The sequence below is a fragment of the Danio rerio genome, chromosome 8, assembly GCF_049306965.1.
Source record: "Danio rerio strain Tuebingen ecotype United States chromosome 8, GRCz12tu, whole genome shotgun sequence".
Classification (NCBI taxonomy): Eukaryota; Metazoa; Chordata; class Actinopteri; order Cypriniformes; family Danionidae; genus Danio; species Danio rerio.
Window position 1 is genome coordinate 31,712,446 of NC_133183.1, and position 144,179 is coordinate 31,856,624.

At 35.3% G+C, this 144,179-nt stretch overlaps 10 protein-coding genes and 3 long non-coding RNA genes across 24 annotated transcripts in view; 4 read left to right on the plus strand and 9 right to left on the minus strand.

Annotated features, from left to right (window-relative positions):
* LOC141375650 (uncharacterized) overlaps positions 1–5,870 on the minus strand; it is a 53,190-nt gene extending 47,320 nt beyond the window's left edge. Inside the window, exons 1-2 of the long non-coding RNA XR_012384428.1 lie at positions 5,566–5,870; positions 1,031–1,129 (exon numbers count right to left, since the gene is read on the minus strand). This is a non-coding gene — a long non-coding RNA (uncharacterized lncRNA). The remainder of the gene's footprint in view (positions 1–1,030; positions 1,130–5,565) is intronic.
* Positions 5,871–5,897: 27 nt separating this feature from the next.
* On the plus strand, positions 5,898–22,343 carry smarcad1a (SNF2 related chromatin remodeling ATPase with DExD box 1a). 3 transcript variants are annotated; one of them, NM_001020774.2, is given in 23 exon segments: positions 5,898–6,265; positions 6,603–6,702; positions 6,862–6,967; positions 7,057–7,123; positions 8,029–8,102; positions 10,033–10,158; positions 10,245–10,323; positions 10,428–10,906; positions 12,629–12,825; positions 12,917–13,007; positions 13,128–13,227; positions 13,322–13,381; positions 13,581–13,656; positions 13,791–13,926; positions 14,028–14,159; positions 14,363–14,458; positions 14,689–14,806; positions 15,002–15,117; positions 17,317–17,505; positions 17,595–17,713; positions 20,814–20,996; positions 21,534–21,640; positions 21,821–22,343. In NM_001020774.2, coding segments are annotated over 23 exon segments (2,919 nt in total). In that variant the 5' UTR covers positions 5,898–6,159; the 3' UTR covers positions 21,883–22,343.
* Positions 22,344–25,879: 3,536 nt separating this feature from the next.
* On the minus strand, positions 25,880–28,103 carry mpeg1.3 (macrophage expressed 1, tandem duplicate 3). Its single transcript, NM_001123310.1, has 2 exons — positions 27,654–28,103; positions 25,880–27,430 (listed from the first exon to the last, which is right to left on the minus strand). The coding sequence occupies exons 1-2, from the start codon at positions 28,101–28,103 to the stop codon at positions 25,880–25,882; spliced, it is 2,001 nt and encodes a 666-aa protein (NP_001116782.1).
* Positions 28,104–40,456: 12,353 nt separating this feature from the next.
* On the minus strand, positions 40,457–47,232 carry prf1.6 (perforin 1.6). 2 transcript variants are annotated; one of them, NM_001089507.1, is given in 3 exon segments: positions 40,459–42,994; positions 46,476–47,004; positions 47,195–47,232. In NM_001089507.1, coding segments are annotated over 2 exon segments (1,551 nt in total). In that variant the 5' UTR covers positions 47,003–47,004; positions 47,195–47,232; the 3' UTR covers positions 40,459–41,970.
* A 3,392-nt stretch (positions 47,233–50,624) lies between these two features.
* Positions 50,625–70,975, minus strand: LOC795715 (macrophage-expressed gene 1 protein). The gene is given in 5 exon segments (XM_068223072.2): positions 50,625–50,720; positions 52,735–52,780; positions 56,417–56,464; positions 58,436–59,792; positions 67,761–70,975. Coding segments are annotated over 5 exon segments (2,001 nt in total). The 5' UTR covers positions 68,215–70,975.
* Positions 61,741–63,585, minus strand: LOC141375648 (uncharacterized). Its single transcript, XR_012384426.1, has 2 exons — positions 63,122–63,585; positions 61,741–62,429 (listed from the first exon to the last, which is right to left on the minus strand). It is a non-coding gene; the product is annotated as an uncharacterized lncRNA (long non-coding RNA).
* Positions 63,394–65,132, plus strand: LOC141375647 (uncharacterized). The gene is made up of 2 exons (XR_012384425.1): positions 63,394–63,440; positions 64,330–65,132. It is a non-coding gene; the product is annotated as an uncharacterized lncRNA (long non-coding RNA).
* Positions 70,976–71,358: 383 nt separating the features above from the next.
* prf1.5 (perforin 1.5) lies at positions 71,359–77,277 on the minus strand. Of its 2 annotated transcripts, XM_005167173.6 has the most exons (3): positions 76,985–77,277; positions 76,276–76,813; positions 71,359–72,463 (listed from the first exon to the last, which is right to left on the minus strand). In XM_005167173.6, exons 2-3 carry the CDS (start codon positions 76,803–76,805, stop codon positions 71,440–71,442), a joined length of 1,554 nt encoding a protein of 517 aa, XP_005167230.1. In that variant the 5' UTR covers positions 76,806–76,813; positions 76,985–77,277; the 3' UTR covers positions 71,359–71,439. The 2 variants fall into 2 exon arrangements, with proteins under 2 accessions (XP_005167230.1, NP_001116718.1); NM_001123246.1 differs by lacking the exon at positions 76,985–77,277 and having other exon boundaries at positions 71,427–72,463; positions 76,276–76,814.
* A 2,767-nt stretch (positions 77,278–80,044) lies between these two features.
* On the minus strand, positions 80,045–83,560 carry mpeg1.1 (macrophage expressed 1, tandem duplicate 1). Its single transcript, NM_212737.1, is given in 2 exon segments — positions 80,045–82,179; positions 83,073–83,560. Coding segments are annotated over 2 exon segments (2,157 nt in total). The 5' UTR covers positions 83,523–83,560; the 3' UTR covers positions 80,045–80,472.
* A 5,096-nt stretch (positions 83,561–88,656) lies between these two features.
* On the minus strand, positions 88,657–89,316 carry si:ch211-103n10.5. The gene is given in 1 exon segment (NM_001386330.1): positions 88,657–89,316. A coding segment is annotated over 1 exon segment (531 nt). The 5' UTR covers positions 89,281–89,316; the 3' UTR covers positions 88,657–88,749.
* Positions 89,317–95,159: 5,843 nt separating this feature from the next.
* Positions 95,160–103,559, plus strand: tspan36 (tetraspanin 36). The gene is given in 7 exon segments (NM_001002748.2): positions 95,160–95,449; positions 98,150–98,341; positions 98,520–98,594; positions 100,406–100,501; positions 100,606–100,755; positions 102,799–102,882; positions 102,962–103,559. Coding segments are annotated over 7 exon segments (732 nt in total). The 5' UTR covers positions 95,160–95,389; the 3' UTR covers positions 103,037–103,559.
* A 7,446-nt stretch (positions 103,560–111,005) lies between these two features.
* On the plus strand, positions 111,006–135,166 carry mapk4 (mitogen-activated protein kinase 4). Of its 2 annotated transcripts, none has more exons than XM_005167152.6 (7): positions 111,006–111,130; positions 114,708–114,781; positions 117,624–118,204; positions 127,083–127,227; positions 128,310–128,471; positions 129,425–129,632; positions 131,981–135,166. In XM_005167152.6, exons 3-7 carry the CDS (start codon positions 117,662–117,664, stop codon positions 132,945–132,947), a joined length of 2,025 nt encoding a protein of 674 aa, XP_005167209.1. In that variant the 5' UTR covers positions 111,006–111,130; positions 114,708–114,781; positions 117,624–117,661; the 3' UTR covers positions 132,948–135,166.
* A 3,562-nt stretch (positions 135,167–138,728) lies between these two features.
* slc20a2 (solute carrier family 20 member 2) overlaps positions 138,729–144,179 on the minus strand; it is a 117,650-nt gene continuing 112,199 nt past the window's right edge. For 6 of the 7 annotated variants that reach the window (XM_073909551.1, XM_073909552.1, XM_073909549.1 and 3 more), the window contains one exon: positions 138,729–144,179. This exon is cut by the window's right edge and continues 40 nt beyond it. In XM_073909551.1, the coding sequence (XP_073765652.1) occupies positions 144,055–144,179 (125 nt within the window). In that variant the 3' untranslated portion in view covers positions 138,729–144,054. 7 annotated transcript variants of the gene reach the window in all.

The following is a 144,179-nucleotide window of genomic DNA, read 5'->3' on the forward strand; positions in this document are numbered from 1 at the left end:
ATGTAATAATATTATACTACTCCTTCTGCTTATGTGTTGTCTTGGATACCGTATATATTATATTTAAGGCAAACACCATCATGTCAAGCGTGCTTGATGCGAGTCATCCTAACATAAATCAGCATAATTAATCTACATGTTCTGTCCATCCTTGAATCACAAGCCTTCTTTGACAGCTCCTGGATAATGTCTAATGAATGTGGAATGAGACAATGGCAATTAATTTTGTGATGATCTTGCCATTTGGAAAGGGCGGGTATTTTGTTTTAGGGGGTGGGAAGGAGCCAAATCGCAGACATGTTGCCACGGTGATAAGGTACTCCCTGCCGCCGTCGGGTCTCGGACAAGCAGGGAGCCGTGGCGACTGGATAGTGACAGACAAAGTGACAAGTCCACAAGGATGGTGGGTCAACCTTGAGCTCAATTCCTCAAACCTCTATAGGGGTGTCATACACTTGATGTAATGTACGCCACTGATGCAGTAAATTGATGAAAATGAGTGTGAACGGAGTCTGGCCATTGCCAACCTCAATTCTGCTGTGCTTCTGATATATGTACATCTTCATATTCATAATCATAATGTTTTAAATAAAAAGCATTGTGTATTATCTAATTTTGCAAGAGTGATAGAGTTTATGCCAATGAGACTGCAGTAAAACAAACTGGGGTCTCGGATTCAGATCCCTGCTGTTTAGGGTCAGGAGTCTGATCAAACTCAATGTCAGTGTGCCCATTGTGTACATGGCACTAGTGTAAGTTATAGGAATCTCCATAGTGACAAGGAAAGGGAGACAGAGTGGCGGCATGGAACTCTCAGGACAATTCAGGACTGCATACTGCGTACATGTACATTTGACATTGACTCTACAGTAGTATGTGAAATGCTGCCAAGTGGTTTAATAATCACCACTGTTTATCAAGGGTAAATAATTGCTTATGATGGTTTACCATTAATCCTACTGAAAAGCTAGTATATTCATAAAATATTAAAGTGATAGTTCACCCAGAAATCTGCAGATAATTTACTCACCCTGTGGCCATCCATTTCTTTTTTCATTCGGCAGAACATTAAAGAAGATTTTAGGCTGAAACCATGGACATTGGTGATTCATGATATGCAACTCAACATCTACAGGGAGTTGAGAGAGGAAAAAGCACAGAGGCATAATAAGATTAATAACCGTAATAATCTTAATCTTGATATTTTAGCTTTGTCTTATAATGTGTAATAATTCTCAACAGTGTTTAAATGAATGCCAAATTAAATTGTTTAGCTGGTGTGTGTACTGTACACTTTAAAAATAAAGGGGCTGCAGTAACTTTTTAATGATTTTTTTTTTTTTTCAATTAAATTTAAGTTGTACATTGGTTGGGTTTGTCCATATTTGACCCAATGTTGGGTTACGGCAGTCCAGCATTATTTAAAGTGTATTTACATGTCACACGCTTTAAATTAGATCTGGCATGAGCACACTTTACAAATATAGAAAATTTTTAACACTTGTGCACTAACAATACCCCATCTCCTTTTCATTGATTTAAAAAGCAGACTTAATATTTATAGATTTCAGGAGATGACAGGTATATAAATCTTTTTGCTCCACTGCCTGTATTCATCAAGTCATAAAGTGTCCTGTGAACAATGGGAGATGTAAAATCCCCAAAGCAATAGTGCACCATTTCACAAACTGTGTAGGTAGAAGCTAAGTGAAACAAAAGGCTTTTTTAACAACTCATGTTTTAATAAGCAGCAGCTCCATTTCCGCCAGACATTTCTAGTTTTAAATTTCAATACAATTATTCATTCATTCATTTATTTTCTTGTCGGCTTAGTCCCTTTATTAATCCGGGGTCGCCACAGCGGAATGAACCGCCAACTTATCCAGCAAGTTTTTACGCAACGGATGCCCTTCCAGCCGCAACCCATCTCTGGGAAACATCCACACAAACACACTCATACACTATGGACAATTTAGCCTACCCAATTCACCTGTACCACATGTCTTTGAACTGTGGGGGAAACCGGAGCATCCGGAGGAAACCCACGCGAAGGCAGGGAGAACATGCAAACTCCACACAAAAACGCTCAATATATTTTTTTATATTATCAACATATATTATTGATAAAATCAGACAATGTTCAAACTATCTTATACAATCTGAATAAGTCTGTATTCAGATTTGGCTAATTCGATTGACTAACATGGCTACATTAAGGTTAGGCTGGTCTGATTACAAACAAAGTATTTGAGTTCATGTAAACACAGCTACTAAGGTCATATATAGCCAAATGATCAGTCCATGCAAGAAACTCATTTATAGCAATCCAGAGCCACAGCAACCAGTCCTAAGCATGTTCAAGACAGTATTGAGCTGAAGCTTCCTGTTGCACAATTCATCAAAAATGGCTACACATGGAAAAACTCGCACTCTGACAGAAATCCAAACACATGGCAATATGTGCAGATAACATGCTTAACATAGATCATGTTTGGATTTCAGATAAATTTATTACAAAGATGGTCATTTCAAATATTAATTTTAAATCATTAGAATTTCAAATGCGCATAAATATGTTCAAATATGTTTAAAATAATTTTTAGTCATACATCTGATTGTCGCTGATCATGAGTTTGGTGAGGATGCCAATAATGTTGTAAATAATGTTCATTGACTAGCACGGACTGATTGATTTGCTTAATAAACCCTGAGGGTATCAACTCCGAGATCAAACACTGAAATGAGATTAGTAAGAAACTGCACAGGGACAAAGATATCTAAAAACCGAAAAGCGCAACCTCGAGACATTCAAATCTTACCAAAAAAAAAAGCTTTGTAAGCATCTCAGTGACGCAAGGATTTTAAGGATCTGTTAACTGTAAGTTTTTAGGGATTCTCTTTCTGTCAGAAACGGTCTCAGCATCGCCCTCTTACGGGCATGCATTAACCTGCAGCTATGTTATGCAAGTGTGTCACCTACTGGATGATATTAAATGATGAATTGTGTATTGGAAAATATTCCAAATATTATTGAATTATATCAACATGTTGTTGTCTCCATGTACTATTAATATAATCAATAGTTATGATGTGTGCTTCTGAACTTGACCTTGACTGTTTTAATTCAGCACCAAAACATAGGCTATGAAAAAATAAATAGTACTCATTTCAAAACCCAATTAAAATATTAAATTATAGCAAAATTGTGATTTATTAAGCAACATTTCAAAAACAATACATAAAAGGTATAAGAAAATTTGATAACACTGTATAAAGCTAGGGTGTCACAGCGGCACAGTGGGTGGCATGATCGCCTTAAAGCAAGAAGGTTGCTGGTTTGAGCCTTGGCTGGGTTAGTTGGCATATCTGTGGAGTTTGCATGTCCTCCCTCTGTTCCCATGGGTTTCCTCCGGGTGCTCCAGTTTCCCCCACAATTCCAAAGACATTGCGTAAGCTAAATTGTCTGTAGTTTATGTGTGTGACAATGACTGTAAAAAATATGGACGACGCGACAGCCCTTTTTCCCATTGAACGCCTTGAGGGCAAAACGCCTGCTTGACGGGCACAAACTGTCGCAAAAGACTGCTGAAATTGGAGCCAGACATGCGCAGAAGGATTGTCTGATGGAGCCAGAGGAGGAGCCGCGAAAATGAGCAGAGTCGAGCTTCCAATCAAACGCTTTATGTAAAATCAACTACGCCCCCCGAACTTCTCAGCATGCGTTTGCTGTCGTATCAACACAAATGGATGTAATAACTTTCACAAATATGAGGGGTTTATATATTCAATCGCGCCAGCTCCAGGCCGCAGCGCATAACTTACTCGCGGCGTCGCGGGCTGATTCCGGCTCGCATGCGGCAGCGCCTGCTCGCTCGGCCGCCGCATCTGGCTCGATTGACTCGGACTGGAATCGGGCAGTGAGTCCAGGCATCCGGAGTAGGTCCAGCAGAGGTAACATTAGTCAGTCTGAGCTCTAAGAGATAAGTCTCCGGCAGGCGAGAATCTAGCCGGAACTGTGTTTTGCTATCTGGGTGGCTAGGCGTGTATCAGCAAACTAATAAAGCCCGAAAAAAGCCCTGAACTTAGCGAATAAACAGTGTTCCACCAGGATCATGTATGTCAGAAACTATAGTTTACTGCTGAACTCATTTTGTCATGGTAAAATAACACAGAAATCGAATAATAACATTTCAGTCTACTTCAGTCTTCTGCCGAAGCTCAGACGCGCTGCTTTGAGAAACTGTCAATCACAGCTGTGTATCACGATGACACGCCCAGCATTAAATTACTGCTAAAAACAAACTGTTTACAAAAATGAAGATCTGCACCTATTTCAGCACAATAACCAGTGCCTTAATCGACCAGAACTATCTTTCGGGACATTTTATTGCAAGTGTAATATTTTTTTTTATTTGGGCTCAAGTCTCCTTCATTAACACGGAGGAGGCGGGCTTTATGACTTGTACTGCAGCCAGCCCCCAGGGGGCGATCTAACGGCCGAAACCTTCACTCAAACGTAGGCTTGCGGCACACTTGGGTGTGTGAATGCAAGAGTGTGTGAATGTATGTTTCCCAGTGATGGGTTGTAGCTGGAAGGGCATATGCTGCTTAAAAGATATGCTGGAAACGTTGGCGGTTCGTTCCGCTGTGGCAACCCCAGATTAATAAAGGCATTAAGCTGAAAAGAAAATGATTAAATGAAAAAATGTATATAACTAAATGAATACTTTTTTACCTTTTGCTTTAAAAAAATTGGTCTCTTCTATCCCGAAAGTAGGCAAATTAATATTTTTGACTAATTTTAACCAGGTGGCTCAGTGGTTAGCACTGTTGCCTCACAGGAAGAAGGTCGCTGGTTCGAATCCCAGCTAGGCCACTTGCCATATCTGTGTGGAGTTCTCCCTTAGTTGGCATGGGTTTCCTCTGGGTGCCTGGTTTCCCCCACAGTCCAAAGACATGCAGTTTAGGTGAATTGATTAAAGCTAAATTGGCCGTAGTGAATGCGTGTGTATGGAAGTTTCCCAGTACCGGGTGGTTCATTCCACTGTGGCGTCCCCAAATTAATAAAGAGATTAAGCCGAAAAGAAAATGAATGAATTAATAATTTTAAGCACAAAGTGTTTGCTTTATGTTAAGTAACTGTGTAACTAATAGCAAATGATTATTATAAACACTTTTACCATTAATCAAATGCTTTTTATATATTTTTTCTTTTCACACAGCATGGTTAAAGCAATAGTTCACTTCAAGAATGAAATGAATTCTTTCATCATTTCCTCACCCCTTAACCTAATCCTGTATGCCTTTCTTTCGACTGTTGGCCACAACAATATCTAATATATATTTTGAAAATTGTTGGTATCCGAATAGTTGATAGTCACAAATTAGTCTAACGTTACTATGGAGATCAATGATAACCATTCATTCTGGAAGTAAACTAACCCTTCTTCGATATGTGAACATTAAAACCTTTCAACAAACAACCACGTTCAAGGACTGTTGTGTCATACAAACATTATTGCTTTGCTTTAATGCGTTAACAAGTATTTGACCAAGTAACGTTACCTTGAAGCCAGCAACCGTCTTCTGATAACTTTTGCCTGCAGTGCTCCCGCTCTCCTCCTGGTTCGAGGCTGGAAATAGTGGCGTGCGAACTAATGATCAGTTTAGCTTGCAGCGCTCTCTGTTGGTGAAAGTAATTACTAAATACTCGATTGTTTGTTATTTGTTGTTCACTTTAACGTGTATTTACGTTCTGAGATTTTATATATAGTATGCAGTGCTAAGTTTTTATTTTTATATGTTATTTTCTTAACCTGGAGCTATGAAATACCGCAAAGAGAAGTGTTTGTAATCCTGACAGAAATGTTAAAGGGAAAAATGGCAGTGTCTTTCTATTGGCTCAAAGACGGAAGTGACGCATGCCGGCCGGTGGCGGGAACGTATCCGCCGTCTTCATTGTGTGCCGCTCCGTCATTCTTTACATAAACCCTAAATAATTCGCATAATTGCTATTATACCTATTTATTTATAGATATGTTCTGTCAGTATCAGATAACAAAGGGCTTGTGACGCTGTCCTGAAGATTTAATCAACGTCAGGAACACAAACATCACAGTGCGCGAGACCGACCATTATCAGAAAAATATTGATAGCACAATGAGCTTTTTTAACCTGGACCGGTTCCGTTTCCAAAGGGACAACGCGGTCGGCATTCACCGTAAATCACCGGACGGCTCAAACTCGGACAAAGAGAATAAGCAGGGTAAGAACTGAATCAACCGTTTTTTTGTTTACCGTGTATAATAATGGCTGGCCTTTAAAACTAGTAAGCTGCCTAATGTTACTTAGACAGCATGTCAGACATTAAACCGCTTTTGTTTTTGTGTGTGATAGTGTTAATAGGGTGGGAAATTCTAGTTTTTCTCGTGTTAGTGGTAAAATTCTGATTGTCAAACTTCTTACTAGCACTCCATTTTTATTAACCATTAGCGTACTAGACGTAGAATTACATAGCGTTCTCATATCACATCTGTATCGTAATTTTTGTAACGTGACAAAGTATGTTGTTTGACAAAATGTCTTGAATCTTCTCTCTGTAGCTCATCAAAGAAAGGCGGATGGTCAGTTTCCATCAGGCAAGACATCAAGACAAGTACTAGAAGATGTTTCTTCAGATGACGAAGTTGTCAGGATGGGCAAGTAAGCGAGATTAGGATTTTGTCAAAAATGATACAATGACACATCTTTCAGCTGTTTCTGTGGATTTAGTTACATTGTTACAAATTGCTATATCTTTTTTGTTTGTTGTTAAAACGCAGCATCAATGCACTAACGCATGATAATGCAATTACTTAACAGGGATTCAGCATCAGATTTGCAGCAGCATATAAACAAGGACATGGAGGACAAAATCATTAAGCTGTTAGAGATATTCCCACAGAAGAGCAAGAAAGATCTACTAGAGGTAATGAGAATGTCAAGAAATGGAGGTTCTTGAAAAATTAGGTGAACGTTGTAGTTTGTTTGCTGTTATCTAACTTGATGTTGTGACAGGTCATCGAGAACACCAGCACCCTGGATGGAGCTGTAGCACATTGTTTGATGATTTATGGGGATGAAGGTAAACTGTTTTTATTAGAATTTATTCAATGCTTTGAAGGTTGATTGCTGAATATTTTAGTCATGTATTTTTACACATTTGCACATCATTCCTCATTTTACTCATTTACTCATTTTTATGTCATTCCAAACCTGTGACACTTTTGTTCATATTTAAAGGGCAAATAAAGATATTTTTTAACAAGTTTGAAAGATTTCTGCCCGTCTATTAAAGGCTGCTCTGATAAACCACTTGTGCTTCAAAACCTGTTCTAGAATATTTATAATAAAAAAATATATATGAATCAAGTCATATTTCAAATTTATTTGACTTACAGATTAAATTTTTTATTTTATTCACATATAAATGGTCACAAACAGAATTTTAACCATACCTGCATGATGCACAAGTACAAACCTCAATGTTTCTTGCAAAATCTCTCATGTTCTCCGTAATTCAAGAATGAATCTTATTGATCCATTTGAGTCAAGAAAACAATTTCAAGCTTTTGTGTACATATCAGTATGCTGTTATGGCTTACTGATTGATGCTTGTATGTGAGCAAAAGCCCAAATTAGATTTGTTGCTCATATAATATTATTGTGTGTTTTCAAAATTTCATATTGTATTTCATATTGTATGGATTTTTTATTTCCGTGTATCTTTTATGGATATTTTGAAGTGTTTTGTTTTGGGTGAATGTCAGTAGAGGTAAAGCAGTCTCTTGGATATGACGAAATGCATATTTATTTGTTTTCGGAAGGTAAATTATTATCTTGTGGGTTAGTAAAACACATGAGGGTGAGTTAATGGACATAATAATTTTTGGGTGGGTTGAATTAAGTTATAAAAATCATTTGTGTATGGGTTCTTTGCTGTTCAACATGTTAATTATCATAAATGCAATCAAGGCTTTTTTTATGCAGATTCAGGTGGGCGCAAAGACAAAGGGGGTCGTAGTGATGATGATGATCAGCCAAAGAAGAAGAGAAAAATCCAGGTGAGATTCTTTTTAAACATAACATCATTTTAGTATCCTTAATAGACAGCAGCACTGAACGATTGTTATGTGCATTTATTTATAAAGCTGTTTTATTATAAAACCCACAATAATCATTCTGCGATATTAACAGGTTTGGCAAAGCTACTCTGTGAGCCACTGCCCTTTGTGGTAAATGCATTCAGGTTTAACATGAGCAATGTGGAAATAGAATGATGTTTCAACTGAATTTGCTTCATTGCTTCAGTTGAGTGTTTAAAATAAGTCTTCTGCAAAATGTGTCTTTTAAAACAGAATAAAAATGCAGCATATTTCAGGGCTCGAAATTAACTTTTTCACTTGGTAGCACCGGTGCTCCCAACTTCAAATATTTAGGAGCACCAAAAAAATTTTAGGAGCACCAGAAAAAATTTAGGAGCACCCACCAAAAATGAATGAGCACTGCTGCAAATTGTTTTTAAGGGATTTATTGTATTTTCAAACAACATCAATATGACTGACAAAAACCAGAAACAACTATCTAACTAATGTTGCAAAGACATTGATATTTGTGTGCAAAAATTCCAAAATGAATGTCGAATAATTAGGCTATAGAATGTTAATGATGATGAAAATGAAAATAATAGTAACAATGAATTACATTTCTCATTATGATACTGCCTTGAACGTGCATGAATGTAGGTTATCTGCTATAAAAAGTCTGTTACTTTATGAAAAATAATTGTATAGTTTGCATCAAAAAAAACGAAGCATTGCAGTAAGAAATATTTAATTTGTACTGCTGTTTTTATATGCACGTCAATTTAATAAATAATATTTCTGCTACAAAACAAACAAAAGATTATAATAAATCATTTAATTCAATGATGAAAGCTGCAAAGCAGTCATCAGTAAATAAATAAAAAAATAATATACACCTCAAAAAAGAATAGACAAAAGAAAGTAAGCAAAATCTCACTTCTATCACTCTATAAAAGTTTTGGTTTCAGTTTGTGTCAATTTAAAGGTTCAGTCTGAGATGATCTTCATTTTTCTGTGTTAGTGGAAAAGCTGACGAGTCAGCCGACCCAATTTATGAGCAGGTTGAGCAGAATTCTTGCGATGACAACCGGCGCAATACCGGTCTTTGTTATGAGCCGCAGTTTCAGTGTAAACTTAGTAAAGGCGAGCTTCTTTGGCGATGATATGTACAGTATATTAGATTTGACTTTTGGCGGACATTTGCGCTGAACACGCAGTGAATGCAACGCATCGAGATTCGGGCGCCTTCTTCAAGAAGCGCATACTCGATTGATCTCAGCTGGCGGATCATTATTCACCACGTGACGTGTCATGATCGCTCTTATTTTGCGCCTGGTGGAGTTTGCAAACCTGTGTGCTTTAAGTTTTCACTCTTCAGCCGTTTGCATTTCCCGTGGTCATAAAAGCTCCTTCCCTGTCATCTGACAGCGGAAAGCCTTGAGTGATTAACAGCTAATATGAACCAATATAGCGGCAGGGAAGAGCGATTCAGCATGTTTTTACAAAAAATCAAAAAAGGTCGCACTACAACTATTATCTGCAGTCGCACGAATGCGCCCAAATATGGTCGCAATTTGGTCACAATTTCGAGCCCTGTATTTCATCATAGCATTCTTATAAGCGACGACAAAGGCATTGCACCAATTCATACTTTATTACAAGGAATATTATAATGAAAACTCAGATAAGCCATATGTTGCCGTGGTCAGGTTTATTAATCTATTTGAATTAAATGTAAGCAGTTTAATCATCTGTTTATTCTACACTATAAGAAATAAGACATTCCTCAAATGATTTGCAAGACAATCACAACTTTTGCTAAATTGCAAATGTGGTTTGATTGTGTTATTACTCTGCCCTAATAGAAAGGACGTAACGTCATTTGAAATATTGGTTTATTCTGATTTAGCGTTCAGATTCTTCTGAGTCTGAAGATGAAGATTCCGAGGATGAGGAGAGCGAGGAGCCAAGCAGAGAGAAACAGGAGGCCCTGCTAAAGAAGCTTAAAAGGAAACTGCCTGACATTGAAAAAGAGGTCAATAGAGCCATATTGTAGGTTTTAAAAAAGCATAAGAGCAGACAAAAGTTCTGGAAAGTTTATGTCTTTAACTTAATTCACAGGTCTTAAGAGATATCCTTAAAGAGCATGACTGGGACTATGAGAATGCCTTGGGGTCGCTGCTTGTGTTTTCATCAACAGGTGATTATTAAATTTTGACTACATTTGAATATTTAAGTCTAGCAGGAAATTTTATTGTATGAATGAATAGACCTAAAATCATCTCTTTTCTGTTATAAATTCAGATACAAGTTCACCAGAAAATCAGAAGTCAAAACAAAAGTCAAAATCCTCGCACTCTAAGGAAAAAACTGACAAAATCACACAAAGGCCCAGCGGCTCGTCTAGTCTGTCTCGATGGCTGACAGCAGCATCATCTCATGTGCCTGAAGTATCAAGCATGTCTGCTTTAAAAACACAAAAATCTGCACTTAGCAAAAGCACAAGCAAGAACTCATCCTTTAAAAGGAAGAGGGGCGATGAAATGCCACTAAATGATGTCAGCGCCTCTGAGGATGAAGATGAGATTGACAGTGATGTTGATAGTATGTCTGATGATCAGGATTCGGAGGACGAGGACAGCATCTCTGGCACTCTTCAGGACAAGATCATTCAGTTCCTTCAAGATGCTTCCCTAGATGAGCTCGCCCTGATATCTGGCTGCTCGATCAAAAAAGCCCAGAAGATCATTTCACTGAGGCCTTTCAACACTTGGAAAGATGTGGTAAGGATCTGCTGTCTGTAACTTTCTTGTTAATCTTTACTGGCAGTTATTTTGTTTGGAATTATGAAGTGCTCCAATGGTATTATTTATTCTTTAGCTTCAAAAGAAGATTCAGGTTTGACAGTTTTGTATTTTCCTGCCGACAGATTTAACATATTTAATCTACAAGAATGTCAGTCTCTAGTTTCAGTTTTGCTATAAATTCACAAGGCTTTGTTTATAGTGAAGGTATGCATGTCGTACATGCCTGTACATGTATGCATGTTGAGTGAGGGGATCTACAGTGCATTTTATTATACATTATTATTGCTGAAATAGGGCTACCAGTAGCCTGTTTTTCATTATTATTTTCTTTTCTATGAACAATGCAATTGTGGCAGTGTGAATGGAGGTAGGATTACACAATTTATATACTAAAAGCTAATTTTTTTTCTAAGTTTTATTTATCCATTTACTTTTTAATTAAGTTTTGCAGACAGATGAATATTGTGTCAGAACAATATCTTCCACACAGATCATCAAAAAGAACCAAAAAAAGTTTTATGAATGTCAGTCCAGTAGATGGTGGTATCACTTTAGACACGATTCATTCCTGCGCACACAATGTTGTTATTTTTACAGTGCTCAGCATATTTGAGTACACCCAATTTTGAAAATGTATATTTTTACCCATCTCTCAGTGAATATAGGCAATGTATTTTGGTGTAATTAAACAAAACAGATTTATTAAACGGATATAATTATTAAAATAATATTTTAGTCACCAAACATTTGAAATTTGACAAAATGTTTGAGAAATTGAAAGATACTACAATTCAATTCAAGCAATAATGTTTGGCTTCAGTAATGATTAAGCTAATTTATGTGCACAAATATTATATTGTATAGCTTCCTTATAAAAAATATGAATTTAAAAGATTTGTGAGGGGTGTACTTGTATATGCTTAGTTTGCGTTCCAGACACAGTCTGATGTGAAAATTTCAACTTGAGATATTTTGACCTCAATGCATTCGAGACATTTGCGTGTCAGCCACATTTTTTTTTCATGTGAGGTGAATATTTAACAACATTTTGTTGTATTGCCAATTATGGCTATAACAAAAAGAACAGAATTTTTTTTGCTGTACTTTAAATACAGTGTACAAAAAATACATTTCACTATAAAGCTAGTGTGATCTCAGAAATATACTTTATTAGTAGAATTCTCACTCGTTTTTGGTGTACGTTCTTAAAAAGTTTGTTTATATGTTTCATATAAGATAGCACTGTACGAATTTCACTGAAGCAGAACTAGCCGTCAACTGTGAAGTGATTTTCATATTAAAGTATAAAGGAGAATTCTTGCCTTTTTTTTTTTTTTTTTTTCATCTGCCCTAAGCTCAATATGTTATTGTGTTGTAAGGTAATGATAAAAAAATTTATGGAGTATGGCGATTTGTTTATATCTGTATGTTTTAGTCTGTCCTGCTAAATGTGAAATGGTTTGAGAACAAAAGTTGGTGACTCTTGAAATTACCATTCTTGCATTGAATGGTCAACTTTTTAGATTTTCATTGTCCACTGAACTGCTGAGGAAATGGCTTTGGGTGGCATCTCAATTCTCAATTGGGGACAATAAAACTCTGTCAGCAAGCTCCAGTTGATACTGAACATCACTTCTGCTACATTAACTACTCAGCCCAATGCTGGAAAAGCACTGATTGAATTTCTCATCCTTTTAGAAAGAGCAGTTCTTTAAAGATAATGGCCTGTCTATAGACCTGGTACATGGCTGCAAAGTGGTGCTTAAGGAGAGGCAGGTGGTTCTAGACCTCATGGGAAGATGTGAGAAGATTGCACAGAAGATGACCAAAGATGTCACTCAGGTCATAGAAGCGGGCATGGGCTCCATCAAACAACCCAAGGTCCTGAACAGCAAGTAAGCTCATCTCTTGATGTGCCATTTTAATAGAATAATGCTACATTTATTTGAACGTGTCTTTATTTATTTATTTTAAAAATTCTGTTAGTTTAAAACTTCAGGCATATCAGCTGATCGGCTTAAAGTGGCTGATTCTTCTTCACCAACATAAGCTGAGCGGCATCCTGGCAGATGAAATGGTGAGCTGCTGCCAACTTCAGTTCATGTCGTCCAGTAAATCCCAGGAGGTTATGGATTTCTTTTTAAGCAAAGGGCTATTAGCATGGATATTGGTTATAAGTAATTTGATCTTTCCACAGGGGCTGGGTAAAACTATTCAGGCCATCGCTTTCTTGGCTCATTTGTATGAAAAAGGAATCAAGGGCCCTCATCTTATTACCGTACCCTCATCCACACTGGGTAAGAGACATACCTATTTTAGTGTAAGCGTAGCATTTAAATTCGCATTTGAAGTCCTGCTTGAGATGATGGATTGTACGGTCTTTCTTTGCAGATAACTGGGTACGTGAGCTGGGGCTTTGGTGTCCCAGTCTCAAAGTTCTTATTTACTATGGTGAGAGAGTTTGCAGGCATCACTAGCGCCACATTTAAACCCTGATCTTTGTATTTGTTTAACAGTTTTGATTTTTTAAAGAGATCACATTATACATTTTAATGTTCATGAAATGAACTTGATGTTTTCGTTTATTACATTTTCAAAATAGTCCACTTTTTTTTTTTTACTCTCTCCATCATTCTGTTTATACTTTTAGGGTCTGTGGAAGACCGCAAATACTTGCGACAAGACATCCTCACTGGCTTAATTGATTTCAACATCATTGTATCCACGTAAGTTTAAATGGCTAATATGCTGCGATCCTTATTTTTTGTGAATTAATTTTAAGAGGCTAGGCTTTGTTATGAAAGTCAGTTTTTTTTTTTATTTATCGGTGCCTGTCTATTTCTTCTTTCATCTATATTAGGTACAATCTCACAATAGGAAATGACCATGATCGCAGTCTCTTCCGCAAGCTGAAGCTGAAATATGCAGTGTTTGATGAGGGCCACATGCTTAAAAACATGAACTCGCTACGCTACCGCCACCTTATGACTATCAATGTTAGTACAAGCACTTTTCTGCACCACAAACATTGTAAATGAAGTGTAAACAGATGCTTTGTACAGCAATTCTCATTGTTGTTGTTTTTTCATATCTACAGGCTGAGCACAGATTACTATTGACCGGAACGCCTTTACAAAACAACCTGTTGGAACTCATGTCCTTGCTGAACTTCATAATGCCATCCATGTTCTCCAGCAGCACCTCACAGATCTCCAAAATGTTCTCTACGGTATAGACAGTACATGGGTTCTGTTGAAATAATAATTTGTGCCACCAAAATAGAACCTAATTAAAAAATCAAATTAGCCAGAGATCAGTCATCAAGATTTAAAGATTAATCATCTGCCAAATCATCTTAGATTAAGCTGGAACTGCATTAATCGCTATATATTCATAAAGAATACTCTTACTTGTTACCCATCTTTGTTTCAGAGGTCCTCAGAAGAGGAAAGCAGTTTTCACAAGGACAGAATCGCTCAGGCCAGACTTATCATGAAGCCATTTATCTTGAGACGAGTCAAGAGTGAGGTAGACAGTTTTAAAAAAAAAATGTATTAATATTATTTATTTTTTATTTTTTTCATTGTGATTATCAAGTCTTTGATATTTATTACTTAGTTACTAAATTATGACACTGGAGAGACACTACTGAACTGATTAACTACTCTGCAAGTCTTACAGAATATGCCATATGCCTGTATTGTATCTTCTATTGTGAACAATTTGGTTTTAAAAATGTCCTTCATATATCATTCTAGGTGTTGAAAGAACTTCCACCAAAAATGGAAAAGATTGAAATGTGTCCAATGAGTGATGCCCAGCATAAGCTGTATGACATACTTTTCAAAAGACTCAAGAAGACTCCAAATGGAGACAGTAAGTACTATTCCGTTTTTATGCCAACCATTTCATCTAGAAGTAAAGCATGCTGAAAATGTATGCATAGGCTGTCAGGAAAATTCAGGGTTTCCTCTCACCGTGAGAATCTGTATAAAAAGTGTGACTGTTTAAAAACCATTTTTCTGTCTCTGAACGCCTGTCCCACACTTTCTCTCATCTCTTTGTCCTCAGAGAGGGAGCTTTGCAATGTGATGATGCAGTTGAGAAAGATGGCTAATCATCCGTTGCTGCACCGCCAGTACTATACCAGTGACAAGTTGGCTGCCATGAGTAAAGCCATGCTTAAGGTGAGCAGTAGAAGATTTATCTGTATGGTAGGTTGAATAATAAAGCTGAACTGTGGCTCTAAAATCATAACATTTCATCATGGATCCAGGCCTGGGTGCTTGTTTACTGTAGTAGGAGGCTGCCTTGCAGTAGTTCTCCTGAAAATCATGGGCCTCTAGATTAATTAATGGTTTAAAATAAGATTAAGCAAGCATTAAAACAACATGACTTGTGAAAATGTTTATTTTAGTTTACTCAATAACAACAACATTAATCCCACTGTTTTTGAAAAAAAGCTCAATATATTAGGTATTTAAGGTTTTGTTCATGATTGACAGTTTTTTTTTGGATTGTTCTTATAGTGCAGTTTTACCTGGTTTTCTATTCATAATCTTGATGTTGCCCATTACAGTTCAATCTCAAGAGAATAGCCTGGTCGCTACTTCCCATAACTTCTTTGTGCGAAATTCAATTCAAGTTTAATTGTGTAGTGCTTTTTACAATAATTATTATTCCGAAGCAGCTTTACTAAAGGTGCACGTTATTACTACATTAGTCAAATTTTTTTATGGAGCTTTGTGTAGGGTATGACAGTAGTGGTGTAACGGATCACAAATTTCACTGTTCAGATCACGTTATGTTTTTTTTTAGTCACGGATCGGACCATTTTTCAGATCAGCCTAAAAGAGATGACAACAAACTTACTTTCCGTTTATTACAAAAACAGTACTGCAAGAAACTTTTTGTTTTAACAAACAGAACTTAGAACCTGTAATTTTATTAAAAATTAAATTAAATAATCAGCTGAATAAAAATTCAGTACTGTGAAATATTTACTGTTACTACTACTTTTGCTGATTAATTCTAATTCTAACATTAGAATTTATATAATTCACATTTATTTTTAGTCTAATTTTCAATAAATTATTTAGTTCTTCACTCTCTTCAGTTCCTCAATTTCATTGCTAGATGAATCATTTTTGAAGAATGATTTAGTGGCATATTTTTGATTGCTGGTTGAGGCCACCTATTGGTTAAATATTGTAATTGCTGCCTACATTTTTCCTTTTTGAGCATATGACAGGACAGTGATTTTAATCTTTACCATAAACATTTGTGGTTTTATCTAAAATATAAACTGTTCTTTCTGTACTTCTGTGTTACTTGACTGTTTTTAACTTCATAACTCAAAAGACTAAAGACTGAATCTCTTTATATAGATCAGATGCAAAAACCGTCTAAAATTTCCATCGAATAATTATGTAATGTAATAATGTAATAATTATGTTGTTGTATTGATGTTGAAATCCTGATCTTTTAATGATTAATTGTGCAGCTTACAATGAATGCATTAATGCAGACTAAACAAGTAGTGACAGGAAACACTCTTAATATCCTAAGAAACCCACCACATCCCGAATAACCTTCCACAACTTCTTTTGTCATCATTATATTTTACAGCAAAGCCTAAATGATTTCATACATGTGATTGGAATGGCCAAGAGGTGATCTCTCTCTGTGATAGTTAAAAATTTTGTATTAATCTACAAGTAAAAATATATATTATTCCGCAGGTCACATGTGTTCTGAACCATGAGTTGGGATTCGCATGAATTATGGATTAACAGTGATCCATTACACCCATGCTGGTTTCTATAACTTTGTGCAAAATTCAATTCAATTTGAATTGTATAGTGCTATTTACAATATTTGCCGCTGCAAAGCAGCTTTACAAAAGGTGCATGTTAATACTGCATTAGTAAATTCGTTATGGGTTGTTTGGAGGGTGAACAGTAAATAGACATAGTTAATCTACAGTTATTAACCTTATTCTTCACGTACAAGTGGTCGCAGCTATTAAAATCTATTTGGCTCGACACTTCCAGTCTCATTCACTCACTTCCACAGATTTTTAAGAGTGAAAAACAGCTTGTTATGCTGCTTGGTGTAAGCGGTTATATAAACGCGCACACACACACACACACACACACACACACACACACACACACACATACATATATATAAATATGTTTATTTTTCTTAGTTTATTATTCTTAGTCATTTTTCTAATAAGGATTTCTAAAACCATTTCTAAAAACAAGCACACTTCCGCATAGCAGAATAAGGCCAATACAGTCTATAGTGTCCTTCAAAAAGGGGATGTCTGCTGTATGTATAAAGCACCTGTTGTTGAGTTGACATGTTCTTCTCTCTGCTAGGAGCCAACACATTACGATGCTGACCCTGCATTGATACAGGAGGACATGGAAGTGATGTCTGATTTTGAGCTGCATAATTTATGTAGGGAGTACAGCTCAATAAGTGGATTTCAACTGGAGAAAGCGCTCATCTTAGATTCTGGGAAGTTTGCACTGTTAACCAAGACGCTTGCCAAGCTCAAAGAAAAGGTTTGTTTAAGTCCCTTTAAACAATCTGATGAATCTCTTTGAGATTAGTTTATGTATTATTGTTTAAACATCATTATATATTTCCCAAGGGTGACAGGGTGGTGCTCTTTAGTCAGTTCACCATGATGCTGGACATTGTGGAGATTCTGCTCAAACATCTTGATCATCAGTATGTTCGCCTGGATGGTTCTACTCCCATGGCGGAGAGGTAAGCACTACACTCAACTGAGTATTGATATTCAGGGCTGAGTATCCTATTGCTTTGCAAGAAATTATAACTTGATCTGTCCATTCCTAGTCAAGTTTTCTCAATTATATTAGCCATACCAACCATTTTTTTAGGTGGGCATACACATTGCTTTCTTTTATTAAATCGTACAAGTCCATACACACTCTCTTTTTTTTTTCCTATTGAGAGAAGTTGTCTGAAAATTGTCGATCGTAGTGGCTCATATGAGAGGAACTTACGGGCCAAGCTGAGCTGCTCATGAGCTTTGGGTTTGAATTTGTGAGGTTTGAGCGGTTAAATGAGCTGATCTGTTGATCTACCTGGAGTTGATCAATCAGAAGGATAAACTCACTGTAATTGATCTAAAAATTGTCATTGTTGGTCTTCCCTTTTTCACAATGACTGTTGATTCACTAGTATCATTCAAACGACAGCTAAAAACTCATCTCATCTGCAATCACCTAAACTCTTGTGAAACCAGGACCCCCCTCTTGTCTCTTTTACACCTAACTACATGACAACCCCATATTGAGTGTGCCTTACTCAGGTGAGTGGGCTTGACAAACCACCTGTAGACAACACACTCTTTCCTCGGACACTTAAATTGACACTTGTATCAAATTTGCACCAGACACATTTTTACCAAAACAAATGCACTTCATTTTTAAAGTGTGCTTCACACTAGGGATGCATCAATTCACATTTTGGTTGTACAATAATAATCTGAGGAATAATCACAATTTCACCGCTATCATGCATTCATTGATTTTAAAATACTGCTAGCTTAGAAAATCGCATGAAAACTCCTTATTTTAAAGTGTTATTTATTGCTGCTCAGGAGCCACTTAATACATCACAAAATAATAAAAACAAACATTAGTCAATTTCTCTTTTTTGACTTAAAAATAAGTGATTTTCTTTGCATTTAAACATAAGTAATACGTTTACAGTGGAAATAGATGACAGAAAAATGAATGAATAAATAAAAATAAGAATACAAAAAAAATTGTTTTTGTCTTTTATGTAAATTTATACTACATATTAGTCAAGTGTTTCCCTTTTAAAGAGAACAAATGTAGTCAAATTCTGCTGAACCTCTGTCTGAAAGGCACTTTTGATCAACTATATTACAAAATTGTTTGGTTTTTTTCCTTTTGTATTTTTTTTCCCTTTGGAGTAGAAATGTTTATTTTCCATACAAAGTATAAAGCTAACTGGTCAGTTCTTGCCATGTGACTCGCAATACGCTCGTGGCATTATTTTAACCTGATGCGCCTGGAAAGCATGAGTGCAATGTGCCGCTTGTGCGCCATGTGTAAAATAAGCGTGTGCATGTGTATTTGCCTCACTGTACAAGCTCAAAACTTTAAAGTAGTGCACAATTGGCATAACTTTTAGTTGAAGCAGTTTTGTTTCGTGCAGAAACGTGGTGTAAAGAAACCTTTACGATTAATTAACTGACGACTTAAATCGCGGTTAATAGTAAAACCGGTTAATCGCTTAATTCATACTTCACACAGGTGAGTGGACTCAACAAAGCACTTGTAGAAACACTTTTCTTTATAAAAAACACCACTTTTTACTCTAGCACCTAATTCTCTGAGCATTAACCTTTCCTTTGTTTAATGTGTATATTGCCTCTTGTTGAATTGCTGAATGCCACCTCAATTGTAAGTCGCTTTGGACAAAAGCATTAGCTAAATGACTGAATGTAAATGTAAACTTTTATGAGAGGGGGAGATGGTGTCTCTAAAAAGTAATGAAAGCTGTCTTTGTGATTGTTTTGGAATTTGCTATTTCATTTATGGCTTACGTTGTCATAAATGACTGCAACCAAACAATTTTCATACAAACTCAGTCATGATCTGTTCATGCACATACTATTTCCAACCATCAGAATGACACAATGTATGCCTTTCTTTATTCTTGAGAAACAAAACAAAAATTATTGCGAATGTGGCATCTAAAAGGTGTTCAAAGTGATTTCCAGAAGTTAAAAAAACAACAACCAGAACCAGGGCCGGATTAACCAATGGGCCTTATGGGCACAGGCCCAGGGGCCCGTGCGCACTAGGGGCCCCTGCGAGGGGGGAGAAAAAAAGACAATTTCCTCTGAGCAAAATAATCGCGATCACATATTAATATTATTATTATATTTAAATTGCCTTTCTTTCTTTAACTAAACAGAATGCTGTAATTGGTCAAGTGCGGAAACGTCAGTTTTGTAATCCGCACTAAACTGAGCGGACTTTAGTGTAACGTTATATCTGTCATAGATCAAAAATTAGTGGACAAGTGGATTTAGCAAACGCGAGAGAAAGGAGAGGAGGCATCCTTATTGAGGCATTTTCCATACACACCTTCTTTAAACAGACCCGTGATCAGGAGAATGAGGGTACAGAAGACGACGTTAACTTTAAATGATGAGTAGCTAGCATTAACCAGGCGGAAGAGGCTACGGATAGTTTTAGGTTTATAATCAAGTCTTCATCACGAGAAGAGTAGAGAAAATACAGGGAGAGGAGGAGAGAGACAGTAAATTAGTGTTTGTATTATGAAAGACTCAGATTCATAGAACTCAGATTCATAGAACTGGATTGGAGAAGCATTGTGCGTTATATGCCATGGCAATAATATGCTTTATAAGTTTGTAAAAGCAATACACTAAAATACCCTTAAAAAAAAATTATTATATATATATATATATATATATATATATATATATATATATATATATATATATATATATATATATATATATATAGTTTTATTAGTATTTTTATTTAATGCTATGAAAAATAATTTAAATCTTTGCAGACTATAAATACATATGTACTATATATTATATATTTTAATATGTGGGCAACAAATTATAGATTCATTTTATTTAAAAATTATTATATTATTCTTATTTTTTTTTTAGGGGTGCGGCCAGGTAGGGGGCCTTACAAGATAATGTGCCCAGGGGCCCCTGAGTTCTTAATCCGGGCCTGACCAGAACCACTAAACATATTTGAGAAGATTTTGCTGCCTGTCTGAACAAATGTTAAATCTAATCCAGTTCTCTTGGCTTTTCTAGGATTGGTCTCATTGACAAATACAATACAAATCCTGAGATCTTTGTGTTCCTTCTGTCGACTCGGGCTGGAGGTCAGGGAATCAACCTTGCTTCAGCCAACACAGTGATTCTGCATGACATTGACTGCAATCCGTTCAATGATAAGCAAGCAGAGGACCGCTGCCATCGAATGGGGCAGACCAGGTGAGTGTCAAAACATTGAACTGGAGCTAATAGTGAACCAAAGCACATGTGGTTTCCAGCAAGTTTAATTTAGTTTTTACACATTTTTATTTTGATACTGTTTTAAAGTTTGCTGTACATTTAGTTTTAGTTCATTTCATTGATGTTCTGTTAGTTTTAGTTTATTTTCGTATTTCGTTTATTTGTATTTTTTTATATTCAAATTATACATGCAGTTAAACGTGCCTGGTTTACTTTTTAGGGTTTTTTTGGCAATAGAAGTAAACATAGAATCTGTTTTAAGAAAATATGTTTTTACATTTTATGTGATGGGTTTGATTTTGTTTTTTCCACCACAGAACTAGAGCTTATAAATTCTGAAACTATTATAAATTTTTGCAGTCAATTTAAAATTTTTATTTAATTTGGTTTTGCAGTGACTATTGTTAGTTTTGTTTGGTTTTTGTTATTCATTTGTTGCAGATTATTTAATTTTATTTGTTTTTTGGCCAGTAGTTAAAATAACTTGTGGTTCCTGATCATGTTTTTGCATTACAGAACAGTACAGGTGATCAAGCTCATCAGCAAGGACTCAATTGAAGACTGCATGCTTCGTGTGGGACAGGAAAAGCTAAAACTAGAACAGGACATGACTACTGATGAAGGTGAGTGTCCATGTACAAAATTAGTTTATATATTTATTTATGTATGTATATGTATATGTTAAGTGTTTTTGTTACTGTTTTGCATAATCTAATTAATTGTATGCTTTGAAACACAAGGTTGTGACTTGATTTTTTTTTTCCATAAAGGCTTTTTAATGAAACTTTCATTGCTCTGTTCAGGTGAGGATGGTGCTATTACTGAACAAATGGCTGAACTGCTCAAAGTCTCACTGGGCCTTTAAAACCTAAAGAACATTTAAGTCAGAGCGTGCTACTTGTGCTTTTCCCACTCTTCATCAAAATTAAACATGGCAACTTGGTGATGTGAGGTTGGTAAGGACTAGCACTTTTTCCTTGTGTATCCAGTGTTCACATTTTAGACGAGAGCCATTACATGCAACCAAATCTTGGACCAATGTGCTGGAGGTAAATAAGCTTGTGTTACTCAGGGACCACCTGAAATGCTCATTTTAATTATTTCTCTTAATCCACTCTAGAGATCCATTTCATATATGCCATCTGAAAGAATGTACCTCACATATTGTGCTCTGTTTAGCCTACTCGGGTTGTTTACAGATTTGTGACTTCAGAGTTTGAAAACACTGCTGTAGATAATTGGTTTTTCTTGTTTTGTAACAGTTTTGTTGTTTAATCTCTATGTCCTTGTATTGAGTTTTATAAATAAAGTAAACTACATTTCCTTAATGTTTGATTAATCTTTATAAATAATTAATAATTTGATTAATCAAGGCTGATGGATTAGCACTGTGGCCCTTGGCATTGCATCCAGAAAGTATTCATAGCGCATAACTTTTTCCACATTTTTTATGTTACAGCCTTATTTCAACATGGATTAAATTAATTGATTTCCTCAATTCTACACACATTACCTCATAATGACAATGTGAAAAAAGTAATTGTTTTAGTTTTAATTGTTGCAAATTTTAAAAAAAATTTAAAAATGTAAAATTACATGTACATAAATATTCACAGCCTTTGCTGTGAAGCTCTAAATTGTGCTCTGGTACATTCTGTTTACACGGATCATTATTGAGATGTTTCAGCAGCTTAATTGGAGTTTGTCTGTGGTAAATTGTTGATTGGACATGATTTGAAATGACATTCACCTTCCGATATAAGGTCCCAGGGTTGACGGTGCATGTCAAAACACAAACCAAGGATTGTCTCGAGGCTCAAGGCTGGGGAAAGTTACAAAAAAATTTCTGCTGCTCTGAAAGTTCCAATGAGCACAGTGGCTTCCATCATCAGTAAGTGGAAGATGTTTGGAACTACCAGGACTCTTCCCAGAGCTGTTCGGTCATCCAAGCTGAGTGATCGAGGGAGAAGTACCTTTGTCAGGGAGGTGATCAATAACCGCATGGTCACTCTGTCTGAGCTCCAGCGTTCTTCTGTGGAGAGAGGAGAACCTTACAGAAGGACAACCATCTGTGCAGCAATCCACCAATCAGGCCTGTATGGTAGAGTGGCCAGACAGAGGTCATTCCCCACCTGGAATTTGCCAAAAGGCATCTGAAGCACTCTAAGACCTTAAGAAACTAAATTCTCTGGTATGATTGCTAAAATTGAAGACTAAGTATTCAGAAGATTAAAATTGAACTCTTTGGAGTGAATGCAAGGTGTTACGTTTATAGAAAACCAGGCATCGCTCATCACCAGGCTAATACCATCACAGCCTGGCAACATCATGCTGTGGGGATGTTTTTTTAGCAGCAGGAACTGGAAGACTAGTCAGGATAGAGGGAAAGATGAATGCTGCAGTGTACAGAGACATCCTGCCTGAAAACCTGCTTCAGAGTGCTCTTGACCTCAGAATGGGGTGACGGTGTATCTTCCAGCAGGACACTAACCCAAAGCACACCACCAAAATAAGAATGGAGTGGCTTCACAACAACTCTGAAAATCTGAAAATGGCTGTACATCGTCGCTTCCCATCCAACCTAATAGAGCTTGAGAGGTAATGCAAAGAGGAATGGGCAAAAATTCCCAAAGATGGGTGTGCCAAGCATGTGGCATCATATTCAAATTGACTTGAGGCTGTAATTGCTGCCAAAGGTGCATCAACAAACTATTGAGCAAAGGCTGTGAATACTTATGTACTTGTGATTTTTATTTTTATTTTTTTCAGCTTTTTTATTTTTATTAAATTTACAACAATTTCAAAATTTCTTTTTTTCCACATTGTCTTTATGGGATATTGTGTGTAGAATTTTGAGAAAATAAATGAATTTAATCCATTTTGGAATAAGACTGTAAAAAAAATGTGGAAAAAGTGAAGTGCCATAAATTCTTTCCGGATGTACTGTAATTGTGCACCAGTTTGATTCAAACGAATAAAAATTGTATTAGCATGATTGTCTATCCAATTGAGAAAAATGTTTAAATGGTCTTACATATAGGACCAGTGTGCAGTAGAAGATCACAGGATTAGTCAACCGTTTGATTTATTACAAAATAAATAATATTTTTTTCTTTATTGACTAAAAAATGCTCAAGTTTTTTTTTTTTTTTTTTTAAGTTTTCCAGAAATGTCCAGACATTTTTTCTACTTTACTGTGCTTTAGAATAGATGTATTAATGCTTTAATGCTCTTTTACTATTACTAAATCCCTAATTAATACTAAAAAGAGACCTCAGTGACTATCCTAATTAAAAAAAAATATTTAAAGTGCACCGCATTTTTAGTATTCAGTTGGCTGTTTATCAAACAAATTTAAATATATTAGTCTAAGATAATACAAATAGACAAATTTGAAATAAAGGTTTTTATTATTAAGGGTAAACAAAGTACAAAGCTATTGTATTTTGTGTGGGAAAAGTGTTTCCCTCTGAACCTAATAACTGGTTGGGCCACGCTTAGCAGCAACAACTGCAATCAAGCATTTTTTGAAAACTTGCAATGAGTCTCTTACAGCACTGTGGAGGAATTATTGCCTGCTCATCTTTGCAGAGTTGTTGCAATTCAGCAACATGGTGGGTTTTCGAGCATGAACTGCATTTTTAGGGTCAGGACTTTGACTCGGGCACTCAAGTCTTCATTTTGTTGTTCTTCAGCCGTTCAGAAATGCTATTGCTGGTGTGCTTTGGATCATTCTGCATCCTGCTGTGAACCCAAGTTCACTTCAGCTTGAGGTCACTAACAGACACCTGGGATTGTTGGCTCCACATATTGTGGTACACAGCAGAATTTATGGTTTCATTTATGAAGTGAGCCTTGTCATGTATGGTTTAATCACAGAAATTCTTTCAGGCCCTAAAGCAGCAAAACGGCCTCAGACCATCACACTACCAACATGGGAAACACACCATCCAAAAAGTAAATAAATTTTGATCTCAGTCCACAGAGTATTTTCGCAAAAGTCTTGGAGATCATCAGGATTTCTTCTGGCATTATTTGTCCCCCACCAGGCATAAAAAAAAATCAGTCAACAGATTAGAGTAAATCTTTGAAAATTTGATGCACAGTTTTCCAATTATAAAGATTAATTTTTCTTTATTGTAATTGTTTTGTACTTTTCTATCACAAGAAGCTCTTCAGGCTTTGTAGCTGATTGTGACAACACTTCTGTTTGTTCATAATAAACAGAAAAAGAAAGCAATGGAGATTTGTTGCAGTAGATACCACAGTACATACTGAACAATGACTTCAGTGTCATTTACATTTTAGTCATTTACATTTCTGAAGTGATGACAAGGAAACGTTTTTAAAAAAAAAAGTGAAAGCAAACATTTTTATTATGATTTTATAAAGACAAATCAAGAACAGCAGTGCATATCATTCACACAACAAACAGGTTAAAATCAATACAATGTTTAGTTCAATGTAAAGTAAGGAAAGCATTTTATTGTGACAATTTTTTGAAGATTAGTTGATGTACTGTATATGCCATTGGTAGAGCTAAAATATTAGACTATCATATATATATATATATATTTATATATATATATATATATATATATATATATATATATATATATTTATATATATATATATATATATATATATATATATATATATATATATATATATATATATATATATATATATATATATATACACTAATGCTACTATAATTAAAGTAGTGTTATTCATGGCAAGAATTTGTACTAAAAAGGACCTTAATACCCACCATTCAATCATTGCCTAATTTGATTACAATTCTGATTAAAATTATGGATTATATTGTTGTAATGACCTTTCTTGATTGTCCACAGTGAGTCTCAGGTTGTGAAAACAACTGATCCTGACACCAAAAGAGCAATCAGGAGTATCAGGCCATAAGTTACACCAGCATTTTTCCCTCCAGACCGCACAAACATTTGATTAATTTCAACAGGATTTGCCGGTTGCCACATTCTTGATTGTCCAACTCCCACCAAAGAACCATTAAGATCTGTCATTACAACCACAGAGTTTGTCACAGTCATACCAACCAGTGGTGGGCTTGTATATGGTGGAAGGAGGACCGGTTTTAACTGACCACCACTGAATACACCAGACTGAACACAGTACAACACCTGACAACCATCACTGATTGCAGCGAGATGTTGACTGAACTGAGGCGGACAACGAGATTCACCATTTGAGAGGGGGTTGCCAGATTGACAGCTGAAGAAGCCACCAAAAGGCACAGCTGATTTTGTTGCTTTGACATAATCATTGCTCAAACAAACCATTATTGCTCTAGATAGAATTGGTTGGACAAAGAAATTTGGAGGACACGTATAAGATCTGGTAAATGGATTTTGCATCGATGGTCCATACAGACCTCCAAAAATATATCCAGAATACTCAGGAATTTTCTGAGTGGAGTAACACCAGAGAGTGTCCACTTTAGCACGGCGGATGTAGTTAACATTGTTACATGTTTGGGAACAACAAGTAGACCACCCTAAGAATCCACAGGAACGGCAGTTGTCTTGGCATTCGTAACGAGTATAACCTCTCTCTATTATCTCTGAACGTAATAGGGTGGTGTTGTACTTCTGAGAGCAAGAATAACCACCGGTGGCTGGGTTTTTCTGTGCCATTTCATCACAGATGGTGCTTCCATCTATTGTCAATGGAGTGCATTGTTGGTACATGCCACCAAAGCTAAGATTGGTGATCGGACCCTCACATGAGACATCATCTACATTTGCCTGGAAGTTGAAGTTTTTGGAATCTACATTTACACAACCGGGAATGGTGTTCACTTTATAGTATTGCTCTGCGGCCTGAGAAACAGACAAGGCTAACTTGCGTACTAGAGCCTCTGAGATGTCTGGAAATGTTGATGGATTAAGAAAATAGTGCAGCGGCAGCCCAGAACGGTCAATTGCCACCAGATTATTGAGCGTACTTTCCTGCCACTTCTGCAGAGTCATGCCTGGGTAGAATAAAGCTCCTCCATGGCTCTGAATTAAAGAGTATGTGATGTTACCCTGATAACTGCTGTTTAGAGAGGTTTTTTGACCTCCATTGTAGCTAGGATCTAATTTAACTTTGTCAAAGAAGTTAAAGCCGGCTGATGCAGAAACGGAAGACAAGTCTAACTGATTCTTCAGGATATAAGACATTTTTAAATAATCCTCTTGCACCAAACTGGCACCAGCTTCAACACTTGTGATGACATGAGTGCCGTAATCAAGTATGAGTTTCTCTGACAGGTAAGTTGCTAAACGTGTTTGATCGTTTGTAATAGCATCTGCAATTTCCTCTACTTGTTGAGCAAAGCGGGAGTCCAAAGGGAAATTAGGATACGCCTTTACCGTGTAGAGACGATTACGTACCTGAAAAAATAAATAAATAAATAAATCAAAATGTTATGGTGAAGTTGGGCAAACATTATTACATATATGTATTCTGACATTTAACATATGAAAATGATTATGCAAAATAATTTCCCTATTATAAAATGTTGAAGTTAAATTGTTTATGTATGATAATTTCTGACTTTTTGTAATTAAAGATATGCAAGTAGATTTCTTTTGTAAAGATATCGTTAAGACTTACTTGAACTCGTGATGTTACAGAACTCTCTTTAACTTGGTGGGTTTTTATACGCTGATGTTCTCTGGAGAATTTTCCATTGAGCCACGAGAAGAAGGAAACATCAGCATTAATGGAGCTTGAAGTTGAGCTTTTCTGGTCTAGCCATGACATGATCATCTCAGAGTTTGTTTCCACTGTGTTTTCTTTCTGTGGAATAACAAAGACTTCATCTGGAATGAGATAGACTCCATCTTCTGTGGTCTGACACTGGGAATAGCTCAGATTCATCACTCGACCCATGTCTATGTTGCGCAGGTTATCCCAACCTCCACCTGGTAGAACCTCCAGGGCAACCAAATTTGAGTTTTTATGACACTCATTGAGTCCATTGCTGGGACGAATGAGTGGAGAAAGGTTGCAGAAATTCATACAACAGCAGAGCATCAGCAGAATGAAGGCTCTTGACTCCATGATCATCTGGTGTGCTGTGTAGAAGTGCTTTTCTCTTTCAGAACTGCATCTCTTATTTATAGGGTGTGGTATTGGATTGTGGATGGGGTTTATGTTTATCACTGAACCAGTTTAGGTAATAAACAATAGGCATTATGACATTACTATTTATTTAGTTAAAACCATAAACACAAAGAATTCTTTATTTCTAACAACAGGACACTAAATGTCTAATACAAATACAGCATATTGCTAAGAAAAGACTACAATTTTCAAACAACTTATAATTTTGTACAATTTGTACACTATACTTGTGTATTTGTCTATCAATATAGTTTGTTGTAGTTTCGTTGTATATTTTTGTTGAGTTCACCTTGTTTAATATATTATTTTAGGATTTATGTTTAGATATTCTAATAAGTCATGAGACCGTAGCATTCAAAAGAAACTCCTGACACACCTGGTCAATGTTGAAAGCAGCTCTTTGCCGAAACACGTATGTTTAAAAAAAAAAAAAAAAAAAAAAGATTCGTCATGTGAGTTAAGGCTTTTTAATATTTTTTCCACATTTTTCAAATGCCTTGGACTGATTTTTGCTTTCTTTTCTGATGAATCCCTTGCCCCAAAACCACCGACACATTATTTAAGCTACTCCTGAGCACTTTTTGTTTGATTTTGGCTTGTAATTGTTATCTGACCATATTGTAACTTACGTTTATATTTACATGTGCTCGATGTAAATAGCATCTATCTCTAAAAACATTTATATTCTTATCTGGTGTAAATGATAACACTAGAGTAACAGTGCATGAATAATGATATACTAATATGTAAACTTAGCATTACATTATTATGATCTAATGATGAGTTTAGGTATGCGCTAATCATAAAATAACATTAAAAACAACATTAGTTCATGTGTGAATTAAGGCTACCTTGATTACTTGTTTGTACTTGTTTAGTTATTGTATTCAACATGTATTATTCAACACTTTAAGTTAAGTTTAATCAACTTGAACTTGTATTAACATATGTTTGTCACCACTTTACTTGTTGGAGCACATTGTCATTAACTCATTCTGAACTACTCATGATAAAGACGGAACACTTTTCTTTAGCGTTTCAATGTAAACATGCAATAGATGGATGTGCATCAAGTTCGTGAGTAGTTAAGAATGAGTTAATGATAATGTGCCCCCCAAGTAAAGTGATGACAGAAACGTGCATTAACAGGTATAAATAAATATATTTAACACTGCTTAATATTTTCAAGTCACCTATTTTTGAGGGCTTCATTACAGTATATGTACAGGTACACTGCAGTGTTAAAAGCTGCCACCTTTTTGGCAAACTAGCAACTGCACAACTTGTGTGGTGTTTTATTTTTATTTGTGTGTGCCTTTCAGTTTAACCTGCCTTGTTTTGTTAAGGATAATCACTACTATTTCAGTCCTCTCGGCACCTTCTTTCTGTTTCTACCTTTAATTCTGTTTAATTTTCAATATTTATAGCTTTATTTTTTCTTCCGTCAGCCATCAGACTCCTTATCAGCTGACAGGAGTCTGTAACAATGGACTGTCCGTTTTGCGTCTATTTTGTTAATTAATATATGTTTAATATACATTAATATATGTATTTGTATTAAACTGTGCATATGACTATAAACACTTTCTTGAATCTAACTCTATATTTGGTCTGTTCTTACCATTTAAATCACCACCTTGTGCCCAGTCCCCTAGTCTTTATAGACCACCATTAACTAGCTCTTCCAGCCAACAGAAGGGCACAACAACCTAAAGGTTAAAATAAAATAAATGTATTTTATATATTTTCTGATGAATAGTATACCGGTAACCTTCAAGTTTTATGCTCTATAACACTGGCGGATTTAGAAGCCCCAGCTGAAATCTGGTTGACCCCTTCCCTCTCAGGTATTGTTGATTTATATCGAAGCATGGGCATAAAGCTGCATTTCAATAGATGTCAAACACCAGATGAAACCTGTTACTTCTGCTATTTTTCCTGTATGACAAGTGTTTCCTTACTGAGAATAGACTGCTGTGTTCAGAACAACATTGTTACATGCATGTTGAGCACCAGATTAAACTGGTTTCTTCAGCAATTGTTCCCGTATGACAAGTGCTTCATTCCTGTAAATCAACTAGTTTGTTTGGAAAACATTGTTACAATGCTGCAATGTTACTTGGCACAGTTTGACTTCAGACAAAAATGGATGGACCAGAATTGATAGTGATATGAGAGTAGGTTAAAGAAGTCACGTTAATCAGTTCCAAGCTTTATTGTTCAGCATTCCAACTTTTATATGTTGTTAACTTACCAATTTGAGCTGTTATGTCATTGTCATTTTTTACACTGGTAAAAGTGTGCTTCATGAAAAAATCAATAGTGAAAGCAAACCACTCAAACAGGTTCTGTGCTGTCAATGTTTTCGGTTTAGAATGGTATTATTGTGGGTTTTTTATTGACTCTAAAAGCATTACAACCACAGAAACATTGTAAGGTTGGACCTGTCAAAATGAAGGACATCATTTATTAAAGATTTTCAGTTATGTGACATCTAGCTATCACACAAAAATCCCATCTAAAAATATAGTTGCTTTTTTGCCTTACAAATTGCACAAATGGTAGCTGTGCATTAGTTTAGGACAGGTTATAACCCATATAAAGACTTACGTTGTTACAACCGTAGTATTTGTTTGAAATGGGTTTGTCTCAACTAACAGGTACTTATTTTGTATTGAATGGGTTAAATAGAATCGCATTACTGAAAAGAGACTAAAATGCAATTTTCATAGACTAAAACATTGTCATCAATTTTGTAGACTAAAATGTCATCAGTTTTCGTCGACTAAAGCTAGATGAAAATAGTCATTGATGATTCTAAAATAGACTATAACCTGACTAGACTAAAGAGAGTATGAACGCAACTAAAACTGATAAAAACTAAAATATCAGCTTCACACAAAGAGAAAAAAACTTGAACCATTGAATTACTCAGTAGGAAAAACAAATAGGCCTTATGTGTGTGTGTGCACTTGTGGTTTAGACAGCAATAAGAAATTGCTGTGTCAGTGTTTGTGGATTGTATACATTTCTTAAAAATTCAATCAGTTTGACATTCATGGCAACTTTTTGTAATTGTACTTAGCTGTCCTATGGGATGAGTTTGTGGGTCCAGAACTGACGACAACTGATGGATTTCTGCAGAGACAACCCTGCTAGCAAAATTCATGTGGCTTAAATCCGACCCACATACCGCATGGAATGATGGCACTTGGGCGGTCCGCTCCTGTTTGCCAGATCTGGACCACAATTAAGCCATAGCAATATCACTTTCAAGCCAGAATTCAAGCAAATGAACCAGAGCTGACCCTATTCTGGGCCTCAGTTTGCTTTTATTCTGGCCCAGATCCAGCCCACACCAGACACTTACATCTGAATGGTATGATGGCTCTAGGGTGGTCCGCTTCTGTTTGTGAGATCTGGGCCACAAATAAGCCAAAGCAATACCACATATTAGCCAGAATTCAAGCAAATGAAACAGAACTGACCCTATTCTGGGCCACAATTTGCTTTTATTCTGGACCAGATCTGGCCTACAACTTACACTTGCTGGGTGTGGCAAAAAAAATCCAAAAATCCCAGCATGCATTGCAGTATGAATACATTATTAAGCTTATTGATGCTCCAGTTTTCATTATTTGATTTTGCTGTTTATGTTGACGTTGTTGCTTTTGTCACTTTTAGAAACCTGTTTGTGAGTTTTGTTCATTTTGTTAATTGTCACCGTTGTTGAGGTTCATGCTCTGATTATTGATGTCTCTGTGAGCAAAGCTGAACCATGGATTTTTTTAAGCTTATAAACCTTCATAATTCTGTGGCATGTGCAAGCATGTTATTACGTTATTTTTAATAATGTATTAAACATTGGTTAACATCAATGAATTATATTATTTCATCATAGGTTGTGCCTCACTTCATTTTTTTTATTTTTTTTATTTTTTTTTAACTTGGCTTGTTTGCTGTAATGAATAAATTTTTCAAGCAAAGTTCTTAAAAGTTACAGCAGCTTAAAAGAAAATTTATATTAAGAGGTTCAGGGCTATGATCCCAACTAAAGCAAACACTTTTCTCCATGATGGTGACTTTAGTCTATGTGACCCACATATGTTTTAAGAGCACTGGGCCACATTTGCCATATCTTCTCTGGGGCGCTTTAGGCTCACAACCACATTAGCCAGAGCTAAATGTGCCAAATATTTGGCAAAAGTGGCCCACACTTGATTTAGGGTAACTGAGCCACATTTGCCATATTTTCTCTGGGCCAATATAGGCTCAAATCCACATTAGCCATAGCTTACTGTGCCAAATTTTCGCCAAAAGTGGCTCACATATGTTTTAAGATAACTGGGTCTCATTTTCCATATCTTCTCAGGGCCACTATAGGCTAACGGCTGCATTAGCCAGAGTTTACTGTGCCGAATATTTGCCAAACTGGCCCACATATGTTTTAAAATACCCCCCTTCCCTTGCCATTATTCAGGTGGGCCACTTCAGTCTCACATTTATGTCTGGGCCGAAGGAAGACAACCAGGGCCACATAACTGCCTAAAGTGACCCACATTCGTATGCTATCTGGGAACACTGTCTGTTGTTTGCTTTCACTGCCTAGGGACACTACAAAAATAAGAGATAAAAAGAAAAAAGTTATGTACCAGCCATAATACAGTAAACTCTTTTTAACATTCACGGCTTGTTTCAATAATAAACCCTTTTGAATGGTTTGCTTTCACTATCGATTTTGCTATGACACACCCTTTTACCTTTGTAAAAGATAAATATGACATGACAACTCAAATTGCTAAGTTAATTTAACACAGTCATGAGTGGAATCCCGCAAAGCAAACCTTGGAACTTCGATCAATGAGTGACATTTTTAGCCTGAAACATTTTTATCTGAAAGTGAATGTGCCAAGCACATTTTAACATTTACAAATTTAAACAGTTTTGGAACAAACCAGTCGATCTACAGCAGGGGTGTCCAAATTCTGTCCTAGAGGGTCGGTGTCCTGCAGATTTTAGCTCCAACTTGCCTCAACACACCTGCAAGGATGTTTCTAGAAAGTCTCGTAAGAGCTTAATTGGCTTGCCTAGGTGTGTCTGATTGGGGTTGGAGTCCCTCAAGGACTGAGATTGGACACCCTGATCTACAGGAATGAAAGCACTTGTCATACAGGAAAAATAGCTAAAGTAAACCGGTATCATCTGGTGTTTGACTTGCAATAAAATGCTAATTTATGTTCGAGCTTTGATATAACTAAGGGGACAGCTAAGGGCCAACTAGATTTCAACTGGGGCCAGTGCCCCCTGACCCTATCCCTTGATCCACTATTGATAAATATTAAAGAGCCAATATTATGGGTTTTTGAAAATGACCTTCCATGCAGTGAGTTAAGCTGCAGTCACACTAGAGTTTATGTGTGTGAAATTCTGTCGTATGGCGCTGCAAAAAGGGGCGGAATTAATCAAGATCATTTGACATCAAAAAAGCAAGGGATTTCTTGATATTTAAATTTTCTGTCCAGAGAGGTCATATTTTGACCTCGATTGGTCTCACGCAGTCAAGTTATGCAATTTCACAGGTCAGAGTTCACCAAGGTTGAACTTTGCACCGCAGTGATCTGCGAAACTTGACGCATAAACTTGCGTTTCCAGTCTGATGCATTTGCGTGTGTATTAATGGAAGTCTATGGGGAGAAAAGTGCAGTGTGACCACAGCTTAACACAGCACTAAGTGAATGAAAACATCCAGCTGAGGTTTAAATCTGTAAGTGCACTGTGTTTAAAACTATTGATTCTTTAATGACATAGTCGACTCAAAGTCGAGTAAATGAATCGTGTTGGGTTCGGATCTTTTGTTTAAACCCATCGACGTCGATGCGGTACATCACAAATATAAAGTGCTGGTTCCAATAAAAACATGAATGCATCTTTTGCTTCAGACACTAGTGGAGCGCGGGGATCACGGGACTAATTATGTCGTGAAGATGAAGATCACTGACAGATGGATATTCAGCTGCTACTGTTACAGTTATGGACCAGTTTTTTCTTCCTCCAGACCATAACATGTAAGTGTAATTAAAATTGTTGCCTCGTTTTGTGTAGTTTGCAAAATATGTGTTTAATTGTATGTTGTAAGTTGTAATCTCTCTGCACTGCTTGTAATCACTTCTCTTCTATAGATTAGTGCTTGTACTGTATCTCTCAGGTTAAATCTTTATGGGGCTAATCACATATTGCATGCAAAGCCATGTTGAAAACACAACACATGCCTCTTCCTTTACCAATTTAAATGTGTTTTCTGAACTCGCAACCATAATTAAAAAGCAGTTGAATACATAGAAGAGAATTTTGATCACTACAATTACAGAACATATTCTTCCTTAGATCAGACTTCAAATTGTCTGTCGCATTAGTTAATAAAGTGGGAGAATTATTATTATTATTCTACAATTAACCATTTTAATATTTATGCTAGGCAAGGATTGACTTTAGATTATCAAAACACTATGAAATAATGAGATAAGGACATCAAACTATTTATATTTATAATATATTTTTGTTTAGCATTATTGATTACAATTGGTCTTAGTTAATTAACTAATCAAATAAACATTCCTTTTTCATTAGATCTTCATTAAATTATTTTGACCTCTTTGTGGCCTCTGCTTATACTTATTTCCTTTTATTCATTAAAACAATGTTGCTGAAACCCCAGAAGCAATCAGAACAGTTACAGCAAAAACTACACCAGAATTAATGTCAATTAGGGCGTACTCACACTATGTTCAGTGGCCTTGAACCGGGCCAAAGCATGCTTGTCCCCCATCCGATTCAGCGCACTCACACTTCTCAAACAATCCGGCAAACGGGCCTGGGCATGGTTTGGATAGCATAGTGTGAGTAGGCCCTTAATCTCACCAGTCTATGCCAATGACCACATATTAGGGCGTACTCACACTATGTACAGTTGTCTTGAACTGGGCCAAAGCGAGCTTGTCCCCCCTTTCGTCTCCCCTGATGGCCCGCACTCACATTACATTCAGGCCTGGGCATGCTTACGTCATCGATGATGTCCTGTTCAGTAGAGAAGCGCTCTCACTCAGCACAGTGGAGATTTCTCTAGTTATATTGTTTTAGTCGTTTAGGATGCGGTGACACAGTCAAGTATTTCGACGAACAGATCCGTTAAACATGGTTACTTATTCAGATTTAACAGAAAAGGGGTGTTATGAAGAGTTATGAAAAGTACTGCTAATCCAGGGTTAGGTAAATTAGAATATTAGTTGCAATACAAATAAATGTAAATAATCTGTCATTACTTTTGTTCAGTTTCATTTTCATCTTATAGCATTGTTAGTGTAAAAATCCCCCACAAACCAACATAACTCGCGGCTGAACTATCATAGTACAATGCATAGTTTGGGAAAAGAACGATGTAGTGACAAGTGTTTCCCAAAACCTGTAGTTTCTCTGTCGCAGATCCATCGTTTGAACCACAATAGTTATAATGTAAAACGCACATAATTATGCTCTAAACAAGGTGGAGTAACTACTTCTTTAGAGAAGAACCCCATCATTTCTTTGTGCAAATTATATTGTTTTACAAGCACACCCATTAAAAAAAAAAAAAATCTAATATTTGTTTTAGCCCCAGAGGTGTAGTTGCAAGCATTCAAGTTTGCGATGCAGTTTGCTAATGTTCATTGGAACGATGGATTTGGGAAACACCAAATCAACAAACTGTGTTTGTAACAACGGAACTTGCGACCTTAGTTGGCTAACGACGATTTTCTGAAACACACCCCAGATTGATACCAACAAACCACTCATTGATACCAACATGTAGCCTAGTTGTCACATGTTTCTAGGTACACTGAAAATTATATTTTAAAAAACAAATGAAATTTAGTCATGTTCAACTTGTTAAATTTAACCCAAATAAATTGTTTACAAGCACTTAACATAAAAAAATTAGTAAAGAATCAAGGAACCAAGGAATCATCTTTGATTTTTTTTTCAGTATAGTTTTTTTTACTTCTTTTTATTATTTAATTATTATTACACGTTTTAAAGAAAATACAGTGTCTAATAAGGGTTGCGCAAAAATATTAATTATATACTAATATTACCTTACACAGAAGATTCAAAAAGGTCTTAAATCAGAGCAGCACATCTTAAAATCATATGATTATGCACGTGATTAATCATTTATGAGGAGTTGTTTGTTTCCCTGTGTGTTTCATTTTAAAGTGAAAGCATTTATCTCTAACCCTAATCAAACTTGTGCTAGATTCAAACAGGCTGTTGGCTTCTGCTTCAATCATCATGGCAACAGCCAATTACAACCACTTTTCTCTTATTATGCACTAAAGAACATTTACAATAAAGACACAATATGGACAAAGTTTTAAATTGTAAATGAATAGTCTTATACTCTGATATTTGCTGGCTTAATCTAAATAAATACATTTAAATGAAACCACTCATTCAGGTTATAAGCATGAATCCTGTCAGACTGGTTGTGGTGGTGGAGTTGCATTTATTCATCATTAGTGCTATTTTTAATGTTATGAGGATAAATTGACAGTTTTTTTCGTTTGTTTATAGTGTTGCAAAGAAAAGAAATCCATGTTATCTCTATAGACCCACAGGAACCTATGTCAATTTTCTATAAGGGTTTGATGATTTTATTTCTGACATGCTAGTTGTGGGAGACTTCAACATCTACAACCCTAAATCAAAAAAAAAAAAAATTGTGACAGTTGGGACACCAAGACCTGTACAAATGGGTCAGCCAAGGAGACTCACTCCTGGAGATGTTCCTACTGTAGTTGGGGGAGTTGTAACAGATCTGGCTTATAGTTACTGATGACAAACTTACAGTTTACAGCGGCTGATTATCTAATTGTGTCATACAATTATAACACTGTTCATTGCTGTAGCCCTGATTGAAAGAGACAGTGCATCCGTTCATAGCACTTCACTTTTTCCACATTTTTTATGTTACAGCCTTATTCCAAAATGGATTAAATTATTTTATTTCCTCAATATTCTAAACACAATAACCCATAATGACAATGTGAAAAAAGAGTTTTTGAAATTGTTGCAAATTTATTACAAATAGAAAAGCTGAAAAATCACACATAATTATTCACAGTCTTTGCTCAGTACTTTGTTGATGCACCTTTGGCAGCAATTACAGCCTCAAGTCTTTTTGAATATGATGCCACATGATTGGCACACCTGTCTTTAGGAATTTTTGCCCATTCCTCTTTGCAGTACCTCTCAACTCTATCAGGTTGGATGGGAAGCACCGGTGTACAGCCATTTTCAGATCTCGCCAGAGATGTTTAATAGGATTTAGGTCTGTGCCCTGGCTGGGCCACTCAAGGACATTCACAGAGTTACTGTGAAACCACTCCATTGATATTTTAATCGTGTGCTTTTGGTCATTGTCCTGCTGGAAGATGAACCGTTGCCCCAGTCTGAGGTCATAAGCACTCTGAAGCAGGTTTTCATTCAGAATGTCTCTGTACATTGCTGCATTCATCTTTCCCTCTATCCTGACTAGTCTTCCAGTTCCTGCTGCTGAAAAACATCTCCACAGCATGATGCTACCACCACCATGCTTCATTGTAGAGATGGTATTAGCCTGTTGATGAGCGGTGCCTGGTTTTCTCCAAATGTTACGCCTAGCATTCACCCCAAAGAATTCAATTTTAGTCTCTTCAGAGTAGATCATTTTGTTTCTTATGGTCTGAGAACCCTTCAGATGCCTTTTGGTTAATTCCAGGAGTGGAGTGGCTTCCTTCTGGCTACTCTACCATACAGGACTGATAGGTGGGTTGCTGCACAGATGGTTGTCCTTCTGTAAGGTTCTCCTCTCTCCACAGAAGAACACTGGAGCTTAAATAGAGTGACCATCGGGTTATTGATCACCTCCTTGACAAAGGCCCTTTTCCCCATATCACTCAGCTTAGATGGACGGCCAGCTCTAGGATGAGTCTTGGTGGTTCCAAACATATTCCACTTAGGGATGATGGAGGTCACTGGGCTCATTAGAACTTTCACAGCAGCAGAAATGTTTCTGTAACCTTCCCCAGCCTTGTGCCTCAAGACAAATCCTTTGTCTTAATGCTTGGTTTGTGCTTTTACATGCAGTGTCAACCCAATGAACTTGTATAGACAGGTGTATGCTTTTTCAAATTATGTCTGATCAGCTGAATTTACCACAGGTAAACTTTAATTAAGCTGCTGAAACATCTCAAGAAAGATCAGAGTAAACAGACTGTACTTGAGCTTTTTGGCAAAGGCTGTAAATACTTATGTACATGTGATTTTTCAGGGTTTTTATTTTTATTAAATTTGCAACAATTAAAAAATTTCACAATGTAATTATGGGGTATTGTGTGTAAAATTAATTAAATTAATTGAATCTATTTTGGAATAAGGCTGTAACATAAAAAATTTGGAATAAATGAAGCGCTATAAATACTTTTCGGGTGCACTGTATGTATATATATATTTATATATAAAAAATCACAGAAATCTATCCTATTTTGTCAATGTGTTCACCACAGGGATATGACTGCCATCTTGTGGTTGTTAATTTTGCAGAAGCTCAAAGAAATGTCCTTGATTTTTTGTTATTGTAATATTTACTTTTGGGGTTTACTTTATGGCCTGCAGAGTGATTCCTGGCACTTTGATTACCTCTGATGACTGGATGCATTACTGGTCATAAACTTTACAATCATTAAATCCTCAAGCTTCCCTAAGTATATTTTTAGTTTATTTTTTTAAATAGTTCCCTTAATCTGAGCAGTTCAAGATTTGGCTACTTTTTCTAGTTTGCTATTTGTACATTCTCAAAAAGTGACTCAATTCATCATTATTAAGTGGTTGAAAAAAAACTTTATTTAATGAAATCAGGGCCTCGCACTCTTGCAAGACAATATAAAGGATTGATAAAAAAAGACCAAAAAATGCAAAGGAAAAAAAATAAAAAAATGAGAACTGCAAATAAAAAATCTAAGCAGCGCAAAAAAGTATATATAAACTTTTTTTTTTTTTTTTGAAAATTACACATTATTCAATTGTAGTATGAACTTATTTTACTGTAGGACAGTTATCCAGTATATTATTGGGTTTTAATGTTTATTGTAAAAAATACTGTATATTTTACAATAAATATAAATATATAAAAGACTGTAAATATATAATACAGCAAGATAAATGATGCTGTACATGTAAGTGCAGTAATTTTTCAGTCATTTATTTAGAGTAAGTTACTGGCAAACTGCTACCAGTAAGTTACTTCTACAGTAAATTGTTAAAAGTATTTGCAATGCTCATTTTAATTTGCTTTTTAGTCAACCGTGAGTTTGCAATGATGTTTTCCCTTTGTACTTCATGTTTTTGCATGTTTCACTTTCTGGTACTGATTTGATGAGGAAGAGGAGTTAGAGGAATTGGGAAAACTACCTCCACTGAAGCAATGTCATCAGCTAGAGACATAGCATCACAGAGGAAATTAGCATGGCTGAGAATGGGTTGTTGCTATAAACATCTAATATAAAGTTGCCCCATGGGTCACTTCAGTCTGTTGCCTCAATATCGATACATCAACTGCCATCTTTATCTGGTCATTAGATCTAAATCACAGCGAACAGACCCTGCTGAGATATGGATGTGTTATTATGTCATATAATCAGGATATTAAAATAAACGAAAAACAACTCACCTTTCAAAGACCACCAATCACTTCATTGAGCAACAGTCACGGCATAACAAAACATCTATATATCAAATCAATACTGTCTATACTATACAACAATACTATATTTCAGCAGGGTCCATCATGTTTTGGGGACCCTTGAAACATTTCCATTGCGTTACGTGGATATTTGCAAATGCTGTGACTAATTGCTCCGTGTTTCCTAAGTTGTTTGTGTTGTGACCAATTGCTCAGCATTTCTTCGGTTGTTTGTGTTGTGAGAATTTGCAACACGTGTGCTGTCAAATTGATGAAGATTGTTTCTTTATTTGCTGGTGTTTTTTATAATTGCTTGTACTTTCCTAAATTGCAGCACGTTAAGCTTTCTTGACAACCGTATAATTCGCATATTTGCTTATTTTTAATGTATGATTGTTTAATCAATCACTCAATTCAATTATAAACATTGGATTAGCATAAACAGGTGCTCACAGTTCAGCTTAAAGTGTTGCAGAGCATAACGTTAAGATTTAAAACATGATGGTGGAGTGGGTGAAACATCACGCTTTGCAGAGCCAGCAATAAATCAATTTTATTACAACATAACAATAATCAGCTTGCACATTTTTGCTTGTTAACAATAGCCCTTTTAATACTACAAGGTTACATCTCAGTTGATGCATGACATGATTTAAAAAAAGACCCTAAAAGTACTCCTTAATGTTTTTGATACTATGTATATGTAAAATGGTAGATAATGTTTCCGGACTGTAATTGATCTTAATAGCGCTAAGCTAGCATCAAGATAAAGTGAATTTAGTTTTGCACGCTTGCAGCGTTATTAGCTGAAATAATAGTTATTCAGACCCCCTAGTTTTTTGCGAATTTGCGATTGCTGAATTCAACGCAAGATCAACAAAGTCACAATCTTTTTCGAACTGCAAAATTCTTAAACTCAAAATAATCACAAAAAATTAAATGATATCATAAAACATCTAATTACAAAGCATAAAATCTAATTATATTTATTTCAGTTTGCAATTAATTGATTTAGATGACATAGACGTTGCCTATGCAGCGCACGTGATGTATTTGAGTCTCTCTCAAAAAATTACGTTTTACCTGAGCCCTCACAATCATTACATTACATGGAAGTGGGGCACATTTTTTGCAGCCTATGCAGTAAGCAGAAGCAGAGGAAGCACAATTGATTTACACGTAAAGTTTACGTGCAAAGATGCGATTAGAAATCCGGTGGCACAAATCAAGTGAGTAACACAGCACAAATTGGCCGTTTTGTGCATTTAGAGAGCAAAAAAAAATAAAAAATTGTAGCAAACATCTAACAAACGGAGCAATGGAACAGACAAAAAAAAACAAAAACAAGCAGCTTACAATAATGAAGCTGGTCCAAGGATGATGGCCGCTGGACGTGACCGAATTGAAGGACATTATTTTTGCTTTACATGTATGGCTGGCAGCCTATTATGATGTGCATCAAAGTGATAAATGATTTTGCTTAACTCTTTTCTTTGCCGTTGATGAGAGAAAACACTTCCATGCCATTGATGTTTTTTCAGCAGTCTGTGTTTTAGGTGTATTACAATAGGGGAAGCCTTAAGGCAAAGGAAAGCATTTTTTTCTCACAAAACTGTCTGCAAATTTCTGGGAATTACCACCACAAAATCAGTCATTTTTATCGCAAAAATCCTTAAAAAAACTAGCAGGTTGTTATTAAACTGCCACACTTTATACATAATTTAATATACAAATGCACACATGAATATAATGTATTGGATGTATCTATTTGTCTATTCATCCGTGATGTGAAATTTGACTGAAAAAACATTTTTCAACTTCATGGATTATAAGCTTACTGAAGTATTAGTAACAGTGTTAGGCAGATTTGAACAACGTGATGTTCATCGTCATTGTCCTTTTGTTCACGTGCATGTTCCAAGTTAAAAGCTATTAATTAAACACATTTGTAAATTATTTCAAACTGGTTGGAAAATTAGATGCAAATCAATGCTACACACCACACCTTTTATCTATGTAAAAGTAATCTGCACCTAAACACTGTAGGTCTTATAATTCTGGTGAATATCTGCTACACCTAGGTCCTGTCAAGTGATCATCACATAAAGCCCTGTAGATGAAATAAAAGAACCCTCTCTGTAATTTACATCTGTGTATGTGCATCCCACTTTCAGGACTGATCACACATTCGCCCACAAAATCATCAAAATTCACATCACTGTCCCAAACTTCAAATTTTAGTTGATGGCCAAACTCAACTGACCCAAAATTAAAGTTGGTGTTCCAATCAGGGTCATTATTGTCCAGAATTACCTCAGTCTCCTTGTATATACCATTGTACCAAGCTTTCACATAACCATCAGAAGATGAAAAATAATCTTCATTCATGCCTGTGGCTCCCATCATAAACACTACTAATGTGCCACGACCGGCTCTCAAAGGACAGCAGTTTTGATCCAGATTTGACATTTTAGAACATGCTTCATATTCCTTGTGGTCTATAGAAATCGCGTTCTCTTCAATATATTGTGTTACTGCTCTTTTCAGATTAGCACTAACCTCAGGATCCGCCACCAGATGATGGAGAGGGAAAATAGCATATGAAATAACGTCAGGGTTGTCATGCAGGCTCTTTCTCCATTGTGAGTAAGCTTCAGCCGGGCTTTGGTTTAAAACAAGCTCTGGGAAGTATTTCTCTCCTCCCAGAACCTCTGTCTTGTGTGTCATGAAGGTCTGGTAGAAGCCCATGCCCATTTCCTCCACAAGGATTTTAGAACATTTGTTCGAAAACGAGGCTGTAGCTTGCTGGAACCCCAACTTTATCATGAAATCCATGTTCAGACAGTGTTTAATGTCAATTTCAGAGAAGCCCTTCAGGGTTGCAAGACATGTCCGAAAAGCTGTGACCCACCTCACACGCCCTCCCAGATGGACTTGGCGTATGTAGTGAGTGCCGTAGGTTTCGATCATTTTCTGGTACAGGTGTTTAGATTGGTCATCATACTGTGTTGGAAGTGTTTGGAGATGTTTTGAGAATTCAGTGCTGAGCTCTGGGTGGTCTCTTAATCTGTAACTACAAAATGAAGAAATACTTATTGTCATTATCATGCGAGCGTGCTTTTCAACTCAAAATGTGCTGAAAGTTAATTCTACTCATTTGAAAAAAGTTTTGAACTCAGTGTTGAAGGTAATGAGTTAATTAAATACCTGATTACTTCATCTTAAATGTAGTAAGTTCACAGTACTCATAGATTATTTTTAACCTAATATAATTTTCTTTATAATTCAAAGTGTCTTTAATGGGATCGTTTACTCTATATTGTATTTTCTTTCTGTAAATTTACTTATTCTCAGGCCATCCAAGATTGGGAACTTTTCTTCCTCGATAGAACATTCAAGGTTTTTAGCTAAAATCTTAGTGCATAATAATTTATAAAAAATGTCCAAAAAATTAAAAAATAAATAAGTTTTTATATCTTGTAAATCTCCAGGTGGTACATTGAGTTATCTTCGAGAGAAACGATCAGTGTGTGCAAGATACTGAATATTATTTACACTGATATGTTTAAACCACAAACTCTGCAAATGCTGGGTGCGTTCATGAAAGTCTGCAGCATCAGCTTCCTGTCAAATAATGACCTGCACACTGACACAAGCTAACAGATTAGCAGGTACTGCTTGTTTACAATGGAGAAATATCTGTGCTAATCCTGTAAACTGCAACATTTTTAGAAAAAAAAATTTTTTAATTATTAGGGTGTATCATTTAAAAGTCATATTAATATCTGCAAGAGGTTATTAGTAGGGATGTGCTTATCAGGTTTTTTTTGTCCTTGAGTCATTTGATTTTGAGTATCTACCAAAACCTGATCTGCTACTTTTATAATACATATAAATCATAAAGAAGAGCGAAGAAACAGATGCAGGATGTTCCTTTTTTTTTAATTCGCCTTATTTTACCATTCAACAACTAATAGTAATAAATAACATCAATTCCTCACTTTTGAACTTTAGTGCAACAGTAACCATAAAAAAATAATATAAAAACAAATCAACTTAAATACTCGGCAGACAATCCCAAGTTTACATATCTCACAGTTTGCTATGGCAATGTTGTCGTCATCAGCTTTATAATACCTCCAGACCGGAGACAAACTGGTAAAGTCTAAATCGGATACGCGGCCGGCCGGAAGTGTGATATGTACATCAATTAAAGTAGCATTTTTTATGACACTGTATAACAATAATTAATATTTTTACAGTACTGTGACTGTTGGGTTTAGCGTTGGGGTGGGGGTAGGTGTTAAAAGATACAATTTATTGGGTAATTTAATAGATAGCATAAATAATATTCAGTACAAGTACTGTTTTTACGTTACTATGATGGTTGGGGTAGGGGTAGACTTTAATATAATACAACACACTGAGGAAGGCTTTGTGCCGAAACATTTGTGTCTTTTAATCACCCGTAAAATGTAAGAGAAAGAAAAATGAAAAACAATACGAAGCAATTGAGTGTGAATCATTACCTTTTTTGGTTAATAAAATACAACAAATGGGAAATTTTATAAATAATATAAATAACTCTCGTTAACTTCCGGCCACAACCATTTTCAGTCTAGCAGCAACCAGACATACTCACACTTTCTACTTTAAAGGGGAAGTCCAGAATGTAATTTTAAGGCTTGGTTGTGTTAATAAGATGCAAAGCAATGTGTGCTCATGTTTCACTTGAAGGAAATCATGTTGTTTTTTCATAAATTTCACTTTGATTATTCACAGCTACTCAGCTAACATGAAAACGACTCATATATTTCCTAGTTCCTAACTCCTGACTCTGGTCTTGTGTCATAATGTGCTGCGATTCGCTGATCGGCTCCTCGTCACGCCCTTACAAGCAAGCGCGTTTTGTGTAAACAGTCAGTCAACCTCATGCCCGCTCTCTAAATTAACATCTGACAAGAGTCTGAAATGAGTGAAAATAGTGTGCAGCTCCTTTAAAAGAGTGTGTGTGTGTGCGCTATTGTGTGTGTGTGTTTATGTGTGTGCGTGTTTATACTATGGACTATCTGTAACACGAGAAGCGCATGTGCATGTTTTGTTTTTTTTTCTCTCTGATGCCTCGGATTAAATTTTTTTCTGTAGTGATGCTGCTAACAGAAGAATAAAGCACAAGATGTCGGATGCGACCTGTGTGAGCCTTGATTGATATTTCTGCTGCTATATACATGAGTTAGGTGAGCTTTCGTGTATTTTTTTTTAACTCGACGTTACAAGACGTCTTTCACACATATCCGGAATATGCTTGTGTAAGTAACATGAATTGTTCACATTTCTTTTGCGACTTCATTATCTGAGATGTAAAACGCATGGAAAAGCTGCCTATAGAAAAACACTGCTGTCGCAGACACATAGAGAGACAAACAAGCTTGTGAAGTGTGTGTGTGTGTGTTTACAGCAGTTTAACTGATAAATATGAATTTGTAGCTAAACCGTTGGTGGTGGCGAACAGTATTTCCCGTTGTTTACACTTTTGCTACAGCATACTGTTAAGGCTAGACACTGTACATGTCATAATCAATTTTAACAAATAAAAACACTTACAGGTCGTGGCTCAGAGTTCACAGCGTCTGCTTGTAGCTGCTCCATGTTTAAGGAGATTTTAACCGAATCCAGCACTGAACTGGGAGAGATTCTAGAGCTGTTTTGTCAAATCATGCTTGCTATGTATTTTATAATTTTCTCGACCATAATAAATATTGAACTGTAAGCACTTCTATCTTTGTGTTGAAGCCCAAATATAGAAACAGACAAAGCTCTGTGGAAATAGCATCGTTTAGACAAATTTTTGCTCTCTCTCTCTCTCTCTGCTGTAACGTTACAGCACCTCTAACCACGCCTCTTACCTGCGCAGAGTGTGTGCACGATAAAAGTACGTTTGTGATCTCACAAGGCCCGGAAGTATTTTTTTGTAGTCCCCAAAATTTGTTTATTGTAGACTTTGCTAAGCTAACGCTGTAAAAACCAAGGTCTCCCTTTGCATTGAACTTTGAGCATTTTACATTCAGAGATGCTGTTTATGTTCACACAGCTACATTACACATCAACTAAAGTTTTAAATATGATATAGCAGTGAACCACCCCTTTAAGCTGCTTCCGTGTTCTACTTTGCCAGCATTTAACCAATAGCGTCTTTGCGACAAAGTGATATCATGCCACACATATATAGAGTCCTGATAGGGAATCAACTTCCAATTCTGATCGAGTCTGAAACCACTTGATCGGGCCTGAATTATGATCATGTGATCTGATCTAGACATATTAGTATGTAATTAGGCTGGATGTTATTTTAACATTTTTATTTAAATGCAGAGCGTGTTTTGGAAAACACAAAGATATAGTCACTCTCTCTCACTCTCTCTTTCCCTCTCTATCTCTCTCTCTCTATTTATTTATAAACCCAGCTTCTTTAGTTAATTGTAAACAGCTACATTGTTCTGTTTGCTCGTGTGTATAAAATAGTCCAAATGAGTCATGATATCATATGGACATACCTGTAGTATGTACAGCTGATTTCGTGGAGGGCAAAGGTTGTTTTATCTTTTGCACTCTGAGAATGGGCAAATTGAGCAATATCTGATCGACTCCCTCCAAAAATCACCTTTCCTGTGTCATCCAGTCGAAGATCCACTTTCCAGTTGTTATTAATGAGTGACGTTGAACTCTTCATGAGGGAATCAACTGAATGATGAAGAGCAGTAGAAGGCTGTGCTGTAGTGCTGAAGATACGCCAGTCCAGCACGGCTGAGGGAAGTTTCTGCATCTGATCTCCGTGAAAGCGGTTCTTGCAGATGGTACAGGTACCGTTGACTGAGTATGACTTGACATTAATCAGAAAGGCACCTTTACGTCGCATTTTGACCAAGTCAAAGCCTTCTCCTGCCAGATTGTAACCAGGCACAAATGGAGCTTTTTCACATTCTGCCTGAGAGCCAGTGTGACAAGCTAAACTTGAGTCCCAGAGCACCAAACACAAAGAAATGCAGAAGAACACGTGGAAAACACAGTGATTTGTTTCCATGTCTGCAGGAAAAATACAGTTAAATTCCTGTAAGACTAGAGAATAATTTGGTTCATGCAGAGTTCAAATAGTTTTGCTTGTTTATAAAATGTTGCTATTTTAATGCTTTTAAATTGTACTGTTAAAAAAGCATTTTTACTTGTTGAAAATGCATTGAATTTCCTCAAATATCACTCAAAAATGAAGTCTTACCCACACTGAGTATGCAACAATCTCAAAAGTCCCCTTCAATGTTTTTCTCCAGAAAATGCTGACTCTTTTAAATATGAATTTCATTGGCATGGTGTCATTTTCCAGAATTTTGCTAAAGACACACCTTCTGAAAACATGCCATTTGGCAAGAAGTATCTTGTTTGTCTCTTTTAACCAATCTCTGGCTTAATTTAAAATTTAATTTATGGTTTTGTTTTGTTCTTTTATCTTGCAGCCGGGGAAGGTTTTCATGTGACTGTGTAAGTGAGGATAAGGTGAATGTCGTGACTAATACGTTTTAGGACATATCAATGATTATATCATCAACATGAAAAAACTTGATATTTGCAGAAATAATGTAGTTTTTATAAGACATTTCGATTTTATTACCACTTTAGTAAAACAGTGTTTAACAAAATAACCCAGGCACTTCAAAAACCTTTTGTGTGTTTGTGGGTTTTTTGTTATCAATGTTAGATAACAGCAATGAAATTCAAGACACAACATAGAGACGCCGCAGAGTTTCAGCATTGACATGGTGAGCAATTCTAGCTGCAGTGTTAAAACATTTATCCATGAGGTGCTCTGTATTATCCTGTTATCACATATGTTTGTTTATTTAGAGGAATTTTGTGGACAACCAGCCTTTTGGGGGCCTTTAAAGAGTTTGTGACACTGAAAAGGTAACCTATTTAGAATGACCAACCTCTCTAGCTATGAATGAAAGGTTCTCCATTTTGCCATTACCTGTACATCTTGCTTTTGCTGGGTTTTGGTTAAAAATAGAAAGTTTGACTGACAGTTAAAAGGACTCATCAGGCATTATATGGACATTGCACTCAGGCACCACATCGACAAATCTGAATATGTTCTTTAATTTAAATGTGTTCAGTTCAAGATGTGTTCAGATCTGAGTTTTGTTTTTTTATATTTCAGAATAGACGTAGCTTATAGTAATATGCTTTAAACTACTCTTTTACTTTTGTTTCAAGAGTTCGCCCTTAGCTGATGATTGATTATGGAGCTTGTTTGGCATGCTGCCCGGGGCTCCCTCCCGTTGCAGGGCGAGAGGGGAGTCCGAGTTCAGGTAGGTCTCGAGAACTTCCGTGCTTGAAAATGTTGGAAGTAGATTAATGCTATAAAGTGTCTATGCTGTCAATTTAGATTTGTCAATTTACTTATGTTACATGTTTGTCAATTTACTTATGAAACCGGAGAATCCGGTGAAAACCCACCCACGCAAACACAAGTAGAACATGCAAACTCCACACAGAAATGCCGACCTGGCCAGGAAGTGTCTGAGTCGGTGACATTCTTGCTGTGCGGCCATGGTGCTAACCACTAGGCCTCCGTGCTGCCCTGACAAGGAAATGGGAGGAGTAGGGGTGGAAGGGGGGATTCTTCAAGACGAAGATGGCTGAAGTAAGATACTCTGGTTATTTATAGTGGTTAAGGAGTCGTCTGATTGGTAAATTAGTGTTAGCTAATGTGGACCAGGTGCTATCAATCATAAGCACGTGCTCCTCCCGAAATTAGTTTATAAATAAACTTCACTTGGATAAATTAAACTAAACAGTGACTAAACATACATTTCCTAATTAGGATTTTTATTGAGTACTGCATATGAAGCATATTTTGGCTATACATAGCTGTGTTATATATTTATTGTATTTTATTATTCTAGCCTTAAGGTTACTATGCTAGTACGCTCTAAATCAATGAATGACTATTGCAGTGCAGACAGTGACTGATTGCAGTGCATCTTTAAATTTACGTTTTTAAGTGATTTTTGCATTGAGAAATTTGTTTTTGAAGATTAATTGACATGTATGCATTTGGTTGAGATTCAACATTAGAATATACTAATACTATATACTAATATATAGTAATACTATATAACTATATAATAATACTATACTGCCACAGCTGTTACTTTGAATTATACACCTTTCAATTACAAGTCCAGCTACCAAGCAAGAGGCCACAAATGCCCTGATTTGATTATATTGATAATAATTGCAAGGAATTTGATAAATAACTTGTTTTTTTTTTTTTTTGTCTTTTAAAACTTAAACTTCCTTCATACCAACGACCTTGTCCTTGCCAATCATTGTTTACACGCCATGTGAAAACATGCTGATTGGCAATAATGATCTTACTTTCAGGCTTGTTCTGGCTTGTTTTTGACTTTCATCTAATGACTGGCTGGGTTTTGAATTTAATTTATTGATTTGTTTTGTTCCTTTACTAAGCCACCTGTGCAGATAGGGGGTGGTTTTCACAAGACTGTCTAAGTAAGGATAAGGCAAAGCAATTAAACAATTAATATGTTTTATGACGCATCAATATAAAGTCAAAATTATAAAACAATTTATAAACACTTGATATTTTTTTTTTTCAGAAATAATTTAATCTTCAAAAATTGAAGGAATTTTCATTTCATGACGATGATAGTAAAATGGTGTTTTACAAAATACCCAAGGCAATTCAAACTAAAAACTTTTATTGTCTTTACCTGAGCGTTGTGCTTTTACAAGTTTGGCTGTTTTGTTTGAAAATTTTGTTTGCCAGTTAAATAAACCTTAACGGACAATATGCAGAAAGTACCACCATGTGCCAGATTAACACCAAAAACTGAAAATGTTCTCTAATTTTAATCAGTCTTCAATTCAAGATATGTTCAGATTAGTTTTATTATACTGTACTTCAGAATAGGTATAGCTCATGAAATATGCTTTAAAACAGTTCTCCATGTTAGAATACCTTCAGGTAAGATTAAACAGTCAGAGACCTCAGTTTAAAATCTATTGTGTTGGCTGTATTTATTTGGCTATGATTATGCTAGCCCTAAGGTTACCAATATGCCAGTATACTCCAAATCAATGACAGACTTGTGAAGTGCAGACAGTAACAGACTGCAGTGCATTTTCAAATTTACATGTTTGAAATTAATGTATATATATTTATATATACATCTTCAAAAAATAGACAACCAAAGCAAATTATTTGTTTATTATTTATTTTATTATTTGAAAATATTTTAAAAAGACAAATCAAGAACAGCAGAGCTATCAAACAGATTGTGTTTTTTTTTGTGCAGTTAAAATCAATACAATGTTTGAATCACACTAGACAGGCGTTCTTTTATCATTTTAAGAAAAACATTTTGCAGTGAATATTTGGTGTTGCGGATTAGTTTAAGTATTCTTGTGGTTGAGATAAAACATAAGAGTTTACTAACACTAATACTACTTTAATGCTACCACAGCTAGTACTTTGATAGTATAGTAGTGAGATTCATGGCAAGAAAATGTGTAATAATCCTTCAAACCCACCACCTTTTTAATGGTTGCTCAATTTAATCACAATTTTGTGATGGCAGTCATTAAATATATAGTTGTAATAACCTTTTATAATGTCTACATCAAGCTTATGTTGTCAAAACAACTGATCCTGACACCACAAAAGTAATCAGAACTATCAGGCCATAAGTTATCAGGCCATTATGCCAATCTATCAGGCCAATCTATTTACCAGATCTTATACGTGTCCTCCAAATTTCTTCAGTCAAACAATTCTGTCTAAGGCAATAATGGTTTGCTTGAGCAATGATTATGTCAAAGCAACAAAATCAGCAGTGCCTTTTGGTGGCTTCTTTAGCTGCCAATCTGGCAACCCTCTCTCAAATGGTCAATCTCGTTGTCCGCCTCAGTTCAGCCAACAACTCGCTGCCATCAGTGATGGTTGTCAGGTGTTGTACTGTGTTCAGTCTGGTGTGTTCAGTGGTGGTCAGTTAAAACCTGTTCACCTTCCGCCATATACAAGCCCACCACTGGTTGACATGACTGTGTCAAACTCTGTAGTTGTAATGACACAAGGTAATGTTTCCTGGGTGAGGGTTGGACAATCAAGAATATGGCAACCAGCAAATCCTGTTGAAATTATTCCAGCTTTTGAGCAGTCTCGAGGGAATAAAGCTGGTGTAACTTATGGCCTGATAGCTCTGATTATGCTTGTGGTGTCAGGATCAGTTGTTTTCACAACCTGATGCTCACTGCAACATGGTGTAGACATTCAGTAAGGTTATTACAACAATATAATCAATAACTGTAATTACTTAATCACTTACTGTCCTTCTTCTTAGTCCCTTAGCCACAACAGAGCAATGTGAAACACCCATACACTCTTTCATTCAGACACACTGTACTGTGGTGGAAACCAGAGCACATGGAGGAAACCCGTGCGAACACAAAGAGAACACTAACTGGAATCACAGAACTGTAATCAAATTGAGCATTGATTGACAAGGTGATGGCACAATTTTTCTTGCCGTAAATATCACTACTATAATCAAAGTAATAGCTGCATTAGCATTATAGTATTCTTGTTTTATCCTAACCAAATGTACGTCAACAAATCTGCAAAACCAGAATTATGTTTTTCTTAAAATTATTACATTATATTGATTTAAACATTGTATTGATTATAACTGTACACATAAAAACATCAACACGCGATTGTGTGAATAGATTGCGCGGCTGTTCTTAATTTGTTGTTTTAAAATCTTTTCAAATAATATAAACTTTGTTTTTGACGAAGGTTCACTTGTCATCATTTCAGAAACGTAAATTTGAAAATGCACTGCAATCTGTTACTGTCTTGCACTTCACTACTCTGTCATTGCTTTGGAGTATACTGGCATTTTGGTAACCTTAATGCTAGCATAATCATAAGCAAATAAATGGTAACATTTTACAATAACAATACATGAATAATGATGTTAAGTAAACTAAACATTACTTTATTAACTTGAACTTATGATGAGTTAATGCATGCGCTAATCATGAACTAACCTTAACTACAACATGAGTTTATGTGTGAATAACGACTACCTTAATTGTTAGTACATGATTGTTTGTTAGTTAATGTATTAATTACCACATTAGTTTATGCTTAATTTGACCATCATGAACTCATGAGCTGTTAATATATAATTATGTCATGACTTTACTCGGAGGGGCACATCATTAACCGATTCTTAACTACTCATGAACTCCTTATGCACGCCTGTCTAGTGTGTTTATACTGAATAACAATTGATAAGTGTTCTCTCAACCTTAACATGAAGAGTTTAAACACAGAAGTTCATGAGTAGTTAAAGATGAGTTATTGATGATGTGCCCCTCCAAATAGTCACAACATAATTATACATATTCAGCTCATGAGTTCATGTTGGTTATATTTAGCTTAAACTTAAATGTTTATTAATACATTAATTAACAACATGTACTATCAAGTAATTAAGGTAGCTGTTATTTATGCACAAACTCTTGTGAATCATGTTGTAGTTAAAGTTAGTTCATGATTAGGGCATGCATTAACTCATCGTTAATTCATAATAATGTTTAGTTTACACATTAATAGATCATTATTCATGTGCTGTTATTGTAAAGTGTTACCTAACACTGGGAAACACCCATACACTTTTGCATTCACACACATACACTATGGCCAATTTAGCTTATTCAATACACCTGTACCGCATGTCTTTGGACAATGAGGTAAACCAGAGGACCTATAGGAAACCTACGCAAACACAGAGAGAACATGCAAACTCCAGACAGAAATGCCAACTGACCCCGCCGGGGCTCAAACCAGAGACCTTCTTGCTGTGAGGTGATCATGCTACCCACTTCCCCACTGTGACACCCGTGCAGTATTCATTGACTAAATAAAGTAGTCCACTACCTATTCTGTGGATTATGCTTTCATTGGAGGGAGGGTTGTGGGGCAGGGCTTTGGGGAGGACTGTGTAATAATCTGTGGCAAACCTGGTCCACCTACCAAGTCAAAACTTCTCTTCAGTGATCAGATTTGGTAGCTCTAGGAACAAAATAAGATACAATTGACCTTTCACTAACCCCTGCCCTCCTTAGTTGTTGTTGTTATGCCTGTCAAGCTTTTGTGCCTGGCATGTCTGTTACAGTATGTATTTGCCGGTGTCAAGACATTCCCAGAGAGATAGTTAGTCATATTTGGCAAACTGGTAAGATATCAAAGAAAGCCAGACTTAAAAGGTACTGCAGTATACATTACAGGGGTTTTTTCACAACATAATACGGAACTGATTTGAAAATAATTCAATAAAAATTGAAGCTAAAGCCTAGGTGCCTCATACACTGACCATTCAACAACTTAGTTCATGCATAAATCATGATTTCTCAGTTTTTTTATTTTTTTTTATTTTTAGCAACAAAGCCTGATAGACTAATTGTTCATTTATTAATTCATTTTCAGCTTAGTCCCTTTATTAATCAGGGGTCGCCACAGTGAAATGAACCACCAATTTATCCAGCATATGTTTTACGCAGTGGATGCCCTTCCAGCTGCAAGTTGCAACTCATGACTGGGGAATATTCATACACTCTCATTCACACACATACACTACGGACAATTTAGCATACCCAAGTCACCTTTTGACTTATAGGGAAAACCGAAGCACATGGAGGAAACCCACGCGAACACGAGGAGAACATGCAAACTCCACACAGAAATGCCAACTGACCTTCTTAAAACCAAATACCTTCTTACTGTGAGGTCACTGAGCCCATTGAGCCACTGTGACACCCTGGTTATATAACAATACAATGTAATTATGCTAGTTAAGCCTTTAAATTGCATTTAAGCTGAATAGTAATACTAGTGATAGAAAACTAGAATACCGTTTGTAATATCCCACAGCCAGCAGACCTCCCAGAGGACTGGGTCTGGACTGTGTGGTTGTTGATCAGCCCTGTAGCGCCCTGGTAGACACAGGATCTACCATTTGTTTGTTAAAAAAGAGATTATTACCAGGAATTGATGGCCCTCTTGTGGAGGACTAGACCCCCACTAATACTGAATTGCTTACAGTCACGGGAGAAAGAACAGTGATGTCAGGGAAGAAGCTATATAGGTTTTCTTTAAGGTATTTCTGAAACCAGAAATGTGTTACTGGCTGGTTGGTGTCATCCATGACTAGGGGGAAAGAGGACTGGGATTTTGGGACCTAAAATGTAAAAAAAAAGGCCAGGAGTCTTTGAATGGGATGTGTAAGGGAGGAAAGATTAAATAAGTAAATGAAATGTGGTTTGAGTGATTGACCTGTTCTGCTTTGCTTGATGAGGAAAGAAATAGTTTCCTTATCAAACAAAGTTAAATCTGAGATGGTGGGGTCAATGCTTGGGTTGAAATGACAGATTATAGTGATTTCGGAGGATCTAACCAAAAAATGCTGTCTGTACAGCTACACTGATAACCTTTGCGGAGGGTGGAAATGCATTCGGAGAGGATATTAAGGGTGATGGGCAGCTTAGAATCTGGGAAGTAGGGGTGCATTTTTTGGATGCCTTTTACAAGAAGGTTGGTTTTAGAGTTGGACTGGCTTTTAATAGAGCTGGCTTACCTGTTCTCGGTGGAGTGAAGTGGATGTGGGTAATGAATGGTGTAAAGGTGTAAAATTGGGAAAAGGTGTTGTGTAAAGGGTATGAAAGTGTTTGAATGCATTCCATGCTGTGAGATTGGAGGTGTAGGAGCCATATTTCATTGTTTTTATTGTTCATTTTATTGTTCTAGGTAATTTTCCAAATTTTTTTGTGTTATATAATGTGTTCTTGCTGATTTGCATGTCATATACTTTGAGTTACTTTTTACTGCACGTGTAGTATGCTTCAGATAGTATGCATGTTTTTTTTTTTTTGACACACGTTAGTTTTTAGTGTGATTTGCACTTGTTGTTAACTGAGGAGATTAGCTATTGTCCAAGGGAACGTCCTTTGATGAATAGTGGATGTTGTGGCAAGGGTGTTCCTGGATTCTTGCTGGCAGAGTCTTGAGCAGGTTCAGCTAAAGACTTGGCTTCTCTTTTCTATTTTCTGGGACCCAGCCACTCCGTGGCTCTGAATTAAAGAGTATGTGATGTTACCCTGATAATAACTATTTTGAGACGTTTTTTGGCCTCCACTGTAACTGGGATCTAATTTAACTTTGTCAAAGAAGTTAAAGCTTGCTGATGCAGAAACCGAAGACAAGTCTAACTGATTCTTCAGGATATAAGACATTTTTAAATAATCTTCTTGCACCAGACTGGCACCTGCCTCAACACTTGTGATGACATGAGTGCCGTAATCAAGAATGAGTTTCTCTGACAGGTAAGTTGCTAGACGTGTTTGATTGTTTTTAATAGCATCTGCAATTTCTTCTGCTTGTTGATTAATGACATTAATTATATGAATTGTAGAGGCTTTATGTATAGTTTTAAGAGCTTTTTTTACAATAAGTACCAGGTAAAACTCTATTAGTTGAAATTTACTTTTTAAATTTAAAAGTCTCTTTCACTTGGTGAGTCTTCATACGCTGGTGTTCAGCAGAAAATTTTCCATTGAGCACTGAATAAAAGGAAGCTTCTGCATTGACAGAGTTTGAAGTGGAACTTGTCAGGTCCATCCATGACATGATGATTTCTGAGTTTGTGTGTCTTTGTTTTCGATATTTCTTTCCAGTATAGCCTGCCTTGTTTTATTGTTAGCCTAGTTATGGATTATCACCACGTATGTCTAATTCCGTTCTCTTGTTTCCTCTTGTGTTTGCACCTCTGGTTCTGTTCAGCTTTCAGTTTCATTTTTCTTTTTCTTGTTTAAACACATTGCATCACAAATTTTACATTTGTTCTGTTGTTTAACCATTTGAATCTCTGCACCACCTTGTGTTCAGTCCCCTAGTCTTTATACACTACCATTTGCTACCCAGGCTCATTCTAAAAAAATTCCTCTATGTAAATATCTGGAGACCTCCAAATATGACCCTGGAGGCATGTTTTTTTTTTTTTTTTTGAGGTTTTTGTTTTCGTAAATCCACCACTGGCCACTGTGTACGCTTTTTTCAGATATCAAATTTGAGGTTGCTGTTGACTGACTGTTTGGCTGGCTGATGAACTCACCCTCTTCCTTACCTAAACCCAACAAATTGTATTGATTGACCCTCCCACACACTTCACTAAAACCAACTGACCATTTTCAAGAAGAAAAAACCCTCACCTGATTTTTAACATGTTTTCAGATTTTACCACATTCTCACCCTGTTTTTTTACTTGTTTATTTTATTTTTTAGATTCTGTTTTTGTCTTACCTGCTTTCTGGAACCGTTCTTCAGCAAACTCAAACCCTGTCATTGTAACCAACTCACCTCTGCATCTCAAGTCCGTTGATGTACACTACAAACTTATAGGACAAACTGGTAACAGCAGGAAAGCCAGCTGTTAAGCTCATATAGGAACAGCGTCATACCGGCCTATCATTCGTTTTAAATATGAAATTTAGTCATACATACTTCTTGCTTCATATTTCGCGATCTATAGAAATGTTTGTAGGGCTACGTTTTCAGAATGAGCCTATATTGACTGTTTGCTTGCTCTTTCTTCCAGCCAACAGAAGGACACAACAACCTAAAGCAGGTTGCACACCAGAAGCGCCGCTCGGCGCACGCCGCGCAGCGCCACGCAGCGCCATGTATTTTAGAATTCTAAACATAGGTTTCTATCAGGATACACACACCGACGCCGCAAGTCGGCGGCTGTCGGCGGCGCCCGGCGACGGCTCAGGACGCAGTTCATTTTTCAGCCACGCCACAGAGCGCCATCTGATTAGTTTCATGTTAAATATCATTCGAATGTGCGCGTCTGGTGTGTGATACTTTAAACTGTCATGTACGCGCCGTGTCGCGGCGCCGAGCGGCGCTTCTGGTGTGCGACCTGCTTTAAACTGTCATGTACGCGCCGTGTCGCGGCGCCGAGCGGCGCTTCTGGTGTGCGACCTGCTTAAGAGTGATGTAAAATAGGTTAATTCATTTATTTTCTGAAGAAAGGAATACCAGTTACAGCAGTACATCAATTGGAGGCTGGCACAGTTTGCATAAAGTTTATTTAAAAACAATTTATAAATTTAACAAATATATAATTATAATAATGTCAAACTGTGATGATCAATTACGAACAAAGCGTACAATTTAACTGCTAGCCAAGTTTCAGAATATTACATGTGCCCAAGGAGTCTACTTCCTATCTTTATCTAACAGCATCTTGCATCTGAAATCATATTTTGTAAATGTTGTTGTATTTTCAAATTACTTGCGTTTTCATTTCCTCAGCAGTAATGTTTTTTATTTAAACAAATTTGTCCAAATATTTATAATGAAATGCTTTTTGATGTATATTTGTGCCATCACTGTTTATAATATGTATCTCATAATTGACTCGCTTTTCTTAAATATTATGTACTTTCTATGTTCATATTACATTGCAAAACACATCTGGTGCTTTTGATGTGTTATATGGGTTTGGTTAGAGAAAGGTTTGGTAGTATGCGTAGGTTTAAGGGTTGGATTAATGTGTAAGGGATGATCAATAGTGTAATTAAAGATGTAATTTCAGAAATGAATGACAGATGTAATTACAGTACATGCATGTATTTAATCAATCATACGTTCAATGTAAAAACATGCATTTACACAATAAGTACATCAAAACAAATGATTAATTTCAGTGTAAGTACATATTCATTAAGGAAAGTTAATTTAAAGTGGGACAGTCAATGCAGTTTTACCAGATTTATTGCATCTTAAACTTATACTTTTTGGATCTGGTAGTTTTATGCAGGATGTTCTCATGCAGTGTGTTACTGAAAGACCTGGCTGAAACAACTCTATACTTTTATTCATTTATTCTTTTTCTTTTCGGCTCAGTCCCTTTATTAGTCCAGGGTTGCCACAGCGGAATGAACCACCAACTTATCCAGCATACGTTTTACACAGTGGATGCCCTTGCAGCCGCAACACATCACTGGGAAATAGCCATACACACTCATTCACACACACTCATACACTACGAACAATTTAACTTACCCAATTTATCTATACCAAATATCTTTGGACTTGTAAGGTAAACCGGAGCACCCAGAGGAAATCCACGCAAACACAGGGAGAACATGCAAACTTCAAACAGAAATGCCAGCTGACCTAGCCAAGGCTCAAACCAGCGATCTTCTTGCTGTGAGGGGAACGTGCTACTCACTGCGCCACTACATTGCTGTACACTTTCAGTCTCCATTTAATTGATCTGGGACATTGCTCTAAATGTTGCCCCATGTGTCATCATCTTTAGTTTCCAACACTTACATTTAAACAATCACCTTAAGTCACTAGAGCTACTGCTTTGTTGCATAAATGCTGACTACTGGTGGTTTTGTATATGGAGGAAGGAGGACTGGTTTTAACAGGCCACCAGTGAACACACCAGACTGGACACAGTACAAAACCTGACAATCATCACTAATGGCAGCGAGATGTTGGCTGAACTGAAGTGGACAGCGAAACTGATTATTTGCTGCAGGATTGCCAAAAGAGCAGCTGAAGAAGCCTCCAAAAGGTACAGAGAATCTTGCTCCAGCCTCGTAATCATTACTCAGACAAATCCTCATGCCATTAGGCAGGAACTTTAGCGTGAAATAGTCTGGTGGGCAGCTATTGGATTTGGTCAGAGGGTTTTGTAAATCTGGTCCATATAGACCTCCAAACAGGTAGCCAGAGTATTCTGGAGTTTTCTGAAATGTGAAACACCAGTAAGTGTCCACTTTTGCCTGATGGACATGGGTAATATATTCGCTTTTCTGGTGACGACAAGTAAACCACTTAAAAAACCCACAATCTTCAGTAGGTGTTGAGCTTTCCTTATATTGGCGTTCTACTATCTCAGAGTGTAACAAGGTGGTGTTGTAATGCTCAGGGCAAGAATAATCACCAGTGGCTGGGTTTTTCTGTGCTGCCTCTTCACAGATGGCATCTCCATCTGATGTCAATGGAGTGCATCTTTGGTACATGCCACCAAAGCTAAGATTGGTGATCAGACCCTCACAAGACGCATCGTCTACATTTGCCTGGAAGTTGAAGTTTGGGGAATCCACATTTACACAACCCGGAATGGTGTTCACTTTATAGTATCGTTATATTGCTTGATGAACTGATGAGGCCAGTTTTTTAACTGTTTGTGTTGGGAGGTCTGGGAATGTTGATGGATTAAGAAAATAGTGCAGCGGCAGCCCAGAACGGTCAATGGCAACCAGATTATTGAGCGTACTCTCTTGCCACTTAGGCAGAGTAATGCCTGGATAGAATAAAGCTCCTCCATGACTCAGCATTACAGAATGTGCAACGATTCTCTGATATTCCTGAACTGCAGTGTTGTCTTGGGATCCCTTGCCACCAACATCAAATTTAAGATTGTTGAAGAACTTCAAGCCTGCTGCTGCAGAAAGAGAGGACAAATCTGACTGATTGTCAGGGACATAGGACCTTTTTAAATAATCTTCTTGCACCAAAGTGGCTCCAGCATCAACACTTGTGATGACATGGGTGCCATAATTAAGTACAAGTTTCTCTGACAGATACATTTCTAGGCGTGTTTGATTATTTTCAATGGCGTATGCTATTTCCAGTGCCTGCTGAGCAAAACGGGAGTCCAAAATGAAGTCAAGATACACCTTTAGTGTGTACAGATGGTTTGGTAACGCTTTCTTTTACAACCCGCAAAGTACCGCGTAAGTACAGTGAAATTACAGTGTACTTTTCTGTACGTACTGTGTAAGTATAATGAACGTATGTGTAGGTATGAGGGAACAAACCGTAATGCTTGGGTAAAAAGGGGGTAACAACCAGATGTTCATCACGAAAATGACCGCGTAAGTACAGTGAAATAACGGTGTACTTTTCTGTACCTATAGTGTAAGTATAAATAACGTTTACGTAAGTATAAGGGAACAAACTGTAATGCTCGGGTAATAAGGGGATAACAACCAGATATTTAGCATAAAAGGTACCGCGTAAGTACAGTGAAATAACGTTGTACTTTTCTTTAAATTGCAAAAGAACAAACCATAATGTTTGCGTAAAACGGGAGTAACAATAAGATATCCATCACACAAAGAAGTATATTAAGTTTACGATGTACATTTCTTCAAGTATTGTATACATATAAAGAATTATGCAAGGATGGTGACAACCTATTGCTATCTGCAAATGTACTGTATATGCACCTGCGTGAGTACATTAGTACTCTTATTCAGTGCTTGGGTTTTATATAGGGTGTTTAATGAATAAAAGGTTTACAACCTGTGAAATTATGAACCCTTATTGTATACTGTATGTATTTTAAATCTGCAATTCAATATAACATATATTTCCATACACTACTTACCTTATGTTTACTCGTCGATCTCACCAAAGCCATCAATGTCTCCATAACTCACTCACTATCAACAAATAACTTTGCATGATATAGGCCTACCGTCAGGGTTCAATGCAGATTAAAACAGGCTCGCATCTTTACTGCTGTTGCACAGGGGGGCTAACTGTTGCATTTCAGTAAATGTATAGCTGATGCTTTATAGAAAAATCTAGTAATTTGGTCTTCAAACAATAAAAACTGCTGCTGTAGTTTACTCTGTTCTTAGTGTTCAAGTATACACTAGTATGTTAAAGTTCAGCTTCTTCCCTCTTTGTTCCCTGTAGTTAAAGGGTAAATACAGTATTTGTTCCCTCCTTGTTCCCTGTACTTACAGGGTAAATACCACATTTGAGGGTTGTAAATTAAAGTGAAGCTTTGTTCCTCCCTTGTTCCCTGTACTTACAGGGTAAATACCACATTTGAGGGTTGTAAATTAAAGTGAAGCTTTGTTCCTCTCTTGTTACCTCCTTGTTACCTGTACTTACAGGGTAAATACCACATTTGAGGGTTGTAAATTAAAGTGAAGCTTTGTTCCTCACTTGTTACCTCCTTGTTCCCTGTACTTACAGGGTAAATACCACATTTGAGGGTTGTAAATTAAAGTGAAGCTTTGTTCCTCCCTTGTTACCTGTACTTACAGGGTAAATACCACATTTGAGGGTTGTAAATTAAAGTGAAGCTTTGTTCCTCACTTGTTACCTCCTTGTTCCCTGTACTTACAGGGTAAATACCACATTTGAGGGTTGTAAATTAAAGTGAAGCTTTGTTCCTCCCTTGTTACCTGTACTTACAGGGTAAATACCACATTTGAGGGTTGTAAATTAAAGTGAAGCTTTGTTCCTCTCTTGTTACCTCCTTGTTACCTGTACTTACAGGGTAAATACCACATTTGAGGGTTGTAAATTAAAGTGAAGCTTTATTCCTCTCTTGTTACCTCCTTGTTACCTGTACTTACAGGGTAAATACCACATTTGAGGGTTGTAAATTAAAGTGAAGCTTTGTTCCCCTCTTGTTACCTGTAGTTAAAGGGTAAATACAACATTTGTTCCCCCCTTGTTCCCTTTAGTTTACAATGTAAAATCTTGAAGGCAGTGAAATAAATATACAAACACACAATATATTTCTTCTTTACTTTGTAACCTTTATTTTAATAAATAAGCATTTTAAAAGACTTCATATTAATCAAACATTGTCTTGTCTATCATTGCCTATACTCATTCATTTTCTCTTCGGCTTTGTCCTTTTGTTAATCTGGGGTCGCCACAGTGGAATAAACCACCATCTTATCCAGCATATGTTTTACGCAGTGGATGCCCTTCCAGCTGCAACCCATCTCTGGGAAACATCCATACACACTCACTCACACGCATTCACTACGGACAATTTAGTCTACCCAATTCACCTGTACCGCATGTCTTTGGACTGTGAGGGAAACCGGAGCACCCGGAGGAAACCCACGCGAACGCAGGGAGAACTCCATGCAGAAACCTTCTTGATGTGAGGAAACAGCACTACCTACTGTGCCACCGTGTTGCCACCCAGCTGCAACCCATCACTGGGAAACATCCATACATACTCATTCACACACATACACTACGGACAATTTTACCTTACCCAATGTCACCACATATTTTTGGACTTGTGGGAGCACCCGGAGGAAACCCACGCTAACATGGGGAGAACATGCAAACTCCACACAGAAATGCCAACTGACCCAGCCGAGGCTCGAACCAGCGACCTTCTTGCTGTGAGGCGATTGTGCTACCCACTGCACCTGCCTATACTCAAACAGCAAAATAACACATTATTTCCTTCCCCCTTTTTTTCTGGCATCTCTTGCTTGGCTTCCTCTTCTGCTCTTCTCAGCTTCCACTGAGGACTCTGATGGTGAGTGGCTGATGAAATCCCATGGGTCTTGCTGCTCTGCATTTATATAAAATATATGAACAGACATAAAGGCTTTTAGTAAGCTATAGACATGATTATTTTGATGTTTAATGTGTGTGTAGTGGTTGTCCAACAATTTCACATACTAAACATTTACAGATACCATACAGACACTATACATTATTATCAAACAAAAGTACTATCATCAGATCATATGGGAGATTGTGATCATTTATAGTGATAATAATTAAAGCGCAGAGGGGAAAAGGCTTAAATAGTAGGCTACTGTGCTAAAGTCCTAGGCAAACGTTACTAGTAATTGGGTGGGGGGCTATTGATATATCAAACTGGCATGCTACAGAAAATATCAATTTACATTTCCAAACATTAATTTTGTCATTAACTTTGCTGTAATTAACGTATAAAGGGAGAAAATCGTCTGCACAGTCAGTATGACAACAGCCACAGAGATCTGACCTGCTCATCATCCAGTCTTTCTGGAATGACATGAAGAAACTAAATCCATAGGAACTTTGGCAACATTTCTAAGATGTGCAAAGTAAACGACAGTAAACATTGGTAAATATTCGCTGCTGGCCGTTTAGATTCGGCCATGAACTAACGTTAATGTTACGCTAAAAACAAATGAAACAAAATAAATATAATCTGGTTAATGCACAATTTCTAATCGTAACAATAGCCTTATTTACTGACAACGATTTACTCACATGTGTTACATGGTGACAAGACGGAGCAATTCCAAACGTCCCAAAAGTCTGAGCAAAACCTCGTGGCGTGCTGCTGCAGTTTGATTCGGATCTTTAGAGGCTTCTTGATTCACAACTCGTTTGAATCAACGAATCAGTAGGCGCGTACCTGAAGTGATACAATATCGCGAGATGGATTCAAATGCACACGGAGCTGTCTGTTGTTCTCGCGATGTTTTGATGTCACACTGATCGGTTTGTTGAAGACGAATCGATTCAACTCTCCGTCCTCCATTCCCAGAATTTCCTGTTCACGGCAGTACAAGGACGGCAGCGCGAGGTAAATAAAACAAGTATTTTTATGACGTTATGTACATAGAAGTGTTTGTTTAGGTTTTTGTTTATATCTAATGTTTGTACCTATTTTTAACAATTACACCCTTTTCACAACACTGTTATGACGCGTTTAACGATCATCAGGATCTAAAATCCTTGAGTTTTTTATTTGATTTTTTTATAAAATAACATTTATTTGTATCTACGTATGCATTATATAATATGATTACATGTGCGAGGTGTTTCAAACAGTGTCTATGGTCATGAGTAAATTAGAAGTTATTCTCTCTTCTTGCTGGCGTTATCAGTTTCACACTATATTTTTATTTTTCTAATTGTCGAGACAACACCATCGTAAAGTTTTCATTTTATTTGAGCAAAGAAGATTGTAAAAAAAATGTGTTGTACTTTCCCATTCACTGCGCTGAAATGTAAAAAGGGTCCATAACAGTACATCAACCATATTATGTTATCTTTCACTTTATTTAGGACTAATGATGGGTTAAGACATGTACTTTAATCAAAAACTAACCTTAGGGGTAGTTAACCCAAACGTTACATTTACTTACCATTTAATGAGTGACACAGAATTCAAATATGTACACTGAACTGCAAATAATCTTTACTTCAAAGTCTATACTGCCTGCACATATATTTAAGCCTTTTCCCCTCTGCACTTTAATTATTATCACTATAAATGATCACAATCTCCCATATGATCTGATGATAGTACTTTTGTTTGATAATAATGTATAGTGTCTGTATGGTATCTGTAAATGTTTAGTATGTGAAATTGTTGGACAACCACTACACACACATTAAACATCAAAATAAACATGTCTATAGCTTACTAAAAGCCTTTCTGTCTGTTCATATATTTTATATAAATGCAGAGCAGCAAGACCCATGGGATTTCATCAGCCACTCACCATCAGAGTCCTCAGTGGAAGCTGAGAAGAGCAGAAGAGGAAGCCAAGCAAGAGATGCCAGAAAAAAAGGGGGAAGGAAATAATGTGTTATTTTGCTGTTTGAGTATAGGCAGGTGCAGTGGGTAGCACAATCGCCTCACAGCAAGAAGGTCGCTGGTTCGAGCCTCGGCTGGGTCAGTTGGCATTTCTGTGTGGAGTTTGCATGTTCTCCCCATGTTAGCGTGGGTTTCCTCCGGGTGCTCCCACAAGTCCAAAAATATGTGGTGACATTGGGTAAGGTAAAATTGTCCGTAGTGTATGTGTGTGAATGAGTATGTATGGATGTTTCCCAGTGATGGGTTGCAGCTGGGTGGCAACACGGTGGCACAGTAGGTAGTGCTGTTTCCTCACATCAAGAAGGTTTCTGCATGGAGTTCTCCCTGCGTTCGCGTGGGTTTCCTCCGGGTGCTCCGGTTTCCCTCACAGTCCAAAGACATGCGGTACAGGTGAATTGGGTAGACTAAATTGTCCGTAGTGAATGCGTGTGAGTGAGTGTGTATGGATGTTTCCCAGAGATGGGTTGCAGCTGGAAGGGCATCCACTGCGTAAAACATATGCTGGATAAGATGGTGGTTTATTCCACTGTGGCGACCCCAGATTAACAAAAGGACAAAGCCGAAGAGAAAATGAATGAGTATAGGCAATGATAGACAAGACAATGTTTGATTAATATGAAGTCTTTTAAAATGCTTATTTATTAAAATAAAGGTTACAAAGTAAAGAAGAAATATATTGTGTGTTTGTATATTTATTTCACTGCCTTCAAGATTTTACATTGTAAACTAAAGGGAACAAGGGGGGAACAAATGTTGTATTTACCCTTTAACTACAGGTAACAAGAGAGGAACAAAGCTTCACTTTAATTTACAACCCTCAAATGTGGTATTTACCCTGTAAGTACAGGGAACAAGGGGGTAACAAGGGAGGAACAAAGCTTCACTTTAATTTACAACCCTCAAATGTGGTATTTACCCTGTAAGTACAGGTAACAAGGAGGTAACAAGAGAGGAACAAAGCTTCACTTTAATTTACAACCCTCAAATGTGGTATTTACCCTGTAAGTACAGGTAACAAGGAGGTAACAAGAGAGGAATAAAGCTTCACTTTAATTTACAACCCTCAAATGTGGTATTTACCCTGTAAGTACAGGTAACAAGGAGGTAACAAGAGAGGAACAAAGCTTCACTTTAATTTACAACCCTCAAATGTGGTATTTACCCTGTAAGTACAGGTAACAAGGGAGGAACAAAGCTTCACTTTAATTTACAACCCTCAAATGTGGTATTTACCCTGTAAGTACAGGGAACAAGGAGGTAACAAGAGAGGAACAAAGCTTCACTTTAATTTACAACCCTCAAATGTGGTATTTACCCTGTAAGTACAGGTAACAAGGAGGTAACAAGAGAGGAACAAAGCTTCACTTTAATTTACAACCCTCAAATGTGGTATTTACCCTGTAAGTACAGGGAACAAGGGAGGAACAAAGCTTCACTTTAATTTACAACCCTCAAATGTGGTATTTACCCTGTAAGTACAGGGAACAAGGAGGGAACAAATACTGTATTTACCCTTTAACTACAGGGAACAAAGAGGGAAGAAGCTGAACTTTAACATACTAGTGTATACTTGAACACTAAGAACAGAGTAAACTACAGCAGCAGTTTTTATTGTTTGAAGACCAAATTACTAGATTTTTCTATAAAGCATCAGCTATACATTTACTGAAATGCAACAGTTAGCCCCCCTGTGCAACAGCAGTAAAGATGCGAGCCTGTTTTAATCTGCATTGAACCCTGACGGTAGGCCTATGTCATGCAAAGTTATTTGTTGATAGTGAGTTATGGAGACATTGATGGCTTTGGTGAGATCGACGAGTAAACATAAGGTAAGTAGTGTATGGAAATATATGTTATATTGAATTGCAGATTTAAAATACATACAGTATACAATAAGGGTTCATAATTTCACAGGTTGTAAACCTTTTATTCATTAAACACCCTATATAAAACCCAAGCACTGAATAAGAGTACTAATGTACTCACGCAGGTGCATATACAGTACATTTGCAGATAGCAATAGGTTGTCACCATCCTTGCATAATTCTTTATATGTATACAATACTTGAAGAAATGTACATCGTAAACTTAATATACTTCTTTGCGTGATGGATATCTTATTGTTACTCCCCTTTTACGCAAACATTATGGTTTGTTCTTTTGCAATTTAAAGAAAAGTACAACGTTATTTCACTGTACTTACGCGGTACCTTTCATGCTGAATATCTGGATGCTACCCCCTTATTACCCGAGCATTACAGTTTGTTCCCTTATACTTACGTAAACGTTATTTATACTTACACTATAGGTACAGAAAAGTACACCGTTATTTCACTGTACTTACGCGGTCATTTTCGTGATGAACATCTGGTTGTTACCCCCTTTTTACCCAAGCATTACGATTTGTTCCCTCATACCTACACATACGTTCATTATACTTACACAGTACGTACAGAAAAGTACACTGTAATTTCACTGTACTTACGCGGTACTTTGCGGGTTGTAAAAGAAAGCGTTACCGATGGTTTCGAACCTAAAAAAAAAAGAAACAAAATAGATGAAATAGGTTTTAGAAATTAACATGTAAACAAAAAAAAACTTGATTTAGGTACATATTTAGGTCACACTTTTTTTGATGGTCCATTTGTTGAATTTAAGTTACATTGCATTTACATGCCAACTAGTTCTCAATAGATTATAAGTAGGCTGCTAGGTTGGGGTTAGGATTGGGTTTAGGGTTTGTGTAAGTTGACATATTTGATGATGATTGATGATCCAGCGAGCTGAATAGATCTTTCAATCCTGTTTGATTTGTGCACTTCTTGTCTTATTGATAAGATTATACGCCTAATACGGAGACATATTAATACACGGGGAAACAGCACTAATATGTCATATCGGCCTCAAAATGGGAGGGTTTGGATCCTATTTTACGTCAAGAAATTTCAAAAAGAGACTTATCACTCCGATATGACAGTGGACACACTATACCTACACACAGTTCTTTCCAGACAGCTTACAAAAGACGATTTTCATAATAGGTGCCCTTTAACTGCATATACTGTTGTCAGTGTATGCTTAATACATTGGGAAAAAAAATTCATTAACCAGGTTATATATTTTGTCTTTCAAATATAAGATATTTCTCATATTTTGAAGGTTTAATTAAACCTTTAGAATCATTTGAAAAAGAAATGGCTAACTTTTAAAGTTCACACACATTCATCTTTTTTAGACTGATAATAGTAATGGTGAACAAATGTTGAATGTTTAATTACAATAGTTAAATTTGATTTTGACTTACTTGAACTCGTGATGTCACAGAATTGTCTTTCACTTGGCGAGTTTTCATGTGTCGATATTCTTCTGAGTATTTACCATTGAGCGCCGAAAGGAAGGAAACGTCTGCATTGATGGAGCTTGAGGTAGAGCTTGTGTGATTCATCCATGACATGATGATCTCTGAGTTTGTTTCCACTGCACCCTCTTTCTTTGGAATAACAAAGACTTCATCTGGAATGAGATAGACTCCATCTTCTGTGGTCTGACACCGGGAGTAGCTCAGATTCATCACTCGTCCCTTGTCTATGTTGCGCAGGTTATCCCAGCCTCCACCTGGTAAAACATCCAGTGCTGTCAAACTTGCATTTTTATGACACGAATGAAGTCCATTACATGGATGAATAAGGGGACAAAGATCACTGACACTAATAAAAAAGATGAGCATCCGAACAGTGAATGCTCTTGACTCCATGGTTGCCAAATAAGGTCTGTGGCAATGCAGCACTAGAAAAAAAGGCTATGTATTTCAGTCAACGGGGTGTGGACTTCTGAAAAGGTTTAGCTGGCAACTTTCACATTCAATATTGAAGATGTACTCTTGATGTACTTTCCTTTTTTATTCTGGCATGAGGCCTGATGCACTCATGTTTTTCCAAACCACTTAAAAGCTTAAAGAGTCAAAAAGAATGTTGATTGTCATAAACCACCAGATTATTGATTTGTACTTTCCACTTTAGTAGAGTGATGCCTGATGCTTGCCATATCAAATTAAGTAGTATGACTAACGTGAGATGGTTACAGACCTTAAAAAATAAAAGAGTAAAATATTTAAGTAAATATAATGTTAAAATAAATTGAGAATTTCAGTAAACAACCTGACGACTTTCACATTCAATACTGAATATGTATTATTGAATTGTAATGCACCTATGTTTTTCTCCTCTACTGTGTAGTGAGTAACAAGTTAGAAAAGTAATGTTTAAAGTTACAAATGACTGTTTTGCTGTAATTCAGTAGTGTAAGGCATTATTTAGCAAATAGTTTACTTGCCTGTTGAGTGCAGTTTGAGACTAAATCCATTGCTGTCAATCAAATTGAGTGCCTGTTTGTGTTTTGTAAATGGCCATTATTTAGTTCACACATCATTCATCTTTTTTCAGACTGAAAAGAGCACTGGTGAACAATTGTTGAACAATTGTTGAATGTTCAATTACAATAGTTGAATGTGATTTTGGGTGATGCGGTGGCGCAGTGGGTAATGCCCTTGCCTCACAGCGAGAAGGTTGCTGGTTTGAGCCTCGGCTGGGTCAGTTGGCATTTCTGTATAGAGTTTGCATGTGCTCCCTGTCTTCACGTGGGTTACCTCCAGGTACTCCGGTTTCCCCCAAAAGTCCAAAGACATGCGCTATAGGTGAATTGGGTAAGCTAAATTGTCGGTTGCGTGTGTGTGTGAATGCAAATGTATGTGTGTTTCCCAGTAATGGAAAGGGCTGGAAGGGCATCCTCTGTGTAAAACATATGTTGGATATGTTGGTGGTTCATTCCGCTGTGGCGACCCCAGATTAATAAAGGGACTAAGCTAAACATAAAATGAATGAATGAATATGATTTTGAGTTAATTGAACTCTTGACGTTGCAAAATAGTTTAACATTGTTTTGTCTCTAGAGAGAGCATATTGAAAACAAAGTCATCGTTTGATGATGCCATAAATGGGTGTGGAATCATGGGAATTGTTGTCTTTACATCTTCTGGAGCTCCTCTTGTTTATGTTTATCTTGAGTATGCTTGGTGGTTGCTTAACCTTTTAGCTAAATAAATGTAAAAATACAAAACAATTACTGTGTGAGGTCAGAGATCCTGCTGGAGTCTAGTAGAACTGAAATTTCCCACAGAACAGGATGATAGTTTACAGTTTTTACAGTTAAAATACCTTATATTTCTGCATTTATAGTACTGTATATACTTCACAGGCAACTTTTATGAGTCCTGCATGTTTTCTGTTAAATTCATGCACAAATTCAGCATGTTCTTTGTATGATTCCTGCATGATCCTTCTAAAATTTCTGCAGTTGTCTTGAATGTTCCCTGTAATATTTCTTCATGTTTTTGTAGGATTCCTGCAGAAGTCCTGCATGTTCACTGTAGGATTCCTGCATGTCCCAAGAAAGATTCATGCATGAGTTCTACATGTTCCCTGAAGGGTTACTGTATTTTTCATATAGGATTTCATAAGTCCTGCATGTTCCGCGTAGGATTTCTACCTGTTACTTGTAGGATTCCTGCAGGAGTCCCAAATGTTATCTGTAGGAATCTTGCAAGTCCCTTGTTGCATACCTCTATGTTTCTTGTAGGATTCCTGTAGTAGTTATGGAATATTCCGTGTAGGAGTCCTGCATGTTCCCAGTAGGATTCCTGCATTAGTCCTGCACATTCCGTTTCTGAGTCCTGCATGTTCTAAGTAGGATTTATTTATTTTATTTTTTGGTAGGATTCCTGCTGGAATCTTGCATGTTTCCTCTAAGAATTATGCAGGGGTTCTACATGTTCCCTGTAGGATTACTGCATAATCCATGTAGGATTTCATAGGAAGTCCTCCATGTTCTGTGTAGGATTTCTACCTCTTTTTTGTATGATTTCTGCAGGAATCCTGCAGGTTCCCTGTAGGATTGCTACATGTTTTTTGAATTCTCATATGTTCCCTGTTGAATTCCCATATGTTTCTTGTAGGATTCCTGCAGGGGTCTTGCATGTTCCCTGTAGGATTTCTGCAGGAGTCCAGCATGTTTTATGTAGGATTTCCATATGTTCCTTGTAGAATTTCTGAAGGAGTTCTCCATATACCCTAATATCATTGCACCTTTCAAAGCCAATCACATTACTGCACAGATAATACTGTTCACAGACTTAACTACTGGAGTTAGGTTTAAGATTAGGGTTATTGTAAGTTAGGGTTAGTTACGGACAAGGTTAATGTAGTTTAGGGTTAGTTATGGAGATGGATAGGGTAGGGTTAAATTAGAGTTACAAACATGTTGTACAGGTCATAGTTTTTCTCACACTTTCTCAAATGGCCTACTATAGCTTTCTTTTGTTTGTGAGATAAAGTTATGAAATTGTAACTAAAATTTTGCTCAAAAAACAAAAGATTTTATTTGCACTTTGTGTTATAAACCAACCAAAAACACCCATACCAATCATCAAAAGCAAAACTGTTATTCATTTACATTTTTTTCAAAGATATGTCCTTGAGGTGTTTGAACAATTCAATGCCTTTATAGTAAATATTCTTTAACAAAATAATAAACATATATATATATATATATATATATATATATATATATATATATATATATATATATATATATATATAGAAAGAAATAGAATGTGTATTTAATAGTGCTATGCTAACAAGTGCACATAAAAAATCACAGTACATAAAGTTTCCATAATCAGTTATCAATCATTCATTGGTTATTTTATATGCACCTATTATCTTCAAATAGCCGCATTTCTGAATTACATGTTTCTATTTGCTATTAAAATTTAACCCATTTAAAAGTGGAGCATATGTAAAAGTACACCAAGTACATACGATTTTAACAAGACATCAGTGTGTTCAAATAGAAGTCTTAAAATTATTTATTTTCTAATCATGTTTGGCCTGTAAGTTGTTTGTTCTATACAAATACAGAGGTCTCACAGTTTTGGTGAATATCTGCTACACCTGGGTCCAGTCAGATGAGCATCACAAGAAGCCTTGTAGGTGAAATAAAGGACACCTCTCTTTAATTTACAGCTGTGTGAGTGAATCCCACGTTCAGGACTGACCACACATCTCCCCACCATGTCATTATAAATCACATCACTGTCCCACACCTCAAATATGAGTTCATGACCAAACTCAACCGATCCCAAATCATAGCTGATATTCCACTCAGGATCATTATTGTCCATAACCACCTCAGTCTCCTCATACATGAAGTTATACCAGACTTTGACATAACCATCAGTGCGTGTGAAGAGATCAGCTTTCAGTCCTGCAGCTCTCTGCACTAACACTATTAATGTGCCACGACCGGCTCTCATAGGACAGCAGTTATGATCCAGATTTGGTGTTTGAGAGCATCCTTGATTCTCCTTGTGGTCTACAGAAATCATGTTCTCTTCAATATATTCAGTTACTGCTATTTTTAGGTTGGAACTAACCTCAGGATCTGCCACCAGATGATGGAGAGGGAAAATAGCATATGAAATAACGTCAGGGTTGTTATGCAAGCTCATCATCCAGTTTGAGTAAGCTTCAGCTGGGCTTTGGCTTAAAACAAGGTCTGGGAAGTATTTCTCTCCTCCCAGAACCTCTGTCTTGTGTGTCATGAAGCCCTGGTAGAAACCCATGCTCAGATTATCCTTAAGTATTTGAGAGCATTTGTTGGAAAGCGAGGCATTGCCTGGCAAGAACCCCAAAGTGATTTTTAACTCCACATTTAGACAGTTTTTGATATCGGTCTCCGAGAAGCCCTTCAGGGTTGCAAGACATGTTCGAAAAGCTGTGACCCGCCTCACTCGCCCACCCAGATGGACTTGGCGTATGTAGTGAGTGCCATATGTTTCAATAGTCCTTCGGTACAAAGGTTTTGTTTGTGCATCATACTGTGCCGGAAGCTTCTGGAGATGTTTTGAGAATTCAGCGCTGAGCTCTGGGTTGTCTGTTATTCTGTAACTGCAAACAGAAAAAGGTCATATCTCAGTAGATTCTAAATAAAACTGTAAAAACTGCCTGACATTTTGATTTTTGACAGCTATTTTGTCATGGGAGGTGATAAGAAAGTACTCATTAATGCTTTGTCTAGGTTTCTTTTTCAGATAAATCTGTGGTTTTTCAGATAAATCAGTGACCTTTTTATGGCAAACATTTTTTTTTTGTCAGATCAGCATTACATGCTTTATCTTTAAGATATTGCATCTGCATCATGAGACACATTCACAATGTTGTTACAACTTTTATGATTTTAAGAGTCTGAATTGACAAAAGTTTGCGCTTAAAACATTTTTTAATGTTGTTTATGAAACTGAAAATATGAAAACAGCATAAGGGAAATGTCTAAATGTATAGTAGTAGCTGACTAGGCACGAACTGACTAACAATCACTAAAATCACGCACAGAAAATGTTCATCTGATGGTTTACAATGGATTGTTCATAAATAGGGGTTCGAGCGCGAAGCGTTGAAACCCTATTGTTTTTGTTAATTTTTGCTCTTATTATTATGTTTTTTTCTGCTGAAGTTGCTATTGCTCTGACCAAACTGTAAGGCCTAGAGAGCTGAAACTTGGTCAGATGGTAGTATTCTGGTACATTACATGCTCAACAAAAATCAGCCAAATCGGACCATAAGTGGCGCTATGGTGCTAAAAACCAACATTTTAGACATTTTTGGCCGCCATTTGTACACCGTTTGTCGTAGACTCAAAAAACATACATATTTGTAGTCCCTGGGTTAGCCTGAAATGGGGTCACTTAAATTTTCCAGACAGCTGGAAAGTTTTTCCGCTACCTGTGATTTGTCCGAAACCTACTTTTGCAAGCTATTCCTAGGTTTTTTGCCCAATCTGAACCAAAACAGTTCTGAAATGGTCTCTGAACACTGAATATTAATACTTATCAAAAAAAGTTGAAGTTTTTATTCTCACACAAAACAGTACACAAAAACGTTCAATTGTAATTGAAGCTATATGCTAATTGTAGCTATAACTTTTGAATGAAATGACATATCACCAAACTTGGCACAAACATGTGTAAGGTCAATTTGAGGTCACAGTGTAAAACGCGCGGACTTTGGCCACATGGTGGCGCTATAAAGTTTAAAAACCATAAAAAGACCCTAACCTTACAACCATTAGTCCAATCAGCTTGAAATTTGGCATGCAGTGTCTTTGTCCAAGTTGTTATGACATACTAAAAGGACATTGGCATATCTCAAAAAACATGGCCGCCATTAGCTAATAAATATTGAGCAGCCATTAAACAAGGTTACCAATGAGTGATCAAAACAAAACTCGGTGGGCATGTTCGACTCATGGTCCTAAAGGTTTGTAAAAAAATTTTTTTTTAAGTTTTTTGAAGTTGTAATAAATTGGTTATTACACAGAGTTTTACACAGCCACACAAAATGCATATCATATGATAGGCCTGCTCATACCGAACAGTTTGAGACTAAAACCATTGCTGTCAATCAAATAGTTCGTTCAAAAATCATCAATATGTAAAAAAACCTACTTTTGCGAACTAGTCCCTGGTTTTTAGCTCAATCGCAACGAAACCAGTGTTGTTTCACATTGATGTGCCTCATGTGCTCACCAATTTCTGTGATGTTTTGAGTTTTCCTTATGGGTTTACAGGCATGTAGGTTCATGTAGACATGCCCCTTTTGTAAATGAGCCCGTTACAGCTATCCAAAGTGAAAAGTTTAACTTTTTTTTGATAATTATTGATCTACTCACTCCAAAGATGCTAGAAACTTGCGATTTTTTTGTGGAGATCGGGCAATAGGTGGCGCTATAATAGTAGAGATGGTCCTAAAAACATGCTAAAATGGCTTAAAAATGCAGTAAACATGCTTCATTTACACACATTTACAAGTTTAGTTCAAGCTTATCACTTAAATTATTTACATGCTAAATTTTTTGTCCCATCTTGGATGTTTTACAGATCTCAAAAACACATATTTTCAATATTCTATCATTTTAGCCACTATAACACAGACTTTAAATTGTCACCTACCAAATTTAACCACTCGATGTTAGCACAAGACCACGTATTATTTGTTCATAACATTTGCATACCTTTGTTTTTTTACATTTTTAAAGTTTAAAGTCAGGGAAATTGCTTTTAGAATCATTCTGAATCACATGTTGACATGATGCAAACACTGTTATGTATTAAAAAATTAATTTAGTCCCAGTTAACTTCTTCATAATAATTCAAATAGGCAAAAACTGGTTCTATAATTAAACACCTTGTTTAAAAACATATTTAAAAAATCAGAACTGTGGCCACTAGATGGTAGCAGTAACAGACCACATATAGTTTATTTTACTGCTCTGTAGCAAAGAATGCATTCTGAATCTCAAACTGACATACCATAAACACAGTTAATGCATTTAAGATCAAATTTAGTCAAAGCTTGTCAAACTTTTTAACTCTGTAGATAATTATTTTAATAAAATACAACATTTAGAGTTATAGCATGCTCATTTACAGAAGGAATATATTTATGCACTCCTAAATGGCTGTAATCACATGAAAAAATTACACCGTGGCCACTAGATGGCAGTAGGAGATCACTAATAGCATGTTTCACTGCCCTTTTGAATTTTTTATTGGGAAGAGCTAAAATGGCCCTAACTCATGAATGGATTAAAATATCTTCACCAAACTTGTTACACATATGCAAGAGGTCAATCAAAGGTCATAGCATGAAACTCGTAGACATTGGCCAGATGGTGGCGCTATACATTGAAAAATCACAGTATCTGAGTAACCATTTATCTGATTAACTAGAAATTTGACATGCAGTGTCTTTTTCTAAGGTGCCATGACTTGATCTACAAATTATATCATAGGGCTGCTTATAATGAATACTTCGACATAACAGCGGCCATTACAAATGTTCATTAAAAATTTGTCAATATATATAAACCAAAGTTGCTTTTTTGGAGTGTGTAATCAAACATTTGTTAGCTCAATCTATAAACACTAATACTCTAATAATTTATTTCATTGTCGAGTAAACTACTTACAGACTTCCTAACTGCTATATAACGTTACGCTGCTAAAATGCTTGAATCCCGTTAATTGCTGCTTGCAGCTATATTTATCATATATTTTTGCTCATCACGCCCTCTAGGGGTTGAACCCTAAAGCGAACATTGTTTTGGTTGTGCTTTGGTTCTACTTTCTGTGTGGAGATTAGAGAGATCGGTTTGCACGTAGATAAAGGACATCTTGTTAGAGCGAATAGAAAAATTACAGTGTTTTCACATACACCTGCCATTTTGAACGATTCATGTAAAATCTTTGACAGGTATGTAACAGTTTCCCCCAAAATCCGTCCTGACAAATATCAGCATTATAGCAACATTATACATTTATTAAAGCGCAGACGTTGTTCGGTTAAATACTTGGAAAAATACAGATACCGACAAATATTTTTTCACATTCGTTTATTTTAAGTGACATTGTTTAGGTTTCAATGACCAAATAATTATTGAAACTGTAAAACTTATGACACTGAATAAGGACTGACCAAAAACTCTGTTGCTAAATACATTTATTTGATCTCTGAACAGGACTAATTTTGCACAGAGGTTTGCACAAAACATATTGTAGAAGTTGATTTTAGAATCTTCAACTCGCCCACTGCTGATGTGATTATTATCATAATCATCATGCAAGGGTGTAGAGAGATATTGAGTGTATTGTTGTCATTTTTTGGGCAAATAGTATAAATACAATACAAAAATATAGACTAACCTGTAGTATGTACAGCTGATCTCATGAAGGGCAAAGGTTGCCTTATCCATTGTATTCTGAGAATGGGCAAATTGAGCAATATCTGATCGACTCCCTCCAAAAATCACCTTTCCCATGTCATCCAGGCTAAGATCCATTTCCCAGTTATTATTAACAAGTGACGTTGAACTCTTCATAAGGGAGTCGACAGAATGATGAAGAGCACTAGAAAGCTGTTTGCTGCAGCGGCTGAAGGGTCGCCAGTCCAACACGGCTGAGGGGAGTTTCTGCATCTGCCCTCCTTGAAAGCGGTTTTTGCAGATGGTACAGGTACCGTTGTCTATGTGTGACTTGACATTTATCAGAAAGGCACCTTTACGACGCATCTTGACAACATCAAAGCCTTCTCCTGCCAGATTGTAGCCAGGCACAAATGGAGCTTTTTCACATTCCGTCTGAGAGCCAGTGTGACAAGCTGAACTTGAGTCCCAGTGTGCCAACATCAGACAAATACAAAGGAATGTGAGGGAAACACATTTATTGGTGTCCATGATGATGTCTACAGAGAAATGAGGGTTAAAATGTAATATTTCAGGAATAGAAACTTTATTGAAGAAATATGCATTCAAAAAAAGATCATTTTAAAATGATATGATGAATTTATTTTGAATTATTTTGTATTAATAGGATTTAAGGAACTGTTTAAAAATATATTTAAAAAAAACCTTACCAGTGCCAGTTTTGCCCTCTAAGTAGCTTTCATACAATAGTCTGTTCCAGCTGTGCTACACCACCATGTTGACCTACTTTAAAAAAAAGTATTTTCCTCGGTTCCTCTTTTGAAACACAGTTTCTTCAAGTGTAACAGCTGTAGAGTCGCTCTGTGGAATGCTAACAGTGAAAGAGACGGCTGTGAGAGAGTCTGTGGCATTTGTAGAAGGGAGTGTCTTCCTTTCAAGCTTTTTCTTCTGTGCTGCTGGACACTGGACAGATTTCATCCGGTCACTGGTTTTGTTTTGATTTAGATTTTTTTTTTTCATTAAATACCAGCTGTGCAGTGGGGGAGGGCTGTCATGAGACTTTGCATGCAGTGGAAGGTCTAGATAAATCATGCAGGTCTAGATTAATCATGCAGCACATGTGGATGACAATATGCAGCATGTATTTTATTTTCCCCTGAAGCTGAATGGTAGACATTGCACAGGGCCCGTAAACATATCAAAGTGGTTAGCACATTATGTTGGTAAAGCAATGGAAAGAACATTTGCAAACTAAATACATGACAATAATGTTGTTGTTGTTGTTGTTTTTTCATGTTTTATTTTTGTCTATAGGTAATTTACAGTACCATTTTTCTGGAGGAAATGTGCCATTGCAGTATTAGCTGTGGGGATATTCCAGTGAAATGACATCATCTCAACAGCAGGTGGCGTCAGTGACTTGTTGTGAAACATAACTTGGTCTGTGGTCAATAGCTCTAAGTGAGAGTATATTCTATAAAATATGAATGTTTGTAGTATAAATGTAATCTGTACATACTTCATGTGACCTTTTAGTGTTAATTATGTAGCGACCTTGCCATTTACAATACAGGACAGTAAAGAGGACTGGACAATAAAGTGTGAATGACTAGGATCGAAAAACTGATGCAGGTAGGTAACATGACAATTACTATAAATTGAATGTAGATTGGGCAGCACGGTGGCGCAGTGGGTAGCTCTCTCGGCTTGCAGCAAGAAGGTTGCTGGTTTGAGCCTCGGCTGGGCCAGTTGTCGTTTTTGTGTGGAGTTTGCATGTTCTTTCCATGTTCGCGTGGGTTTCCTCCGGGTGCTCCGGTTTCCCCCACAGTCCAAAGACATGCGGTATAGGTGAATTGAATAGGCTAAATTATCCGTAGTGTATGTGTATGAATGGAAGTGTGTGGGTGTTTCCCAGTTATTGGTTGCAGTTGGAAGGGCATACACTGTGTAAAACATATGCTGGATAAGTTGGTGGTTTATTCTGCTGTGGCGATCCCAGTTTATTAAAGAAACTAATCCAAAAAAAAGGAATTAGAGTAAATTAAATCTGCTGCAGTTCAAATCGAGCATCAGAATGGGAAGAAAGTTAATTTAAGTGATTCTGAACATGGCATGGTTGTAGGTGCCATATGGGCTGGTCTGAGTATTTCAGAAACTTCTGATCTACTGGGATTTTCATGCACAACCATGTCTAGGGTTTACAGAGAATGGTCCAAAAAGGGAAAATGCACAAATGCCTTGTTGATATCAGAGGTCAGAGGAGAATGGCCAGACTGGTTCCAGCTCATAGAAAAGCAACAGTAACTCAAATAAGCACTCGTTACAACTGAGGTATGCAGAAGAGCATCTCTGAATGCACAACACTTCAAACCTTGGGGCGGTTGGGCTACAGCAGCAGAAGACCACACTGGGTGCCACTCCTGTCAGCTAAGAACAGGAAACTGAGGCTACAATTCACACAGTAGATGATTGGAAAATGTTGTCTGGTTTGATGAGTCTCGATTTCTGCTGTGACATTTGGATGGTAGGGTCAGAATTTGGCGTCAACAGCATGAAAGCATGGATCCATCCTGCCTTGTATCAACAGTTCAGGCTGGTGGTAGCGCTGTAATGGTTTGAGGGATGTTTTCTTGGCACACTTTGGGCCCTTTAGCACCAATTGAGCATCGTGTCAATGCCACAGCCTACCTGAGTAATGTTGCGGACCATGTCCATCCCTTTATGACCACAGTGTACCTATCTTCTGATGGCTACTTCCAACAGAATACCATGGTGCCACGTCATAAAGTGGGAATCATCTCAGACTGGTTTCTTGAACATGACAATGAGTTTACTGTTCTCAAATGGCCTCCACAATCACACAAAATAAACACAAAATATATTTTGCTGCATGAGAAAAAATTCTACTCTACAGTATTAATTGCTTTCAGAGACAGAGAGAGAGAGAGAGAGAGAGAGAGAGGGAGAGGGAGGGAGAAAACATTTTAGTGCTCCTCTGCGATTTTTTCATGTATGTCTGGGCAGAATTCTGGGATTGTTTACTGAGACCTATTGTATTAGGTTGATTCTTCATTTGTGGTATTGATTGTTCCCTAACATTGTTGACTTTGATTGTTTGCAAACATGTGCTTGTGTTCTAATTTAGAAGAAGGTCAAATGATGGTAGCTGTGAATACAGTAACTTATGAAATGGAAGTAATTTTCTACAATTAGATATTTACTACTAAATAGGTAGGTGGTAGGTAGTTCCTATCACTTACCTAGAACTTTCCTAATTCCTGTTCTTCTGTTTGAAATGAAATTAAAATATCTGATTGTTCATGTGAGCAAACCATGATGGTTTCTTTGTGAAACAATACTTTCTTGTCATGTAAATGCAAATTACAACAGATAAGTGGTGCCATATTGAGTTGTGAAAAAAGACACTATTAGGAGGAAAATGGATGTAGGATAACCAATAGAGGAACAGAAGTAGTCGAGATTTGTAGATTAATTGTCACATCACATCACTGTAAATACAAGTTCACTCAATTCAAAATTGTAAGGCAACTTGGTGCAGAGCTTTTTTGAGTTGATTTAACTGTAAACCTTAATACTGCACTTGATTTAAGTTGAGTAAACTCATAAATGTCCTTAAGCTGGTTGCCATAAAGTTTTAAGTTGAGTCAACTTTTTTACAGTGTTGTTAGAGTGTTTCTCTTGTCTATTACAATTACCCTAATATTAGGTTAAAACAACAGAATTAAAACTCAAGATTTCATGTCCTTATGTATGCTCAAGAACTCTTTATTAGTCAGAAAAAGCACACCGATCTACATATATTTGGGGAAAAAAAGTATAAATCCATTGAAAATAATTTTGCGTTTAAACCTATAATTCATAGATTCCCCAAAACTAATTCATTTCAGAGTAATGAACACTTGTTTCAAAACAAAAAATATATAACACTTACACGTATGTAGTAAAACATACTTTATACAGTCTTTCCTCATATTTAACTAAATCATTTTTATATTTTTATAATGACAGAGACATTTAATAGAAACATTTTTTTTTTCTTTGTTTCAACTGTTGGTTGTAAAGCAAGACAACATTTAGACAATTCAGACAACTTTCAGTAATCACTATACTTCTAATATTTATTAAAATGTTATGAAGCTTAACTATAAGTCTCTGGACGTTGATCTTAAAGTGACTGTTATGAGAGTAGTTGTTGATTGGGGTTTTCATTTGCAGCTTCATTCTGCTCTTGTTCAATCTCAACACTGCTCTCATTTCGTCCCTCACTAATCTCTTCATAACCTCTGTTCAGCTTTAGACTAGAGAACCTATTTCTTCTTTTCATTATAACCACAGTGCCTGCGACAACGAGAGCAACCAGGACTATTATACCAATGGCTACTCCAGCCTTTTTTCCTCCAGACATCTCAGAGGCATCGAGTATTGATTGCATTTGTTTAATGTCACCAGGCTTTGCCAATCGCCACATTTTAGTCTCTCCAACTCTCACCCAAGAACGCTCACCTTCTGTCATTACGGCCACTGTGTTTGTCGCAATCATGCCGACCACTGGTGGTCTTGTGAACGGTGGAAGACGAACTGGTTTTAAATGACCACCACTGAACACACCAGACTGGACACAGTACAAAACCTGACAGCCATCACTGATGGCAGCGAGATGTTGGCTGAACTGAGGCGGACAGCGAGATTGACCATTTGAAAGAGGGTTGCCAGATTGACAACTGAAAAACCCAGCAAATGGCACTGAGAATCTTGTTCCAATCTCATAATCATTGCTCATACAAATCATCATGCCATTAGACAAGAAGCGTTGGGTGAAGTAACTTGGAGGACAACTGCTGGATTTGGTCAATGGGTTTTGGATGCCTGGTCCAAACAGACCTCCAAAGAGATATCCAGAGTTCTCAGGGGTTTTATGTGTTGAAGAGCACCAGAGCGTTTCAAGTTTAGCACGACGGACGTGGTAAGAATCACCACATGTTTTGTCACAACAAGTAGACAACCCTAAGAAACCACAGGAATGGCAGTGGGTGTGGCATTCATAATGATTAAAGCCTTTTTCCACTATCTCAGAGTGTAACAAGGTGGTGTTGTAATGTTGAGGGCAAGAATAACCACCGGTGGCTGGGTTTTTCTGTGCTGTTTCATCACAGATGATGTTTCCATCTGGAGTCAGTGGAGTGCATCTTTGGTAAATGCCACCAAAGCTAAGATTGGTGATCGGACCCTCACAAGATGCATCGTCTACATTTGCCTGAAAGTTGAAGTTTGGGGAATCCACATTTACACAACCTGGAATGGTGTTCACTTTATAGTAACGCTCTGCTGCTTTACGCACTGTTGAAGCCAATTTGTTCACTGTTGGTGTTGGGAGGTCTGGGAATGTTGATGGATTAAGAAAATAGTGCAGCGGCAGCCCAGAGCGGTCAATTGCCACCAGATTATTGAGCGTACTTTGTTGCCACTTCTGCAGAGTGATGCCTGGGTAGAATAAAGCTCCTCCGTGGCTCTGAATTAAAGAATAGGTGATGTTGCCCTGATAACTACTGCTTTGAGAGCTGCCTTGGGAGGTATTCCCACCAATATCAAATTTAACTTTGTCAAAGAAGTTAGCGCCGGCTGATGCTGAAACAGAAGACTTGTCTGACTGACTGTTGGAGATATAAGACATTTTTAAATAATCTTCTTGCACCAATGTGGCTCCAGCATCAACACTTGTGATGACATGGGTGCCGTAATCAAGTACGAGTTTCTCTGACAAATAATTAGCATGACGTGTTTGATTGTTTTCAATGGCGTCAGCGATTTCTTCTGCCTGTTTTGCAAAGCGGGAGTCCAGAGTGAAGTCAGGGTACGCCTTTACTGTGTACAGATGGTTACGGACCTGAGAAACAAATTTTTCATAGTTTAAGAAAATTAACCAAGGACAGTCAGTATTGCAATTGAATTCCATCATTTACTTTAAACATTTTTTGAAGAAAAGAAAAAAATTCTATGCACATGAAATGCGGAAATATGGTCAATATTTATTTTAAGGTACAACTTATACTATAAACCACCATTATCTACGACTTTTATTTTTATTTAATAAGTGACTAGTTTGCTGCTTATTATTAGTTAGTAAGGTACTTGTTGGGTTTAGGTATTGGGTAAGATTAGGGAAGTTGAAAAAGATCATACTTTATAAGTATTAATAAACAGCCAGAATCTTACTAATATGCAGTTTATACACAGTTACTACTATGAATAGGTAATTCAACTAAAATGTTAGCCATATTTTATTTAGCTGTTTATGTACGTAGCTATATGAGAATTTGTCATTCAAGGTTACATATAACTAGGGCCAGTCAGTATTTGTGGACATTTTTTGCTACTTCTGCTGAGAATTTTGTACAAAAAAATAATAATAATAAAACAAAATCTGTGGATTTATGTGGAATTATTTTGGGAGTATCGTGACTAAAAACTTAAGCTATACTAACTTTTATTCAATGTTTACAATGCAAATCGATCTAGATCCACTTATTTGGTAAACAAAGCTAGTTCATCACATATTATTTTAAACTGTATTGTAGATAAATCATATGAACACTTTTATATTAGTCAATATTATTACTGAAGTTAATTTGAAGACTGAATAATTAGTAATTTACACACAAGTAAATAAATAGACTCAATGATGGGCTTTCTGCATGCACAGATTCCGTGCGGGCCTACATATGTATAACTATCATATACATATAGCTCTTTTTTTCATTATCATTATTTTGTACTTACTTGAACCCGTGCTGTAACAGAACCCTCTTTCACTTGGTGGGTCTTCATGCGCTGGTTTTCTGTGGAGAATTTTGCATTGAGCACTGAGAAGAAGGAAACATCAGCATTAACGGAGCTTGAAGTTGAGCTTTTCTGTTCCAGCCACGACATGATGATCTCTGAGTTTGTTTCCACTCCGCTCACTTTCTGTGGAATGACAAAGACCTCATCTGGAATGAGATAGACTCCATCTTCTGTGGTCTGACACTGGGAATAGCTCAGATTCATCACTCTGCCCATGTCTATGTTGCGCAGGTTATCCCATCCTCCGCCTGGTAGAACCTCCAGTGCTGTCAAACTTGAGTTTTTGCGGCACAATCGCAGTCCATTATTGGGACGAATAAGTGGATGTAGGTTGCAGACACTGATAAAACAGCAGAGCATCAGCAGGTGAAATGCTCTTGACTTCATGATCGCCAGATGGGTGTTTTGCTGTCTCCTGCACTAATGTGATTTTCAATCAAATATGGTGATTATAGATTTTGCTGACTTCCTTAATAAAACCACTTCTCAGTTTCAAATCCGTGGGGGAAGGGTCATGAGACTATGAGGTTCCTCTTTGTGTTTTGGTACCTTGCGTTCAAACGTTAAGTTGAAGGACAATTTCATGAAGTGAATGAATCAAATATATTTATATTTTTTGTAAAGTATGATCTGTTCACTAATAGATTTATATTTAAAGCTACGAAGGATTTTGATGAGTCTTCAGAATGGTTTTGATGACGCAAGAGACTGTGCGTTTTAAATTTTCCATTGGCTTTGAAAGAGGAGGAATTGAAATTGGTTGGCTTCTTGTTTTAGAAATGTACAAGATTAGCAGGTTTTTCAAATCCTCTTTATTATAAGCATCTCCTAAAACTGCTGTGAGCATAGGGGATCATGAAAGCCCTATAGCAGAATTTTCTTCAAAAAAATAAGTCGATACAACAATGAATCCTTATTTCCTTTCACTTTTTTTGTTCTCTCCACTTTTAAAAAAACATCAGCTGCACTGACATTCAATTATTTTTCAGTAAAAACATTTAGTTGGGTTAACATAAGATTATTAGTTTTCTGGAGAGGTGAACTACTCTGTAACAAAACTTTTTAAGTTGTGCCAACTGAACATTTTTTGTCTGCAGAACTGGAATGCCTGAAGTTGAGTGAACAAAAAAAACATAATCCTTATTTCCTTAGATTTTTCTTTTGTGCTTAACTTTTTTTCACCTTTAATTGACACAACAGTAGAGAGTATAGACAGGAAAGCATGGGGAGAGAGGCAGGATTAGCAAAGGACATCGATGTGGGAATCAAACCAGCATCAGTGTGAACACTGGAGTGCCTTGTGTCGACACACTAATCACTACACCATTGGTGTTGACATGCATACAACCTTTGAAAACATCAGTTGCACTGACCTAAAATATCTAATGTTGAGTGAACAAAAAACTGTCTTTGTCCTGCCATGTTTTGATCCTTGTCTTGTTTATCATTATTGTTTTACCTCCTGTCCGGTTTCTAATTCTGTTTCTAATAAGTGTTTTGTTAACATTTGTCTCTGTTTTGTTTGTTGTGATAATGTATTATTTCTCAGTACCAATTTCCACAAGAGTTTTTTGTTCACTCAACTGATGTTTTCAAGTAAATGTTGGAGTTGATGGTGTAGTGGTTAGTGTGTTGACACCTGGCACTCCGGTGTTCATAGTGACCTGAGTTTGATTCCTACCTCCTGGTTCTATGCTCATCCCTCTCCTCTCCCAACACTTTCCTGTCCATACTCCCTACTGTCGTTTCAAATAAAGGTGAAAAAAATGTTAAGTACACAAGAAAAAACAAAAGGAAATAAGGTTTGTTTGTTTTTTTTTGTTCACTCATCAAGCATTGTAGTTTTGCTGATAAAAATGTTTAGTTGGCACAACTTAAAAAGGTTTCTTACAGAGTAGTTCACCTCTCCAGAAAACTAATAATCTTATGTTAACCTAACTGTTTTTGTATTACTGACATACTGTATAATTTTAGGTCAGTGCAGTTGATGTTTCCAAAAGTTGAGTGAACAAGAAAAAACAAAAGGAAATATGCTTTTTGTAGTTGTTGTTGTTGTTGTTGTTGTGCTGGATTAAGTAATTTTTTGTGTGCCAGTACAGTTGTATAATTTGTAATATTAAAGTACTGCAAAACTTACTGTAAATTATTGGCAATAAATTGTCATATTTTAAAGGATTCTTGTTAAGTAAATTTTGTAATAGCTGTAAAAACATTTCTGCTGCTTACAAATAAGTTCAGATGTCAGATGTGCTCCAACAATAGGCACATTCAAATCAAGACAGAAAACACATCTGTTTAGCTGTGCCTTTACTGAATGAGCACTGTGCTACGTCCGACAGATCGCACTATTATGTCTTTCTTTTCTTTTTTTATTCTTTTATGACCTGTTTTAACACATTTTAATCTGTTTTTATCTGTTTTTAATCATTTTATTGTTTGTTTCTTTTTTTGCTTGTTTATGTAAAGCACTTTGAATTGAAACTGTATATGAAATGTGCAATATAAATGAACTTGCCTTGCCTTGCCTTGCCTTAGTTGAAACGGTCACACCCTATTTTGATGGTTTGTTTGTTGAATTTAAGTTACATTGCAACTAATTCTCATTAGATTATAAGTGGACTGTTAGGTTGGGGTTAGGGTTGGGGTTGGCGTTAGTGTAAGTTGACATGACTTCCAAAGTTTCTGTTGAAGGAGCAGTATCAACAGATATTAAGCAGACAGTCTACTAATACTCAAATGGACCATCAAAATAAATTGTTAGCGTTGAAACAAATAAACTTACAAATCATGTCAACTTGCATCAAATAAACTAATTTAAAACATGGCTTTACTTAAAAGTTGAAGTTTAACTTTTAAAAACCTAAAATTAGTTTAATATATATATAAATAAAAAAACATTTAAAAAGTGTACTGTCTGCTATTTTTATTATGTTAATGTGTTTCAGGAACACACTATGGTCCACAGGTGTCAAACTCAGTTCCAAAAGGGCCGCAGCTCTGCACAGTTTAGTTCCAACCATAATTAAACACACCTGATCAAACTAATTGAGTCCTTCAGGCTTGTTTGAAACCTACAGGAAAGTGTGTTAGGGCAGGGTTGGAACTAAACTGTGCAGGGCTTCGGCTCTTTTGGAACTGAGTTTGACACCCCTGCTAGTCGATTTGGAGTTGGTGATTTAATTTCATTAAATCTTTTTTATGTGAATTTGTTTCACTTGACAACCATGGTCATCTTATTTAAAATATGCAGTTGATTCAAATTACTTAAACAAATGGATGTAACACTGCAAGCACAATAGCAGCAGACAGTGCTATAGACACAACAAACCTCATCACATTTGTAAAAAATCAGAAACACAATCAAGTAAGTGATTATTCCAAAGACAGTTTAATATTATCAATATTATCAAATATATTACAAAAAGGCTCAAATAAAAATAAAAAAAGAAATGTTTGGATTCAAAAAGGCTTCTAGCTTAAGTGGTATGACAATGTTGTCAGCATGTGAAATAACTAATAATACAATATATTTTTAATGTATAAAGCAAAATGTAATGTGATATATCTTCATAATATTCACCCCACAGTGCTTTTAAGGTTTGTTTATGAAGCACTTCATTAAAGAGAATGTTTGCATGCTCTTTACCTGCTTTAGAATAAGAGATTTTTTTTAAATCACAAGGATGAATTGTAACATCTTCAATAAAAGAAGTTTTTTTTTTTAAAAGTTATCTCCTCGTAATACAAATATCACAATTAATGTCACTTTGTCACTAATGACATAAATAGAATGGAAATTCTGTTACAAGCTCACATCCTACATCATAAACAATAGCCTCAATTGTACAGAAGTCAAGCTAACAGATATATTTTCAGGTATTATTATATTTTTGAGTATTAACCATAATTTATATTGCATGATTAAAAATATTAATGTTAAAATTCCATAGGTAAAGGGACGTTTATTCCCAAACTAACATTTTTATAACTAGGTTTATGACATGATCATAAAATGTTGACCTTTTACGTTATTTTCCGATCTATTGTTTATTCGTTTTAGTTGCTTTAAGTTCAAGAGTATTCATGTAGAAAGTGACTGCGCACGTTTGTGTGATTTAATTGCGTGCGTATTTACGCATGAGCTTTATGCACGTTAATCCACTAGATGGAGTTATCCGAAAAGCAGCAGTTTAAAAGCTCTTGGCCAAATGTATAAACTTATGGGCGACTGCAGAGCTTAATGCTTTCAAACAACACCATCTAGTGGAATAACATAAACCATACACAATTACACACGTAATTATCATTTCAATGCCAAACTGCCCGAATAAAGTTATTTTAATGTATCTTAGATCACTAAATCAGCATTACTGATAAGAATCATAATATATGACAAACAGTACAAGTTCATATTCAAATTTTATCTAAAATATATAACAAAGATTTATGCAACAATTCAAAATATTGCAAAAATGGACTTTTACATTTTTCAACTATACTGCAAGATATTCATGTTCAAATATGTGTTCGTTCATGCAATATATTAATGAATAGGCTATATAATGTATTGGCCTATTTTAGCATGTATGTACATATTTTTTTAATATGTGTAAATAATAATAATAAGTAAACGGCCATTTTGCAATATATTTATGTTTTATGTGACGACTTTTATATAGGCTATGTGAAACCTACTGTATATGAACTTTTGCCGTATATGTGTAATAATATAATTAGCACATTCAAATTTCAGTGTGGGTAAATAGTTTATTAGCTCTAAATAATGAGAACTTTGTTGTATAGAAAATAAGTAACATGCTGCAATTAGTGTATTACTGCTGCTACTACTTTCACCACCTGTGATACTTTTGCTATTACAAGTAATTATAAATAATAAACAATTGAAGTCTGAATTATTAGCCCCCCTGTTTATTTTTCCCCAATTTCTGTTTAACGGAGATATTTTTTAAACACATTTCTAAACATAATAGTTTTAATAACTCATCTCTAATAACTGATTTATTTGATCTTTGCCAGGATGACAGTAAATAATATTTGACTAGATATTTTTCAAGACATTTCTAAAAAGCTTAAAGTGACATTTAAAGGCTCAACTATTAGGTTAACTAGGCAGGTTAGGAGGCAAGTTAATCGTATAACAATGGTTCATTAAGTAAATTGCCGAAAAATATAGATTAAGATTAAAGGGGCTAATAATTTTGACCATAAAGCGTTTATTAAAAAAATTAAAAACTGCTTTTTATTCTAGCCGAAATAAAACAAATAAGACTTTCTCCAGAAGAAAATAATAGCCTATTATCAGACATGGCCTACTGTGAATTTTTCCTTGCTCTGTAAACCAAAATTTAGTAAAAAAAATTTAAAAGAAACAAAAATCAAAGAGGGTTTAATAATTCTGATATCAACTGTATAATAATAATAACAATAATGAAATCTATAGGCTACTTTCTAACAGCATGAATAATTTAGGCTACTAAAATAATCAAAACACCAAGTTTAGTGCAATTAAGAATTATTTTATTTTTTACAAAGCATTAAACTAATGCAGCAAATCTTTATAAATTATAAGAACAGTGATTTTGCTTTAAATCAATTATTTCTTGGCTGTTCTTGCTCTGTTTGTTTTGGAAGCTCTTCGTTTGGCTCTCTTGGGTCTTGGGCTCTTCTTGACCGCGGCTGTCTCGTCGGCTTTTTCGGGACTCTTCAGAACCTTTCTTCTCCTCTTCTTTGGAGATTTCTTGGCCCCAGCAGGCTTCTTAGTTGTCTTTCTCTTTGCCTTCTTGGGCGTCTTTCTCTTCGCCTTTGCCTTCTTGGGCTTTTTAGCAGCTTTCGAGCCGATCTTGAATGATCCTGATGCTCCGGTGCCTTTGGTCTGAATCAGTCGGCCGTTTGCCACCAGTCGCCTCACTGCCAGTTTGACGCGCGAGTTGTTTTTGACCACATCATAACCATTGGCAGCGAGCGCTTTCTTCAGGGCCACCAGAGAGACTCCACCGCGCTCCTTTGAGGAAGACACGATCTTCAGGATCAAATCAGATACACTGGCTCCAGACTTCTTGGCCTTGGACCTCCGTTTTGGCGTTTTGGGAGCAGAGGTCGGCGCCGATGCTGCGGCTGTGGACATGGCTGAGCGCTTGTTTGAGCTGGATGAGAGCGAGTTGAAGGGCGGGTGGGCGCGCGCAATTAATATAGGCACAGTGAGAACCGTGTAGACTCTAGCAATCTTGATTTCAGCGCCTTTTTGTTAGCGGCAATAATTTGTGTTTTTGGACATCTAGAAAGTGTAAGTTTTTTGCTTCTCAACATAATAAAGGGACCTGCATCGTCGATCAAAAAATACAGAAATGGACAAAGGGACGTTTATCTTTTACGCATCATCCTCTTAATAAAGTTTTACATTGTTTTTTTATTTGCAAGTCAGAAGAATTTGTGTGCAGTGATGTATTAAGACAGGACAGTTTCTGGAATTTGTATAAATATATGATTTTAAAACGGGTTTTACTTATAATGGGCTTATTTTAAATTAAATCGGGCCTTAGTTAAATTATCCTGAATTTAAAAGGGGATTTATTTTGCAGCGTTTTTGAACAAATTATACATTTTCAACCAACTAAAACACATTTTCGTGTTTCGGAGTTTTAGCAAATTATGGCCCTATAAATCACTGACATTAAACAAATAAAATAAAACTGCAATAACACTGATAACCTTTTAATATTATTTTTATTATTTTTTTGTTGTTGTTGAAAACACATTCAGAACTATCTGGATGAAATGTCTGAAACCTGATGTTAAATGTCATCCAGGTCTGCTAAAATAGTTTTTAAACCGATCTCAGTTTAATTTATTATTATTTTTACGTTTTTATTTTATTTTATACAGTTTGTAGAAAATCTTCTAGAGAGTAATGAGACTGGAAGGGAGTCTCCCAGACTGCAGAAACCTTATCTCTGATGCCATGTCAGTTGGTTGATTAATGACCTAAAAGGACCCTTTTGGTTGTTTTGCTTGCTCCATAAGTTTCTGGTCATGTTTTTATTAACATTGTTGTTGTTATTAAAAGTAATTTACTGATTAGATTGTTATTGTGATTTTTATTAAATCTTTTTCACCAGTTTAACAAAGCTCTGCCCCTATTCAGTGTTTTAATAGCCTATTTATTGACAAATGTCATACTAATAAGAAAAAATAATACATTTTTATCCTAAATAAAAGGCTTTTGAGTAGGTTCTACACTACATTGTTTTAAATTTTATGGTTTACAACCTAATTATCCATTTTGCATGTTAAAATTAATATCATTAATCAAACAGAAAAATGAAAATATCAAAAAATAAAGTCTAAAGTATTAAGCAGATTTAATAAATATTAATTTGTGATTCATTTTTATAAAAGCAGCAGTTTTAATGCATTGTTTTTGCAGCACATAATAAAAATGTGTTAAAGACCTTATCTGCACATGAATTTACAATGCTCGGCATATATAAGTACACCCCTCACAAATCTATCTTTTAAATCTTTTAATAGGAAGCTCTACAATATTATATTTGTGCATATACATTAAATAGATTAGTCAGTTTTGAAGCAAAATCTGGAGCTAATCTGACAAAATAACTAACAATAATGGTCCAAAAACTAGTACAGCCAAATTTATATGTTATAGAAAAATATTATATGCAAATTTTAAACAGAAGAGAAATCAAGAGAAGCAAAACAATGAAAAATTGAGTTAAAATTTTGTAGGTTGCAATTTTTTTGCAATATTTTGCTTGAATTTCATTGCATTATCTTTCAATTTCTAAATATGCTTGGTGACTAAATTATTAATTTCATAAATATATCTGTTTGATAAATCTTTTTTGTTTTAATGCACCAAAATATATGGCCTACATTCACTGAGAAATGGAAAAAAAATATTAATTTTCAAAATGGGGTGAACTCAATTATGCTGAGCATGGTAGGCATGCACGCTATTTTTCATTATAATAATTATAATTATAATTATAATAAATAACCGTTTCTCCTTTAACTGTGGAGCATAAAGTGCTAGTTCATCCTAAAAGAAAAACATGTTATTAATTACTCACATTTATCATATTTATTAAATTTAGAGGCTTGCTGTTGAAAGAGTTAAAAGCAAGATGTCTATTTCAATGTCTGTTATTAATGGACATTTTCTAAACTGAATCTTATAAAGATAGCATATCATTTTGTGAAATATGAAAGGTGGTAGCGTGCATACAGTTGATACAGCCTTATCGCAATGTATGCAGTTGTCAATCGTAGATAATAAAATGCATATGCAGAGGCTGTGTTTATGTGTGAGTGTATGTGAGACATATAAGCATGGGGCAGATTTAGTGATTTGGGGGCACTAAGTAATTCTAGGTAGCATTGAAACTTAATCATTCTCTTTCTCTGTATATACACTCATCAGACAAAATGGTACAATATTGTACCAAAGAAGGTGCAAGCCCTTGTCACTGGCAGTACCTTTTTATGGAGCAGAATCATAACTTAAGACAAAGAAACAAATTTGTACCATTGCAGTCTGTACCTTTAAGGGCATGATTTGTACCATGGGAAACCAAAATGTCCCTTTGTTGTTGTTTTTTTCTAATTATTTTCATTATTATATTTCTGTAAAATATTATTATTATAATTATTTATCAATGTCAAAACAGAAATATATTTATGCAAAAGTATTGTAACAAGATATGCACAATGTTTGATTCATTTTACAGTACTAAATGTCTGCATGAACTTTGCATATGCAGGACTTTTGCCAGCTCACGTGCATATAGTGGAAAGCGAATGCCAAAAGGTGCGGATATCAATAATGAAAATGTATTTGTTAGAAAATGCTTACCAAATGTTTATAAAAAATGTCTCAAATGTTTAGTTTACAATACCGATAGTTTTGTTTTACCAGTTGTTTTGTATTACTTAATAATGAATGTTTCAGAGTTTCTTTAATCATATGCTTTTAAATGTTGATTCATGTTTTAAAATGTAAATTATTCATAAAATCACTTTGCCTTTCCAGTAATATATATATTCATAAATATTGTAATAAAGGAGTTGTCCAACACTATGTATTTCTTTTATGAGAACAATTGTGTACCTTTTTCAATTGTACCAGAAAAGGTACAGAACAGTATCATAAGATGTCTTTTCTGTACCATAAGGTACAACTTTTACAAAGGTACAAAACTGTTTCTTAAGGTACATTATGTGTACCACTGTTTACCTTTTTTATGAGAGTGTTGATTAGTTTTTTGTTTGTATTTTGTAAATAAACTGCATTTTTAAAATATATTTAAAGTGTAACCTTTATCTTCTTAATGTAAAACAAAATACATTAAATTGACAAAGAAAAAACAAGTTTGCAAACTAACAATACAGTTAATTGCCCATATATCTGATTAGATTTTAATATTTGTGTATCAATTTCTGTGAATTGAAACTAATATTTTCACCATTTGTCATATAAAATTTATAATTGCATTTTGTGAATTGGTGAGCATCACTTTTCACTTGGAAATGATCTTTTATTTCAGCAGACCCTCTCTTAACAAGCTCACAGTGCTCATCATCTGACAGGTGTTTGAAATAGAAGATTGAAAAGAAGTAATAACATTAAAATCGTAATGGTTATAGAGAGTTTTTATAACATATGATAGAAATGTATAAAAGAGCTATATGATTAATATAGGCTTCCTGGGGCCCGCTAATTTCCCGGGGCCCTAAGCAGCTGCTTACCTCGCTTATTGGTTAAGTAATGACTTGGGTATGGCATAAGTAATATATAAAAGAAGGTGACTTATTGGCCATGTCCTAGTTTTCAAAAGGCTTATAAATTATATATATATATATATATATATATATATATATATATATATATATATATATATATATATATATATATATATATATTTTTTTTTTTTTTTTTTTTTTTTTTTTTTTTTTTTTTGAGAAAGTAAAAACACACAAACTTTTCTGTAAGTGTCCTGCAGGGCAATAGAAAATGCCATTTGTGTACATGCAAAACAATTATGAAGATAAGGACATAAGAAATGTCCAATGTGTTCTTCTGTCTGTCTGCCTGCCTGTCTGTTTGTGTGCTTTTGACAAAGGATTTACAAGGAGATAGTGAATTATTAGGACATTGCTGATGAGGACATTGCCTATTTTCCAAAAGACTTATAAAAGACTTTTATTTTCAAAAAATAAAACTACACACGGGTAGAGTTAGGGTACAATGATAAAAATATTCATTGGATTTACAAAAATACAAAAAAAATGTTGAGGTACTGTAAGTGTTTGCAAAGAATTTATATGAGCTGAATTTAAACAAACAACTTAAGTCAAGCATTACTCAATTTAATTTGTTTAAATTCAGCCCAAATAAATTGTTTGCAACAAGTTACCTTAAAATGTTGTAAATCCAATAAATACTTTTTTCAGTGTAGTTCAATAGAAATACAGTTTACAGTATAAAAACAATGTAAATTATGTGAAATATTCCTATATGTCTGAAAACATGTTCATTTTTCATGATATATAGATAGATAAAATAATGTCTGCATGCATGAAGGACATATGTGAATTTTTAATAAAGAAAGAAATTACATTTTATCAACTGTGCTGATTTAACTGTATAGTTGAGATACAAACACACATTATTTTAATCCTTATGAGTTCCATATTATTATATATTAGCCATAAAAGCCAAATGAATCAAGTATGATGAAAAAAAAACATTTTTAAAAACCTTAATTAAAAATATCAGTTTGAAACTTATTCGTTCATTCATTCATTCATTTATTTTCTTTTAGGCTTAGTCAATTCACTTATCAGGGGACGCCACAGCGAAATAAACTGCCAACTTATCCAGCATATGTTTTATGCAGTGTATACCCTTCCATGTGCAACCCAACACTGGGAAACACCCATACACTTCTGCATAAACACACAATTAAGCTCATTCAATTCACCTGCACCACATGTCTTTGAGCTGTGGGGGAAGCTGAAGCACCCGGAAGAAACCCAACATAAGGGAGAACATTCAAACTTCACACAAAAATGCCAACTGACTCAGCCAGGCCTCAAACCACCGACCTTCTTGCTGTGAGGCGACCTAATACCCGCGCCACCATGACACCCTCAGTTTAAAATGTTATTTCTTTATTTTAGCAGTTATTTCTGGATTAATGTGTTGTATCTTTATTTAAAAATGTACCTTGCCACCTATACTGTAGCAACAAATTCTGTCTCTAGACTGAAATTTGAATGTGGTTGAGTAAAGAAACTATATAAATTAACTAGGCCCACCTTGTGCTGATAACAAACTAGCAACCATGTTGCAAAAACCATCTTAACCACTCTTCTCATACTTCAGATTTTGCCGTTTGTCATTTTCATTGAAGAAATATTCTCTACATCTTTTTGCTCGTTTTAAAACAACAAAACTAAGAGTAAAAGTTGTCATATTAAACTATTAGACATGGACTTTATACAGTACATGTAAAACTTCATATATTTTTCCCAGAGACGGGTTGCGGCTGGAAGGGCATCCGCTGCGTAAAAACTTGCTGGATAAGTTGGCGGTTCATTCCTCTGTGGCGATCCCGGATTAATAAAGGGACTAAGCCGACAAGAAAATTAATGAATGAAAAAACTTCACATATTTATAACCAAATATTTATATTTGTAACTTGTAGCTATACACTCTTAAAAGTGAACCCAGGAATAACCAAAAAAGGTTTTTCACAGTGATGCCATAAAACAACATTTTTAATTCCTCAAAAAAAAAAAAAAAACTTTCAATGAATAGTTTTCTTTCTTTTCTTTTCTGTTTCACTAGTCTAAACAGAAAAAAGGTAAACTTTAAGGACCACCCATCCATGCCAGGAAAAAAAATGCTTTATTTCAGTTGTGTAAATGCAGAGCAGCTTTTATACAGGATATCAGAGCTTCTTTATCACGAGTCTATATACTATTCTAAAGTCTCAGTATTGCGCGTCACGCCACACGTATTTCCGCACATGGACAGAGCAGCGCGGATGAATGATGTGTGCGGTATTTAGGACCTGGGGGGAGTTCCCGCAATGCGAGTATGAGAAAGCATGTGACAAACTACTGATCTATAAAGAACACGAGGGAAAAGAAAGCGTCCCAAACAGTTGGAAACATTTCATCTCTTCATCGACCACCATCTTTCAGCAGCAGACATGGATTGCGGAATTATAACATCAAAAACCATTCTTTTGTTACTCAGTTTAATATTTTGGGTAAGTTTGTCATATTTTTAGTCATAAATTATGTTTCCATAAATATAGCTTAGACATTATATCTATAACGTTTTGTGCCCTAAAATATTGACATCGTATTTGTTTGCCCTGCTGAAAAATCCAACTTAAACCAGCCTTGGATGGTTGGCTGGTTTTAGCTGGTTTTAGAGGGGTTTTGGCCACCAGGCTGGTTTCCAGCCATTTCCAGCCTGGTCTTGGCTGGACAGGCTGGGAGACGACCAGAAAGCCAGCTTGACCAGCCTTGCCAGGCTGGAAGCCCAGCCAAAACCAGCTATGTCCAGCTAAAACCAGGATGGTCAAGCTGGTTTTAGAAGGTTTTAGCTGGTCACTTTTCAGCCTGACCAGCTAAGTCCAGGCTGGAAATGGCTGGAAATCAGCCTGGAAGTGGCCAAAACCCCTCTAAAACCAGGCTGGTTGACCAGCTAAAACCAGCCAACCCTCCTAGGCAGGTTTAAGCTGGATTTTTCAGCAGGGTGGTCGCTATACTGTAGCTATTTGCAGGCAGAAAAGTTCTTTATAAGCATCACAATAGCTTGTATTCATCCAGAGTTTGTTTCTTGTCTTCCCGCAGACTCTAAATGAATGTTTAGTCAGAGTCTTTAGCTTCTGACAGCGAGCTTTTCTCTGGAATTAATTTAATTTAGGGGGAGTCACTTGTTTGTTTATGCTCTTAAGAAAACCATGTGAAAGTGCTTTTGTGTCTTTTGCAACGTTAAACCAAGCTTGTTTACACTTGTTTACATCTTACTTAGCAGGCAGTAGCTGTCAGAGCTTCTAACGTGACTTACGGTTTTTGAAAATAAAGATTGTTGATGCCCAACTTGTCCGTGCCATCAGGTAGGCCTAGTCATCTGACTTGGCTTATTAGCTGTCAACACTCATTTCTGGCTTCAGTGGGCATGAACTCCTCAAAGTAGCCAGATTAATTTATTTTGCTCAGAGAATAATAAAAACTATGCTTGGGGAAAAAAAAAATAGTCGCTTCAAAATTGCCCTAAAGTGTTTTCCACTTTATTTATACTGAACTAGTTCGAAACAAAGTCATATGTTGAGTGAATTATATTTAAGTTCAAAAACGAATAACTTATTGTTATGCCAAAAAAAAAGCTAAACAACCAATTGTTATGTGTTTTTTGTATATTCAATATTTCTTTATATTAACTCAAACGTTTGATTCAATTTGTATGTATATATAATTGTAAAATATCAATATAATAAATAACTATGAATCATATGATAATTTAAACAAAAGTGCAAGTATTCTGTGGCCCCTTTGTTTTCTTTCTCTGGTCATTTCTGCACATCATGCAATTTGGTTTTGTGAGGCGGAATCAAGTAACAAAATCTGGGAAGTGAAAGTCTTGTCGTCTGATCGTCTTCTTTAAGCTGACTTATGGCTGTTGTCTTGTGTAGATTTGTATGTCAGGGGGTTGTGTGTTCGCTGTGCTGCTTCTGCTTCTGCTCAAGCTGAGGCACAAGACCAGCGTTCCAGGAAAGATTAGAGGGCAGGAGAGGGTTACTCATGGTCTCGTGATGAACTGCTGAAGAAACACACCGAATCATGTGCTTTGCAAGTCCGACATAAACCCAGAATTCCATAGTGTATTTGTTATGAAATGACATGTTATGACATCATGTGAGAGAGGGTGAATCATTTATTATTATTGAAAACAATGACATGACAAATAAGTGTCTTGGGTTTAAAAATATTAGTTTATTTTTAAATGTATTTAAGTGTTTTGGGAAAATATTAAAGTTAATATGCCATTTATTTTGATGGGTTTTGAAACCATATATATTTTTTAAATCATTGTTAAATAATTTCAGATTTGTCTGGTTTATATTATTCTAATTTATTTATGAATGTACTGTTTGATTTATTTATTTTTTAATGTAATGCAATATTTAACTATAGGTATTTTTAGTATTAATCTATTATTATTATTATTATTATTATTATTATTATTATTATTATTATTATTATTATCTTTAAACTAATTAATTTTATTTAAGAATTTTAGGTTGCATCTTGATTTTGTGTGCTTTTTATCATGTTAACTTGCACTTGTGCTAGATTAACAAATCACTGATAAATGAAATAAAAATTATTAAATGTTGTTGTAATTTGGTTTTTATATAATTATAATATAATTAAGTAATATAATAAAGTTTTGAGCATGGTTAATAAAATATTATTTTATATACTACAACATTTACAGGCTTTATTTTTATTTTTAGAACTGTTATCTTATGTTCCCTTTTGACATAATTGGTGTAATCATAAAACAATAATAAATTTATCATTTTTTTACACTATGAATACATGATATTCGCTCACATGATTGACTTTTTTAGATTTAAATTAAATATTTGGTTGGCTATTAAGTTTTATTTATTTTTATATTTAGTTAAAAAAACTGATGTAAGTTGTTTTGGGGAGTCACACCATATGACAGTTTACTTTACCTTACTTTGTCTTTCATTAAAGGGGCCAATTTTTTTAAGGTCTAAAGTAACATTTTAAAACTTCTCTCTTTTTTTTTTTTTTTTTCTTTGGTTACACCACATGACTCTAATGTTTATCAAAAACATAAGTCGTTCTTGAGTATATTTTGGAATAATTCTGTAAATCCAACGATCGTGTAAGTGACCTATCTGTTGTGCTGGTGTTATTTTCAGGCTGCTGGAGCGGCCCTCGCATATGTTGGCTCCTATGTGATCAAGAGCTACAACAACTTTGAGGACTTCATGTCTGACAGACACACCCTCATCCCAGCCGCCATCATCATTGGTGTAGCGGTGGTCATGTTCATCATTGGGTTCGTCGGCTGCTGTGCAACTCTGAGAGAGTCGAAAGTTGGTTTAGGCCTTGTAAGTTTGAACCGTCTTGTCTGTATTCTGTGCCCAAAGCATTTGTTTGTTTACCTGATTTAAACAAAATCAACAGGGTCCATGAGGTGGTTTCTGTTCCTTTTTTTTCTCAAGCAGAACTGCTTTCATTATTATGCAAGTTTTAATACAGTGTACTTTTCTCTGACTTTCCCTTCAGTTTCTTATCATCATCATGCTAATCTTCGCAGCTGAAGTCACCGCTTTTGTGTTCGGCATCATCTACAGGGGCAGAGTAAGTAATTAAAAAAAAAGTTTTTATTGTATTTAAAACTAACTTTTTATAGTTTTATTTTGTACTATTGTGTAAGCGCCAAGTTTAAAAATATATATTTTTTTCCATCAAAAAGTAGTGATTTTTAGAATTAAAAGCCTGTTTTGGGGTATTTTCTTTCTTCATCATCAATGTTTGAATAGCTGTGGTTTATTAGACTCACAACCACTGGTATTATTAGTTATTATATATATATATATATATATATATATATATATATATATATATATATATATATATATATATATATATATATATATATATATATATATATATATATATATATATATATATATAAAATTTATTTAGTTTTTATTTTTTTATTGACTCAACAACTTGAATAAAATAAAATGATATAGATTTTAAAAATCACAAGCTAATAAAATAAACATTTTATTGAGAGTAAAAATGTATTGACAGTGCATGAGTCGAGGCATAATTTTATCAGCTACTTTGGGTAAAATCTCCCAATGTTTTTTTTTGAGGATTTAAGATAACACGCACCATTGTGACTTGTGTAAACGGTCCATTGCAAGCAGCAAAAAAATTGTACTACATAGAAATGTCCTGTTGGCGTGTTGCTAAATGCATAACTATGAATACTTCGATAAGTATACAGGTAGCTAATTTGAACTCTGACCGCTGCATTCGATCAAGTTAGTCGCAAACTAGGCACTGCAACACATTGAAATCAATGGGTTTTATAATGCATCGGTTCCTGTGTCTTGTGGGAAAGCCACTTCATGCTGCACTGTGACTACATTTGGAGAGTGGGTAAATTCTGTGCACTGCCTACGGCTGGGCAGAGTGATGCAGTATAGCCATTTTTTGTCTTACATTTACAGTCATTTTGCTCTTTCAAACGAAAAACTGGCTGTTTTTGTCAGCTGAAAGTTTGGTGCATCCCTTGCAGTGTTGGACAATAACATGTTACTGTAACGACATTTCTTTTGACAGTAACTAATACTGTAATGCATTATTTTTTTAAATATAGGAACTCCTCATTCAACGTCATCTTGTAAAGATAACGTGTTTGTCCAATACTTTGTAAATGAATAAATTTTTGCTGCAGTCTAGCGTACATCTTCTTGTTTACAGCGGAGACGCATTGTGGGATTAATGGTTACTTTATGGTGTAAGTCATCATAGGTCTCAAACTCACTTTCTGGAGGGCCACAGCTCTGCACAGTTTTGCTTTAGCCCTAATCAAACACAGCTTATCAAACTAATCAAGGTTTTTAAGACTACTGGAGACTATTAAGCAGATGTGAGTTGGAGGTGGTTGGAGCTCAACTATGCAGAGCTGCGCCCCTCCAGGAATTTGAGACCATTGATGTAAGTAATTGATAAAGTAACTGAGTTACTTTTTGAATGAAGTAACTGTAACTAGTTACTATTTTTCAGTTACTATCACAACACTCATCCCTTGAAGGGCGCAATGTCTTGTCCAAAATGTGTCCTCCAACTTCATTATTTGGCTTCTATGCTTTTACATTTTTTGTTATTTACCTGCTGGTGGGAGGAGCCTAAGAGTCCGTTATGAAGAAGTCGGTGTTTACCTTTTGTAGAGGCACAGTTTAGACTCACTCCTACATAATAAAAGGCCTTTTCCAAAAACTGTCTATTTGGAAGATTGATTTTTAGATCATTTTTAATTACCAAAACTTAGATGTTTTTTTAGTACAAGCATATTTTCAGTTATTTCTTCATAGCCCCTTTAATATATGATGTGGGAATCTGAATGATTACAAGTTATTTTATGTTATTTACAGATTAGGGGTGACCTAGAAAAGTCAATGAATGACGTCTTCCTGAAGTATGATGGTCTGAACAGTGAAACTCATGCAGTGGATTACTTGCAGTCTCAGGTAAAGCTTTATATAATTTATTGCAATCTTCTTCTGGTCACTCAGAAAATGACAGACACAATGTCAGTGTCTTTTTACATCACTGTCCACTTGTACATTTCCAGCTGGAGTGCTGTGGTGTGAAAAACCAGACCGACTGGACTTTAACATCGTGGTTTGCCCAACATAACAACACTGTGCCTCAATCCTGCTGTAAAGCAAACATGACGCAGTGCACTGGTCAGCTCTCCCAGCCAGATCTGCTGAACACACAGGTTTGAATGGAAAAACTGACTCGTTTATGATAATGAATGCCAATGTATTCAGTAAACGGTGTTGTTTTTCTACTGTTTAATTTCTTTTGTCTATTTAATTTCTATGAAGTTCAGTATTGTTTTCTATAGTACCTCATTCTTGTATTAGTTTTAATTTGGGTACTAGAACTCCAAACTAATTTGATGTTATATTATTTGTTTGTTTTCATCTAATTTAAAATTGTATATTTTGTTTAAATTTACTTTCCTGGTTAACATTTAGTACTCTAACCTCATTTTTTTTTTAAACAATTTGATATTTTTTATATCAAGTTTCATTATAATTTTAGTATCTTTTTCAGCTATATAAAATTTATTTAATTGGTCTTAAATCTCAATCATTTTAGTTCAAAATTGAATAATTAGTTTTTTTTATCTGTTTTTTAATTTCTTTGTAGCTTTTTCTGTAAATGTTGTACTCAAACCTTATACTTTATTGGAAATTTGTGTTATAGTTTTTTAATTTTGTCTTTTGTATAATATTTGTTTTCATTTTAATATTTGTACTTTTTTTATTATATATTTTGTTGTTCTTTAAACTTAACCAAGTTTAGTTTATAAATTGCTTGTATATAGATATACAGTTGAAGTCATAATTCAACCGTTTTCACTCCTCCCCCCTCGTTCTTTTTTACATATTACCCAAATGATGTTTAACAGAGCAAGGAAATTCTCACAGTATGTCTAATAATACTTTTTTCTTCTGGAGAAGGTCTTATTTGTTTTATTTTGGCTAGAATAAAACTAATATTTTAAAAATATTATAAAAATATATTATAAAAAAAATAATTTTATTTTTTTTTTATTTTTATTTTTTTTAACATTTTATGGTCAAAATTATTAGCCCCTTTAAGCTTCTTTTTTTCCGATTGTCTACAGAATAAACCATCATTATACAATAACTTGCTTAATTACTCTAACCTGCCTAGTTAACCTAATAGGGTATATGCCGAAGCATGCTAATAGGACTTAATTTGCCCATAACCTGGGTTAACCGCTTCCAGTAAACTATATGCCAATGCAAAATCAGCGCGTTTTAGGTCTGTTTTCTTTTAAAAATCAGCGATCTCCATGGGATGAGTGATATCCGATATAAAGTGGGTCTCAGATTGTACAAGAAGCACTGCATTAAATTACATTTTCCCCACCATGTCTTTATAATATGAACATTTATTTTACCTCGGTATATTAAATGGAGCTTCTACGCTAGCCTGCCGATTCTGACAGGCGTGTGCGAGTAAACGGCTTTTTGTCTTGTTTACACTTGAGCAACTAAATGAATGCCAAAGTCTGTTTAACTGATTGTATTTTAATTTCATTAAAACATCGATGCTGTAAAAGGAACCCTATAAAATGGGAAAAAAACTCCTAATAACAGGTCACCGGAAGTTTATCAGTATGGGAGCAACACTAGCTCGGCATATACCCTATTAACCTAGTTAAGCCTTTAAATGTCACTTTAAGCTGCATAGAAGTGTCTTGAAAAATATCTAGTCAAATATTATTTACTGTCATCATAAAAAAGATCAAATAAATCAGTTAGTAGAAATGAGTTATTAAAACTATTATGTTTAGAAATGTGTTGAAGAAAATCTGCTCTCCGTTAAACAGAAATTAGGAAAAATAAATAAATAAATAAAAACGGGGCTAATAATTCTGACTTTAACTATGTATGTATGTATGCATGCATACACACACACTGTAAAAAATGCTGGGTTTCAAACAAATTTCATGTTGTTCCAACACAAATATATAATAAGTTAACTTCATAGTTTTTTTTTTTTTAATACAAATTTAAGTGGATTGAACAAAACAATTAAGTTGTGTATCAAAAAACTCAATAATTGTGTTGATTCGGCTCATTTATAAATAGAATATAGTATAAACATTTGCTTCATTTCAACTGTCAAGTAAAAAACTTTTGGAATTTTTTTTTTTGACAATAACGAACAATTTTGTTTCATGGAAAAAACAAAATAAAACAAAGACATGTTGTTTCCCCAGGGGTGTGAAGCTAAACTGGAGCAGGTGCTTCAAGATGTGCTCAGCTATGCAATGCTGGTCATCCTGGGTTTTGCTATCATAAAGGTACATCAACACATTTTAACTTCCTCTTCATCTTTATTTATCAGTGAATTTTCAACAGCATGTTTTGTGTGTTTTTCAGTTTTTTGGGATGCTCAGCGTCTGCGTGATCACCTGCAAGAGCAAGAAGAATGAGTATCAACCTCTGTACGCATGATCAGAGTCTCCTGAATCCATCTTTTTCTCTGTTCAGAGAATCTCTACATTCTCTATACTGTGCAGCTAAACACAGCCTCACTGGCACCATCGACAACAGTGCTGACACACACACACACACACTCAGTTACTTTTATTGCCGTTTGCTTTGAATGCCAAAGCACAAGCTGAAGTGTTTGGTCTGAAATACTGAGCATTATTAGATTCGAAAGAGGGCTGAAAACTATGATGTTCTTTGATGGTTGATGGTTTTTCTGCCAGATAAATACCAAATACTGTATTTATATTTACTGCACAAGGTATTAGGATATGTTACTACAGCGGCGTTTCACCAAATATTTCAAATGTATAGGTCAAACTTCAAAGTTGAAAAATGTTTTAAGGATTTTATGCGTTTGTGGGTATTTGTTTTTTCCTTACTGCTGCTGTCTACATGATTTCTGTCTTACTGTTGTCTGTTTATTATATTACATAAAATGGTTCAAACAGAAGGATATTAAATTATAGAAATAAATTGCTCTGAGTGATTTTGTTTTTCTTCTTCTTTTGAAGATCACCAAAATGCATGTTGGTAATTATTCCCAAATTACTGCTCGGCATCATTTCAAGCACACATACATTATACTGAAACAAATATAATTAGGTAATAACAATAATAGAATTTGACTAATTTCTAAAGTTGTTTTGATGATTGTGGTGAAAATGTATGACATTCAAATAAATTATACAAAATGTAAATCTAAAATAAAACGCACACACACACACACACACACACACACACTCTACTGGTCAAAAGTTTGGGGTCAGACGGATTTTTAAAAGTTTTAAAATAAGCTTCTCCTGCTCACCAAGGCTACATTTACTTCATCAAAAATACCATACAAACCTTAAAATTGTGAAATGTTATTGAACTACAAGTTCAAAAGTAGTTTATCATTTAATTGAATCATAAATTTCTGTAATTTTAAAGATACATTTTTAGCTTCATTACTCCAGTCTTAAGTCACATGATTCTTCAGAAATCACTCTAATATAAATTATTATTATTTATGGTAATAGTAATAAAAGCAATAATGACTGGTGTAATCATATCATTTGAAACTACATACAAAAAGAAATGAGTTGTTTAATACATATTTAACAAATGGTTTTGTTTTTACATTTAATAAATGCTGCCTTGATGAACAAAATAATTGTCTTTAAAAACTATACACACACACACACATATATATATATATATATATATATATATATATATATATATATATATATATATATATATACACACCCACACCTACTGTAAATATGCATGGTAATAGTGATCCTCAAATCCAGTTTCTGTGGAAATACTCATGTGAATGTTGATAAATTGAAGGCGTTGACTTAAGTTGGTATCTGTCTTTTGCTGACACATTTGTGAAGATATCGCTTTTAAAAACACACTGTGAAACTGACTGTTATGATCAAAATCCGCTGTTGGCCCAGTTTTTAATGTAAATAACACAAAAACATATTAACATTCCTTATTTGTGGGGAAAACTACTTTAAATGAATCAAGAAAAAATAAGTCAAGTCAAATAATATTACTATAGTATTACTATTAAAAATAATAACAATAATAATAATAATAGTTAACATTAGAGTGATTTCTAAAGGATCAGGTGACTGAGCACTAGAGTATTGCCGCTGAAAATTCATCTCTAAAATCAATGGAATAAATAATTAAATTAAATTATACACTTCTTTTGAAGCTATTTATAACATTTTACAATTTGTACAGTATTTTTGATTAAGTAATTGCTGCCTTGGTGAAACATTTCAAACTTTTGACCTGTAGTGTATAGGCCCATAGCCAGACAAAGTCCAAAATTTGGCCACTATATGAGCTCATCTATCCCATTTTTAACTGATCTGCCATCATAAATTGTAAAAATATATGAATATATGAAGGCTTTAAGATATTTAATTTTTAATTATTATTTAAGTGACAAAACTGGAAACTGAAGAAAGTTGAATGAGCTGGCAAGTTTTTATTAGCCCATAGGCTACAGTTTTTATTTTAAAACAAGTTTTACCAGATTCCTATTTAATATTAATAAAATAATAAAAAAAAATTATATTTCTTTTTTTTGTTTTTTGTTTTGTTTTTTATTTAAAATGCTAATTTCATAACAATATTTATAAAAGTGAATTCATTTACAGTCTAAATCCAAATTTGTAAATAAATACTTTGTTGTAAAATAGTACAGTGAGCACTTTGACGAAATTGTAAGAAACATTTTTAGTGCATCAAAAAAGTGTGGTTATGATCACCACACGACAAGCTGATCCAGCAAAGATTAGTGCTTAAAATGTCAATAAACTGCACAATTGAATAGAAAAATGAGGCAAATAACTTTAACTTTAAGTTCACTTTTTCAGAAAAAGAACCACCCCTTTCAATAGGCTGGCTACGGGTCTGGTGTATATATATATTTAAAAAATTAAATTATTGAGTTTGGCAAATAATAATGTTTGTTGAAAATGTCAAAAAGAAAGAGGCACATTTATTTATTGTATTTAGGACTGTTCACTAGTTCAGCCGTTTTGGCACCAAACTATAAATATTCTGAGTAAATGACTTGGAGCATTAATACCTGTCACCAAGGTTATGCTTACTGGGAGATAGGGAACAGATGCCAAATATTGCAAAAATAGAGCTTACAGTGATCATAGTGGGGATTTCAGTAACTGCTAGAGTCATCTTAAAAACTGAAAAACTCCCAAAATTTCAGAGTTAAAAAAATTGGTCAATATAATGACTGAAACAGCTTCATATGAACAATTACTTTATAAATTACGTAATAAGGACAACGCAGGGGTCCTTGTATGTATACCAGTGTGGGAAGATGTGACAATGTCTTGGTTCACAATTTAAAATTACTCACCAATTTCTTTTTATAATATTGTAATTTTGTCCATAGTAACCACGTCCTGGCTTTACATTTAGGCCGTGATCATTTGTAATATGTGTTTTTGTATTATTTTGTCATGAACCAGAAGAAAAAAACTTGAATTTAAAAAACACATTAAATTAAATCAATTCAATAATTTGTCATCTTAGAATTATAAGATTCTATCTCACATTTTTTGTCAAAACTGAGATATTTACATATTCTTATTAAATAAAAACATGTTTACATTTATGTTACACACATGCTGTTTGCTATGAAATGCAAAAACTATATATATATATATATATATATATATATATATATATATATATATATATATATATATATATATATATATATATATATATATATATATATATATATTTACATAGCTCAATATCTCAAAATCATTCAGAACGCAGATAGAGCCTTATAATTCCAAGGTGACATAAAACAGCCTACACTGAAAAAAAAAAAGATTTACAGATGATTCATTGGATTTAGTTTTCTTATTTATTTTATTTTATTTAAGTGGTTGTAAACAATTTATTTGAGGTAAATTTAAACAAACAAATTAAGTTGAACATTACTAAATTAATTTTTTTTGCTTAAATTCAACCCATATAAACAGTTTGCAACAATCGTGCAGACATAATTTCTTCAGTGTAAATGCGTTTCAATTTTTAGGACTGGGACACCTCACAAAATCAATCTCATAAATAAGGGTCTGTAGCATCTAAAGCAGTGAAACCCTTTCCTTTAAGGGTGCAAAAAATATATATTCAGATGTTGAATACACAGTGAGGGTTACATGTAATTTCAAGTATCAGATTCTATGTAATGTACAATTTAATCCATTAGAGGTCACTGCAACCTTGCAATCAGAGGACACTTTTTTAAGTTCCCAGGTTCTGCAGGTTGCAATAATAGACTGTAAAATGCAATGTCCCGAATTTTGCTTGCCAACCTTAAGCCAATTGTAATGGTTTGTTTTGGTTCAATTTGGAATTTCCACAAGCAATCGCAGAACCTAGGAGACAGAGTGATAAATTTATTAATAATAATTTTCAGTGTTCTAAACCTCTTTTTTGTTGTGGGGGAAACCTTTTGGCTTTACTATGTATCCTAGTCAAGAGAAATTTGTTTTTATTTAATTAGTTTTCTTATTTTGCTAACAAAATTTACCAATAAAAAAATGAATTGTAAGGTATTGATGACTGAATTGCTCATATATTAGTAGTATCAGACTCTTAAAGCCTTATATACTTTAAATCTTTGTGAATTCTACAATGTTTTCATTTGATTACTGTATATTTGTGTTTAATTTATAATTACCCCCTGGCATGTCTATTTCTGTACTGTTAAAATGTTATAATAATAAAAAAGATTCAAGTGATATTAAATTATGTTTAAAATGAAGGACAGGCAATTCATTGCATAATTTAGAAAAAAAAACTAATGAATAGCTTTGGATAGAATCTTAAAACTGTACGCTAGCTGCAACATTTGTGTCTATACAATATAAGGTCCTCAAAAACAAAAAATGGCTACATAGAAGTAATGATAAAAAACAAACATCAATAAAAAATACAATAAACAAAAAATATTAAATAAAAACAGCAATAATAAATAATAATAAACTGTACATTTAATATTTTACATTATCTTTCTCTCTCTGAGCGCTGACTCAGGTGTTATTTGGACAGAGGAAATGTAGATTTATCTAATTTCCTCCTCTCGCAGTGAGTCCTCGGCTCGGTAACCTGACCTCAGCTGGGATGAGGCGTTTGGAGGGCAGCCAAAAACACACCACAGTCTCTCCTGCTGAGAAATCCAGAGATACTGCATCTCTGCATCTCCGAGCTGTTAGCTTATTTCCAGGAACCGCTGCACTTTCTGTTAGCAGTGGACAGTCTCTAAACATTTATCACAGAAGAGTTGAAGGCGCATTAACAGAATGAGGACGAAAAGACTGAGAGTGTGTGTGAGTGCAAAACAGAGAAGCAAAGCTCTGGGAGACTTTAATCATAGGCTGACATGACATTTCTGTTCGCTTTATCCTGTTAAAATGATAAACAGTTTCAAGGCACAATGGAAAACTCTTCTGATACATGTTTCACCCGTGTTTAAAGTACAAGGTAATACTCGAATAGTTGAACAGTCTGCTCTCTTCCTCAGTTCACTGACTGTATTGGTTTCTTGCTCCTCACTTTTCCCCCCCAAGGAATTTCCAGAGATTTTTAATAATGTTTAGTTCAGGACTCTGGGCTGGCCACTTATAGCCAACGATAAACTTCCGGTGAAAGCTTAATGTGACTATTTTCAACTTCACAAAGTTGTTTTTACTGCATCGATGTTGTAATGTAATTACAATACATTCAGTTAAATAGATTTGAGCATTTATTTAGCTGTTCAAGTGTAAAACGAGATGAAAGATCATTGTAACCACTAGCACTGTTAGTAGCAACCAATGCAACAGCCTAGTGCAAAAATTCCATTGAAAATACGATGGTAAAATAAACTGTCATATTTTAAAGACATGGCGGGGGAAAATGGAATTTAATGCGGTACTTCTTGCCCAGTCTGAGACCCACTTCATATTGTATATCTAACACTCAGTGAAGATCGCTGATTTTTAAAGAAACCAGATCTTAAACGTGACAATTTTTTAATGGAAAGACAGTTCACTGGAAGCCCTCCAGCTGCCTGGCTGAAAATTAAGTTTGTGTGGATATAGCCCATTGTGCCTCATGCAACTTGCTGGCTAAATGAATGATGAACTATGGAACTTTATGTTTTTGAAGGAGTATGAGTTCAGTAATTCCCTATGTTTGATAATGAACAATGTTTCCAATCACTGATGAATCAATTTCCCTTTAGATTCTCAACATTGTCATGTCCTCTTGTGCATTTGTCTTTTGTGGGTGATCAGCCCTTCTGAGATTTTTGAATGAGTTAGTGACATTAAAAAAATAATTAGACTCAAAATGAGCAATTTCTCTTGCTATGGCTGCAAGGAATCTTTCAAGATTGTTAAAATAAATTTTTTTTTCAAATATCTCATTAAAATTCTCATTTTATGCTGTGCTAAGAACTAATTTAAATATGCTTAAACTACTTAAGCATATTCATGAAAGTACCAAACAGTGACCTAGAAATTTAGGAAATTATATATATATATATATATATATATATATATATATATATATATATATATATATATATATATATATATATATATATATATATATATATATATATATATATATGTAAGGAATAATTGATGATAGGTAGGCCTTTGAATTATTAGAAAATAAATATATATATATATATATATATATATATATATATATATATATATATATATATATATATATATATATATATATATATATATATTATTTTATGTTGTGTATTATTGTGAAATTACATGTACTTTGTTTCTTTTTGCATTAAAAAATAAATAAATGCATATATATATTTTAAATATCAAACAGGCAACAAAATGTATGATTGTAAAATAAATAAAAAGATATTTTAATTTAATCTACAGGGCTGCTGAACATTCTACAACAGGTTTGCAAATATTTTCAAGGAAACGCATGTCTAAAGTACAGAACCGGGTAGTTCCAGGCCTGAGAAGTAATGGCCACTTTGCATCATTGCCACATTACCACCTTGGGCATGCCTCATTTCCTAACAATTTAACGGACTGCCGTTAACTATTTCTAAAGTAATTATAATTATATTTAGGATTTTTAAAAAAAAATCTTGTAAACAATGGTTAAATATAAATTTTTTATATGTACCGTATTTTTAGTTTACATTTACATTTAGTCATTTAGCAGATGCTTTTATCCAAAGCGACTTACAAATGAAGACAAGGAAGCAATTTACACTACTATAAGAGCAACAATGAATAAGTGCTGTAGGCACGTTTCAGGTATGTAAAGTGTAAGAAGCAAAAGATTAGTAATTTTTTATTTTTATTTATTGATTTTTTTGTTCATTCCACCAACTGGACAGATTGAATGCGAGAGTTCGGGAAAGTGATTTCTTCCCTCTTTGGGATGGAACCACGAGGCGACGTTCATTCACAGAACGCAAGTTTCTGGAGGGCACATAAATCTGCAGAAGTGAGAGCAGATAAGAAGGAGCAAAGCCAGAAGTCGCTTTGTAGGCAAACATCAGAGCTTTGAATTTGATGCGAGCAGCAACTGACAGCCAGTGCAAACGGATGAGCAGCGGAGTGACATGTGCTCCGTTGCTAGTTAATTTATGTGCACTGTCATTTACATACTAAAGGGATGTAATAACCAAACAGCTTTACTGTAACCCATGTAGTTTTTAGTTGTTTTTTTAAACATTTGTTCAATCAATGTACAATTATGTACAAACTTTTATATGAACATCTTACAAAAATGATACTGATCATAAAATTGTTCTTTTGTATACAAACTTTCATTTGAATCAGCCCATGGAAAAAAATAAATTTTTAGTAATTTATAGTAAACTTGAACTAAACTAGTAAATACTTACATTAATAGGTTGTGGTCATTCTGTTGCTGGTTGCTGTGCACCAACTTTAATAATGAATGTTAATTACAAAATATTGTATTCTCCACATTTAGGGTGTATTATACTACTATAATATTCCACAGTTTACTGTGGTAAAAACTAAAGTATACTACAGTATTTAGCATTAATTAACAAATTTATGTAAATGCTAGCATAACGTTACAATATAGTTTATAAACATAGCCTACTCTATTATAGGCCTAAATACAATATAATACTTTTCTCATGTGGAAACCTACAAAAGAAAATTCAAAACGTGTGTGTGTGTGTTTAAGTATATTATCGAGCGTATTTGTGAAGTTAATCACTTCGCGTGTCAAAACCAGATGCCCAGAGCAGTTAAGAGCACCAGCAAACCTGCTGCCGCTCACGGCCCATCATGTGTTTGTCCTGCACGAGCGCGCAGGTGTCAGGATCACCGTCTGATGGATGGGGAGGGCGTGACGTCATCAAGGGGGCACCAGCGAGTTTTGCCAAAGAAAAGCTTGTAGCTCCACACTAGAAGAGGGACGCCGGGAGCCGAACAAATGCAGTGTCTCTTAAAGGAAAGCTCTCTCCGCGGTTCCTCCCGGTGACTATCGCCGGTAAGATCTACTATTATTCTCCACACACGGAAAATTCCTCACGGCAGCAGCAAACTGAGACTAAAACCTCCATTCACCGGACTGCGCCGGTGCCAAGATTCAATAACAAACTCTCAACTACGAAAACACGACTTTCCCGACGGAAAACTATGTTCATTTGTTTTCTTTCCAACACAAATAGAGCAGCCCGTGGAGCAGCTGACAAAGGCGGGCGACGGTAAGAGATCCAGGAGCATCGCTGCCTTTGTAGTTTTCTCCGCGGATGGGCCGGAAGATAAGAAGATAGTGTTGTCAAAATCTGAATTTACATTCTGTTTCATACGCTTATAGGCTCTTTTGTCACTTAAAAATAGACTTGCGTGTGAAACTGCTGTCATACATTGCGTTTGGGGTGGTCTATGTATCCGCTCAATTTCTGAGGCAAATACAGGCGTTACTGTTTGTCACACAAAGGCGAATGAATGCAGCGCTGCCTATTGTGTGCTCAGCTGGACCCACAGCTTCATGTGTGCTTTCTTGCCTTCGTCTTCAGGCTTAACAAGTTCTCCGTGTTTTTTATTTTACGGTACGTTTAAAAAGTATAAGGCTACATTCTGTTCTAACGTTCGACAATACATTGCATCCGCTTGCACGGTCAGCGCCATAGTCATATGCATTATTTATAAAGTTTGGCTCACACTAGTCTGGTGGTCCATTGGTTTGTGCTAGATTCTTCTGCACTCTCGGTATTTTTTACTTGTTCAAAAGTAATCAAAATAAACGTGGCTTTCGAAAAACAACAACAAAACACAAGAATTGTATTGATTAACAGCCAACAATATTCTAATCAGTGTTCCACAAAAATCTGCTTTATTCCACAGGAAAGGGTCTGTCCGTTTATGGGTACCACCATGTTTACATCACGTGACGCGTGGTGTCACGCTGTTGATGAGTTATTGCTACTTATAATGTTAAGCATAGTTTACTTTAATCTAGTGTTTAAGGCACTTTAAAAGCATAAACGCACTTTAAAGATAAATAAACCAACATTTAGTAATGCATATGTTGTCACATATGAGGAAAAACTAGGCTTTGTCTGTATTTAATCATATAAAATGTAAGACGTGTAATATCATAGTATTCAAAAAACAGTATGAAAGAAAAAACTGGATTACCTATTACTTTCACCAGGGTTTGCATTCAATAGACAAAGATACTGTCCCTGGAGACCACAGGACAGAATTTATGTAGGTCAAATGAAAATGGCTAAGTGGTGGATGTAGTATCCTTGAATTTCATTCATACTACTCATATTAATTAATTGATGTTGCAAACATGTAATATACAGTGATCAGCATATATAAGTACACCCCTCACAAATCTATCTTTTAAATTAATATTTTTAATAGGAAGTTATACAATATTATATTTGTGCATAGATTAGTCAGTACTAAAACCAAATCTGGAGCTTATCTAACAAATTAACTTGTGATAACGGTCCAAAAACTAGTACAGCCAAATTTATATATTATAGAAAAATAGTGAATACAAAAAAAGACAAAAATACAAGAAAAAAAATGGATAAATTCAGTTGATTTTTTTTTTTTTGCTATATTTGGGTTGAATTTATTTGTATTATCTTTCAAATTCTGAATATGTTTGTGACTAAAATATAATTTTAATAAATATATCTGTTCAATAAATTTGTTTTGTTTAAATGCACCAAAATACATTGCCTATATTCACTGAGAAATAGTTCAAAATATTCATTTTCAAAATAGGGTGTACTCGATTACACTGAGCACTGTATATATTAATATACAGTCATAAAAAGAACTGTCTGTAGAGCAAGTAGTTTGATTTATTTATTATTATTATTTTTTTACCATTTACTGCCGTTTGTTATTCCTGGCAATTTCCCCCAAAGGCAAATGATTCAAAGTCATAAAACAATCAGAAAATATTTTTAAAACTATCAGAAAATAGATTATTTCTCCGTTGCAAAAAAGGTGACTAATTCAAACCAACAACTTGAAAGTCTTTTTTTTCTCTGTCATATGTAGTGTCATTACGCCATTCACAATGCTTTATGGGATTGTAGAACCTTCCCTCATTGAAGCCATTAAAGTTCACCCAAAATGAAAGTAGCTAACCGTTTTCTCACTCTTGACTTATTTCTGTTGAATGCAATAGAAGATATGAAGGGCTCAAATGCAAGAAACTCTAAATGCTGTATTTTTATCAGGCTCCTGTGTGTATGTTCAGTAATATCAATTTTATTGCAAACAAGAAGTCCTTTTTATAGTCTTTAATGTGAAATATCTCACCATAAACAAAGGAGGCTGAGAAAAATGTTCATTTTTGATGGAAATTTCAAACTTTTTTGAAGTTTTTGCATCTTATTATTATTATTTCCTTTATTTAGCCAGGAGATCACATTGAGACAGTACTGCCGCTTCTTCCAGTAAGACCTGGTCAAGATGGCAGGCAGCATATAAAGTTTTACACAAAAATCACAGAAAACAACACCACAAAATTATAAAATCACCATTCAACAAAAAGATCAGATCATAAAAAAACAATTACAGGTATCCACCAGGTATTTAGAAGATGTTTAAAGGTACTCAGAGTCGGAAGTGTGTCAAGATTAAGCTGATTTTGCAGATCATTCCAAGCACTAGGACACATTTGCCAAGTTCTGACAATACCCTTTATACTGTCAACCGAATATAGGAACCAAATCTAGTGTGATGAATATTAATTTGAAATGTTAGCAAATTAGAAAGGTAGGATGGTAGTTTACCTTAAAGAGCCTTTAAAGTAAATAAGTTCAAATGTAATTTTCTCCTTTGATTTTAAAGATAACCAATCTAAGGAATCGTACAAAATACAGTGATGCATCTGTGAGTCTGCAGCTCTAATCTGAGCTCTTCACATATTGAAGAATGTTAAAAACATGTAACCAACTTCTATAGAAGAAGAAAATCAAATATAATGGTTATATGTTTCTGACTTAAAAAAAAAATGTATAAAACTAACGAAAAAAAAAGTAAAACTCATTTGGAACAAGTAATGGGTGAGTAAATGATGACAGAATTTAAATTTTTGGGTGAACTATTCCTTTAATTACACAGTCTTGCATCTTTTCTTTTTCTTCAAACCAAAGTTTGTAATATTTTGATTAGTCTCAGCTTTTTATTAATGGGTTTAACAGAGATTTTTTTTTATTTCCATGGTGATAAAACATAAATAGAAAATACTTCAGGACCTAAAACTGTGTGTGGGCACGGTTGCACTTCATTGAATAAAAGCCAAATAAGGTAAACAAAAATGAACGAGTTAACCTTTAAGAACTAAATTGGACTACAAATGACTTATTAATCTTGTCAGACTAGTAGAATAACGCTACATGCTTTCTCGCCAGTTATTAATTTATCATTGTAGGCAACCATATTGCTAAAACATTTAAGAAATGAAACTATAAAATGTATTGGTCCTATTTCTGAACTGCACTTGTCTGTACTGTATTATAATAATGATCAGTGTCTAATTATACATCTTCTCTCTCTCTCTTTCTCTCTTTTTCTCTCCACTGAAGGGAGCAGATGAGAAGCATGACACATATCTGCCAGAGGAGCATGGAGGGTTCAGGACAGCCTGGAGCCGGAGACGGCAAGTGAAAGCTCTTAGATTATACATGAAAAGCAGCCACATTTAAAGTACCTGCTGCAAATGTTCACGTCGAACATCACAAGAAAACCTCCAGCTCCTGTGCAGGAGTTCTATTCAATTTGAATTTAACATGGAGTGTTTTTTGGGGTAGAGACGAATCCTCTGAGACTCCGTTTCAGAGTGTTTGCTGTGTGCAGCAGGCACTGGCTGACAGTGGCATGTTGCTATGGAAACACTTGCCCTGTACTTGGGTGGTGAGTTGTATTCCACCCAGTACTGTGCCCCCATTGCTTTAAGAGTATGCAAGTGTGAGATTTAAGATCTCCGTCTTCAGGATGAGGTGTTAAAGTCACTGCGAAATCAAGGCAGACACTTCTTATTTTTATGGGCTATTGCAGCATTTGTTCTAAATGATTTATCCATGCTTTCATAATCCTTAATAAGAATTACTTCCCCTGCAGCGGCAGCTCTTATATTTTCTGAAATCGCATTCACTGGTATGTTCTGTCACTCACATGAGATCAATATTAAGCTACAACTATCCAATAAATCCTGATGATCAGATCAACCCATCCTGCACCTGTTTTCCTTATATACATTGCAACAGGAAAGAAAAGATTATTGCCGCTTCTGTTTCATGCTGACTTTAAATTTCGCTTTATGCAGGTGCAGTTGTAAAGAGATGTAAATTCTAAAAAAAAAAACTCTGCACTTCAGTAAATTTAGAGCTTGTTATTAGATTGTTATTTGCTATTGTTAGATTTTTATGATATTGGAAAAATCTGATTATGTGATAATTAATTTTTCTGCAATAACTATTGCAATATGAACACATTTTCAACAGATAGCTTGAATAGCTCTTTCCGGGAGTCTAACAGTATTCAGGTACAGAAACGAGACAGTTGTCTCGTTTGTAATATATAAAATATATCTAAAAAATATATGAAGCATAATATTGTTTTGTAATCAACTTCAGAGGTTTTTGCTTTAAAACAAGAAAAATATCCACTTATGGGGGAATTAAAATAATATTGTTTTCACTTTGAAAAGTAGATATTTAGACTAGAAAAAAGACAAATTCTAAGTGAGAATTTTTTTTTTCATAAATCCTATAAATTCTATGTACTATTGCTTATCTTACGATGTGACTATTGCGGATCTGCACATTGTGATATTGAGGCTTAAACTATATATTATGCAGCCCTATTAGCAGTGGGTAGCCTGTCGCCTGACAGCAAGAAGGTCGCTGGTTCGAGTCGGGTTGGATCAGTTGGCATTTCTTTGTGTTCTCCCTGTGTTGGCTTGGCTTTTCCTCCGGGTGCTCCTGTTTCCCCCACAGTCCAAGCACATGTGCTATAAGTGAATTGTTTAAGCTAAACTGGACAGTGAGTGTTTCCCAGTACTGGGTTGCGGCTGGTAGGGCATCCGCTGCATAATAACATATGGTGGAAAAGTTGGCCATTCATTCCGCTGTGGCGACCCCTGATTAATAAAGGGACTAAGCCGAAAAGAAAATGAATGAATGAATTATGTTCAAAAGTAAAAGTAAAAGTTGTCAGAAATACAGGTTAAAACAAGATATTGACTAATTGCTTGATTTAAACTTGTGACAGTTTCTCATTTAGTGTCAAAAGCATGCTTGCAAAATTTGTGGAATGTGCATAAAAATCATGAAATTACATCCATGATGTTTATAAAAAAATGTATATGGTTATATTGGGCACCTTTTAAGGATATTTTCATAAACATTATGTGCAGTGAATTGAAGGTGTGTCATTTTATTGGTTGGAATTCAAATCCCCAGTATGGCACTATTGTTATTTTCCCATGTTCCACTGCTTGAGTTTAAAAACAGCAAAATTATCAGTAAAGAAATATTAAACACTGTCTTGTTAAGTAAAAATGTTAAGCACTGTCACCTCACAGCAAAAAGGGCACTGGTTCAAGTCCCGGCTGATTCAGTTGGCATTTCTGTGTGGAGTTTGGATGTTCTCCCTGTGTTCGCAAGGCTTTCCTCTGGGTGCTCCGGTTTACCCCACAGTTCAAAGACAAGCAGTATGGGTGATTGAATAAATTACACTGGCCATAGTGTACGAGTTTGTGTTTGAATGTGAATGGGTGTTTCCCAGTACCATGGTGTGGCTGAAAGGACATCCGCTGAGTAAAACATATGCTGGAATAGTTGGCAGTTCATTCTGCTGTGGTGATCCCTGAAAAATAAGGGACTAAGCCGAAGGAAAATGAATGATTGCAGTTTCTTAGCTCTGAGGGCCTCCAATGTGTTTTGTTTTTCATCAAAATGATACATGTACCATTCCTTGATGGTTCAAATACTAAAAAGTTGTTATCAAACAGCTTTCCTTTATGTGTGTTTGTGCATACAGCTTTATGTGAAAAAGCAGACCATTATAAACACTCTGAGGACCATTTTCCAATGCTTGTGTATCATCAGAAAAACACTGTTGACTTCATTTTATGTATCACCAAGGACCACAGTTTCAGCTATAAGTCTTTTAAATGTTCTGCTGATGAAAAAAAGCCAATGAGCATGAGTAAATGAACAACATATTTTTGTGTAATCTACAGCTATGTTTCTCAACCATGGTGCTGCAGGACCACCAACACTGCATGTTTTGGATGTCTCCTTTGTCTGTCACAGCCATTACAGGTCTTTCAGTCTCTGCTAATGAGCTGAAGACCTGAATCCGGTATGTTTGGGTATGGAGACATGGAAATTTGTGCAGAGCTGGTAGTCTTCCAGGAATGTGGTTGAGAAACACTGATCTACATGCATTATAATCAGAGTTTATTAAATTGTATTTACTCTCCTCACTCTCTACAGCCTCTCACAGGCAATGCCTGATTTCTCCTCTCTAAGAAATGGCCTGGCACAACACATCACCATTCCGGTATGGCTTTGACCTGGGGGCACAGTACCAGGATTTGCGTCCTCTGGGCACAGGAGCATCCGGTCTTGTGCTTTCTGCACTAGACAGGCGCAGCGGCCTTCGTGTGGCAGTGAAAAAGCTGGTAATGCGAGATGCCGTCAGCGTAAAACACGCTCTGAGGGAAGTAAAGATCACCCGCCGCCTTCAGCATGAGAACGTGGTCCGGGTGTATGACGTGTTGGGCTCGTCTGGTCACCCTTTGCCACGGGACTTGACTCATGTGGCGGCCATATACATAGTGCAAGAGTGTATGGAGACTGACTTGGCACGACTACTCGAACAAGGGCCGTTACCAGCAGAACATGCCACCCTGCTCTTTTATCAGCTGCTTCGAGGGCTCAAGTTTATCCACTCGGCCAACGTGCTGCATCGTGACCTGAAGCCAGCGAACATCTTTATCAACACAGAGCAAATGCTGCTGAAGATCGGAGACTTCGGCCTGGCACGCATTGTCGACCCACATTACTCGCACAAGGTGAGTCACAGACTACACTTCATTCACTAAAAATACATCTAGGCTGTTTCATCAATCCAGTCACAAGTGGATAACGCAAAATCTAGAGGCCTGCAGTACAAAGGCAGTTTAGATTTTTAACGCAGGTAAGTTGGCATTTAGTTTGAGCATAATTTTTGAGCATAGTTTTAGGGCTCAATAGTGGGTTGGTTTTAATCGGGTTACTTTAACACAGTAACATGGCTAACCTTCTCCGGAGCAGGTTTTATTTTGGGTTATAGATAACAATCCCAAACTGGACCAATCAGCTCTAAGACATCTATAGCTGATGCCATAAAACTACTTCCAATTTGCGATAGCATCATTTTTGCTCCAAAATAATGCAATTTACACAAAAATGACACACTTGTATCAAATAAGTTATTTCTATTATATCAATCAAAGTTATACTTGTATTTGAATATTATATACAGTGGTCCCTTGCCATAATGCAGTTCACCTTTCGTGTTTTGCGTCCTGATTGGCTGTAGACCACTGTCAATCAATCTACTTCCTGCCATGTCTCCTATACAGGACAGAATGCATTCAGCTTGCCAAATTGACATAAATCTTTGCTTGCTAGCAGTGTAGTGCTGGACTGAATTTTTGCAAGTTTTCTTCCTAACAAATCCCATAATGTCGACGAAACATTCTACACCATCAAAGGCACCCACAGTGGCACCCAAAATGCTAACCATCACACAAAAAGTTGGACTTTTGGACATGCTAAAGGAAGGTAGAAGTTATGTGAGTGTTTAAATGAGAGAAAAGTGTGAAAATGTTAATGCCTATCTGAGAAAATGGTGTAGTGAGGGGTTTTACAGCCTTTATACCTCTATATGAATATTTTATAATAATAGTTATCCGGCAGCTAGCCCTCTGCAGTATTTTAATAAAAAGCAGAAATACTGCGCATATATATATATATATATATATATATATATATATATATATATATATATATATATATATATATATATATATATATATATATATATACTATCAATGCCCATCAAGGGCATTCTTATCTAGTAGTAAATGTTGGATTACATACATTTTAGAGTTCATGTACCAAATTAATGCCATGATTTTGAACACGTAAAAAGGAATTCTTGTACAAAAATAATCCTTTAGTAAGTGATCAAGTAATTTAGGAATATAGGAAAAAAACAAACTGAATAATACACAAAACTAATTAACTAGTTTTAGCAGTTTATTTTTGGGACCTTTTAGATGTTAGCAGTCTGTACAGTCTTCTTGTAGTATGTATTACATTACAAGGGTTCATTGTGGTTCACCCTGCAGTCACAGTTTGGCCTTGATTAACAGAATCACATTTCCTATCAATTATCATGTGCTGCAGGCTGTTAAGGTAATGACATATTAATCCATTTACAGCGTCTTCATCAATGTAACTTCCTTAGGCACAGAAGTACTTGAGATGATCTGCTTTTCATCAGTCTCATTGATGATTCTTAATCAGGTTCAGACTTCTAGGGATAGTTTAGTTCACCCAAAATTTTTTATTTTCTGTCAATTTAGTCAGCCTCATCCCTTCTACATTTAAGATTGTAGAATAAGAATGGATTAAATAGGAATTGGTTAATTAAAGATGATAATAATATTGTAAATAAAGTTGAGTTTTTGCACAAACCATTTGTTTTACTTTATATCCCCTCTATATCATCAGCCACAGGGAATTATTATTGTTTGTTTTTTGGCTCTTGAAGTGCCTGTAGCTATTTACATTTTACTGTATGAATCACCAAGCATTATAGAATAAAGTAATACCATTGTTTCCTTGTAGCATGACATATATTATAACAGCTGGTTGTCAGAAAACAAAATTCAGGAAAGATGGATTATAAATGTATTCAGTGCCTCCCAAAGAGGCACATGATCTGTTCGATCTTTTTTAGTTTAACGTGTATATTGTGAAATTTGTCATGTATGTTTGTAATGAGGCAACAAACACATGTAGACTGCTGCATATAAGTGCATCGTGTCATGTTTATGTCTCTCAGCTCCTTACTTTTTTCACTAAAAGATTCCAATAGACTTAAACTTTATTCTGATGTTTTTATATAATGAATTATTCTGATGTTTTCAATATAATTTCATATAATATACATTAAACCCCCCAAAATACAACTTTAAATAGATCTCTGTCAGCCCTTTTGTCGAGTATAATTGTAATTAGCTTATATTTTATCCACAACTCAGGAGCAAACTTTCATTTTTTTTTCACTTACTCCTTCTAGCTAAAATAAACCTCGACTTCACATTTAAAGATTGTGATTTAACAAAGAATCTATTCACATTTTTAAAATAATGGTGAAGTTTGATTATTTTGCACAATTGTAAGAGTACATCACACTGTGTGTTTGTGTTTGAGAGAGAGAGAGAGAGAGAGAGAGAGAGAGAGGTAGAGAGAGAAAAGTTTCATAGTACTTTTATTCCTAAAAGTAAAAAAAAAACTAATCTTCCATGCTTTCAATTTTGCTTTCGAGGTTTTATTTCACACACACTGAATTGACCCTAATAACAACTACATAGTGTGTCTGGTTACTTCATATTTCCAGACATTTTACATTCATTTTCAAACTTTGCCCTATAGTATTATACAATAATTATGAACAATTACCTTGATGTTATGGGAGCTGAAAGATTAATGCAGCACTTTACTGTCTCATTGTGCTTCTGTATTATTTAGCAGGGCTCACTGTGTAACACTAGCAGACCGAGAGGAAGGCATGAATGGAGAGCTTTGTGTGGGACGGTACAAGGTGGGGTGAATGATCAGGGAAAGGGGGACAGTCACTCGCAGGACTGGATGGAAAAATAGGATAGAATTAAATAAGCCTTACCCAGCAGTATTCTTGGGCTGTCGTGTCACTCAAAATATTAATCAAAATTTGCCAAAACTTCTGTCTTCAGTTGCTGAAAAAAATGTTTAGTGAACCTGGATTTAAGCAAGATACATTAAAAAAAAAGATAAATAAGTATATTCAGATAAATAAGTTATTCAGGAGATATTTCATGATTGGGAAAATTTATTTGAATATGTGCTGATACCTTCAGGGTAGCCAGATGTTTCTACCAAAATCATGTAACCTAGTAAAAATAAAGTTGCAAATTAGCAGCTTAACAGATAAAAAAATTACTTTAATATGATATGATATTAGCATATATATTGTGTATATATAAATATGTGGGTCTGTGTTGAAGATCAAAACAAAGATCCAGAAGTTGGTTGTGTTTAAATAAAAATTGTAATATATTATTTTATTATATAAACCCTTAATTTAATACTAAGTATCACACATTAATTAAGTCTTTAAATTCTGAATTAAATTATAATCTATGAACATTTTCACACTTTTGTAAGCCACTTTTCCACAAAGTGGATGTTTTTATTTTTATTTTACCCATGTGTAGTCAATTAAAAATGTCTAAAGATATGGCAACACTTATTTAAAAAACTTATAGCTCATCATTTTCAGATACCACTTAACGTAATATATAATATACTCTATATTGAAAACTGGCATTAAAAAGTATGTGTGAGTGTCCTCTGAAATATAGGTGCATGCCACTCTTGGTTGTATTAGTCTGAAGAAGCATTAGTGTGTTGTTGTAGCTCTCAGTCAGCAGTGAGCCTCAGTGAATTAAGGGCACTAGTTCCTTTCACCCATTCACTGAGCGAATGCCTGCATCTCTGCCACTCGGTGCTGAGAGCGTCTGTTCCCCTCTCAGCATGGAGGGAACATTCAGTTCCCAAATCTAGAGGATCACAGAGAAGTGGACTGCATTTACAGCAGCATCTGGATCCGCATATGTTCTCAGGGCAGGCAGGGGACAGAAAGGGCCCCAGATGGTTTTATTACCTCAATAGCACATGAAGAATGAAGATCAGGTGGACAATGAACTTCATCAGGAGTCCTTTCTCCTGTTCTGTAGCTCATTTATGATGGCTGGGCTAGCCATTTAAATAGGAACTCAATTAGATATAAAGATAAGTTTTATGAAACTGATTTACACCTTACTGGGCTTATAATTCTGCACAGTGAAATTAAAAATATTTATATTTTTCAAATTTCACACGAATGGCCTATATATGCATACATATATATGTATTATTTATTTATTATTTATATGTAATATTTTGACCATGTTTGTGCATTTTTTTTATATATTTGGAATTAAATTTAATTAATAAATATATTTAAAAACACTTTTTTTTGGCCAAATAATTTTCAAATACATTAACATGAAACATCTGAAGAAAATCTTATTTGATTTCTAAAAAATTTAAAGCAAGGAACAGGTGTAAATTTTCTAAATAAATAAATAAAAATAACACTTAGGCCCAGTTTCACAAACAGGGCTTAGATTAAGCCAGGACTAGGCCTTAGTTTAATAAGTCTATTTAAGCCAAATTTATAAAAATGGCCTTAGAAAAATATATTACCAGTGTGCACCTGGAGAACAATAATGACACTGATGTATTTTAAGACATCTCACTGAAAGTTATTTTGAGTTGAGACGGGTTAAACATGCAATTTAATCTTGACTAGCCTTAAACCTTGTTTGTGAAACTTGGAGTTAATCTATTAATATAATATAAATAAAATAACTCTTCTTGACTGGCAGTATAACAGACAATATTAGAACAGCTGCACATAAGATGTTCTGTTATTCTGAAATATTTTAAAATGCAATTCTTCCAAAGTCTCCAAAAAGTTACAAAATATTTTTAGCATACATGTTGTTTTTGTTGCTTTTTGTTTGTTTTTTATTGATTCATGATTGATATTGATATTAAATCAGACCTGATTCTACAGGGGTGCTTGATGTGCTTAAGCATTTGTCTATGTTTTCTGGACTGTTTCTTAAATGCAGATATATTCAGATGTCTTTAAGATAGCCTAGAAGGGGGAATTTATCTTAAAATATGCAATATGAAACAGGCACAACTGTGAGCAATTCCAGCCTGATCTCACGAGAAAACCTAAGAATTTTATGTTTTGTCAGTTTAGTGGCTAATTCATACAAGTTTAGTCATACGAAACTGTACCATTTTAAAAAGGAGGCACCTAACCCCACCCCTAAACCCAACCTTCATTGGGGGATGAGCAAATCGTACTAAATTGTACTAATTAAATCATACGAAATCTAACGAATTAGCCACTAAGACAAAAAGTTCTGAATTGCCGTGAGATTGTGTTTGAAATTCACAGCTAACATGTAAATGACTTAAGGCTTTCTAAGCATGCTAACATGAATAAATCTAGTCCTCAGATTAGTTTAAAGCTGTCATGATGATTAATTATTTATGTAAGAGAATAACACACGCATGTATATTTTATATAAATGTTATTTCATATTTATTTACGTATAAAAATACTTGGGGATATTTGAAAAAGAATAGAAAAATCACAGGATTTTGCCTTTAACTAAATGTACGCATCACATTTCATGGCAAATTTATTAGATTTTAGATTACTAATATTACTATTAAGTTATTATTATTTAGATTATTAGATAAAGTGATGTTTAACTGAACAAGGACATTTCCACAGTATTTCTTGAAATGTTTTTTCATCTGGAGAAAGTATTATTTCTTTTTGTTTGGCTGGAAGAAAAGCTTATTTTAAGTTTTATTGGGAAGAAAACAAAGAAAAAAAACAATAGAGATTTTTTTATATTGTCTACAGAACAAACTTGTCTAATTAACCTAACTTAGTTAACCCAATAACCTCAAGCCATTGCACTTTAAGCTGAATAGCATCTTGCTAAATAACTAGTAAAATATTATGTAGTGTCATCATAGTACATATCAGTTCATCAAAAAAAAAAAAAAATTTAAAAATTAAATCTATTATGTTTAAAAACATTGAAACAAATCTGTTATACAGAACACTTTTTTATTTTTATTTTCAGTCGGGCTAACAATTTTGTCAACAGTATATAATATTTATATAAAATATATTTGAAAAAAAAAATCAAAAAATGTATACGTTTTTGGCTTGAAAAAAAATCCTCAAAGTCAGTCCATCTCAGTGCAAGTTACTTTGAAAACCAACCAACACTTACCAAGATGCCTGAAAGAAAAATAATTTGATTAATATTATTTCTCAATTTCAGTCTTTGGCGGTGTTGTTTCCTGTGAGCAGTTTGAAAGGTCTCCATGAATCAGCGTCATCGAGAAGACAAAGGCTCTTTGTTTGAGCAGGACATGTAAATATCATTGTCGCTTGTGTCACCGTCAGCCTTCAGATCCGCCCTGCTAAAATCTCACAAATAATTCATCACCTGAGCCCGAGGGGAGAGTGGGAGGTGAGAAAGCAGGGGATGAAAGAAGGAGACTGTAGGAAGAGGGTTACGGAGAGTCAGAGAGCTACTGTACATCAGCTGTTTCTTTATCACACTTCACACACAAGCCGAGTCACATGCTGCATTCATAACACCCTACTCTAAGTAAGATTTATGGATAAAACTTTGCAATAAGGTTTCTATTAGTTAATGTTAGGTAATGCATTACTAAAAAAACATTTATTACAGTATTGCGTTAAATTCATGTATATTTTTATAGCGCTTTTGCAATGTAGATTCTGTCAAAGCAGCTTTACATAAAAGTTCTAGTAAATTGAAACAGTGTCAGTCCAGTTTTCAGAGTTGAATCTCAGTTTAGTTCAGTGCGGTTTAATTTTCATTTCTGAAAGTCCAAACATCTGATCTAAGAGCAAACCCATCAATGTGCAGCTCCCAAAACCAAGCAAGCCAGTGGCGAGGAACAAAACTTCACTATTTGACAAAAGGGAAGGAAAAATTCCTAGAGAGAAACCAGGCTCAGTTGGGCACGACCATTTCTCCTCTGACTTATTCAACTTAGTTATTGTTAGTTAATACAGTGCATTAACTAATGTTAACATACATTACTTCACATTTTAATAATACATTTTGAACAATGATTAATAAATGCTGTGCAGGTTTTGTTTATTCTTAGAGCATGTTAATAGAGTAACTAATGATACCTTATTGTAAAGGGCGACCAATTTATGTCAAACTACACCTTCTTCTTCTTCTTCTTTGGCCTTAGTCCCGTATGGTTGCGGGGTCGGCTTTTTGGAACAAGCCATTTTAGACCTGTCCATATGATAACGTCTTGTTTTTACACATTCCGGCCGGCCTGTCGTCTGGGCCTGTCACCCTCATACACTCATACACTATGGACAATTTAGCCTACCCAATTCACCTGCAGCATGTCTTTGGACTGTGGGGTAAACCCACACGAACGCACAGAAAACATGCAAAATCCTCACACTGAGCAGAGGTTCGAACCAGCGACCTTCTTGCTGTGAGGCGACAGCACTACCTACTGCGCCACTGCTTGGCCTTATGTCAAACTACACCATTTGTTTGAAATTAATTAATTAATTCATTTTTCCTTTGACTTAGTCACTCATCAAGGGTTACCACAGCAGAATGATCCGCCAACTATTATGGCATATGTTTCATGCATCAGATGCCCTTCCAGCCACAATCCAGTTTTGGGAAACCCCCCCCACTCTCTCCCTCTCACACACACACACACACACACACACACACACACACACACACACACACACACACACACACACACACACACACACACACACATGTGTGTACTTTTAGTCAAAAAATTATTACTTTTTCAAATAAACCGCTTTCTTTTGAAGCTTCTGTTAATCAAAGGATGTTATAAAATGCATCTCTGCCACCATAGAAAAATAAGTCCAATGAAGACCAAATCAGATTTATTTGTTTTTAGAATCTCATTTTATAGTTGTGTTCGAGTAAAATGTCATTTTCGTTTTATTTTGTAAACTACTGATGACAGTTTTTCAAAAATTTAAATAACAAAAACTGATAATTTAGAGCATTTTTGTGCATCAAATTTTGTGTGTTAGTCTTTAGACAACACAATACAATTGTTTTTTACTTCAGAAGCGTCCTTATGTAAGAATTCACAATGTTTCATTTCATTTATTTCAGCAAAATACTGAGTGCAGGATTGACAGAAGACATACATTCATACATTTTTCTTCAGCTTAGTCCCTTTATTCATCAGGGGTTGCCACAGCGAAATGAACCGCCAACTTATCCAGCATTATGTTTTACACAGCAGATCTCCTTCCAGCTGCAACCCATTTCTGGGAAAAACTCATTCACTCACATACAACACAGCCAATTTAGGTTATTCAATTCACCTATACCACAGAATTGCCAACTGACCCAGTTGGGACTCGAACCAGCGACCTTCCTTCTGTGAAGCGACAGTGCTAACCACTGAGCTGCCATGTTGCCCACAGACGACATGCACTAAAATGCAAATCAGGCATGATAAGTAAAAGAATCAAAATCCTAAAAAATAGTTTTATTCATAACATTTTAGCTTCTTACTTTGCCACCATCCTTCATACCACCAAAGATTTGACCTTTTTTCATCAAGAAGTTTTTAATTCTTTAAAGTGTACCCGAATATAGTAAACACTTATTCATTCATATATTTTAATACAGGGCAGAATAAGTGGCATATATTGTTTCATTCTTACAGGTCAGGATGACGATGGAACATTATTTCACAAATAGTTTGACATTTAATGTTCTCAAAAGTGTTTTTCCAAGTGTACGCTACTTTCTTTTTGGCATCTCTACTTTGACCAGAAGGCCTATACCGAGTACATTCATTTGCTATTCAGAGTAACCTGCTGAACAAATATCTTTTTTTTCAGCCAGACAACCTTCGAAAATATATCAATCGTTTTTACTGTCGTGTGTAAATATATATTAACCACATTTATTGTTTCCCGCACAGGGTTACCTGTCAGAGGGGATGGTCACTAAATGGTACCGTTCGCCCAGACTGCTGCTGTCTCCAAATAACTACACAAAAGCGATCGACATGTGGGCCGCAGGATGTATTCTGGCCGAGATGCTCACTGGACGAATGCTGTTCGCAGGTGAGGACAAAACACTTTCTGCTGCTGTCCTGTTAACCTTGTGGTTCAACAGAAACGTCAATCTTCATTATCTGGAGTCTCAGAGCGGCCTCTAGTGGCTGAATGTTGAAATAGATATTTAGACCTGATGTGTCAATTCATCAGTTTCACAGTTCTGCACTGCATCGGTAACATTGTAAATAAATGAAGCATTTTGTGTAAAAGATGTTGCAAATGTCTTTTTTTTTTGTTATTTCAGTTACAATATAGGAAAAATGCATGACTAGGGTTCCAATAATTTGAGTAAATACAAATAGCAATAAAAAACGCTGCTGTTTTAAATATGCTTATAGTTTGTGTTTATATGATATTTTTAATGATGTATACATTAAACGTATATATAAAATATTTACAGGTCTACATTATATTATCAACACATTTCATTTTGGCTTTAAAATTGTTTTTAAATTGGAATGATTGCTGTAAAACATTACTTTAAAAAAGAGAAATGTCTTAATTATTAAAAAAATAAATTAAATAAATAAAAAAAATTAAAAACACTACAAAACAATGTGATGCTAAGTTTACTTCTTTCCCCCCATACTTTAATATCATATTTCAAGTTGTTTGTGTACAGCTGTAATTCTTTCTTTCTTCTTATGTTTTTCCCCCCAAATTGATGCTTTGCCAATATTGAATGTATATAAATCATAAATCATTTGAACGTAACAATATTTATTTATATATATATATATATATATATATATATATATATATATATATATATATATATATATATATATATATATATATATATTATAATTTTATACAAAAATAGTATTATTCTCATAAAATATCTATTTAAAAAATAAATAAATAAATAAATAAAATATATATATATATATATATATATATATATATATATATATATATATATATATATATATATATATATATATATATGTATGTATGTATGTATGTATGTATATTAAAATCAGTGACTCAGTATTTTATTTTATATTTTAATTGCTAGTCTAAATATCACTGACTCAATAGTCTGACATTGTGTGTGTGTAAATGTGTGTGTGCGCGCCTCATCTCAGGTGCTCATGAACTGGAACAGATGCAGCTGATTCTGGACACGGTGCCCGTCATCAGAGAGGAGGACAGACAGGAGCTGCTGAGGGTCATGCCATCTCTAGTGGGTCACGGCTGGCAGATCAGGAGATCCTTCAGAGATCTAATGCCAGAAGTGGAGGACAAGGGTGAGTCCAGCAAACTGCTTCTGAACACAATGCACTGCAGGGCAACAGAGTTAACAGTTTATCACCATACTTCAACATCTGATTATTACATTAAGAATTACACACTTTTTGTATTGCAAATGTGTAAAAACGTTGATTAAATGTTTAAATGAGGCAATAGAATAGAGGCAATTTTTTAAAGGGAAATTTCACCCAAACAAAGTTCTTTAAAATTCACTCACAATTTAAGTGGGTCTAAACTTTAATGAATTTCTTTCTTGTATCGAACACAAAACAAGATATTTTGAAGAATGTTGGAAAAAGCGGCCACTGACATCAAGAGACTAGAAACAAACAAACAAAAAAATTAAATAAATGGTTTTCCCCAACATTATCCAGTATATCTGTACCTTTGTGTTCAACAGAAGAAAAAGCTCAAACAGTGGAAGGAGATTAAATGATATCAGAATTAAAATTGTTGGGTGACATTTAATTGTAAATATAGGCAAATTTGGATATATTTCTAGAAAGAAATGTGAACTTCGAATGCAGTCAGGATTGAAATTAATTTTTGACATAGTAGAGTCAAGAATGTTTACGAAAGAAATAGCATTTTCTCATATTTATCACTCTGTAATTCTTGAAATAATTAGTAGAAACATTATACATTTACAAATCCTTCAGTAAAAATGTTTAGAACACAGATATGAATAGATATGAAAAGTTCAATGTGTGTAAGAGCTGCTGAAGTGGAGATATATAGCTTTCTGTCAAAGAATAAACTCATTTAGAGAAAACATTCTATTTATTGAAATTGATGTCCAAAAAGGAAGGCTTAAATTGATAAAGTATGACAAAAGAAACAGTTTAAAATGTATTTGGGATTTTTCCCCCCTTCAAAATCTCATAATCAAGAGGTGCGAGATGTGTTCAGCATGTGTAACTGTGGTTTGTCATTGATTTGATGGTTTCAGCCATTGATTTCCTGGAGAGTATCCTGACCTTTAACCCCATGGATCGTCTGACGGCAGAAGCAGCTCTGTGTCAGCCGTTTCTGCAGAGATACTCGTGTCCTCAGGATGAGCCAGTGTCTCTGCAGCCCTTCCGCATCGAGGACGAGCTAGAGGACAGTCTGGTGACTGAGAGCACTCACACTCACGGGCTCCGCTCACACTGGGACAGGTACAAACAAACACACACACAAACACAGGCTATGTTCAAAATGCCAGGGTATTATGCTACTCTTACTATTTCTGCAGTATGTATGTATGCATATTCTCTGTATGCATGGCATACTCGGATGTTTTAATAGATTTTCCAGAATCTGCTACATATAACTTAAATCAGTACTTAAGCTGCTTTTGAATCACATGCTACCATGCAAATCATTTTCACATTCTTAAAAGTGTATTCCAGTCGGAATAATCTTAATAATAATACACAAACAAATGTGAAATATTGTACTAGTTCTTCCTTTAAACTATATACAAAACAGTGCTTCAGAAAAAAATTGAAAGTGACAACGGACATTTTATAATAAAGACAAATTATTATTATAAAGCGTTAATTACCAGCAACACAAATTGTTTTTTGTTGCTTTTCAAAATACTCATTTAAAATGAGCTGAAACAACACAATTCTTGAGATTTTATTGGGACAACTAAATTATTTTATGTTTAATCCATTTAAATTTGTAAAAACTAATAAGCCAACTTAATTCCAACACAAATCGATTGTGTTTTTAAAGTGAAACTAGAAAGTCTAAGCTGAGATTTGTGGACTAAATACAATGTTGTTCAAATTAAACTGCACAGACCTTCTTGATCCTCTTTAATGGTGAAAGTTTGATGGTTAAAAGTTTGCAGCTACATCGACACTGGAGAAGTGAAAAGAAGGGTCACATTATGAGGCAGTTTACACAGACGGCTGCTGAAATGCCCAAAGGAGCAGCTGGTGACGTCCAGTGAGGCTCAAATATAGAAACGTATTAATCCCTTGAATAATTCAATCGCATGGTGGGCTGTGTGACATCTTAATAAGAAAGTCACCTTTGTCTTCTGTGTGGTCATAAACTAAAAAAAGCTGCTTTGTCAAACTAATTATTTGAAATGATCTAAAACGAAACAATTCTGGAGTTTTTTTTTGGGGGGGGGACTTAATTGTTTTATGTTCAACCTACTTACATTTGTTAAAACAATTACTCTAACTTCATAGATTTGTGTTGAGACAGCATAGTGGAATTGTGTGGAAGTCAGCATTTTTTACAGTGTATGAAGATCTGCCTTGACTGATCAGAGACCACACTGACTTATTTTGAAGAGTATAAAAGCTGCTGTTAAATGGAAATGAGCTTGTGTGCTGCAGGTGATTTTCATTAGCACAGATGCAACAATAGTGGTCAGAAAAGAAGCTAAATTTTTTAAATTAATTAATTATATATATATATATATTATTTTTTATTTATTTTTTATGATGTAACTTTACATCTAACATTTACATCTGAACATTTTCTTCATGATTCAATCATAAATAGAATGTTAAAAAGGTACACTTTCACTGTTTTACTGTGGCTTGTGATTATGTAAATTCATTCTTGTTAAATAATTAACATCATAATAATATATCAGAAACAAATAACACATATTTTCTGATAATATAATGACATTTTTTAGATTAGTAATTTTATTTTACTTTTTTTTTTTTAATAATATTTTTTAGACTAAAATGTTAATGCTGACCTTTTCCCCCTCCAAATCTCAAATAAATATTGTCATCACCCTTTTTGTTTCCCAGAAAGAGACAACTGGTCAAAATAACTAATGTTTATATTTTTAATTTTTAAAAAGTAATTGTATTCACTTGTCTGAAGCTAAAATGGTATTGTTGTTGTTTTGTCTAAAAATGTATAAAAGAGTCGCAAACCTTTTTTGTTTTTTTTTTAACCAAGAATATCTTATACACGCGCTCACACACACAAACATATACACACACACATATATATATATATACACACACACACACACACACACACACACACACACACACACACACACACTCACACAAACACACATGTGTGTGTATAAGATATTCTTAAGATATTTTATATAAATCATATATATATATATATATATATATATATATATATATATATATATATATATATATATATATATATATATGATCAGAGGGTTTCAAATATATATATATATATATATATATATATATATATATATATATATATATATATATATTTGTTTATATTAATTGATATTGAGAAAAGTACCTTTAAATGTTTTAGCAAGGTGCATTACTAATCATACGTTTTGTTTTGGTCTGTCCTGTACATGGATTATGTTCTTTACCAAACATTTCAATAACTGTTGGGAAAACAATAGAATCGATGCATTGCATTTTTGACTCATCCCAAAATATACCTGTGCAACATAAGAATAAGAGGTTTTGTGCTCTAGGATGACTTTACTGGTAAAATAAAAACAGTAATAAAACTACATATGCCTTTTTTTCCTCAGGTATGACAGTAGTCTTTCCTCAGATGTTTACTGGCCTACCCAGGACCAGTGTGGCTGCATGCAGAGCGTCTCAGAACTCGGAGAAGCTGAAGATGAAGAAGTTCAAAGGGACCCACGAGCCAGTTCAGCTTCCCACATCGAGGAAGCGCAGGTAGACCCTCGCAAGTACTCCCACAGCAGCTCTGCAGAGCGATTCCTGGAGCAGTCACACCCATCCCTGGAGCGCATCTGTGGACACTTCAGCGAGCTGGACTGCGGACGCTCCTGCGACTACAAAGTGGGCTCTCCATCCTACCTGGACAAGATTGCATGGAGAGAAGGAAAGCCGCAGCATTACTCTGAACCCAAACTCATCCTAGACCTTTCCAACTGGAGGAACAACAGCATGGCTGCTCCAAGACAAAACAGCGCAGAGAAGCTTCTGACCGAACCTGGAGATCTTTTCCAGGAGATCTCGCGTTGGGTGGAGAGCACACAGTCAGGTCTCCATTCACCTGGTTCTCCTCAAGAACCTCCATCTTCTCCATGTTCACCTCCTTTACCGCTTTCTCCAACATTGATGCCTCAGTCTCAGATTCAGATCCCAGCGCCGCTGACATTGCCCAGTCCTCTATCCAGAAGAAGCCCGACGCCGTTCTTCTCCGCTCCTCCATCTCTGCTGCCTTCATCTCCTTCATCTCCTCATCACGGTTCTTCCAATTATCCGTCTTCCTCCATTGGTTGTGAAAACTATGAAGAGCCTTCACAGATGCGTCCATCTGGAGAAGAACATTTCGACCTGGATGTGTTTATCTCTCAGGCTCTGCAGATTTGTAGTCAGAGTGAGATCATGGAGAGCTCTGATGACCTCAAATCAGACAACATTAGTGATGTCTGCAACGTATCGGACGACCACAGACCTTCCAGAACACAAACTCCAACCCCTGAGATGGTGAAGGCTCATGGATGTCATAAGGAACACTGGTAGAGGAGACGTTAGGGTTAGTATTTAAGGTAGCATGAATGAATGTGAACAGCTTTTTGAGATTGTCCTTTTATTATCTGAAGGTGAGATTCTGTGTTCAATGAGAAACACAAGTATTGGCTTCTGAAAAAAAGTATTTGTATTCTGAAAAAAAAAAAAAAAGATTTGAGATCTTGGATAAGAGTTAAATTGAGTCTCGAGGACATAGTTATGGAAAATTTTTGTTACCTATTAAAACAGGGGAGTCCAAACTCAGTCCTGGAGGGCCGGTGTCCTGCAGATTTTAGCTTCAACTTGCCTCAACACACCTGCAAGGATGTTTCTAGAAAGCCTAGTATGAGCTTGATTAACTAGCCCAGGTGTGTCTGATTGTGGTTGGAACTATGCAGGACACCGGCCCTCCAGCACCCCTGCTTTAAAGCCTTCTGTCCATCTCTCTCAAAAATGCACAGTTTTAACTGAGATTTTTTTCCTATTTTATTTATTTACTTTTTCATTCTGTGCACTAAAAATATTTTCACTTAAAAATCGCTAGTGAACATAACAATGACTAGGTTTACAAACTTTACATGGACATCAGTGATCGAATTATCTGTCTTAATCTGAATAGGACAATAATATGATGAGCATCAGTTTCTTTTTGAACATTCCTTTCATGATCCTGTTTTATATGTTACAGCACATAATTCCATTAACATCACAACGCTATCCACATTTCCTCCAGAGTTTCATGTCATTTCGGGTGTTTCGTTTTTAGTTTGGACTTTAGCTGCAGTTTGGCACTTTCATTCAGGAACATTTCATGCATGCCTCCCGTGACCAATGAGATATTGGATGCGCGTATTAGTACTCGCTGAGTATGCTTACATGAACGCCAATAATACGAATTTAATCTGATTAAAACAATACTCTGGTCAAGAGTCCACCATGTAAACAGCAAAGTGAAAGTGCCAAACTGATGTTAATGTTATTTGGGTGTTTCATTTTCAATTTGTTGACATTAATCAATAATCCATAAACCTTAATCATATTGTCATTTTCAGATTAAGGCAAATAATTCGATTACTGATGTCTATGTAAGCGTAGTCGGTTATACACTCTGAAAAATACTGGTTTGTTGTAACCCAACTTTGTCAAATATAGTCAAGCATAACCGTTGGGTTAAAAAGTGTAATTTAAATTTAATTAAAAATATAACCCAACATAGGGTTTGTCCATTTTTGACGCAATGTTGAGTGATGACAACCCAGAATTTTTAGGGTAAAGAAACACTGAATGAAACACATTTCAACCAGAAATGTATTTTTGTAAAACACTCCAAAAACAAGAGATTTTTTTTACAAATCTGAAGATGTCATTTTTTATTTAAGTGCTCTGTCATATTTGAGCTTTTCTGAAAAATATTCCAAATTATACATATATTATTAATATTTTTGGTGAATGATTTAAAAAGTACACATGTAAACATTTTCTTTAGACACATTTTTCAAGCATCTGATGAAAATGCTAAATATTTTATTCTTTCCTTCCCAACTAATTTCTCCCATGACCATATTCCCTCGAGCAATCTGAATCTCAAACTAAAACACTTTATTGAATGTAAGTAAAAGAACTGCAAAAGAATGAAGACTTTATATGTCAATTGTTAAGTTTAAACTTTAGTTTTCACTACTTTTTTTTATGAACACTTAATTCATTAAACGATGTGTGTAATGAAGGTCATTTTGTTCAAGTTATTGAAAGAAATTGCACTTTTTGATAAATATATTTAAAAAGTTTTCACTCACAATAAAATCAAGTCTCCAGTTAATCCTGTTGTTTAGAAAAATGTTTCATTTCATATAAGACTTGCCATTTTGGATGGCGTGCATGGATATAAAGAAATCTTCAGACCCACTGTACTTCTAGCCAAGTGAAAATCTGTTGAATACTGTGTGTCTTTGAAAGGTTTAATCTTCAGACCAAGAGCCACGAAGTCATAAAAATAAACTAAACCCCATCATCTTCAAATGCACTTTATGCATCTTCATTTAACTCTTGTACAACAAACCTTTTTTATTCTGAAGTATCCATGTTTTGAATTAATATGGCCCTCTAGATTTATCCCCCAGCAGCAATGGTCCTGTTTCCAGCAGGTCTTACTTCTGCAGAATTCACTTTTAGAGGGTGTTTGAACACTGATGCGTCTCCACGGTGTACATAAATGACTTTCTCAGACATAACTGAATGTGTTTATGTGAATCTCTCATAACATGAATGTTTATATGTGTGTGGGTTTGCTGGTTTACACACAAAAAGATGCCAAAGAGAACCGTCTGTAAAGACAACATATTCTGGAAAAGGGGCAGGAAGCGGAAACTCATTTGCATTTAAAGACACATGAAAATTTTGCTTAACATGAGAAATGGAATAATAATTGAACTGTGGGATATATTAATATGAAAATTAGACTCTAGAGACACTTAAAAATTACAAAATGTAAAAAGGAGTGCATAATAGGTACTGTTATATTTTTGGGAGTCCAATCCATCAGCAGTCAGCAGAGACTAATGATATTTTCACTTGATATGACCATGTATTCAAATGTCTCTTTTGACAGGTTGTTCAGACTTTGAGACCCGTCAAGTTTATATGCTATTCACACACTGATGATGTGATTGTCTGTGTAAATGGTGTGCACAAAAATGCAAATCCACATCTTGACAGACATATAGTAGAGCATATCTACGTTTATTTAATTTTTTAGGGTTCTATGCCTTCCACAGGTGATTTGCCTTTGAGTTCATTTAGACTACTTAAACAAACAGTGTCAAACTCAGTTCCTGGAGGGCCGCAACTCTATACAGTTTAGTTCCAACCCTGCTCACATCTACCTGTAGGTTTCAAACAAGCCTGAATAACTCAATTAGTTTGATCAGGTGTGTTTAATTAGGGGTGGATCTAAACTGTGCAGAGCTGCGGCCCTCCAGGAACCGAGTTTGACACCTGTGACTTAAAGGAACACCACTTTTTTTTTTTTTTCCTTTGGAAATGGGCTCTTTTTACATGTCACCTACTTCAACAGTTGAATTTTATCATTCTTTAATCCATTCACACGATGTCTGGTCTAGCGGGAGCACTTTAAGCTTAGCTTAGCATAAATCATTGAATCGGATTAGACCATTAGCATCTCACTCAAAAACAACCAAATCATTTTCCTATACCTCTTAAGACCCAAGCTGTTTTTTTACATGCATTTTTATTTCTCTTTGCTATTTTGGTTTATTGATCCCTATTTAGAATAAAACCTGAGTACCATCTTTTGATATGATGTACTTTTAGAGAAAAATAATGTCCATTTATGTGGACTCATGGTCTGAATTTGTGTAATTTAAAAACTTTATTTCTGTCTTGAACACACACACATTTTTTTTTTTGAACTATCAGTAAAAACATTTTTTGCCCATTAGGGACAGTTAAAATAGTGTTTGGGACATTTCATATGCTGCCAAACAGTTGCAGGAAGTCCCTGTATGTCTGTTACAAAATATAAAACATAAAAGTTCAAATGTGATGTCTCGGAGGGTAAAGCTGGACTCTTCTCTAGTTACTTTGTGCATGAAGACAGATGAAAAATTAAAAGTTGCTACTTTTTCAGGCAATATGGCTTTAAACTCGCGACACGGTCACATAGTGGGTAGCACTGTCGCCTCACAGCAAGAAGACCACTGGTTTGAGCCCCAGCTGGTTCAGTTGGCATTTCTGTGTGGAGTTTGCATGTTCTCCATGTGTTCACATGGGTTTCCCCCACAGTCCAAAGACATGCACTATAGATGAATTGGGTAAGCTAAATTGACTGTAGTGTTTGTGTGAGTGAGTGAGTGAGTGAGTGAATGAGAATGTATGTGTGTTTTGCAGTACTGGGTTGCAGCTGGAAGGGCATCTGTTGCATAAAAATATGCTGGATAAGTTGGCGGTTCATTCGACTGTGGTAAAGGGACTAAGCCACAGGTGTCAAACTCAGTTCCAAAAGGGCCGCAGCTCTGCACAGTTTAGTTCCAACCCTAATTAAACACACCTGATCAAACTAATCGAGTCCTTCAGGCTTGTTTGAAACCTACAGGAAAGTGTGTTGGAGCAGGGCTGGAACTAAACTGTGCAGGGCTTCGGCCCTTTTGGAACTGAGTTTCACCCCTCTGGACTAAGCCAAAAAGAAAATGAATGTTTATAAACTACACACTCAATTAGCGTAATAATTAAGATACTTCGCTGCTATACCACTGCTGCAGCAGGTGCAATAATAGCATGCAGTGCCTGAAAATAGTCCCTTGCTGGGTAACTAGTAACAGTGTTCCTTTTCCCAGTATTATACAGGAATAAGTGTAAAGTTCCGGTAACACTTGATGGTCCATTTAAGTATTAGTAAACTGTCTGCTTAATATCTGTTGATTCTGCTTCTTTAACACTTAACTGACTATTAGAAACTTTACAAATACATGTCAACTTACGCCAACCCTACCCCAAAGCTAACAGTCTACTTATAATCAAATGAGAATTAGTTAGCATGTAGATGCAATCTAACTTAAATTCAACAAACAAACCATCAAAACAAAGTGACCAAAGATTGTAACCACATCACAATCACAACTTTTCATTTTCCGCCAGTCACAATGAAACCAGCTAAAAGTTACACTTTAAACAGGAAATTATCTCTTTAAAAGTTTTTTTTTTTTTTTTGAGCAATTTGCTAATGGTCTGATCTAATTCAATGATATATGCAAAGCTAAACTAAAAATTAAGCTAAAATTTGTCTTTTGTAAAAATGAATGTTCTGTCCTATTAAGATGGGAAGAGACTTTCCACCAGTGTGGAGAAAAAAAAAAAAATATATATATATAAATATAATAATCATTATTTTTTTGTGTGAAAAATGTACATAAATTATGCGCAAAAAACGAGTAGGATAAACTACAATAAAAACACATTTACAAAATACATTTCAGAATCCACATCTATAAAGTCATGTCAGTTTACTTTTAGAAAATTAAAATGGGTGCAGTGGGATTAATAGACAAACACATTAAAGTTCTTCTCATTCTAAAATCCCTCAACCAAACATCAGAGTGCTTCAGTGTAATCACCTCCCAGAACGGTCTAGTTCTCTGGTCCAAAAGAGCAGTTCTGCACCTCCAAGTCAGCACATGTTCATTTCGTTTCACCTTCACCTTTTGAGGCACGAGTTATTTATTGTAAACATAAGAAAGCTCACAGTGGCTTCTCCTAGCACAGCAATGTTCATTTCTCTTTTTGATATCTTGAGCTAGTTTTTCAGGAAGAGACTATTTAGCTTCCTTTGAATCATTACATGGAAACAGTAATTTATTCACAAGATTTCTGGTTTGATTTTTGTTTTGTTTGTTTTTTCTCTCAACATTCAACAGAATTCAACTTATGTGAGTAGATAGTGAGAAAATTGTATTTAAAAAAAAAAAGCTCTTCCTTTAATTGCAGGTGTACACAGAATCTACAATATGTCAGTCTACATCAAGCTGGTGTAACAGAGGCCAGCTACTGAGTGCTGTGCAGGTAGACCTCACTCCTCTGACCTCTAAAGCTGTTCAGACGCAAGAGGCAATGGTCTTTAGCCTCCTTGTTAGAGCAACCGACTCCCATGCAGAAGGTCACCGGTTCAATCCCAGCTCGGAGCGTGTTGGGTGGCATTGGACCGGTGGGGTCACACTGATCATTAAAAACACACACTTCAACACTTAAACATCAATCCCCAAATCACAACAGGAGATCAGATCTTGTTATTCTTTGTAATTTTAATTCCCATAATTTAATTAGTTCAAATGCAGACAACTTTTCACAAAAAAAGTTCCAAAAAAGAAAGAAAACAGCAATACAGTACATATGCGGATAGGAGGGGGGTTGTTTGTTAAATCTAAAGCCCTGTCTTTCAGATGATACCAGACAGTAAAACAGCATAGCATTCACATCATGGCATTAGAGACGACACGCAGCAGGCAATCAGCAGAGGATTGGGCTACATTCTATTTTCAAGTGCAGATAAGAGCATGGAAACTTAGAAACCATATTAGCACACTACAGGAGAATGTCACTAGGCTGCCAGGAACAGTTATGAAACCTTTTATCAACACACTGGATGTGGATATGGATGATTCTGTTTGCACAAGTCCGATTTGTCCAATCACAGCATGTGCATCTCAGAATGACACCGGTGTTTTAGATCTAAACCGGCGGTTAATGTGCCATTCTTTCAATATGGAAGTCATAACTCTCTACGGCCAAACTACAGCAGCCCAGTGTTTAGTTGTTTGTTCCATGTTGAATTTTGGTTGGAGTAATCTGAGTGTGCATGTTTGTTGGTTGAGCGTCTGCATTGACATACTGTACTTGCATATTTTTTTTCTACTGCGCATGTGAAATATTTTGCTGGTGTGCTGCTATAAAACAAACCAATTCATAGAAGAAAGGCAGATTATATCTCTAGTTTGATGCAAAGTATCGCATGCAGGTTAGAAAAAAGGTTTTACTTGATCTTGCTGTGCCCCGTCTGACTCTTATGGAAGCTTGTTGCAGCCACAGAATAATAATATAATAATAATAATGTAATGGTGTCTAATGGAATGGCATTTTTACCTTTACAATTTTAAGTTTAAATATGCTCAGTTTAATCTCACGATTGTTACTTCTCAGAATAAAAAGAAGGTATAATGTCAACATTAGACATTTCCAAGTTTATATATTGCAATTCTGAAGGGGAAAATGTAACGGCTGAATACAAACTTGAGATTAATCACAAAATAGGCTCAACAGCTCTCAGAAATCTTTTCTCACAAATGTCAGTTTATATCTTGGAGTTTTGAGAAAAACTATTTGAACTGCAAAATATAAAGTCAGAATAATTTTTTTACAATTCAGAACTGATTGGTTTAGCATTTCTAACTCAAAAATGACCCTTTTAAAATGAATAACTAGCAATTTTGAGTTCAACTTTTTCCTTTTTGTTTTGAAATTAATCACAAAATGGGTTCACATCTTCAAATTTGGACCTTTTTTTCTCAAAAAGTCTGTTGTATATGTTTATATTTTGCAGTTCTCAGCAAGTCTACAAACTAACTACAAAAGAACTTGCTTTTCAGACTTTACTGTCTTGCAATTCTGATTTTCTGTATAAAATAGTTATGGTTAGTTATGAAATGCTGGACAAACATTTTTGGATTTCAAATGGATTTTTTTTTATTATTTAAAAATTGTCAAATAAAAATACAACAAAAATAGAATTTTTGATTTTGAGAATTGCGAAAATGTGTAGTTTCTTGTCATTTTGAGTTTAATCACATCTTGAAATCCAATATTTTCCTCTCATAAATGTTTATAAATTTTTGCAAACCTGAGAAAAAACTATTTGAACTGCAAAATATAAAGTCAAAATTATTTATTCCTTGCTATTCAGAATTTACTCGTTTAGTATTTCTGACTCACAATTCTGCATTCGTTTTTATGTTGCATTACAAACTAGCAATTTTGAGGTCATTAATTCCAACTTTTTCTTTGTTGTTTTCATTTTGATCACAAAATGGGTTCACATCTATTTTTTTCTCAGAAATGTCATTTTATTGCAGTTCTCAGAAACACAATCTGAACAACAAAATAGAAACTTAAAATAGAAGATTTTTTTCCTTGCAATTCTGCAATTTTATTCTCAAGTTTCTAAATAAAATCTTGCTATACTTAGTTATTAATTTAGACAGTTGAGAATTTTAATAACTTTAAATAGTTTTTTGTCGTTTAACAATTCTGACTCACAAATCTGCATTAATTTTTTTAACAAGCAATTTTGAGTTCTTTAATTCCAGCTTTTTCCTTGTTGTTTTGAGTTTAATCACATAATGGGTTCACATCTTGAAATTCTGACTATTTTTCTCTCAGAAAAGTCACCTTGTATCTTGCAGAAAATCCATCTCAACTACAAAATATAAACTCTTTTTTTTCTTGCTATTCAGAATCTATTGGTCTTGAAAATTAAAAAAAAAAAAAGAAAGAAAAAAAAACTAGAATTTTGACTTGAGAATAACAAATTGTTTCTAGTCATTTTGACTCAGAAATCTAAGACAAAAAAAAACACAATCTGAACCATGAAATAGAAACTATTTTTATTCCTTGCTATTCAGACTTTATTGGTCTATTTCTATATAAACTCTTGCTATTCTTAGTTCTGAATTGCTGGACATAAGCTTGAATTTTTTGAATTTTTTAAAATAACTTTCTTGTTTTTTTGTCATTTTGATCTTGAAATTTAAACGTTTTCCTCGCAGAAATGTTTATATCTTGTAGTTATGAGAAAAAAAAAAACAGAACAGCAAAATATAAACTCAATTCTTTGCTATTCAGGATTGAATCATTTCACATTTACAATTTAATCGTCGCAAATTTACGTACAAGATCGTATTAAAAATTATACAAATTACTGCATATAAACTCACAATCATTTAGGTCTTTTTTTAGACACTATTCAGACTTCTTTACTTTTAAAATGTTCAGTGAAAACTAGCGATTTTGAGTTCAGTCAAACCTGTAAAGCAAAACGACCAAATAATAGTTGCATTTCCTCAATTTTATTCCGTGTCGGTAGCAAGCTTCCACAGACTCTAAACATTGGTGTCGCCGCTGCTGGTGAAGGTGCGATTGACCACAGTCTGGCTGCTTAGTATTGCATTTCAGGGAAACAAAATTACAAAGTTATTCAACCTTACTTGTCCAAAAAAACAATCATGAAAAACTTGTTGAATTTTAACAACTCGCAACCTCTCTCTTCTCTCTCACACACAAAAGGAGAGACATCCCTGGGCAAGGAAAAAGAACAACAATGGATTTATGGAACCAATCCACATCCCCAACCTCTGCTAGAACAGTTCAGATCTTTAAGGAAAAAAGAAATTCAGTGGTTTTTAGCACCGAATTTCCTTACAATAGCATTCAGGAGCCTCTCCGCGTGAGAACTCGCCACCCAGGTAGAACTTATATATGTAGAAAAATATAGTTTAATGAAATTTATATATCTATTCATTTCTTTTTTTGAATCATATCCACCATGTAAAGTTGTGTAACTACATAACAGCAGTGCGACGTAACACAGGATCATGAAGGTTCACACTGCTAAAAACACAAACTGACATGAAACACCTTTGCACGACGCCTGGTTATTTCATATTAATTTTGTGATTAATAGTTAGTTGATTGGCATATTTTGTAGTTGTTGTTTTTTTAGGCAACTGCAATGAGTTATTCTACAATATGATTACAATGTAAACACCACAGTACTGAAGTTACTGTATCCAACAAACAGTAAAGCACAACATTACAAGGCAAATGGCCATATTAAGCATAGATTTGTTCTTGATGAAAAAGTAATACACTAAAAAATAATAATAAAAGAAGAAGAAACAGCAACACTTTGCATTGGTTCAAAAGCCACACGTTTGTACAGTTTCCAAATCTGGTGACAAGGCTGAACGTATTGATAAAGCCTGCTTCACCTGATAAAACATGGTCATTTAATCTTTCTTTTGTATTTTTTGGACTGAATTCATGAGATTTTTTTGGTTTCTTGTGCCACAAATAGATCATTACATACTGACCTTTCATTTCTTGACTCATTCGCACCACTGAATCACATATTGACCTGATGTTCAACTAATTCCTCTTCTGATAACATTAATCGATTTATCAGCGAGGTTGACTCAAGTAATCGGATGCTGATATGAGATTGACCAGGCCGGCGTTTACTCCAAAACATCATATATGTGGATATTTCTTATACGTTTGTGCTGGCTGATGTGGGATTTTGGCTGTCTCTGCACATACAGGTTTGTTTTTTTTAAGAATTGGCATCATGGGCTCTAATAACAATATACGCTAAAACTGAGCTTCTAGCATCCTTTATATACTCTGCACATCATTTAGGTTGTTATTAAAAACACTGTCAAGGAGTATGGCAATTCCACTCAAACATAATCATCTTTGGCTATTTATTTTTCATAAAAATCAGGTTGATTCATTGATGTGTATCGATTTTTTATTTTAAAATACCTCAGATATGTTCCTTTTTTATGTCTTTAAACAATAATATCCACCGATACCTTAAAAGGGAGTCAATGATAAGGATTATGAACGTAGCGTCTTGTCATAAAGTAAATTTAAAAATATTTGATCATTTCGATATGCTTGGAAGAGCATCCGTTTCATGCAACTACCAAAACCTCCTTAAACGTAACATTAGAAGACCTCAGAATAAGTCCGAAAACTCAAAGTCGAATATATATACATATACACACAGTAGAAATTAAAGTAGCATACGTAGTCAAAACATGATTTCATCTTCACACCTTGTGTTATGTATTTTTTTTAAAGGTATGAATGATAACATATCCAGAAAAATAAATATGACGATGAAAGAACAGGGATTTATGACCACTAGAAAAATGACTCATGTAACGTTATGAGATAGCACAGTTTCGTCTTTTGTGTGGCATAGTGGGTTAGCTGAGGTATGATTTTCTTTTTTAGCTAAAGTATTGAACAGCAGGACGCTTTCAGTGTCATTTCGACAGAAGTTTGACTTTTCAGCAAACGGAATTAGCGATATGTTTAGGTTTATAACACTCCACAAGCATTTAGAGGCCTAGGAGACTGGATTTTGCACTGATATACTGGGAATTGCGCCAGTGATTGGCAATTGTAAGTTATAAATGCACTGTATTTGTATGTGCAGCTCTGTTTACTCCCTTGAAGCTGTAGGACCCACAGATACTGTTTAGTGTGTTTTTGTACCTTTTGATATCACTGAGTCAAATATCTTACGCTTTATGGTAACATTTCAACAGAAACGATAGTAAAAATGAAATGGAAATAAATACTCTTGACAAAGATTAAGGATATTTAAGTCAAAGGATTCTGGATGCTTTTTCCAGGCAGCATTTAAAAACTCTCTCTCTCTTCACTTTCTGGCTTTTATATTGACGTATATATATTTTTTTTCCGTCTCTGTTTTATCTTTTCGCCATTACCTTCCTATACCTCTCTCTCATATCCCAAATTCTCCTTCTCAAACGTAAGGCAGGATGCCATAGACGAACAAGGCCATGACAGCGGCGCTGAACAGGCCTGCTACAGGAACGGTGACGAACCAGGCCAGGAAGATGTTTCTGAAGAGACGCCAGTCCACGGCCT

Coding starts and splice junctions, on each gene's coding strand:
- mpeg1.3 (NM_001123310.1), bottom strand. CDS start 28,103: ATGGAGTCAAGAGCCTTCATTCTGCTGATGCTCTGCTGTTGTATGAAT. Junction 27,431..27,653: donor CTGTAACATCACGAGTTCAA/GTAAGTCTTAAC, acceptor TTATTTTTTCAG/GTACGTAATCGTCTCTACAC.
- smarcad1a (XM_073909537.1), top strand. CDS start 6,160: ATGAGCTTTTTTAACCTGGACCGGTTCCGTTTCCAAAGGGACAACGCG. Junction 6,968..7,056: donor GCAAGAAAGATCTACTAGAG/GTAATGAGAATG, acceptor ATGTTGTGACAG/GTCATCGAGAACACCAGCAC. Junction 13,927..14,027: donor GCCACCTTATGACTATCAAT/GTTAGTACAAGC, acceptor TCATATCTACAG/GCTGAGCACAGATTACTATT.
- mapk4 (XM_005167152.6), top strand. CDS start 117,662: ATGGCCTGGCACAACACATCACCATTCCGGTATGGCTTTGACCTGGGG. Junction 127,228..128,309: donor TGGACGAATGCTGTTCGCAG/GTGAGGACAAAA, acceptor GCCTCATCTCAG/GTGCTCATGAACTGGAACAG. Junction 129,633..131,980: donor CTCCGCTCACACTGGGACAG/GTACAAACAAAC, acceptor TTTTTTCCTCAG/GTATGACAGTAGTCTTTCCT.
- prf1.5 (XM_005167173.6), bottom strand. CDS start 76,805: ATGGACACCAATAAATGTGTTTCCCTCACATTCCTTTGTATTTGTCTG. Junction 72,464..76,275: donor ATCAGCTGTACATACTACAG/GTTAGTCTATAT, acceptor TTCTGTTTGCAG/TTACAGAATAACAGACAACC.